Consider the following 137,322-nt stretch of genomic DNA (forward strand, 5'->3'; position numbering starts at 1 on the left):
TTGTTGTACATTTGATAAATAAACTTTGATTTGATTTTTGATTTGATACATTTGTGAAATCCCCATATCTGTGACACAGCTTGTAGTTTTGAAAATATAAAAAAGGTGAAACTACACTACAGAAATCAATCTGATAAAAACTGTGGGTTTGCCCCCAGCGTTTGTGAAGCTACAGTAAAAAATATGTGGGCACTACAATACCCAAATAGAAAATGGTACAACTGGGGGCTGAAACTGACAGAATACCTGTCAGTGATCAAATCAATAATCTAACACAACTTGTTTTTTCTGATAGAATAACGTCCAGAATTCTTGTTAAAATATTTGTATTATTTTTTATTAAATCAAAAACAGCAATCAAAAAGTGAAAACAAAGCAAAATATCCCATCCCCCTCAACAGTACTCCAGAACACAACATCTGAGCCCAGACAAGGATTTGAACCCACAACCTTCACAGGAGGACTGAGCCACTGACCCATAACTACTCCTCCACCCTGCTGCCTGTAGTCAATCTAACTGCACTAGTTCCTTGGACAAGAGCTCAGATCAGTTTTAAACCTGGAAAGTTATACGTTACTAAATGGCATATAAAGAGTGAATTTATTCAATGCAACAGAAAATACTTGAAATGAGAGGCAGAAACGAAAGAGTAGATTAAAAGTCCTTCACCACAGAGAATGATAACTTTCTGTTATTCCTGCTGTAGTAGAAGTTCCAGTTCCAGAATCTGAACCCAGCAGACAGTGTCGACTCAGCCTCAGCCTTGTCTCTCCTGACTGTGGAACTGAAGTGAACAGCCCTGTGGGGCTGAACAGCCCCGTCTCTTTAACCACACCTCACTGGGGGCTCTCGTGATTCACAGCATGGTAAAACGAACAGTTTAACAAGTGCAGAGCCGAATATAAAATGCCTAAAATTGTAATACACAAAACTGGAGGTTATGAACTGCCTGTTTAAAGGGAATGGAAGCTGAATGAAACACGATGCTGCAGGTCTGCTGTGTCTGGAGAGTTGCTGTGGCTCAGGGGGTCACTTGCTCTGCTCATAGGGCTCATCGTATTCATTGTCACCCAGGAGTGAAGGTTCTGGGGAGACTCTTCCAGACAGGACTTTCTCTGCAAGAGACAGAAACACACAGGTTCACAACTGCAGTATAAGGCTGAATCAATTTTCAGCTCAAATTACACAATTCTGGCTAAAGTAGAGTGATTCTCACTATCAGTTCTGCAAATCCTAGGAAACAGCTGTGGTTCTACCTGGTATTGAGGTCTCGTTGTCCTCTTGGACATCATCATAGTCCAGATCACCCTCAGTCACACCCCCTGGAGAGAAGAGAGTCACCAAGAAAGGTACTGAGAAACAAACCATAATGATATCACTGATCTGTAGAAAAGAGGGTTACTGAGAAGCTATCATAATTATACTACTGTATATAATTAGTATAATTATTATATATTATAGTATATAGTATTATTATATATTATACTATATATATAATAGTTTTATGTATTTATAGTCCTATAGAGGACAAACAGCCTAAGTATCAGCTCTGCAAACATTCACAAAGAGCTGTGACTGTACCTGGAACTGAGGTCTCTCCACCCTCCTTCACATCATCATAGTCCAGATCATCCCCAGACAGACTCCCTGGAGAAAAGAGACTCAGTCAATTATATCCGCAAGCAGAGAACAAAGCCTGCACTATATACATATTAATTTATAGAGTTTCATACGCAGCTGTGACAATTAACCACTATTGTTTGATATATAGCTATGCAATAGCTCCCAAGGCTTGAAGCTTTGAAATAACCACTACTCAGCTGTGGTGCCCTTGAATTTTCATCTCACAATCCTTTATTCATTCTCACAATCACAACCACTTCAGACCCCAGCCTGTCTTACCTGGAGTTTTACTGTCCTCATCTGCCACATCATCATAGTCCAGCCCTCCAGAGAGATCACTCCCTACAGCACAGAGATCAGACAGGACAGTCACTCCAGCTGCTGAGAGACTCCTCTCCTCACTAGACCCTCACTACTGCTCTAATAGGAATAATGTTTGCACAACTGACACCAGCTTGGGGAAGAAGACAGTAGTGAAGCAGACAGGCAGCAAACCTTTTCTGTGCAGGCTGTATGTTCCCTGCTGGTACAGCTTGTAGTTAATTTCTTCATACAGAGCGTCCTGGTAGGGCAAGGAGGTCATTTCCCTTTGAGCAATCGCTGATTGGAGATGAAAAAGAAGCCTGTTTATATCAGATATCCCACAGACACAATGGTTATTGTCAGAATGTAGAGAACAATTTCTCATTCTCACTAACCAGAAAAAAATCATACACTCAGTCAGAAAGTTTAAAAAAACAGTTTTTTGAACTGTGTCAATGTACAGAACCTATTTCAGCTTAAAATAACTGTGATTCCCCAGTATATCTTTGTAAATGAGGCACCATTCCCCATTTCTTCACTTCATAGTCAGATCAGAGCCAGACCAGTACTGTGGAGGTGAGATCAGACACCACTGACCTGCTCCTGATCAGCACTGCTGTGCTGTCGAACACAATACAGAGTCTGACTGGTAGAGACAGTGGGGAGACCAAGCTCACCTTTCTGAAGGGCTCTGTTCCTCTGTCTCTGCCCACAGGCCAGGGCAGCAGCCACGAACAGCAGAGCTCCCAGGACGATGCAGACTGTCCACAGAGAGGACTGGCCTCCTGGAGCCTGAGGGGCTGGTCTGGGCTTTGGGGGATCTGAGACAGAGGAGGAAACAGACTGATATTCTTTTTTCTGAGCATTTTCCAAGTTGTCTGTGGTGGGGATGATCTGATGCAAAGGAGATGTTGTTCCAAGCGCAGCTGGCCTTAATTAACTCCCATTACCCAATTACCACACCACACCCCTTCCCTGACTACTTAAACCCTCTGCTCACCTTGTTCACTGCTCGGTATTAGGAATCTTCCTGCTTCCTGAGCTCTTGTTACTGACAACCTTTGACATCTTGCGCTTTCGGACCTCGCCTCTCAGACCCCTTTCCAGCTTCGATCATTCTTTCGTCTTGCCTTCTTGGATTATTAGCCTAGCTCTCTCTCTGGACTCGACTACGCCTGGACCTATAGACTTCCCTCCTGCCTCTCCCTTCTCAGACTCGTTTGGCCCGGACTCCACCACAGACCTGCACAGGGTTCATAATACTCACCCTAACTGACTTTGTCAGTCACACAAAGAATCACTGAGTCAAGCTTGAAACCATATGAAGCAAAATATGTGAAGGTTCAGACCCCACTGAACTGCGAGATGTTTTTATAATGATGAGGTTCAGATATGATTGGAAGTTAAGGTCCCTGATATATTGTACTTGTTAACTGTAGAAAACAGGGCTCAGAAATGTTTGAAAATCATCTATTCAAGATGCCACTAGCTCTCTCTGCACTCACCAGCACAGCGAACCCCTGCTCTCCTCTTGTGCTGGCAGTCGCTCTGCCCCAGTGCGGCGTGCTCACAGTCCCACAGGTGGAGTTCGCTGCCCCTGCAGGTCACCTCGTCCAGCCACACCGTCCCGTTCCCCTCCCCCCAGGAGGCCTCTGTCCCAGCGCTCACTGCCTCCCCACAGCCCAGCTGCCTGCACACCACCTGGGCGTCCCGCAGGTCCCAGGAGTCATCGCACACCGTCCCCCAGGAGCCCCCGTACAGCACCTCCACCCGGCCAGAGCAGGCGCTGGGACCCCCGGACAGTTTTATCCTCTCTGGCTCTGGGTGCGACAGAAGCAAAAAAGAGATTAGACAGATAATACTGATGATTTTGAGCACAAAATGTGTTGCAAATTAAAACCAATGAAAAAATCTAGTTACTACTGTAGCAAATATAATAGTTCTTATTCAAATTTTATAAAGTCAAATCCATTTTGTGCAGAGGTTTTGACTCATCTCTTTTCTATGTGTTAACTAAAGCAGGGGCTCCTACTCCTGGTCCTGGGGATCCCCACACCTGCTTAATTCAATCACTGAAGTCCTAATAGATCTGATCATGGTTCTGTAATTCTTTTGACATCCTTAACCCAAAGCAGATCTGCCTTCCTTTTAACTACTGTGTTTCTTCACTTAAAATCTTCAAGCTTTCAGCAGGAAATAATACTGGCAAAATTTCCAACCAGGTGACTTGTTGGATGCATTAAGTCAAGAGTGGGTCCCTGGATCAGGACTGGGAACCTCTGAACTATAATATATAAAGCTGGTGCTGGCCTGAAGACTAGAAGTGAACAGAATATTGTTCCAGCTGTTGTTAGACACAACATGATCAGGTGTCATGAGTGGGGGTGGTTTGTGCAGTACAGGGAGGTACAGATGGGATAGAAGACATCTTGAGCTGTGCAGGTGTAGCAGGACATGATCTAGGGTAAAGCTTGGCTCTGAAAATGAAAGCAATACCAAGTCCTGAAGGAATGAACAAGATTTACATGCAGAATAAAACCACTTTTTAGATTCCTAATACTTAAGTGTAGCTGCAGTGAAAAAAAACTGTTGGAATTGTTTGTCTTACTACTGGATGTGATCAGGAAAGAGCCTCTAGTTTCTCCAATCCTGATGTATCCTAGTTACAGCACTCGGTGTGCAATCAGACTCACTGGCACAGGACACTCCTGCATCCTCTTTGTGGCGGCAGTCGCTCTGCCCCAGTGCGGCGTGCTCACAGTCCCACAGGTGGAGTTCGCTGCCCCTGCAGGTCACCTCGTCCAGCCACACCGTCCCGTTCCCCTCCCCCCAGGAGGCCTCTGTCCCAGCGCTCACTGCCTCCCCACAGCCCAGCTGCCTGCACACCACCTGGGCGTCCCGCAGGTCCCAGGAGTCATCGCACACCGTCCCCCAGGAGCCCCCGTACAGCACCTCCACCCGGCCAGAGCAGTTACTGACCCCTCCCACGAGCCGCAGCCTCTCTGTCTCTGCAGGGAGAAGGGGAACAGAGAGTCGGGTCTGGGCAATCATTCAAAGCACTCTGGTAAAATGTGGTCAATTAATTTGCACCCAGGAAGGCAATAATCAAGGAAAACTTAGAGTGGAGAACACGCACTCCATTCCCTCTGATAATCGAAACCTCTAAGGAGACTCCTCAACTGTAAAGCAAAATTCTATGTCAGGGGCCCCCTCAGGTCCCATCCATAAGGAAAAAGCTGTGGCTCCTACTTCACATGACACAAGACTAACATCCAGCACACTGAAGAGCAGGTAAACAGAAGTCTCCCATCACCATGATGTTACCTGGACAGTGGTGCTGATCTGGGTCTTCAGTACAAGGCCTTGGGGTGGTGGAGGCTGGTTTAGCTCTTTTACCTGTAAAGAATTGAATTAGAGATCCTTAAGGTACAAAGCATTACACAAGGGGAAGGAAATTGGAGTGGAATTTAAAAGCAATTTCAGTCACTGTGGAAAGGTGCATAATGCTTCGAAAATCATGGAAGCAGTAAAAGAAAAGTTTTATCTGTAAAACACTCTACCTGTGCAAATTAAACCTGCTACGTCTCTGTCATCACAGTTGTTCTCTCCCCAAGGGGAATGGGAGCACTGCCACAGAGACACGTCATGCTTTTTACACTGAACATCATCAAGCCATTTGAGACCTGACCCATCGTCAGGGGTATAAAATTCACTGAAATCCCCACAGTTCAGCTGGTGACATATCAGTGAAGCTGCGAGAGCCTCCATGCCATTATCACAGACGCTCCCCCAGGTGCCGTTGTAGAAGACCTCAGCTCTCCCAGCGCACTCAAACTGCTCACTCACCAGCCTCAGCTGCTTGAACTCTGGGGAGAGAGATGGTTAATTAGATTGATAGTTAACTACACTGCAATCTTTCTGTTGACAAACATTTGCTCCTATTTATACAGCTGGGTATTTTAATACAGCAATACCAGAGCAGTATGTTGCTCAGGAGTCACCCAGGATTTGGAGCCACAGCTTTCCAGTGACAAGTCCAAAATCCTACCCACTGTGCCACAGTGCTGCCCAGGGGAGAGGGACAGACAGCAGGCATCACAGCTGACAAAGAGGTGCTGCAGTAGCTGGTGATAAAAACCTGTTACACTGAACAAGCCATAGTGAACAGGCAGTAAAGCTTCATCATTACTGTTTCTTCTGCTTCTTATCACATGTTGGTGTTTATGTTGCTGAAACTTTACATTTTGACATTCTAAAAAACGGAACAGTGAAATGATCTTCTCACTATGATGTGAGACAGAGAACCTGCTTAGTGAAACAGTAGGACTGATGGCTGAAGACTTTTTTTTCCTTCATTTGTCTCATTTTCATGTTAAATCATTAATGTGAGCTGCCACACAATAGTTAGCCTCTCCAGGGCTGTTAGTGTTTTTTACCAGCCTGTGACAGCTTCATTCAAACAGAAATGGTGATTCAATTGACAGTTTTGTAGTTGGTTTACTATATTTGAGTTGAACAACTTACAACTTTGACTGAAATTAAATTTCTTACAAATTCAATACAAGGATTCTGTTTCCACATTCTGTGCCATAGTGGCCCTCGTGATCACTGAGTGTCCTTCCTTCACAAGTGACTAATATTGACGAAATGTTTTTCTTTGCTGATGAGGAATGTGGCTGTCACACCTGAGCACACTATGGTCACGTCCTCCTTGTGTCCGCAGTCGTGCTGACCCCAGGGTCTGGAGGGACACTCCCACAGAGACGACTCGTTTCCCAGACAGCCCACCTCGTCCAGCCAGATGGGTCCGGCGCCCTGGCTGAAGGACACTGGCGCTGGGGCGCGGACGGCCGTCCCACACTGGAGCTGCCTGCACACCACCTGAGAGTCCGCCAGGTCCCAGGAGTCATCGCACACCGTCCCCCAGGAGCCCCGGTGATACACCTCCAGCCGCCCAGCACAGGGGCTCTCCGCCCCGGACAGCCGGAGGAGCCCGTGTTCTGTGGGAGAGGAAAACAGCAGGAACTCTGCTCACTCTTGTGTGTTTGAACTCTTTCATAGAGACACAGAGAGGAAACGACAGGATCTCTCTTGGGAAAGAACAGTGGGAGACGTCTTTCACTTCTAAACAAGAACAAGTATTTTTATATAACAATCAACAACAGTACAAAGTGTTGGTAAACTAATGCTAAATTCATCTTTAAGTTTGGCAGTAAAGTAGCTGGAACACAAGCAACACAAAAGGAGGTAAATTATAATGCCCTGTGAAAAATAAACATATTTGCAAATTCTGCCTATATGAGTGAAGAGAATTTTGTTTTTGTTTTCTTTGAATTCACCAAGAATGAAGACAGATTTAGTTTTTTTTTTCTTTCATGAAAATAATTTCTCGCTCCAGTGTGTGTTTCGGACAGAAGTGTTGTCCTGCAGACGGACTCACTCTCACAGAGCACTCCCACGTCACTCCCGGAGCTACAGCTGACCGGCTGTGGGCGGCTGCAGTTCCCCAGGTGAGTCTCGTTCCCGGAGCACGAGACGCCCGAGAAGCACACGTCACTGCGGCCCGGCCCGTAGCGAGAGGAGCTGGAGGTCTCTAGAGCCGAACCGCAGCCCAGCTGTCTGCAGAGCACCGAGGCGGCAGAGTCTGTCCAGGACGAGTCCAGCAGTCGCCCCCACTTGCCGCTGGAGAAGACTTCCACCCGCCCGTCACAGCGCCCGGCTCCTCCCACCAGCCTGACCCCTCCCGCCGCTCCTGGCAGAGTCAGGCAACACAGGAGACAGACAGGAGTTTAACAGTGAAAAAGAGCCGTATCTAAATACTGTGGGAGGTTTCATCACTTCACCAGAATCGCAGCATTTACAATGTTTACACAAACACTCGTATTTCAGTAACTGCGTATTATGTCATAACCTTATTTTTGCAAATACATCTATAACATATGCGTTAGTAATCTAAAAATCCTAATTTTAGAAAACAATGCACAGATTCACAAATAGCTGTAACAACTGAATATAAAATGAGCACAGATATACAAAAGCCTGTTTGTGATAGTTTATCACGTATGTGTTATATAGTTTAACTATCCAAAATGCCACAATATAATACCAATAATATAATCCTAATAATAGTCATTTGAATAAATTAAATAATGCCCTTTTTTATTAGTAAAAACACTTGATCTAATGAGTAGCTCTTACAGTACCTCAATGTGGAAGGTCTTCCCTGAGACTTTTTATAGTCCAGTACAGAGCAGGACTCACCAGAGCAGACGACTCCCACATCTCTGCTGTGACTGCAGGAGCTGTGAGCCCATGGAGAGATGGGACAGTGTCTTAGCTCAGTCTCGGTGCCCTCACAGTCGAACACATCGGTCCACGTGGAGCCATTGCCCTGTCCGAATCTGGCCGGGCCCAGGACTGCTTCAGCATAGCCGCAGTTCAGCTGCTGACAGAGGACTGTGGCGTCCCAGAGGTCCCAGCCCTGATCGCAGACTGTCCCCCACTGAGCCCCCAACTTCATCTCCACTCTGCCAGAGCACCGGTCAGGACCGCTGGCCAGCCTGAAGTCAGTGTAGCCTGGACACAGGACATGGGACACGGGACACAGGACATGGCAGATAGGAAAGGACAGTGAGTGGTGTCACGGAGAGCAGAAGAGTTACCACCATAAGATAATGTTGGAATAACTAACATATTTTATAGGTCTTTGTATTCATGAGAAACATTTACATAATATAATAATTAGGTTATTTTTAATTTTCAGGAATTAATACTCATGTAATCAATATTTCAGTCATATTATTACCATAAACTAAGAATGAGCAAATATGGACTTTTTTATTCACATGGGTTCTTTCTTGAAATTTGCAATGGTAACAAGGTCATTTAAATATGAAGATCATGTAAATAAACATGATAACAATTTGAAACCTTTACTTCTCTAACCTTAAAGATTTCTCTATAACGTTTAAGATTGCAATTTATTTCAATTTTTGTGAGGAAGAAACTGTAAGTTTCTTACCATAACAGACAATGGAGACGTCATCCGCATGTGTACAGTTGTGCTGCTCTCTCTTCAGGACTGGACAGTGGGCCAGTTTCTCCTCATCACCCCGACACTGGATCTCATCTGCCCAGACGGGCCCAGTCCCCTGTCCTGAAGAGGCTCCTCCCAGCACAGCCCTGGAGACTCCACAGCCCAGTTCTCTACAGACCACGTCTGCGTCTCTGGAGTCCACAGACTGAGAGCACACTGACCCCCAGGTGCCCCTGTGATTCACCTCTAATCTTCCATAGCACATCCCTCCAGAGAGCCGGGCTGTGTCTCCTAACATAAAGACAGCTCATTTTATTGAACTTTAAAGCATATTAATAGTCAAGAAAAATGAAATGGAGACCTTCTTAACCAAAAAGTTAAATGACTTTCCTGAATGTTAACACAAAACAAATTGTAATTTCTATCCTGGATTAAACAATTACTACAAACAAAATGGGAATGATAAAAATAATACACTCTTCATAATTCGCTTTTTCCCTGAAATTTTTTAAATTTGAGTTTTTAGAGGCTGTTCTACAAGAGTCTCCAACACCAATCCCTTCTGAGATGTCGGGTACATTTGCTTGGTTGTATAACAGGTTTCATGCTTTGATTGCACTCCTTGTAATTCCTTCTTAATAGTTTACAGCGTCATTTTAATTATACTAGAAAATAAATGTCAGCTCTATTTTGTAATTCTAACTACTATTACTTTTACAATATCATTGATTTATCATTAGTCCTTATTTATACACAGTTGGGCAATTGTATCAATAATAAATACATCGGTGAAGGATTCATAAAAATATAACAGATTTAAGGTCACTGATAATAACAGGTCACAGTGTGTTTTAGATTTTATACTTTTTAAGTTAGTAGCACCTATTATGGCCAGCAGCCATATCACCCTGCAACACATAACTGGTAACACACTGATGCTCAGCAGGTGTAAGTACCTGGATGGGAGACCTCCTGGGGAAAACTAAGGTTGCTGCTGGAAGAGGTGTTAGTGGGGCCAGCAGGGGGTGCTCACCCTGCGGTCCATGTGGGTCCTAATGCCCCAGTATAGTGACGGGGACACTATACTGTAAAAAGGTGCTGTCCTTTGGATGAGATGGAAAATTGAGGTCCTGATTCTGTGGTCATTAAATATCCCAGGGCTTTTCTGGAAAGAGTAGTGGTATAACCCCAGTGTCCTGGCCAAATTTCCCATTGGCTCTTACCAATCATGGCCTCCTAATAATCCCATCTGTTCTCCTCCCCACTGATAGCTAATCTTTGGTGATCATTCTGGTGCACTATGGCTGCTGTTGCATCATCCAGGTTGATGCTGCACATTGATAGAGGAGAGTTCCCATTACCTGTAAAGCACTTTGAGTGGAGTGTCCAGAAACGTGCTATATAAGTGTAAGCAATTATTAGTTATTCTTATGGACAAACACAACACATACTGTACATACAGGCCTACACAAACACAAATCTCACCTGATTCCAAAATGTTAAGGTTGAAACAAACCAAATGTGTGAAGGAAGGAAAAAGGACACATCAGTATACATTGTCTTTCCTGACACCCACAGACCCTCAGTTATATGAAGTTCACACTTGTAACTAATGTATCAGTGTTGTGTGTAATTGTTTGTGTCTCACTGGCCTGTACAATGTGATCTCTGTTTGAATCACCTCAGCATCCACATCACAGAGTCTCCACCACCAAGGCTCTGTGCATCATCTTGTCTGATGTCACTGGTCTTGGGTTAATTGAATGACTGGATCACAGGATTTAAAGTGTGAGCACTTGTGGGAATGGAGGTAGATTGAAGGATGTTTGGAAGAAGCTACAGTGTGTAGAATCTTGTATATTCTGTAGTAGGTATTCTCTCTGCTACAGTTACAAGCATGTACACTGATGTCCACATAGTTAAATTCAAAATAAACATATCCTATTCTTATCTTCATGGAAAAGAGTCCATTAATTATTCTTACCTGAACATTTCACTCTAATGTCTTTGTCATGAGTGCAAGACTTTGAATCTGATGGACAGTCTAGCAGAGATGACTCTGTTCCACTGCAGCGAACTCCATGCAGAGAGATGGGCTTTGACTTACCAGGGGAATAATAAGCACCGATAACAGTTCCACAGTTCAGCTGATCACACACAACTTCACCATTTTTGTAATACCAGTCTGAGTCACAATATGTCCCCCACTGTCCATTCTTAAAAATCTCCACCCTTCCATCACAGCGATTTCCAAATCCAACCAGCCTCAGATCCTCACATCCTGAGAAGGGAAACACAAGAGTTACTGAAGGAAACAGAAGAAATATACTGTACAGGTGAAGAAGTGCTGGATTGTTATAATTGATTTGGTGGAACCTGGTAAACCTGTTTTCTAAAGGTGTTCTCAGTCAGAGGGAATCAAACCCTCGCTCTCCTGTCTGATTCCTTGGCCCTGGTCTGGTCTCTACTGTCATGCGGCAGTACTGCTCCTGGGAAAACCACTCCGTGGAATTTTCCACCTATGGAATTGCTGCTCTTGTTGACACTCATATTGCTCTTCTCTCAACCATTCACTCTCCCAGCCATATTCTGCTGCCATTACATTATTATTCTCCATTATTTTCTCAGCACCGTTACTGTTCTTAATTCATTGCAAAAAGAAAAAAAATCATAAAAATAAATATGAGACGTGTAATTACTGATATTTCTCATAACATTTAATATACACATTTATGTTGTGATATAAAACAAATGTTCCTGGACTCAATTAAATAACTTGTGTGTATCCCGAAAATATAGGGAATGAATAGCAAACAAATTAGGTATTCAAATTAGACAAAGACATTTGTAAAATAAAAAAAACAATTAAGCTGTTGTATAAGTTCCTATAGATTCTAAATCCATGTTTTTCCACGGAAAATTCTATTTTATATCACACCCTTGACTGCACTGTGAGAGTCTATAATCAGTTTGGATGTGTGTCACATATAAAGCAGCAGCTCAGCTGCTAATGGGTTTACACAGCTTGGGTATCCTAACCCCTGTCGATCATCTATAACTTCCCTGTGAGTTAGACAACAGAGTGATCTTCTCCCCTTGTCCTGGGTCTTTGGGGATATAGAGCACTGCCCAGGCACTAGACTGAATTAAAAATACTGACAGACAATGTCAGAAGCAGACTGCCGAAACTGAGCATTTCAACACTTGCTTGGCCAAATTGTTTAGTCCTGTATCTGCTAAATAGAGTGGGGGAATTGAAGTTGAATCCAATTTCTTTTACATTTGTAGCATTCATAAACATTACTCGAATCAGGTTTGAGTATGTAAATACATACAGTAAAAGCCGAAAAAAAAATCCAAAACAAATGACCTTGTAGGTATGCAGTATTTTTTCCAATTAAAACTTTTTTCATGCACTGCAAAGATGAAAAACCACAGGTAAGAAAGGCAGCAGTTTATCAGTGACAAGCTCCTGAAGTCTTATGTGGACTTATTTAAAAATTAATCTGTTTATCAGAATTCAAATTTAATTCTGTTAAAATTAGTTAAGATTAATTTTCTTTTAAAAATTCTTTTTAGAAGGTGTGCTTAATATCTAAGAAAACCTTCAATAATTTAAACGTTCAGAGGGATGTAGATGGCTTTACAAAAGAACATCATAAACAGAAGTGGCTCACAGAGTTCACAGTTCAAGAAAATTGTGTTCAAGTTTTTAAATGCCAAGGCCTTAATGAAAGGAAATTTCAAATCTCTAAATAATGTAATAAAATACAATAAATGGGATTTCATCTACTCCCAGGACACCCCCAGATCATGTGATTTTTTAAAACTAATGACACTAATGGATAATAACAGAACAATACTCACCAGAACAGATGATGGAGACGTCATCCGCATGTGTACAGTTGTGCTGCTCTCTCTTCAGGACTGGACAGTGGGCCAGTTTCTCCTCATCACCCCGACACTGGATCTCATCTGCCCAGACGGGCCCAGTCCCCTGTCCTGAAGAGGCTCCTCCCAGCACAGCCCTGGAGACTCCACAGCCCAGTTCTCTACAGACCACGTCCGCGTCTCTGGAGTCCACAGACTGAGAGCACACTGACCTCCAGCTGCCTCCTCGATTCACCTCTAATCTGCCCTGGCTTCTGTTCCCTATGAGCCGTGTACTGTGCCCTATTAGAAGAGAGTGCACTTATTAAATGAGAATGAGAATGAAAACAAGAATAATAATAATAAGAGGAATAAGAATTCACGAGGAACGACAACACCCAAGATTAAAGCGTGATGAAAGTATTATGGAGTAACTATTTGGCTTAACCCTCTTGGCTGAGAGGCTGACCTCCTGGCCAGGACCCCCCCAGAGGGTGACCAAGGGGTAGCTGCAGAGGTGGAGATGGGGTGGAGGTGGGATGCAAAAGATGTACGTGAGGGAGAGATGGGTATCATGTAGATATTTATAGAATTTGGGAGAGGAAGGATGTCAGGAGTGATTGCTAATTACTGACAGGTGAGTCCAATTTAGCTTGGCTGTTGTCGTCCCTCCCGAACTTTTGTTATGAACTCCATTAGTGGTGGTACTGTAATAATAATGTACTGTAGATGTAAACTGAATACACTCTATTCAAAAAACACTCAGACTTTGACTATGTGGGAAATACTGCAAAGAAACATCTTAGAACCAAAACTCCAGATTACAGTTTCATGTGAGAAGTTTTGTTAATTGAGAATAAAATTGGTTTGTTTTTCTGCATTTTGGCTTTGTCTCATCATGGTGGTCAGGTGTCTGACAGCAGTGTTTGAATGCTGAGTGTAGCTGTAGTGTAGTGCATGGTGTGTTACAGATGCCTTAGTGACCAGCGCCTGCAGTGTCACAGTTATTCCTGGCAGCCATGCCATCAGTTAATGAGAGTGGCAAATGTTTTGCATGCGCAATATTAGTAAGGCATCAGCCTTATCAGCTGGTGTCATCTAGTGGTGTTTGTATGTACAAGGTCTTCACTCAGCCTCCTGTGATTTCTCTTGAATACACACATTCAGTCAAGCTGCAGTTTTAGTGGAAATTGTGACACAGTAACAGTTTTTGCGCAGCCCAGTAACATTAAGTCATGGCTGTCCCATTACACTGGCAAAGGAAATGCGTAATAGAAACAAGGGTAATGTGGACAATGAAACAATTATTTTTTCTACAGGTTTTGAAGAATTGTTGCAGTTTATTTCTGCTTCATTTTTATTTTTTGCTTTTTTATCTGTTCTAGTTTTTCAAAAACATTAGTTTTACATTCCTGGACAGTTGTTATTGTTACTACCATAGCTGCTGCTGGTGCTATACTTACTTTTACTGCTCCAAATGTGACTACAATAATACAAAAATACGTAAACATTAATGTAGCAATTGATTTAGAAAAATCTTTAAGATTTAAACAGATTTTCCAACAAAGCCTTGAAGGTTTTTTCTTTGATGTATCACAAGACACAAACTGATACTGAAAAGCTATTCACTTGTCTAGCTATATACTTTATCTATAATGGATCCTGATGGAGATAGAGCATTAATACTGTTTACTTTTTAATCATAAATACCTTAACATATCATGTTAATGACAAAGACAGGGGTGTATTTTATGGGAATATGTTCATAATATACTGGCGAAGAAACAATATTGTTAATTTATTTTTTGGAACAGCAAGTGAATATAAAGAGTTGCTTTTTTATAAGATCATATTACAATAAATATATCAAATATTCCTACCTGAACACTCCACTCGAATGTCTTGGTCATGAGTGCAGGACTGTGAAACCTGTGGATCTGACTCACAGTCTAGTAGACTGGACTCTGTTCCGTTGCACTGAACCCCACTCAGCATGATGGGTCCAGACTGACCAGGAGAGTGATAAGAATTTAAAAAATCCCCACAGTTCAGCTGATCGCACACAACTTTACCAGCTGCAGGACTCCACTCAGAAGCACAAACTGTCCCCCACTGTCCGTTCTTAAAAACCTCCACTCTTCCATCACAGTCACTTCCATGATCCACCAGCCTCACACCCTGACAGCCTTGAAGGAAAAAATAAGGAAAGCAAAATTAATTTTGAAGACAAAAATTAAATATTTGGAGTTTGGCAGCTCCTTAAACTGGAGCTTTGTACAACAGTACAACAGTCTGGCAATTCACAGTACAAATGTCAGATATTGATTCAAATGTATAACTCAATTTCTTGAGTCACAAACACTGTAGAAAAAAAATAAAATTGAACGTATCTTCTTTGCAATGAGAGTTTCAGACATTGTGGCAAAACAGAGCTGGGTCAGAGAGTGTTAGGCCTAAAAAGATGTTATAATAATTATAATCTAAAAGCTTAAAAACTCATTTTTTCATATTTAAACTTACATTCAAGTTAAATTGCAGAACAAATTAGGGAGATATCAAGAGAATAATACAGCAATTCTTACCAGAACACACAATGGTGACATCATCCGCATATGTACAGTTGTGCTGCTCTCTCTTCAGGACTGGACAGTGGGCCAGTTTCTCCTCATCACCCCGACACTGGATCTCATCTGCCCAGACGGGCCCAGTCCCCTGTCCTGAAGAGGCTCCTCCCAGCACAGCCCTGGAGACTCCACAGCCCAGTTCTCTACAGACCACGTCCGCGTCTCTGGAGTCCACAGACTGAGAGCACACTGACCTCCAGCTGCCTCTTCGATTCACCTCTAATCTTCCATAGTACGACCCTCCAGAGAGCCGGGCTGTTTTCCCTAACATAGAGACAATTCACTTCTCTGAATAGTTGTATATTTGGAATACATGTAATCATCCAAAGCTATATTTATAAACTATGATTGCAGAAATATGAAACTGATCACAAGAACTTTGCAGATTCTAAGAAAGGGAAATCACAGTAGAAGTAGGCACAGCAGGCCTGATTAAATCTACAGCACTCAGAGTACACAGAATCCCACATTAAGGAGAGGAACTTGTAATGAAAGTGTTCTTTCCGAACCCTATGCAGAAAACACAATCCGGGGATAAGTGAGGAAAACACAGGGAAAAAGGCCTGCAGGAGTCAGGAATGAAAACAAGGGGCGTGTCCATAGTGCGCTGGTGTTCGGGGAAGGTGTGGCCGAGGCAAACAATCCAGAGCTGAGTCCAAAAGGGGGTATCCAAAATGGACAAAAGTCCAAAGCCAGGCGATCCATCCAAGACAGACGATTAAAACAAGAATAGGGTCGGGACTGGCAGGGGAACGGGAACAGAAACTAAAACCTTGACGGGACCAAGCGCTTCCAGGTCCCGGACTCGCCTGGTACGGGAACCAGTGCAGAGCCCGGAATAGCGTCAGCGCCTGGCTTTTAAGGGGAACTGATAAGGGGGCTGGAACAGGGAGCAGAACTGTCAGGATGGGCTCTCCATGATCTTAGCCACTGCTAATTTGTTCCTACAACAACTCTTTAGGTTATTATGATATTTTTGTGATTCAAAATAACAGGTTCAATAACTTTTTTTTAGAAAAACAAAGATACAGAAGAGAAAGAAAATCATAAGTAACTCATATCATATATGAAATGCACTATAATTCTATATTACTGTGAAGATAGAACCTGTAATCACAGGTTTACCAATATTTACCAATAAATACTTGTGTAACAGAGTTAAGTTAAGAGAGCAAATAGAGTAGGTGTTCTTCCAAAACCTCTCTGTTCTGGATTTGATACATCTTATTCTTCTTCTGGAGAAAACAGAGGGAAAAGCTGGTAGAGAGTTGGCATTGATATTCTTCAGAGTTTTCCAATTTAAATGTGTTGTGTACAAGGAAGAGACAGACAGAAGCAGTTTCTCTGCAGCTGTTTCCTCTCCTGAGTGGCTGAACCAGACCGTCGAAGAAAAAGTTAACGTGATCTTGCCCAGTAAAAATGGACATTGCTTCCTGATACACAGCAAACGTTCTGAGCTGCCTGATTCGCTCATGGGCTTTCTTCACTATCTGGTACATTGTTCCCTTATTTCTAGGTGGAAGAGTTGTTGTGCCAAGAAACTTAATGGTGTTTACCCTCTCCCCTATGTGATCATCAATCACATGAAGTTTTAGTTCATTCTCGTCACATCTGAAAACAAAGATGACTTCTTTGGTTTTACTAATATTGAGCTTAAATTGTTTTGACTAAACTAGATCACTGACTGAATCCCTTCCTTTGAATTGATTCATTTCACAGATTCAGTAATAAATGGTGACAGACAGTGGCCTTATGTGGGAAGACCTATACACTATTTAAAACCACTGGCTGTGAGAGTTTTTGGCTGTGCTTGACCTCCTGCCTCCTGCCTGATAAAAAAAATAGAATAAAGAAACTTTGATTGATTGATTCCAATGTCAATTCAATTATATATTAAATATACAGTATTTAATCTACATTAGAATGTTCAAACACTTTCATGGGAGAACTCATCCCTTTTTCAGAAGATTTGCTTTTGATAAAGTCCATCATAAAAGATTAATAGTAAAAATACAGCCAGTAAGCCTTCATGGAAATGCATGATCCCGGACAGCAAATTGGTTAATAACTAGAAAGACAGAGTGCTCAGACTAGGTGATGTAATTAGAAGAGACCCAGAAGGATCTGAACAAGGACCATTGTTCTTCCCAATTTACATCAGTGATCTAGATTCTGGTTAAGTCAGTAAACTAGCCAGGTTTGCACATTATATCAAAATAGGAGGACTAGCAAACATCATAGAGGCACTGTCAAGGACGTCCAAAGGGACTACCCGAGGGCAGCAGGAGAGCGGAAAAAGACCCATATGCATAGCGGCGAGACGGGAAAAAGGCCCGGGCTCGTAGTGCAAAGAGTCAGGAATGCCGTATAGAAACCTATGCCCTCAGGTAGCGGACGTGGGGCGACCTGGTGCTAGGCGGGTCTCAGGACATCCGAACATCAATGCTGAGCCAGGGCAGAGTGCAAGACCCGGAAATATATAGCCCAAGGGAAAGAGAGGGACCGGAAGGACAGCAGGCAGGAAACTAGGGACAGGACAGAGAAGGAGCGCCCTCTGGGTACAGAGGGAGTGACAGGCACAGAACAAATTTATAACATAATTTGGATGACCACATTATCGAAAAAGATGTCACTGTTCTGGGATCAGTCCAGAGAACAGCAACCAGGTACAGTGGTTTAAAGAAACATCCTATACTGTTAGACTGAAGGAACAGAATCTTTTTAGTTAAATCTTAACTGAAGAGACTGAATGATATTTATGATGCTTTTACAGTAAATGTAGCAGAAAACTTTTGTTAAAACAATACCCTAAGATAGTAATGAAGTATCCTTACCTGAACATATAATTCTGACATCTTGGCCATGAGTGCAGGACTGTGAAACCTGTGGATCTGACTGACAGTCCAGCAGACTTGACTCTGTCCCACTGCACTGAACCCCACTCAGAACGATGGGCAGAGATGATCCTGGGGCATAATAAGCGTTTTCATAATCCCCACAGCTCAGCTGATCACACACAACTTTACCATTTTCATTATACCAGGACAAAACACAAAATGTTCCCCACTGTCCGTTCCTAAAAACCTCTACTCTTCCATCACAGCGATTTCCAAAATCCACCAGCCTCAGATCCTCACATCCTGAAAAGAGCAAAAGTGTACAGGTCAGAAATCTGATCACAAAGTGAAAGGAATTTCAGTACTGCTGCATTTTATGTTATTTCATGGAACTGGAGACACGTAGTAGACAAGATATACTGTATTTGTGCTTAAACATTTACATGTTTACATATTACAATGAAGAAAATAATATTGGTATTGAATAGATCTAGGTTTTAATATATACTGTATATGTTTTTCTATACTTGTTATAGGCTTTTGTAGTTGCAAGCTGTTAAACAGTTCAGTACAGTTTGAATTTTGAAGTTAATCAAAACACAGAAAACAAATTGTTTATAATAGTTTTGTTGTAGATTACAGATTGTCCACATTACTGTTTTATTCTAGGTGTGAAAGCAACAGAGCTCAGGAGCTAAAAGCTTTGAAAGGAACACCTGCTAATTTAAGTCTTGTAATATAAAACAACACTGTTTCCAAAAGAACAACAAACCCATTGTCACTGTTCTTGAATTCTATGTTAAAGTCCTCAGTATAAGAAGAAATTAAATACAGAACTTGTGCCATTGCAAGTAGATTCCGAGCTGGTTTCGTTCCTGAGACGAGCGTGTTATTTTTCAGGTGATCACGTGATTATGGAACGCGAACTTGCTCGGTAGTAGCACAGTCTGGGGAAGTGCAGGCACTGAATTACTGTACTGAATGTGAGGACAACAATGTTTGCAATTTTGCTTCTCTTTTTGTCTCGGGCGTCATGTGGGGTGGAGATTTTGCATTTAATACCCTTGTTTCGTGTACGTTTGTGTGAACAGTAAATTTAAATTTGTCTCCAATACCATACTGTAGTCACGAGAGTTGCCGTTTCAACCTTAAAAAAAACAACATCAGCAAACAGCTGCACTTTCTTTAACAAGACTTTAGTTGCCATTTCATAATACTTCATAGCTGTGCCAATATTTTTTGAAGACGTACAGTGGTAGAAGAAAGTTTATTGGTGTCCATATTGTATATACTGTAAATATGAAATTCAGAGAACATTTAAAGTTTCAACCCGTCTTTCAAGCAGTATATTTAAAAGGCTTAGAATGAGCAACTTTAATTATCATTTTAATGAAGAAAATATATATTGTATAGAAAAAATCAAGTATTTTGTTATGCACTCTGTCTTCAGACTATATTAATCAAAATCTGTTACCCAGAAAACAGCAAAACAAAAGCAGATTCATTAAATTGAAAAAAAAAGGCTACCTGAAAATAATAAGACAAAAAATGTAAAGCACCTGTCACTAGATTCTAAATATTTTTTTTCCAAAGACAATTCAAAGCTTTTTTCTCACATTTTCAGCTTTGCTGTGAAACACTACAATCGCACAGGATAGTATACTACCCTATTATGTACAGTAATACTACGAATTCCACTATATTGCTACTGTATATATCCTATCCCATTTCATTTGGGTGGTGAACTGAATGAAACATAAAAGACAATGTCAGCATCAGCCTACAGCAGATGGGCACTTCAGCAACTGGATGGTTATATTGGGAATTGGCAAAATGTCAATAATCATTCCATTACATACTGTATCTTCTTCTATATTTTAAAGAATACATTAATAATATCATTGTACATAAAATTCAGCTTAATCTATGGCCTAGTAAAAAAGCTATAAAAAAGGAAAAATAATCTAAAGTTTTTAACAGACAGCTCCTTCGTATTTTTGCTGTTTACTTCTGCTGAAAAAGCATATTAAAACATCGGAGTAAATGAAGAGCTGAAGAGAGTCCCTAGTCTATGAAACCAAACCTATAATGTTGTTTCCTGTAAGAAAAGGCTGGTTCATTGCTATATGTAACAGTAAAAATAAAATAATAGAATCCCAGAATAAAAAAAAAAACTTCACAGCTGAGGGTCATCACTGGAGAAAGAAAAGACCTGACAGTACCATGATTTATCGTTGGGTATAGTGGGTATAAGGTAGGTCTCATGCTCAAGATATCAGATATCGGACGAACTCAAGTCAATTGTTATGCATCTCCAAATTTTCTATCACAGAAGAAAATATTTAAACAAAAAAAGTGAAATTTTCAAGTTTGTGTTCTTTCCTCTAGATACTTAAAAAATATTTGAAATTATTTCATGAATAAAGATGCCTTCAAATTCTTTCATTCTAAGAAGGAAAATTTTCTCCTAAAGTAGTAGCCTTGTCACACTGACTGAAGATTATTACCAGTAGTATTACCAGCAGTACAGTATAAGAGGTGAAGCAGAATTTTAAATATTAGAATCACTCAAAACATATTTTTCCTCTGGTACAGTAGTACCTTCAAAATTGAATAACAGCATGTTGTACTCCTAAATAAGAAAATGCTTCAATTGTCAAAAGTAGTTAAAAATATTTAGACATTATTTATTTATAAATAATAAATTTAATTTCCGTTAAATATTTGAAACATACAAGGATTACCTAAAAGATCCATTAATTCTAATCATATTAATTTGTCACTGTTAGCCTTAATAACCGAGGCGTCACTGTCTTCACACACTGATCCAGTACCACGACGACAATTAAATAACAATAAGGATTAAATTAACCAGAACTCACCTGCTAAGTGAAACATGATCAGGTCCAATAGGAAAAGAAGTTTAATCTGAAGGATTTTTTCCATCCTTGACGTCGTGTGAAATCGACAGTGTGTACCGATCTCGCCCTGGGCTCTAACATAGACGAACACCCAACATCACTCCTGCTACAATGTCACATCCTCGAACCTGAGCCCACCAATCACAGACACACGCACCTTCTATAGGCAGAGAGGTGGAGCCACACAGTTAGGGAGATGACCAATAGGAGCCCCTGATTTCAGTTCGATCCATTTATAGCAGAGAAATTGCACTTTATTCGTAAAAACGTTTGCTGCAGAAGCTACACTCTTGCAAAGTCTTTGAAGTATTTTGCCAAAGTAAGATTATATGCTTTTAAAAATTAATCAAGATATCAAAAAGCAGCATCCTGTCAAAGCAGCTTATTAACAGAACCAGAATAATAAATTCCATCTCAAGTCTTGGTGCGCCTCAGTTAGGCCAAAATTCATTCTATCCCATATTATGTAATCTGCTGACCATAGCGATCTGATTCAGAGTGATATACAGTAAATGTGACTCATTCATGATCAGCAGTCTTAGGACTCATATATAAATACATATGAGAAAGCCTGTTTTGTTCAATCGCTGTGCTGGGCCTAAGCGGCACCCTATTTCAGTACATATCAGCTACAAATGATTGGATCATAACCTATTCAATCTTAAATAATTGATTCTACTCTATGTGATCTGCCAACTGTAGTGATCTGCTACTGTGTGACGAACAGTAACTGTGACTGAATTCTGATCAGCAATTTTCAGCCTCATGCAAGCAATATAGTGCTGGGCCTGGGCAGCAGCTCAATTTCCATTCATAACATTTTCGAATAACAGAATCATGACCCATCCAATCCTGAAGAGCAGCTTCAAAAGTTCTATGTGGTGATGCTTTCACAAAATCATTAAATCGCCAGATCTTTAAAAGGTTTTTCCTAACAACATGAATAAAAATGAAAAACACTTGATAAACATAAACCCCAAAGTCTTTATGTTTTCATTCCATGAATTCATTCATGATTCCATGATCTCCTAATCACTTAAAGGGTCATTTGTTGGTTTCCAATACCTTAGACTTGTTTCCAAGTCTTTAATCGTCGAGGGGTTTGGTTTCAATACAGAACCTGCAGGCCTGTGGCTCTCCGGGAGCAGGACAGAGGATCACAGCTGCACAGTTAAACACAGTAAAGAGATCAGCGCAGGACTCCCAGTCTTTGATTGCGGCACAGGGATGAATGTGCAGAATTTACTCCCTTTGAAGAACGGGTTGTATCTGATATATGCCATGTGTGTTACCGATTTCTTTTAAAAAAGCAGCAGGAATGACTCCCTCTGTATAATGCAGGTCTGGAGCTCATAGACCATCATGGTTAAAAACACCTGTCAGATCGCAAAGATACTGGCAGAATCATTCTGTCTCCTGCAGCTCTCTCTCTACTGCAGCGTCTACAGGAAACAGGCTCCTGAAGACTGGGGAAGCTGTTTCTACGTGTTTGCTTGTGTAAAGAGAGTGTTTCCAAAGCGACTCCTACAGATTGCGATATTGTTGTATGCTTGAAGTATAATGGCACAGAGCCGCTGTCAATTCTGATTATGTCGTGACTCAATGTGGTAAAATTCTGTAAGAAATAAGGATTGATACTGCAGTGAATGGCCCTAAACTCCAGTTCAGCAGTTTCATGCTGGCAGAACAGCCTGGAGACAGGAGTCTAAGTTTCACCAGCAGGGGGTTCCAGTACAGCACTGCTGCAATACTGTGAGCTGTTCAGTGGAAGATACTGTACTTTCTTCGCAATAAATAGCGGAACAAATGCTCAAGTGACAGGCACGCTTATCAAGAGTCACGTCTATTTAAGATGCACGTTTTTGCCTATACAGTATTTCAGTTCACTTTTCTCCTCAGAATCTCTCTCTCTCTCATCCTAGAATATGTATCTCAATATACTATATATCTGGTAACTGTCACATTCCACGGGCTCTGCGAGCATTAGTAGGTATAATACTGATCACTTCTTTCTAATCGGAGCTCTTCATTGAAAACTAGCTAAAGGTACTTCGTTACCTGGCCTTTATAAATCAGTGTACAGGAGATGTTACAGGAGAGCAGTCGAAATCTGGAAATGAGCCCAACCTCATCCTCGCTGCGTTGAATTATAACAACTGAGATGGGCCGATTTTTAAATAGGTACCAATCTGTAGGGGAGAGCTGACAATTTCTGAAAACGTGTTAGCAAATAAAATATGCAGAACAGCACTTTTTCAGATTAATACCAAATTAAATACTGTACATGCTTACACTATATACTATTCTATTTGCAGTAAAACATTGTTTTACTTTCGCTTAACAGCTAAATTAAACTATGTTCCCACTAATGAGGATTAGTCGGGAATCTGTCTTTTCCGGAGGAAACAAAATGGCGAATCGTCTGATTGACCAGGAACAAGACAATTCACAATTCTCACCTGTCAAAATAGTGTGTTGTTTGTCTATCATGTTTTCTAGCTAGCTCGGATGATTTCCTTATCGGTACAATAAGCTATAGGCGTTTACTGAGAGCTGTATTATCAACTTTACACCGTACTGCAACTAAAACAAAATATTTATCTACAGTACGTTTAAAAAAAATATGTTTCTTAAAAAAATATGATGAGTTAATTAATACAATTCATTGTAGCTTGATGTGTATTTTCGAACAAGCACATTTAATTACTGTGACAGATGTAAAATAGAAGCGATTAAAATGATGAAGTAAAAGTACGCTCTAAAAAATACATGAAGTAGTTTCCAATTGTTAATTTACAGAAGAAAATCTTTAATTGGTGACATTTGTACAGTATATAATAATATACATACAGAATCTACGGTACAATATCCACGTGTTCAACTATCGAAAACACCACTAATATAACGATCTATAATAATTATCCAATCTAAATGATTTTATACTAATTCAATAATATACAATTACATAATAACGTCAAGATATTATTTAAATGCAAATAACACTCATATTTTATATATTCATTTGATAATAATATAATTAACGTTAACAACAATGCTAGGACAATACTGTATAACAATTATTCACTAAAATAACCATGAATCATTAACTGTTATTTGCAATTATTAATAGTTACTTTTAGAACAGTTAATAAAATCTAATTACATAATGATTTTAATTAATCGTTATTCTATTTATAATAATATAGTGATGGCGACGTCTGATTTTCCATCATAATTATTGCATATTGTCATTAGCCTAGTTTAATTATTTTATTCTATTTTAGTTAGGTCAAATTTGTCCTTTTTGGGGGCAGTAGAGTCCAATTGTCGTAGCTGACCAGTACTGTATATACGTTTTCTCCACTTTTTATAATAAATATTTTAATAATAACCTTTACGGCGTTCAATAATTACTAACTACCCTGAATGCGTGTCTGGTCTCTAGGAGTCGTGCATAAGTCTCTAGTGATAGCCCAGTCGTGATAGTTTAAAAAAACACAATTAGTGCGTGGTTATAAAATGACAAAACAACAAATTTGGCTGTTTTTATTGTAACGTGTTAGAGAACGGTACCCAAGAAATAAATCCATGGGACAAGTTTTTATTGAAATAGTGAGTCTGAATAAGTAGTCCCCGTTTATTTCATTTCCCCCAACTGCTACTGTATGTCTCGGTTTCGGAAACCGAAATAAGGAGTCTACCCTCTTTTCCACTGACACCTGCTTCTGAAACGCTGACACGTCTCGTCAGTAAGTGATGTTGTTCTACAAAATGCCCAGCAGAGGGAGCACGGCGACTAACGAAAAGGAACTGAAACGCTCACTGTAGGAGTCGAGTAGAGGTGTTTCAGGTACGGGAAAAAACAAAAACAAAACAAAACTACCCAGAAAAGTAAGTGTACAGTATGGAAGTGTGTTCGGAGTCATGACCACAGAAGGATCATAAATAAGAGAGACTTGTGTTGTACTGTAACTCAATTCATGACGGTGATAACTAAATGTGGTAAACTTATTGCCAGAAAAGAAAACATAGCTCATATTCCAGTGGAGTTTATTTCTGGGATGTTTGTAACCATTCCCGTTCCATCAGAAGGCGAAGCATACTGAAAAACAAAACTCCTCCCCACCCAAAACACCCCCAAAATACGTGTATATTGTCTTGGCCTGATTTTAGACAGTTACTGCACACTTGTCCTGTTTGACTGGGGTTTTAGTGTCAGTCCACTGTCCAGTCGCTGTGCCCTGTTCAGCGGTGGTTTTGTTCTCTCATGTGAAGTCACAAGCGGTGTGTTTCCATCGGTGCTTCAGGCATTGAGGCAGGTTCCTCGTCTTCTCCTGCTTGTTCATCAAAACTCTTTCCTGCTGCAGGTTCGCCACCTCCTTACAGTTGGAATTTTAATTTAGGGACTCTCAAATCGGGCTGATTTAGACTGTGCCCTCCTGATATGGTGGAAGTGGTGTCAAGCAAAGAGACAGTGCCTACTGTCACGAAAGCCGGTTTTGACTCCCGTGGAGTGTGTTATTAAAGACCCTATGTGGACGGTATAATCCGTAAAAGACAATGGAGGAAGGCAGAACGGGGTTAGGATGGGTTGACAAGACAGGGGGTGGTGGCTGTAGTGAGCAGGTGCACTGGGGATATGAGGTAGCAACCAAGTCCAAGGAAGTTCAAAAGGGAAGTCGGGGCGCAGTCCATAATCCAAGAGCCGGGAGATCCATCCAAGACAAACAGTTAAAAGGGGGAACCTGGTCGGAACCGGCACAGGAACAGGAACTAAAAACATAACGGAACCAGGCACTCTGGATCCCAGACCCAGGAGGTCAGGACGCCGCGGAAAAAGCCTGCCTTCGGAGAACCCGGGAAATAGGCCAGCCTTGTGGCGTCCATCTTCCACTACTGAGCCCGGAACTGCAGAGACGCTAGGCTTTGAACCAAAAAGCAAACGATTCGCATCAGGAAATAATAGAAATTAATCATAACCGAAAGGGGGTAGGAGCGCCCTCTAGAGGAGGGATGTAGAACGTAACGCCTACAGCAGCACAGATACGATACAAGGCTATGATTCTCAGTTAGGCAGGGGGTTATGATTGTTGTGGGGGTGAAGATTTACAGACCTCACCACCTGTTACCCTGGTGGACAGGACAGAAACCAGGGTTTGCCACAGTGATTTCTCATCCAATCAATTAACAACCACCTTGAACGGAATGAATCACCTCTATCTTATCCCAGAGTAAGAACTACTGCTGACTAATCCTGGGGTCTGTAACCTGAGCAAATGCCTCTTCTACTTCTGTAGATCCATTATTTCTGCATTTTTCAGCATGATTTGCTGAGGGGCTTTTGTACAGTTTAATGGAAGAAAACCAGTGATTGTGGACATACTAGTCCTGGATTCTAAGATGTAGGAGCCTCATGTTTACTTCTTGACTAAGTCAGCTTATGGAATCTCCATGCTGAATTCTGTACAGTTTTAGGGTGGGGGTAGGAATGTGTTGTACAGTAGAGGAGTTTGCCTTGTTATCACCTTGTTAATGAGCTTATCGCCCATGGTTTCAGTTCAGATCCTCTTTAACCAGACCACAGAATGTTTGTAGAAAACACCTTTATACTTTTACACACTTCTTTAACAAATCGTGAATCAGGGGAAACACCAATTCAACGGAAAGGAGTTCTTGGTCCAACACTCACAAATAAAGACCTCGATTACAGATCGTCATGCACTCTCCTTTATCTCCAGTAAACCACGCTATGGATTTTCCAGTATATACAATGTAAGCTGACGGGCAGAAGCGTTTGTAAGAGGTGTGTTTGTGTGCCTCAGTGTCACGCCGTGAGACACGGTTATCTCCAACCACTAGACGGCAGTCGGCAGCCTTGAACTCCTGTGAGAGACAAGGAAGGGACGTGTTAGAGTCCAACTCCTGAAGAGTTTGCCTGGCAGCTACTGCACTACATACACTTCATCCAGTACAGATCACCCACAGAGGCGTCGAGAGATGCTTTAATTAAGAAGAATAGTTTGTGGTGAAACTAGGCTCGCCTGTTATAATTAATCATTATAACAGTTGGCTACACTTATATAGCACTTTTCTGGACACTCCACTCAGAGCACTTTACAGGTAATGGGGAATCCCACTACAACCACCAGTGTGCAGCCCCACCTGGATGATGCTCCAGTACTCTCACCACACACCAGTTCTTAGGAGAGCAGAGTGATGAAGCCAGTTCAGAGATGGGGATTATTAGTACCAGGGGGAAATTTGGTCAGGACACTGGGGTAACACCTCTACTCTTTTCAAGAAACAACCTGGGATTTGTAATGACCACAGAGAGTCAGGAGACTCCAAAGGATGACTCCTATTTGCAGTATAGTGTTCCTGTCATTATACTGGGGCATTAGGACCCCCACAGACCACAGGGTGAATGCCCCCTACTGGCCCCACTAACATCTCTTCCAGCAGCAACCTTAACTTTCCCAGGAGTCTCCCATCCAGGTACTGACCACGCTCACACCTGCTGAGCTCCAGGGGTTGTCAGCTGTGAGTTGCAGAGTGATATGGCTGCTGGCTATAACTCCTACTTCTAAGAAGTACAGTTATACTTCTGACAGCAGCCTTGTGTGTCTTTCTGAAATGGACTATTTTCTATTCACTGACATGGGCATAAAACCAACTTTCAAATAGTCCTGCAGAAACTACTGACATCAAGCATTTAGGTATTCACAATCATTTACTTAATTAAGAATTATTTTTTAGTCAACAGCCGAAGGTGGAGTTTTGTCTGAAATGTCTTGTTTTTACACATTTAAACACTACGATCAACCTGAAAACCTTCTTTTATAATTTGGTTTACTATTTTTCTACTGCAGATCATTCTACTCTAAAAACATGATATATCATTCAGCATGGTCCATAACATTGTGAACTTTTCTTGTCTTATTAAAATTGCATTGTGACTTGTACCTGCTCTTAAAAACACTGCAAGACAGAGAGATTTTTCCATTGGGAACCATACTGGATCTTTGTTGGACCATGTACATCTGTGCCATAAAAATTAAACCTAATAAGGGCAAACAGCAATCTGGGAATGGTTTCTTTGACCTACTACACGCAAAGCAAGATCTATACATCTGCAAAGTAATAACCAATGTAAAGAAATGGTTAGAGCTAATTAATCATATACATTACAGCGGATGGATGTCTGGCAATGAGGTACCTTCTTTGTTTCTTTTAACAAAGATCCCAACAGCCACCAAGCACACCAGGACCAGCGTAGCCGGTAATAGAAAAGCAGAAAGATGGTATCTCTCTGGATGGATATTTTCAAAGAACGTGTCTGAAATAAAGAAGGAAGTTTATATTAAAACTGATGGGCAAAACAGCAAGAAAAACTTTTGTTCAATTATCCCATTTTGGAATGGCTTCAAGAAGCATCTATCTGTATAATTGTCTCCTGTATCCACTCAAGACAGAAGGAGGCTGGTGACCATGCTCCTGTGACACAACCACATAAGCTATTCGTCATTTGACATGTAATCTCCATCGCGCCTGACAGGAGAGTTAATCCCGATTGGGGGGAACATGGACAGGATTCACTGCAATTCACAGGGTTTGATGTTTATCGGAAAGAGCCAGATTGATCCCTGCACTTGGACAACTGCGCACTGCTGTATGGGGAATCTCATGTCGCTGTCTGGTAGTGACTTGACCCAGACTTCAACTAGCGATTTTCAGATCGCAGTTTTCATCCCACACTCCCAGAATGTGCCTTTATCGGGTTAAGTAACTTAGAGCAGAGTACCAAGTGGCTCATTCAGTAAGGATCACGGTGTCACAGAGGGATGGACGGATAATGTGGATGGAGGTAAAACAAAACAAATGCCCAACTCTGAAACTGAATGTAAAATTTAATTATTTGTCCTGTAGAAACGGGGGAGAAATGGACTGTGTGCTCAAGGCCAAACATATATCCCACTGAAAAAAATAGTACCTGTGTTCCTTTGTAATCCACATTCCGATCTCATTCACATTTAACCAGTCATTTTAAGACCACATACCCCAAGTTTCTTCTCTTCATTAAACTCTCTACACAAATGTTCCAATTATGTTTCCTTCCAAAACTTTCTTTCTCTCCACGCCTCTGTTTGTCCTCCATACATCCACCTCAGTGCCTTTAGCATCATCGATGTGTCTGTGCTCGATTTATATAGCCTGTCTGAAAACACACCTGTTCTGTGTTTCGCTGATGACCAGGAGAGCTTTTCCTGGGCAGCCATCTTGGGAATCTGATCAGACATCTTGAGGAGGTCAAGTTGGATATCGAGGACACAGAGTAATTTGTTTTTGGAAAATACCTTCCTTCTAAGACTCGTCCCCTGCTAACCTTACAGGGAGTTCATCCAAAAGCATCTGGAGCAATATGACACAGATGATGTAGGTTTGAATGTGGACTCTGATTACTGTTACAGGACTGTGTTCACACATAAACTCAAACCTTACGTGGATTGCAGGAGTCTGCCTAGACTTTCTCCTTCTCCTTTCTCCAGATTTGTACCCATGAAATAAGACGTGAAAAACCCACAACTGGTTGTTCCAAGTAGGGTGCGTATAAGAAAAATCGAACTGGCAATTCTCAATTAAAAAACTCTCTGATAATCCAAGAACTACATAGAACAGAACATGGCTTTATGTGTTTGCTTCATTTTGCAAAGGGACAACCATTCTTTGACTCGAAGTAGATCTGACTGTAAGATACCAAGGGACCACGAGGCGGAGGTAGAGAGAATGAGTGCTATATCCTGAGGACGTCTGAGAAGGCAGTATGAATGACCTGTATTTGTACACAGGCGGGGACATCTGCTCAAGGGAAGGAACTAGAAGCTTGGTTCATATCCTGAAAATTTATGACTAAGGATATAAGGATTAAGAACTGGGTACAAAGAATGTAAGAGGTATAAACATAGTGTACATTTGAAGAGCACTAGAAGCTTTCCTTCTGGGGCCTCTTCAAGCAAATTGACTTACCGCTGATTCTGAGTCGTGACCCAGATTCTATCTTCTGCTCCTGCTGGGCCACCATGCAGACCACACCCTCGTTGTCGGTCTTTTTCATGTACAAGTGACTGGTGATGGAGTAGGGACTGTCCTTGCTGGGCTGACTGGCTGGCTTCACATCCGAAGAGAGTTTTCTCCCACCCTTGTCTGTCCAGAACATCTGGGGTTCGGGAAACCAGCCCTCGGAGTGACAAGTCAGCTTCAGAGAGTCTTTCTTTATTTCTCCAATTTCTATCTCGGGCCTACTGCCCTGGCCTGTGGAAGGATCAGAAGTTAACAGCAGTAATCTCTGTATATAATACCTAATCCTCTATGGACAAAAACCTTCAGTGTCATCAAATGGGTGGAGGCAGGACACCTAAAGGGTGCTGCTCTTCTGTCCCGTTCCTAGTTCCCTGTGATTATTCATGTCTTTCCGGTGGGTCTTGTTATGTAGCCTATTTACTTCCTGTATCTGCTCTGCTCCTGGGTCAGCATTGAGGGTGTGGATGTCCTGAGACCCATCTGATACCAGGTCACCCCACGTCCGTGGCCTGAGAGCATAGGTTTCTAGACCGACATCGTCCGCCCCCCTGAGCCTGGGCTAACCCCCGTGTTGCCCCCTTTTACCGCTACGCATAGGGTCTCTACTGCTCTCCTTGTCCTTCCACGGCATACCCTTCCGACATCCCTGACAGCATGATAGGAGAAATCTGTAGTGTGCCATTCTATTGGCAAAAATATGGCAAAAATCAAGCCTATATTTGTCCTTTTAGTGAAATAGCAAATTGTCGATAGTAAATAAGTGATCACAACAGATACATGTGGAGCTGGGTTGGAGGATTGGTGCGGAAGTTGAATGGGATGGAGAAAAGGTTTACGGATGATATTGTTACAAATAGGGGATTAAGAAACTAGAGAAATATCAGGAATCCGTGAGAGGATTAATCAATATGTAAATTAAATAATCAAAACCCCCAACTTCTAAATTAATTTGCCCAAAATATACCTGTGTGGTTGGTATATGAGTGCCTCTCAGTGTTTGTTCTCTGACACAACAATGGTGAAAAGATTAAGAATTCATATATTTATTAAAAATGACAATACACTCACTACATAAACATCCAACACACAGGTTACGCTCATTGCAAATTTGCAAATAAGGAGTCCCAGAGGCCTAACGTTTTAACCACCTAGCAAAACCCTGGACTGCTACCAAGTGTTCGACTTTTAAATAACGCCCACAAAGGCGAAAAGAAGAGATAAGCTGCCTCCTAAACTAACTAGAATACAACCTGTTGTTAAATCTCTCTCTGTCAATCCGGATGACACAAAATATAATGAGAACTAATCAGCCTCTTCTAGAAATCTACCCACTATCCATTTTAGCCAAGGCTATTTTTAATCAAGGGATTCTTACTGCTTCTTACTTTCTGATTCACAGAAAATCAGTGTTCCCTCAAATCACACAAGAGCAAGCTCATTAAATATTTCGCTCGAATCTGATCTTTCCCAGGTCATCTAGACAAGAGGCTCGCACCTTTCCCTTCTCTTGTCTCTTGTTTTTCCTTCTATCCTCAACTTCTTCTGTATCTCACACCTGAAGAAGGCTCCACAGCCGAAACGTTGTGTTTTCTCTCTTCTCTTTTCAGCATGGAATAAACCTATTACTTGTTCCTTTGCAGCCTACGCATGCTGAAGCAGCTCCCCACCTGATCTTCTTCTGTACCTGCCTGTTTCATGCTCTGTCCCCCCCTGAGTGTTGATTTGTCACTTAATCATCCATCTAGGACTTCATTATCTTAGGTAAACCAGGGTAACCTTGCTTTGATGGCTTTGATCTTTGAATCTGGGAAACATCCCCTTGCTGGGAAGGAGGAAATGTTGACGCAGGCCAGGTGTTACCCATTGTATCTAGCTTCTTAAACACACTTCATAACAATATTAAATTGCTTTTTTTTGGGGGGGGGGTGGGGGGTGGAAACAGAAATGATGATGAGTTACGTGATGAAGCAGAAGTGAGCTTGATGTCACCGCTCCTGAATGTTTGTTGTAAATTCCATTAAATAAGACTCTGAGATTGTCTAATGTGGTAGCCCAGGAACTGGAGGAAGGCAATGGATCTAAAAAATCTTTGGCCTTCCACATATTTTTCTACTTTGAAAAAGGTACCAAAACCTTTCTTGAAAAAAATTTTAAAAACACAGAAGGGGCAGTGCAGTGGCTCTGTGGCTCAGGATCTGCACCTGTGGCTGGAAGGTTGCTGGTTCAAATCCAGCAGCCAGCAGAGGAATCCTACTCTGTTGGGCCCCTGAGCAAGACCCTTAACCCCAGCTGCTCCAGGGGTGCTGTACAATGGCTGACCCTGTGCTCTGACTCCAAGCTTCTCTCCCTGCCTGTGTGTCTCATGGAGAGCAAGCTGGGGTCTGTGAAAAGACAAATTCGTAATACAAGAAATTGTATAGGGCCAATAAAGTGATCTTAAAGAGGACATCCAAGAAAAGCGTAGATCTGTACTCACGTCTAACACGTAACCCCAACTTGGGCTCCTCGTACCATTCCGCACTGCTGACGTGACACGTGTAGGAGCCTTGATCTGAGATCCTGACGTTCTGGAGCAGCAGGGACACGTTTCCTGTCTCCATCTCCTGTTTGAACAGCCTCACTCTGCCCCTGTAGCCTGACCCCTCTGTCTCCTTCCCCTCCTTGTAGAGGAAGACCAGGTTCTCAAAGTTCTCTCTGTACCACCTCACGTCCATGGCTGTGGCACTCATTTCAGGGGACAGCTGACAGGGGAGGACAACGTCGCTGTCCACACTGGCCGCCACAGGCTCTGACGGCACAATGAGCTTAAATGTGCCTGTGGGAAAGCAACAGAGAGGGGGCGCTAGAGAGATCCAATCTTGCTGCAGACACGCAGCCATAAACACAGTAAGGAATGTTTAATGAACCCTGGAAAACAAAAAAACCTGGCAAGTGATGTGCACTGTTTATAGGGGACTATCTGCTTCTGTAGCAAAAAGAACAAAAATCAGTGTGTCGGTGTTCACTCTCTTTCAGGTTTTAAAGAATGGGCAGCAAAGTGGTGCAGTAGTTCGCTTTGCTGTCTCGAAGAGACCCTGGGTTCAATTCCTGGACGAGTACTTATGTGGAGTTGGTATGTTCTCCACATGAATGCGTATTCTTGTCTGTGTGTGCCCTGTGATGGACTGGCGTCTCCTCCCTCATTGCTCCCACTTGTTGCTGGTTTAGGCTCTGTCTCCCTCATGATCCTCTTCTGGTTAAGAGGGTTAGAAAATGGTTGGATGGATTAATTCCCAAATGAACTGAATCCATGTTTTACTGCTTCAAGAACAGCTCTTGCGTAGAGCGTGCAATTAAGAATGCTCCTAGCTTGCCAGCAGCCATATCCCCCTGCAGCTCACAGCTCACAGCTGGCAGCCCCACTGGAGCTCAGCAGGTGTGAGCCTGGCCAGTACCTGGATGGGAGACCTCCTGGGAAAAACTAAGGTTGCTGCTGGAAGAGGTGTTAGTGGGGCCAGCAGGGGGCGCTCACCCTGCAATCTATGTGGGTCCTAATGCCCCAGTATAGTGAAAGGGACACTATACTGTAAAAAGGCACCATCCTTCGGATGAGATGTATAAGCGAGGTCCTGACTCTCTGTGGTCATTAAAAACCCCAGGGTGTTTCTCGAAAAGAGTAGGGGTGTTACCCTGGCGTCCTGGCCAAATTTCCCATTGGCCCTTACCAATCATGGCCTCCTAATAATCCCCATCTATGAATTGGCTTCATTACTCTGCTCTCCTCCCCACTGATAGCTGGTGTGTGGTGAGTGTTCTGGCGCACTATGGCTGCCGTTGCATCATCCAGGTGGGGCTGCACAGTGGTGGTGGTAGTGGGATTCCCCATTACCTGTAAAGAGCTTTGAGTGGAGTGTCCAGAAAAGCACTATATAAGTATAAGGAATTATTATTAACTTGCTTCCTTAAGCTTTGTGTTTCTCTTAGCACTCATACAGAGTAGCCTCGGCCATGCAATTAATAGCAATTAGCAACAGTAGAAAAGGTTCTACTCACTTGTTATAAGTAACTGGTTCTACTCACTTGTTACAAGTAGCTGCATGGAGAGCTCATCGTACCAGTCCCCAGAGCTGACGTGGCAAGTGTAGATGCCTTTATCCGAGTTCGTGACCCTTTCAAGCAGCAGGGACACGTCCCCCTTCCTCATCTTCAGCAGCCTCACTCTGCCCCTGTAGTCTGGCCCCTGCATCTCCCTCCCGGCTTTGTACAGATGGACCAGGTCGCTGAACGTCTGCCGGAACCACCTGACCTCCAGGGCCCCGATGTCCATTTCGGGGACAATGTGACAGGCCAGGACAGTGCTGCTGCCCAGGTCGGCGACCTTAGTTTGCGACGAGATGCTGACTTTGAACTGATCTGAGGGAGACGCAAGGAATGGACACTGTCAGGCTTGCCGGGCAGGATCGTCAACCTCATCTTTCTGCAGGGCAGTGATGACTGTGGAAGACAGCAGTTCACGAAACCCACACCAACGGAGCTGCAGCTGTCCTTCTCTTGTACGTGTATAATATAATAATAATAATAATAATAATAATAATAATAATAATAATAATAATAATACACTTTATTTTATATAGCGCCTTTAAAGGTGGCTTCTCAAAGCACTTTACAGGATGACAACAATAAATAAGAAGAATACACAAAATAACACACAATTGGGTCCTTTACAGGATGACAACAACAATAAATAAGGAGAATACACAAGATAAAACACAATTACAATATATAGAGGAGACCGTGGATGGTGGGACAAAGAAAAGCAGAGGGGTGAAGAATGGAACCAGTTCAGTAAAGGCTTTTCTGAAGAAGAGGGTTTTGAGTCTGGATTTGAAGGAGTTTAGAGAAGGTGACTCTCTGATATCCTTGGGCAGAGAGTTCCAGAGCTTGGGTATCTTTGTACAGCTTGCTGCCATGTGCTGAAATATCCCAGGGATGCTACAGTGGTACAGCATGTTAACTGTAGCATACACTTGGTTACTGGAATTCCAAATTTCGGAAGCATAGTTAATCCATGTCCAGAGTCAGACTAGGTGATCTACTGTACTTTCCCACTTGGGAAAGTAAAATAGCCACAGCAGACAACAACTTGAACTTGAACTTAGAAATTAGAGGGCTGTAGCGAAGTTCACATTTGACCTTCAGCGTATCAACATACAAATACTGATGGAAAAACGAAATGCAACATTTTCTGGAATGGGAATACTATAGTTATAGCTTATGTACTTTCGCAAAACGTTGTCAGTTTGTTTTAAGCCCTCTGACCAGCGATACATCTTGTGCAGTGAGGCTATGCAACTTGCCAATCACACAAAAGCTCGTTAGGTGCACTTTTACCCAGTGAGGTCCATGTGGAATAATCACCTTTAAAAAAGCCTTAATTCAAAGCTTAGGTCGCTGCAAGAAAAAGGCCACACTTAGTCAGTTTTCTGTGATTTCCATAATGCCTCCAATGTCACCAGAAGCAAGGGAGAGGGCCATTGGCATGCTGCAGGCAGGCATGTCATGTGCCAGCGTTGCCCGACACTATGGAGTAAGCCGCTCCACTGTGTCCCGACTGCAGAGAAGGTTTCAGCAGACCGGCAGGACAGATGACTGTCCAAGATCCGGTCGCCCTCGAGTGACCACACCAGAGCAGGACCGACACATCAGACAGGTCCATCTGAGAGATCGTTTCAGATCTGCCATCGCACTGCTGCTGAAACTGCCGGCAGACACAATGCCCGCATCAGTGACAGGACAGTGAGGCTCCATGCTGCTGGTCTCAGAGCAAGGCGACCTGTCAGAGGCCCTCTGCTCACATCTCCTAGACATCACACCCGACTGGCTTGGGCCAGACAGAGGCTGCGATGGACTCGTCAGCAGTGGCATCAGGTCCTCTTCACGGATGGGTCACTCTTCAGCCTGTTCCACACAGACGGGGGGGCCAGAGTGTGGAGAAGGAGCTGTTGCGTTTCTTTTTTCCCATCAGTATATATGACGTACCGACAGAAGACGACAAGGCTACGCTTGTACTCACGTGTAACACGTAGCTGCAGCTGGGGCTCCTCGTACCAGTCCACACTGCTGACATGACACTTGTAGAGGCCTTGATCCGAGATCCTGACGTTCTGGAGCAGCAGGGACACGTTTCCTCTCTCCATCTCCTGTCTGAACAGCCTCACTCTGCCCCTGTAGGCTGACCCTTCTGTCTCCTTCCCCTCCTTGTAGAGGAAGACCAGGTTGTCAAAGTTCTCTTTGAACCACCTCACCTCCATGGCTGCGGCACTCATTTCAGGGGAAAGCCAACAGGGGAGAATGATGCTGCTGCCCACAGTGGTGTCCACTGGTTCCGCTGGGACAATAACTTTAAACTGGCCTATGGGAGACCGGAGGAAAGGAGTGTGTTATACTGTAGGTCTACATAGAGGCTATTTCCTAGTGTCTCTACACACAGAGATCGGAAGATCCTGAATGATCACACGTCATAATCCGTAGCCCTTATTAAAACTGCATGCCTTTTGAGATATGAGTTGGAAATTACTCCAAGTTGTGAGCCTTAGTCACAGATTACAGAGATTAAAATCACGTTTCTTTTAGGTTTTAGCCTTTTGCCTAATAATAGAGCAAGTTGAGCATAAGACAGAAGTATTATCGCAGGTAGAATTGTATTAATTAGCCTTGCAGTAAATGGACAGAATGATTCAGGATAAATGTGTGCTGCTGCAGACAAATTTCACATAAAATGTAACATGCTGACCACAACTGTATACAGTATTGTAATGAGATGTTTATAGTGCATTGCACAATTTGAGCATAACATTACTAGATATAAATTCTACATTTTTAACTATAATATAAATATATATATATATCCTAATTGACACCTGAAGAAGGCTTCACAGGTAAAATGTTGTTTCTTTTCAACATGGAATAAAGATCACTTTTATTGGCCATATACAGTACAGTTTCTTGTGTTAGGAATTTGTCTTTTCACATACCCCAGCTTGCTGTCCATGAGACACACAAAGAGGGAGAGAGAGAAGCTTGGGGTCAGAGCACTGGGTCAGCCATTGTATAGCACCCCTGGAGCAGTTGGGGTTAAGGGCCTTGCTCAGGGGCCCAGCGGAGTAGGATTCCTCTGCCAGCTGCAGGATTTGAACCAGCAACCTCCCAGACACAGGGGCAGAGCCCAAGCCACAGAGCCACCACACCACCATTTACTTGTTCCTCTGCAGCCTACATATGCTGGCGCAGCTCCCTACGTGAACTCATATATATCCTTTTTTATTTCTTGTGCACATTGCCTGGAGGAGAAAAATTAGACTGCCATCAGCACCTAAGTCTTTTTCATAGGTTGTATCTTCAAGCCCAGTCTTAGAGAGAGCCTGCCCTCTAATTTTGTCTGAAGATGTTGTTTTACTTCCTTCTTGCAAACATTTTGCACGTCTGGAACACTGGGATTATAACACAACCACTCTCCAGCCTACAGGGGTCAACCAACTCTATAGTCTACTGGGGTCACCCAACACCACTCTACAGCCTTCAGGGCTGAAACAGTGCTACTTTCCCAACTTATAACAATAATAATGATGAATCCTTACACTTTTACAGTGTTCTCAGAGTCCTTTACAGGTAATGGGGACTCCCCTCCACCACCACCAGTGTGCACCCCCACCTGGATGATGCTCCAGTACTCTCACCACACTCCAGCTCTCAGTGGGGAGGAGAGCAGAGTGATGAAGCCAGTTCAGAGAGGGGGGTTATTAGGAGGCCATGATTGGTAAAGACAAGGGAGAAATTTGGCCAGGATACCACAGAGAGTCAGGACCTCGGTTTTACATCTCATCCAAAGGACGGTGCCTTTTTACAGTACAGTGTCCCCATCACTGTACTGGGGCATTAGGACCCACACAGACCGCAGGGTGAGCGCCCCCTGCTGGCCCCACTAACACCTCTTCCAGCAGCAGCCCTAGCTTTCCCAGGAGTCTCCCATCCAGGTACTGACCAGACTCACACCTGCTGAGCTTCAGTGTGCTACCTAAGGAAGTGCAACTCCAAAAGAACGAGGTGCCAGGAGAATTCGAGACTACTCAGGGTCCAAGACAATGATGCCTTTTACTGTAAAAGGTTCAGTGCCACATGAGCCCTGTTGCTGTAGTCTGCTGTAGTTCTGCGTGCAGCTGGGCTCATTCTAAAATACTTTGACAGCAATAATAATCAAATGTGACCTATAAGTCTCCTACAAATTTGACAAATCACCCCCCCCACTCTCTTACCTGCATCACATGTTCCCAAACAGGAGAACACTAAGAGGAAGAGTATTCTGCAGTCCCTTTTGGAGTTTCCCATAGTGCACCTGGGAAGATACAGCACACAGAGTTCTGATCCTTTCAAGTTATCATTCACAGTGCACTTCAGCAGTGGTCTCGGAGGAACCAAGCACATACAGGCCCCGTGGGGCTTGATCGCACCTCTGTGTCTGCTGGTTATCGTGACAGCTAAGCTCTTGGTGATGTCACCGAAAACTAAGCTAAGAGCACTTCACAAACCAGTGCTTATGGAACGAACCCGACTTCATCCTGGCTGTCTTATATAATAACCGATTATAACCGATCTGATTTTTTTAAATAGGAGTCAAGTGAATTTGTAGAGGAGGGCGGAGAATGTCTGACAATCGCCCAAATGCAGTCTCAGCAAATTATGAAGGTGGGCTTAAGACAGAGACATGCTGAATAAACCTAAAATAATTTGATCTCTAGGTAACAGACAGAGAGAACAACTAGGGACTCTTTCAAAACAAACAAAAAAACCAGACTGCTTGAATACGTGGAGCTCTAAAACAGAGAAACACCTTCAGCCACAAACATCATAGGGAAGGCCTAATTGCAGATTTTATTAGGCTTAATATTTAGCTAGAGAAGTCACATGATAGACCATAAAACTGTAATAATAATGGGCCTTCCCATGTTACCTGCAGGACCCTGTCAAGGAAAGGTTGTAGTTCAAACATTTTAATAAACAAAATATGGTCAATGGTACTTTTTCAGAATAAAACAAACAAAAACTTGAGATGTTTTTGTATTCAGTCTCTTTTTTAATTGTTTGAGCCAAAGAGAGAGAATGTTGGCTTTTATTCCTAGGATCAGGAAAGCCCCTATATCCTTTCTGGTTTTTCACTAGCTTGTCTTTGTATTTCTTGTGTTCCAACATTATTTCATTTTTTACTGCTTTAACTCGTTTTTAATTTAGCGCAAACTTTGTTTTCCCTTTGCTCAGCATCTGAGTTAAATTCTGTTCTGTTTCTATTGAGGATTACTACTGATACCGTGTGTTTGTGTGTGGAAGGAAGTTTTAATGCTTCCCAGTACAATTTTTGACATTCTGCTGGTAATTGAAAAGCAACAATAACCTTGTAGCTGAAAAGAAAGCAAAACCAATTTCATTAGGAACAGTTTTAAAAGGGTATCCGCAGAATCCGTAAGAGACCCGAATTGCTGAGGAAAGGCACCAAAATGTTACAGTTTGAGTTTAAGCTTTGCATCTGGTGTGAACAGAGTCAAAGTGAACAAAGCGAACAACTTTAGTCATTTCTTCTCTTAATATCAGATAGAAAGAGTAACAACTGACTCATTCAAGGAATAGAGAAATCAAAAACTTACCTGCATGAAGTCGTCTTTAAAGAAAAATGAAAGAAAATTTCATATCTACACATGATAACAAAGTCCTAAGGGGAAGATGTAAAAGTTTTTAATTGGGTTTAATGTTTAGCCTCATAAGACAGTTCAGTAACAGATAAGAACTGAAACAGAAACGCCCAGAGGGAGGGGAAATCTTTAAGGGTGAAACTTGTATGTTTCTAAAGGTGGGACATTTGATACCAAGTAACTCGGGAACAAATGGTCAGAGGAGAGGGACTAATTGATGGGAAAATACATGCCAACAAATTTACAGTGTGGAGACCCAAGGGGAGAAGGGAGTATATATCCCCTTTTAAATATAATTATATTAGTATGTTTTAATTTTATGTGTTTTAAAAAAATAAAAAAGGTGCTGTCCTTTGGATGAGATGTTAAACCGAGGTCCTGATTCTCTGTGATCATAAAAAATCCCAGGGGGTTTCTTGAAAAGAGTTGGGGTGTTACCCTGGTGTCCTGGCCTAATTTCCCCCCTGGCCTTTACCAATCATGGCCTCCTAATAATCCCCCTCTCTGAACTGGCTCCATCCCTCTGCTCTCCTCCCCACTGAGAGCTGGTGTGTGGGGAGAGTACTGGAGCATCATCCAGGTGGGGCTGCACACTGGTGGTGTTGGAGGAGCTCTCCATTACCTGTAAAGCTTAAGGATTATTATTATTAGTAGTAGTACTAACAATCAACAACAGACGTGAAAATACAGCTGACCAAAATCAGAGTATGTTGTTCTAATGAAATTTGATTAGTAATGAAGTATTCAATCAATGCTTTGATTCAGAAGAGTAAATAGGCACCAACTTATTTCCTAGGCTTTGTTAAGCCTCTGTAGGTAAGAAATGACAAACGACAAAGCAGTTTACGCTGGATTTATTTGAACACTGAAGTAAATTTACAAAGTAAAGGCAGAAACGAGAGTTGGAGGGTTGTAACAGCACACCGGACAAGGAAATGATATTTGCGTCTTGCTTGTAACAAGAGGAAGATAGATCTCTAACACCCGAGAGAACTGAAATTTCTGCTACCATTACAGTTATATTCCGTATCATCTTAAAGTTTGCCTTGAGCACATTACCATATGCATTTAAAGCCATTTATTTCCATCTTTCCAAATGGAGTTTATTTAACTAAAGTTTGGGAGGGATGACAACAACCACGCTCAATCATCCCCAGCCATCAGTGATTAGCAATCACTCCCTTCGTTCTTCCTCCACCAAATGCTACTGTATAAATGCCAAATGCGATATCTCCCTCTCCCTTGCTTGTGACTTTTGCATCCCAACTCCACCTCTGCAGCTGCCCCTTGGTTACCTTGAGTACATCATGAGTCCAGATATCTGCTTCTCTTAGTTCGCCATGTTGTGGCAAAACAGACTATACTCAGCTCAGGGCACCAACTCTGGAAAAGAGGTCCAATTCCTTGAACTGATGTCCCAGTTGTGATACGTCTGTTATACCCCTGACCAAAGTGCTCAGATTGCTCCCGATTGCTCCAGATTGCCCTGCTGTGTAACTGGATCTCTAGGGATCTGTCATTGCAAAGTAGTTCTCATTTATCCAGTAAAACAAAAGAATAATGTGTGCCTGGCACAGTACTGTACCTTACTTTCAGATACAAAGTGGAACAGTGTATTTCAGCACGCTGATTATAGTAGAGGTGCTCGAGGCCAAATCCAGCTACCTGTTTTTGGAATCGTTCAATTCCTTCTGCACACATATACTGTATATCTATTATTATTTTATATAGTTATATAGATTTTTTTAATGTTATATAAATACCAGATGCACATATATGTATGATTAACACAGTGACAGCAATAAACTGTTGATGTCTTCCTTAGTTGAAATATTCTTCATAAATCTAGATGACTTTTTCCTATGAAGTTACAATATGAAGCTTATAGCAGCTTTTTTTACTAAGGAGCTTTATGTTTTAACTTCATTCCTATTGTTCTTCCAGGTTTTGGGAGCTTTTTTTTTTACAGAGAGACTGCTTTCATTACAGAATGAACTGCACAGTTATTGTTAATATAATGTACAATCATATTGAACATGTTGATGGTCATTGGGTGGGGAAACAATTGTCACGATGAATTAAAACTATTTCAAGGTATTATGCATATGGTATTTATCTAACATTAAATTAAATGGTATGGAGGGGCACTGTATCATGTGATTTTTCTGATTGCTGTAGTCGTAGTTACTTGGATTTTCCATTCTAGTGTATAGTATTATTATGTTTCAGAAGGTACTACAGGCAAGAGCATTATCATGCCCTGTAGAAAAGGAACCCATTGCCTCTATTTCTTGTGGATTTTGACATGAGAGATAACCAGTGGGGCTGTGTTTTGGCCGTTCTGTTGAAGGTGGGGGCTGAAGTAGGGGTAGAGTTTCTCAGTGAAGGTGTCGGTGAAAGTGTAGATGTGAGATTTTGCCTCTACGTTGTAAAAGGAGACCTGCCCCTCCTCGTAATCCACATACACCCCCACCTTCTGGGGCTTTGGGGTCACAGACAGCAGAGTCAGGGGGTCGGTCAGTGCACAGTACTGGTTTCCGTTCCACAGGATAACAGCCCAGTAACCACTCTCTGGGTTCAGGGTGATGTTCCCCTTCCTGTTGACAGACTCTCTGGCAACCCCTAAATCCCAGCCAGACTTCTCCTCCACCTCCACCTCCCAGTAGTGTCTCCCCGCGGAGAAGCCTTGGGCGCCCAGCACGCTGCCAAACAGGTCGTATCTCTGCGGACTGTCGGGGAGGTCCTGGCGCTTGTCCCCGTCTTGCACCTCTCGCCCGTCCTCGGACAGGACGAGATTGGGGTGGGCCGTGCTGGAGTCCAGCGTCACATCATCTGCAGAGAAACAGACATTGTTCTGCGGTTCCACAGGTAAGGCATCGAAAGATCTGACGACTGCGGAGTCCGACGGCCAACCGTACCTGAGTACTTCCGAATCCTCTTCAGTTCTGAAAAAATAACAAATGCGTAGTCAGGGATATTATCGTGTAGAGGGCAGAAAACATGGAACGTTGGAAAATGCAGCTTCCTGTTCTGTCAGAGTCTTTAAAAGTGAAGTGATGAGCCATGCAAACAGCACCAAAGACACAGAGGATGGAGATATGTACGTCCAGCCATTTTTCCAACTGCTCGTTCCCATTTTGGGCTGTGGGGGGAACCGGAACCTAACCCCAGCAAGCAACAGCCGCAAGGCAGGATCTGCCCCAGACAGGATCAAGTTCAAGTTCAAGTTTATTGTCATTGAACTCATAAACAGGTATATGGTATAACGAAATGCTATATAGCTAGCTCTCAGGCGATACGTAGTACAAAAAAAACAACAATACAATTGTACAATTGTAAGAAAGACAGAGACAACAGGCAGTGTGCAAAAAACAACAACAGGCAATGTGCAAAACATCAAAAAGGTTACAGGTAATGTGCAAAAACAACATCAGATGTGCAAAAACATGCATCAACAGAATGAAATAAAAGGATAGAAATTATGGGGAGTGAGCTTTTTGACATGTAATGTAGAGGTAGATTTCAATGTGTGAGTTTTTGGTAAGAAAGAAAGAAGCACAGTGGGGCAGCGGTTAGTATTGCGGCCTTGTAGCACTGGGGCCCTGGACTCAGTCCCTGGATTGACAGGATGCCAGTCCATTAAAAGGGGCAGACTGACAAAGATGTGCACACGGTCCCACCAGGGCCAATTCTACAGAAGACAATTAACCAGCCAGCAAGTCTTTGGGCTGCGGGAGTCAACCACACACAGGTGAGGAGAACGTACAAACAATCCAGGAACTAAGTCCAGTTCCCCAGTGCCACAAGGCAGCAAAACTGACCGCTGCAACACTGTGCTGCCCAACATATCTACATGAGTCTTCTAATGCCTACAAGCAGCAGGCATGAGTAACAGTGGTTCCCATTAATCACGTCTGCCTCTGCCAGAACTTCCTGAGACTCAGTTGTACAATAAGCTTCTTTTCTATCTTAATGAGCTCCATATATGGTGGTTTAAGTAACCCAATGAAAGAACTTGTACATTGCAGATATATTTCCCAAGTTAGAAATTCATATTATCCTACTGAATTGCACCTGTGAAGCTTGTGAAGAAAGATCTGAGCCCCCCACTATGCTTCACTCTTGTTCTGCACAAATCCTTGTGGACTAAGTGGGCATGTGCTCATTTGCTGTTGCATGTGTTGTTTTCTGTAGCAGGAAAGTTTAAATAATAAGAATAATAACATCACTTTATTAACCCTATACAATTTCTTGCATTAGGAATTTGTCTTTTCACATACCCCAGCTTGCTCTCCATGAGACACACAGACATGGAGAGAGAAGCTTGGGGTCAGAGCACAGCACCCCTGGAGCAGTTGGGTGCCCAACAGAGTAGGATTCCTCTGCCAGCTGCAGGATTTGAACTGGCAACTTTCCAGCCACAGGCACAGATCCTTAGCCACAGAGCCACCACTCCACCCCAAAATGTCACTTTGAAAGCGATTTACAATGGTACATCTACCTACCAATGGCAGACAGTTTCTCAAGCTCCTCGTTGATGCTTTCCAGCAATTCGGACACTGGGGTCCTTACAGTCCCCAGACATAGGTCAGTATCGACAGTGATGTCAGACCAGTCCTTGGATTTTGGAGGGGGCTGCAAAGAGGGGATGTTCTGTGGCAGGAAAGAAAGGAGAATGTGGTGTCACTTTGGAGGACTCTAAATGGAAATATTGTTTTTTTTGGTAACATTCGTGCCATGCATGTCCCATCTCTTTCTCTCGTATCACCTGAAGGAAGTGGATGTGGTCCTCATTTGAAGAGAGCTCCTCCAGCCCAGAGATTCTCTTCCTGAGCTCCGTAATTTCCTCCTCCAGCTCTTTAATGAGCCCTTCTGCCTCTCCCTCTACCTCTTTCTGCTTCTCTTCCATGGGCTTGATTATATCGTCCTGGGCTTTCTGCACAGCACAGATCACTGCTTGAAAGACTTCCTTGATGTCCTCAATTTCTTTATTGGTGGATGTCTTGTGTGTTAAAGAAAGAAATATTACAATATATAAACAGATTGCGACTATATTCTGCCTCTGCAGAAGAACAGAGAAACTGCCCAGGTGTTTTCTTTAGACTACTGCATGATCCCACTGGAAAGTATGATGATGAAGCTGTATTTGCAGGGAATTCCCAGTGAGAGATAGCATGCATGTACTGCAATTACTGTCCACTACACTAGTGGCAAAAAACTAATGCGGAATTATGTACTCATACAATTCAAGGACAGGGAATTCATATATAAAGGACATAATGTTCACAAGTAGAACATTTCTCTAAAGATCTGGCTTGCTCAGAAAGATAAGGAACCACTGTTCAAAGATTATTCAGTTGGTGGTCATTTGCCCCAACACTGAGCCCTGCAGAACTCCAATCGATAGCCATTGCTAAAGAACTGGACAGGACTCACTTTGCTGAGATCTATCAGCTCCTTGATTTCGTCCACCTTCTCCTGTCTGTCCTTGATCGTCTGTTCCATCTTTCCTTGTGTAACGCCCAGCTCAGCCTGTGGAGAACCAGTGTGCACAAGAACATTTGCTTTGACTCCTTTTAGGAATGAAACAAGTCAAAATGGATTGTTTATAGAGGCTATCACCTATCGCTCACTGAGTTAACTTTGGAGTTTTGAGGGAGTGCGGACAGCTGGAGTGTAACTTAGCTTATAGTATAACATGAGGCTGCTCTGGTGACATCACTGCCTAGGTTTACAAGAGCGTTCAATCTCCCACACAATCTTCCCCACCCTTTTTATGGCTACAGGTTTTGAAAGTGCACATCGGGCACTTGAAAGTGCACCTCTTCCAGGAGTCTAAACGCGTACACTTTCATAAATCGAGCGTAATGCTGGTAGATTTGCCCCGCCCCTGCTGAGATTCGATCCCAGTTTCTCATGGGCTCTGAGGACACACAGTGCTACTCCCTAGACAGCAGATTACTTCACCACACTCTTGCCACAGCAGAGTTGTATGCTGATATTGCTTCTTTAACTATTTCAGTGCTTGAACTCCATTACATGAGAAAATAACTAGTTCCTTTCACAAGATTACATCTCTCAGTTCGCTCCTGTCATAAGAACCTGTAGACTTTCGGGTAATGGAACTCAGCCAGAGGGGGCTTGAGCATTCCCTGTAAAATCAAATAAATGGATCAGCAGGAATACTGTTAAAGGAATTATGTTTTAAATTCACATAACAATGGCTGAAACACAGAGCCATCACTGTAGCATCCCTTGCCCAGATCTAGCTGGATGATTGTGCTCTATTAAATATTTCAGTGGTTTGGTTAGATCCTAATAAGAGGGTAATGAGAGAGATGAGATATGCAGAGTATACTTGGCATAGCTGTATTGCCAGCGTTGAGCTTGGCGGTTGTTGCAGGGGTGCAGATGGGGTCGCAGAAGGGATACAAGAGAGATGCGCTACAGGAAGTCCAGAGTGCAACACTTACTGTATATATGAAAGAACAGGTGAAGGTTTATTTCACGCTGAAAAGAAAAGACACACAACGTTTCGGTTGTGGAGCCTTCTTCAGGTGTGAGGGAGAGAAGAAAACCGGCAGTAGATAAAGCAGGGGAGAACAGAAGCCGGGAGTGGAGAGGAGGCGGGAGCAGGAGAGGAGCAGAATCGACACTCAGGTGGCGCGAAGTCGAGAGAGGGGTGAAGAGAGGTGTGAAGTCTAAACCTGCAGATGAATAGAGAGGATTAGAAGGAAACGAGTCTGTCTTTGGGAGAACGGGGAAGGTATCGTCCTAGTTTCACTTTCAGGATCATTTTGGTTTAGGATGTCTTTCTGCTATAGGAGTTCCAAAACCCCTGTGTGAGAACAGAGACAGAGAGATCAGTATGATTATGGCCATTAGAACTGAAATGAGAAACTATGGGTTTAGAGAGATCTTTGAACCTCACAGCCATGACGTGTTCCTTGAAATGGTCTCCCAGTCTCTTTCTTGTCTCACCACTGTAAATAGCTTAGACCAGTGGTTCTCAAACTGTGGTACGCGTACCGGCAGTGGTACGTGGCGTGCCGCCAAGTGGTACCCCAAATGACCCTGGAACTGTGTCGTGTGCGCTGAAAAATCGGGACGGGTTTTCATATTTTCTATTTTAATACGTGTCGAATACGCAGCCTACGTACTACGATACAGTGCGCGCTAATACTTCAGTGGACACAAGAGATACTCTGTAATTCTATACCACTCTATAGGGAATGCGTGCTACGGACGCAAGTGACCAATTGTATTTAAAAAAAGCTACTGTATATCCAGCAAATAGGGAGAAAGGAGAATGTGCGTGATTTTGGAACTATGCCAACGTTCTAAACACAGGAATACATAGAAATACGTGCTGTGAATGCAGGTCATCTTGTGAGCACACGAAAGCGTGATAACAGAAAAATATTTAAGAACTGTTCTAATTTGAGAAAAGTACACCGAGCGTCTGTGTTTCGCTCCCATGCGCATGAAATAAAAACTTAAAATAAATACGGAAATAAAAACGGAAACGCGGAAAATGCAAGCTTGCGTATTGCTAAAGCAGGTAAGCTACAGTATACTATTTTTGAAGAACCTTATTTACCGTTGGCAAAAGAGCTGACACGTATTATGTGTAGAGAAAAAGCTGCTTAACAGCTCGACCTGCTGCCCCCCTCCCACTGAAAGACACAGTCATTCATAGAATTATTGAGATGAAGGATTATATCAAAAGTACACTGATAGAGCGCGTTAAGATGAGCAGATGTTTTTCACTGCAATTAGATGAGTCTGCAGTCGATTTGGCCAATTTGCTCGTTTACATGTACGTTAGATACGAGTTTGAGGGCATGTCCCATGAAGACTTTCTGTTCTGTAAACCGCTACCAACAGGAACTACAGGAGAGCACATATTTCAGCTTCTGAATGAATTTATCGAAGAGAATGGCCTCGACTGGATAAAATGCGTCTTGAGTTTGTACAGACGGTGCTAGAGCAATGACAAGCCGACATAACGGTGTAGTTGCACGAATTAGAGAGGTTGCTCCAGAAATTAATGTACGCATTACAACATCCACCGCGAGACCTTTGCCGTCAAGAAAATGCCTGACGATTTAATATCTGTTAGACTCTGTTGTGAATTGAATCAAGCCTCGAAAAATTAATTCACATCTGCTTTGCTCAACTTAACAGGCTCACCGCTCTCACTGAAATGGTGCTTTATTAGTTGTTGTTAATGTTTTTTTTTCTGTAAAACACTTTGAGAAGCCACCTTTAAAGGCGCTATATCAAATAAAGTTTATTCTTATAATATTTATTATATGTATGTGTGAGTGTGTGTGCACGCGCGCTCATGTTGGTCATTGAGAATTTCTGGGGTTCCTATGAGACCATGACTTGTAGGTGGTACTTGGATGCTTTGGTTGGATTAGGGGTGGTACTTGGTCCAAAAAGTTTGAGAACCACTGGCTTAGACAATTATACTGTATCAGCAGGTGGAAGTGTGGTAGATTAGGATCCAGCCCTCCTCCCAAATTTTTATTATAACTTCTGTTATAATACTATTTCTTATTATTTTCAAATGCTTCATGGGATTTTGTTGGACACATTGTAAAATGTGGCTGCCTATAATGCATTGCAAACAGTACAGGGTACAGGGTACAGGAATGCTTTTGGCTGTTGTGTAAGGCTGTACCTTTCTTTTTCTGCACTCCGTCTCAGCAGAGATGCACTCGTGCATCTTGTGGGACACATCGATGCACCTCACGCAGATGCAGACCTGCTCGTCTCTGCAGAAGAGGTCGAGGGGGCGATCGTGGTCCACACACATCCTGTCTTCCAGGTCTCTGACCGGGACCACCAGCTTGTGCTTGGTCAGCCTCTTCACCGTAGAGTGAGGCCGGAGGTGGGCCCGGCAGTAGGAGGTCAGACACACCAGACAGGACTTGGCCGCCTTCTGCTTCCTCCCCCGGCAGACGTCACAGGCCACGTCTTCGGGCCGCGCGAAGCCGTCCTCCGGGATCCTGTTCGCCGACTTCCGGAACCGCTCGGCGATCTCGGACAAGGTCGTGTTGATGGGGAGGCCAGGCCTCGTGAGAAGGAGCGTCTTGCACAAGGGGCACTCTTCTCTGTAGAAGAGGTGCTGCTGAAGGCATTTCTGGCAGAAGTTGTGGCCGCAAAGCGTGGAGACGGGCTTCTCGAATATGTCCAGGCAAATGGAGCACTTCAGGTGGCTTTCGTCTACAACCTGCGGCATCCCGGTCCCAGAGGGGAAATCCCTTTCCTCGTCACTCGGGGAGTCCATTCCTACAGGACAAGGAGAAATATCACTGTGTCTTGTGAATTCAAAGGTCTGCTCTGAGCATGACGTTAAATGGTGACCGTTATTGAATACATTCCATTAACGTCTTTATCATTCTTCTTTCTTTATCGTTTCTCTCTTTTTTCTGTGTAATATTAACTGTTTTGCTTCATTATTAATTAATTACTAACTAGTTACGTAGGTACATACAGTACAGGTGTTGGATACTCTGCTTTGTTAGCACGGCCCTTCAGAAAGGCAAGGTTGGTCGAAAAATAATTTATTTTGTTGATCTTGAGCAGTAGTGCACATAAAGTGAGTCGCATTTCCAAAAGAAATAAATATTATGTAAGCATCCTGATGCAAGACTAGTTTTTAGTCATTATCTTTTCCCAAAAGCATTTTGTGTGTGTGGAATATTTTCTTTCATTGGGATGAAGGAAAAAATCCTAAACTAATGCAAAATGATAAAAATAAAACCCAATGATCTCAGTTTGGAAGCAAATCGATGGTGAGCATGTACAGTATTTGGATAAATATACTGTGGTACAAAATCCTTCTTGTGTTGTTAATAAAGAGATATACATTTCATAGACAAGTCAGCCCCTACTTTTCTTTACTACTGTATGTCAGGAAAAGACTGACCTGACGCCACCTGAATCAATGGATGGCAGTATTTCCCGCTGAGCCACAGCTCGGAAGCTAACGGATTACACTCAGATTGCCAGAAAGTTAAGCATTAGCATGAACAGCAGAAGTGATCAAGTGCCTCTGGGTCAGATCTCAACAAGCACATCAATCGTCTCCTCGCAGCGGGTCTCACCTGTGGAGAAGCAGGAAGTGGGGAGGCTCTGAGATCTGAGCAGACATCGAGCCCCAGCCAGCCACAGGGGGCAACCTGGGATCATGTGACACCAGGGAGGGCTCACAAGAGTTCCCCAAACAATGAAGGGATGGACAGGAATTAAGGAACCCCTTTCATGCAATCGCACAGCACAATGCCCTTTTGCATGCAAGAAATGGAGTTTATTTAACTAAAGTTCAGGAGGGATGACAACAACCACGCTCAATCATTCCCAGCCATCAGTGATTAGCAACCACTCCCTTCGTCCTTCCTCCACAGAACACTATAATTACCAACATGATATCTCCCTCTCCCTCCCATGTGACTTTTGCATCCCACCTCCGCCCCAACTCCACCTCTGCAGCTGCCCCTTGGTCCCCCTTCTTGGGGGTCCTGGCCTCCTCGTCCTATGGCCAGGAGGTCGGCCCTCAGCCAAGCGGGTTAAGCCAAATATCCACTCCACAATAGTTCGTTACGCTCTGATTTTGGGGCGTTGTCATTAATCGTGAATGAGTATGTAGGTTGGTTGTGCTGGTTTCTCAGTCCATTCCTGGTGCGCTCTGAAGCTGCCCAGGAGACCCGGTCTGTCAACAGCAGTTGGGTCAGGGTGGCCACCAAGTGTTAAATCAATATTGTATCAGGGAGAGCAAACAAAGCATAGCCACACAACTACAGCAGCACAGGAATGGCCCAGCCTCTCCCAGCATGCTGCTGGCCAACTGGTGCTGCAGGTTTCCCAAGGTTCAGTGCTGGAAGTTGCCTTAAATATGTTAGGACTAGTCTAGTTTTTTAGCACCAAAATCTTGCATTGCAACACACAAAAAAGACCAAAATCACGAAGACTAATGATTTCCCTTAAAATATGCCTTTAAAATGATCCGATTTGCACTGCTGTGATTTTGGCAGCACAAATATTTCTTTAGTTGTTACGCTTGAAATGCACATTATAGGAGAGGAAGCTATCTGTTCTGTAATTGGTAAATTAAATAAATCCGGATTGGATTTGGATTTTAGCAAATGTGTGCCAAAAATCTGTCATTTAAACAGATGAAATGATTCATTTAAAACGATCGTTTCTGCTTCAGCTGTTAGACGTTCAATGTTAGGAAAAGGCTACAAAGATCCTTTTCTCTGTTGTAGGGCTACACTCGGCTCTCACTGACTGTGATGTGCACGTTAAGCCACATCTCAAAGTTGCTCCTCAAAAATTCATTTCAGGGAAGGAAATATTGCAGCACTGCACAAACAGGGCAAAGACATTCCGTTCATTGACCCACACATTCACAAAAGAGAAACAGTGTCTTTGACATACAGTATTCATGATTGGAATGTTAATAATTTTAAGATTTTGAGGTCACAAATACTCTTTTATACTATCTCCTGTAACTTCATACAACCCTCGCCTTTCCTCTTCCTCTTCTGAACGCATCCCTAATGCTGTAATGTTTATTCAATGTCATAGGTTTCAGGAAAAGCAAAATACTGATTCGAGAGCATTGCCACACACTCCTGTAAGGCACCAAGATCCATCTTGGGAAAGGAGTTATTTACATGCTGTGTTTATTCAGTTTAAGGGAATACATAAACCTCTGTCCTCTCTCAAAGTTTCCCAGCAATTATTAGAGTGATGTGGTTATCCTGATCTACGACACAACACGCATTAGCACTCAGAACAAAGATACTAACTCTTTGCAAGGAATAAATCTTCAATTCAGTGAAACTGTACATGACTCAGATCAGAGAGCATCTTCTTTCCGACAGATTGCCTGGAGAATTAAAAACTGGAATTTCTACTGGAGTTTTTAAATGTCATCTGATTATTTCCCTGTCCTTGATGGTGGCTGGTCACCCACACTCTTCCACGATTTGACCAGCAAATCTTGACCACCAACCTGATATGCCTCAGTTATTCCTCCCCGGCAAGACCGTGCTCTGCGTAACTTCTTTCCTTTCCCAAAGTCATTTTGCCCGATTCGGAGTCTTAAGAAACCAGCAACCTGAAAACCCCTCCCTTTCTTTCCTGGGTTCAGAATAGAAACTGAAGGAAATCAAGAGTCCAATGCCAAGGAACACAAGGGAAAGAGCAGGAAAGACATCAGCACGACCGATCTTGCTCCGTTTGCCAGTCACTAATCTCAGGATTGCAGCCTACATGACTTAACCTTCATTGTTTTTCCGAAAACTACCAGGAGATTCCCGTTTGCAGGTTACCTACCAGGCAGCAGGCAGAGACACGGTGAGGCAGGCAGCTTTCGTTTCTGCAGAATGACAGGGGCCGAGCCAGTCCTGCTGGAACTCAGCCCGAGAGTGAGGTCCCGCCCCCCTGCTATTTCCAGACATATTTAGCGTTTGTTCCTGAGAGGAACTAAGCAACAGCCACCGTTCACTTTCACGTCCACAAACTGCAACACTTGCTTTACTCCTCCAGAATTTCTTTAACTCTTTGAGTCCTATCAGTGCCCTGATGTGGAAACCACTACTATACGTTAATAATAATAATAATAATAATAATAATAATAATAATAATAATAATAATAATTGCGTACACTTATATAGCGCTTTTCTGGACACTCCACTCAAAGCGCTTTACAGGTAATGGGACTCCCTTCCACCACCACCAATGTGCAGCCCCACCTGGATGATGCGACGGCAGCCATAGTGCTCCAGTACTCTCACCACACATCAGCTATCAGTGGGGAGGAGAGCAGAGTAATGAAGCCAATTCATAGAGGAGGATTATTAGGAGGCCATGATTGGTAAGGGCCAATTGGAAATTTGGCCAGGACACCGGGGCGATTGCACAAAGGCTCTGAGCCCTCTCCTTGGGTGCCCTATTTTGAGGTCACTGCACCTACATCAGAGGTTGACGATCCAGGTGTGGGAGGGCCACTGTGTCTGCAGGATTTATTTTTCGAATTCAGCTCTTTATGAGCTAAAGCAGCCTGTGAACTGGACCGATTGACCATCTTCTCCATAAGTACAAAAATTGGCTTGTGGATCAGCCATAACTAATTATTCTGAAAGAGTAATGAAGCCAGGTTCAGTGAATTGGAATTTTAATATGGCTCTTTGAATGAGTGAATATTTTCTGAGCACCTACTGAACCAAAAAGAGAGATAAAAACATAATATTTGCGAATGAGAGGAAGTCATTTGTTCCATCTAGCTTGTTTAGCTGTTAGTAGCTAATTGATCTCCAAAAGAGATCTCATCCATCTATACCTGGGAAGGCGTCAGGGTATCATCTTCAACAACATGGCTGTGTAGCATGTTCCAGACCTCTCAAAGTAGTGAGTAAAGACGTGCCTTCAGTTTTAATTTTTTAGTATTGTTTATAATATATAATTACAAACATTAAATATCAGCTTTTTACTTCCTGTGGGTGTGAGATACTGACTTCACACACTGCAGTTAAATAAAGTAATGCATTATTCCTGCCTATCTAAAACCTAAAATTTTACTTTTGTCTTGCTGTGCAATTCTCAGCTGTGAAACAGAAATTGATTTTGGTTGTGCTTCGTCTCTCCTAAATATGTGTTGCTGATCAATTTTGCATCAGAAAATCTGCAAGGAATTGCTGTATAATCCCAGTCTAGCTGGCAGGACACAAATACAACATCTTTGCTTAGAGGCAAGACAGAATGATACTCTCATGAACTGAAAAAGGAGGAACCGAAATGCCTCTTATAAAACACCATGTGTTCCTTTTTGAAAGAAGATACAAGCTCCACCCTCTCAGTGGTTGATAGCAGCACTTTTATTACATAGGACTTCACAATGCTATATCCAGGAATCAGGAAATAACCACCCATGACTGAGTTTCACAGAAGCCACAGAACCGTATTAGTGCTATGTACACATGGGCTGCATTCAGCTATTTCAAAGGAGAGTCGGTTGTGAGCAGGCAATTATTGTGTGATTTGGTGTACACTTGTATTATAGCACTGGTCCTGTAGAGCCCCAGAACAGTCAGTCCAAGTGGTCCCAAAACATGGTCCTGGAGAGTCTCAGTGCATCTCGCCCTGAGGTCCCCAAACCAGGTCCCGGAGAGCTCCAATATAGTTAGTCATATAGGTCACCTCCTTCTAGAAATTGGTAACACCTGCATGACATTGTTCACTTAGGCAACCAGCCTGTTTGCATTAAGAGCTCACTCATTCAAGGGATAAAGGACACTGTTTGGCTGCACATGATCTTCCTACATCCACATCACCTGCTTAATTGCCCACAGTGGCATTTAAAATCTGAAAAAGAAAAAAATGGCTGTCTGAGGTCTCGTCTCATGCTGGGTTTTACTGGAGTATCGAACGATAGGGATAGAATCAGAGTCAGTGAGAAGTCAACGCCAATACAGGAATACAATCACGTATGTAGGAAGAGAATGAACAGGCACACATTTGTGTAGCACATGAGGAATATAAGTGCAACATATTCCTAAATTATACTAATTATAACTTGCATTTAAATAGAGATACTCATTGCAAAGCATTCTAACAATCTTCACATATAGATGCCCATCTTCTCTGCCACGAAAGTGCAGCCCCGAACTGGGAAGTGTGCAGCAGAAGAGTGAGAAACATCTTCATCCAACATGAATTAAAGGTGACTGTAGCCCAGAGTGAGATTTATCCTGATAGGACTGACTGTGATTTCTGTGTGATGTACTGTAATCTGGCCCTGCAAGAGGCACCCAAACCCTGCGTTTTCAGATACTGATTCTGTTTCTGTCTTCTTCGGTTTTAGGGTTGGTGGTGCTGTTTTGTATATCTTAGATCTCCATAAGAAAGAGAAGATATCCATAGGAGAGAGGATCATTTTAAATAGGAAAGCTGTCTCAGTAAATGCACATCTTTAAAAGCCAAATGCAAATGCAATTTGAAACATTATAACCTGACTGCCCTGTGATGGACTAACGTCCCATCCAGAGTGTATATTGCATTGTGCCCGTTGGTTGCCAGGATGGGCTCTGGCTCCCCTGTGACCCTGGATTGGAAGAAGTAGTTAGAAAACGGATGGGTAGACTAACTGACGTTGTCTGGCCACTCAGAGCCCAAACGGGCCCAAGTTAAGTTTTATACTCTGCCAGACGCCCTGTCTAATCACTGCCCCCTGTGACTGAGCAGATGATCACTGAATGTGAATCCTCCTCAGCAGGTTTGTCCTAATTAATGTGGTGATCATCCTCACGAGGATGAAGAACATTCAGGGAGAAGAAGGGGTCGGGTTTCTCGGTGAAGGTGTTTGTGAAAGTGTCGATGCGAGTTCTGGTCTCCACGTACAAAGGAGACCTGCCCTTCCTTGTAACCCACCTACACCCCCACCTTCTGTGGCTCAGAAATAATGGCAGTCGGGGTCTGGGTGTAATTGTAGGCCATGTGCCCACTAACGCTGCTCATCCCTACAGCCCAGATTCTAATGCTACAAGTCTTCCTTCTTCTCATTCGGCTGAGTGGAACCACCCACAGCTCAAGACATGCAGCTGGGCACCTTAACCTCCCAGTCGTGCCTCCCAGAGCTGAGTCCACCCCTGTCCCAAATGCAGCAACGTTTGACACATCCTGCAGAACTGTCGAGTGGGTCGTTCTCATCTTCTTCACTTTCAGCTGTGTGTTGCAGTTTTTTCCCCATCTTTAGACAGGATGAGTTGGCAGTGAGCTGTACTGGGGGTCCACATCTGTGTATTACAAAACATGCAATAAAAAAACATGACATAGTCGTCATCGTCATCATCATCATCATCATCATCATCCCTGATCTCATTTTAATTCACTAGGAACAACAACACCCAAGATCAAAGCGTGATGAACTGTTCTGGAGCGGATATCGGCTTAACCCGCTTGGCTGAGGGCCGACCTCCTGGCCAGAGGACAAGGAGGCCAGGACCCCCACGCAGGGTGACCAAGGGGCAGCTGCAGAGGTGGAGGTGGGAGGTGGGTGGCAAAAGTCTCACGCGAGGGAGAGTAGGAAATCCCGTTGGTATTTATAGCTTGTGGTGGAGGAAGAATGACGGGAGCGATTGCTACAGTACTTACTGAAAGCTGAGTATGATTGAGCGCGGTTGTTGTCATCCCTCCCAAACTTTCGTTATGAGCTCCATTTAAAAAACAAGCATTTCCTAACCCGCTCAGACCTGTCTGTCCCATTTCACTTAGTGCTACTAACCCTGCAAGGTTCTACCTAAAGATCCCTGAATATAGCCAAACAGCCAAATTTATTCTTCAGCCTTCTTTTATGAAGAATAAATTTGTGCTATTTTCAGCTCTGAAATTAAACAAATATTAACGTTATTGGAATACAAGTTGAAGCAAATGATTTTTGGTGTTATACGCTATCTTTCAGAAAGAGCATTTTCCCACTGCACTATAATAAATGGAAATCCATTGACTTTTGCACTCCTGGCATTTCAGATTCCCAGAAAAGGTAAGCAAAAGTGAACCTGCAGTACCAACCAGTCAAAGCAAGCTTCTTCACTTCCTCCTGAAGCCTTTCCCCCAGTTGAGAGACAGCTCTCCTCACAGTCCCCAGACTGAGGGCAGGGTGAACAGAGATGTCAGACCAGTCCTTGGTGTGTGGAAGGGAACACAGGGAGGGGAAACTCTGCAGTAGCAGAGAAGGAAAATTCACAACACTGACGTGCTTCACAGTCTTCATAATTAGTGGAACAACCGGCAGTCTGCCTCATCTTTTGGGTTTGTCTTAAGATGGCCAGCTCTCTAGTTTGCCAAACCAAGATGGAAAATCAATCTATTAAGAGAGTGACTGCCAACCTGTAGGAAGTGGATGGGGTCTTCAGTGTGAGAGAGCTGCTCCAGTTCAGTGCTTCTCTTCTGCAGCTCAGCGATCTCCTGCTCCAGCTCTGTAATGAGCCCCTCAGCCCTCTTCTCTTCTGCTCTCTGCTTCTCCTCAATCAGCTCAGTGATCTCAGCCTGGCTCCTCTCCACGGAGCGCAGCAGAGTGGCGAAGACCTGAACACTGTCCTCGATCTCTCTCTCTGTGTGGCTCTATGGGGACAACAGGTAGGCCACGCACGCCTGAATAATCACTACGAAAATCTCAGAGTTGGGTTGCAGGCCACGTCTAACATGGGGAGAGTGCAGTTTTCTCACGAGCGAACGCATTACTGCCGAGGATCAGGTTTAATTGGGCTGCCTTATAGCTCGGTCTTCCCCCTGCCAAGCCTGGCACCCTGTTTACTTTATTCTGGATTCCCTAATAATCCCCGAAATGCCACAATAAAGGTGCTCTGCCATTGAGTTACTCAGCTATGCTCAGTTTTGACTTTAAGTTGCACGTGCTGTAGGCGAACGTGAATAACAAGAAACCCCAGACCCTGTGACCAGAAACTTGAGATCTTGAAACACAAAACCTTACTGGATCCTGTCCTCCCAGCATCATTCTTATGGTTTCTTCCCTGCCTGTTCCTGCCCTGTTTTCCAAATCCTGTCTGTCTTCTCCTGATCAGGTATTCTTTGTTTCTGTTTTTGAAAGTGTTTATACTTTCAATTCAATTTTCCACTCAATATTTTTGTCCTCTCTGAAGCTGGTTGAGGTTAATAGTAATAAAATATTTCTGTACATGCAACTGCTGTATACTGTATCATTACATATCTAGCTGACTAGTGCTCCAGACTAGTCACTATCACATGAAGAAGGCAGTGGCCCCCAATACTGAGCCCTGCAGTACTCCCAGATCAGTGAGATTTTGATAAGGACTCACTTTGCTGAGCTTCACCAGCTGATTGAGCTCCTCCACCTTCTTGAGTCTCTCTTTAGTCATCTGTTCTACTTTGTTTGCAGTTTTCTCCAGCTGAACCTGTGGACAAACAGCGAAGTCAGGAATTCTTAGCTACTCCAAGAAGGAAATTCAAGTAATGCTCATGATTATTATTATTACAGTGCATGAGAGATGGACCTCCTCTTTTATTCTGGCAACATTTGTGATTCTAATTATAGTTATAATTGGGCGGCAGTGGACATTGCTTTGTAGCACTGGGGCCCTGGGTTCAAATCCTGGGGTTTGTGTGTTCTCCCTGGGTTTGCGTGTGTGTCCTCCAGGTGCCCTGGTTTCCTCCCACAGTCCAAAGGCACGCTGGTAGGTTAATTGGCTTCTGGCAAAACTAGCCCTGGTGTGAGCCTGTGTGTGTTTGAGTGTGTGACCTCTGAAATGGACTAGCGTCCCGTCCAGAGTGTATCCTGCTTGCTTGGATAGACGTCGGCTCCTCCATGACTCTGTGTTGGATAAACAGGTCAGAAATGCATGGATGGATATAATTATAGATGTAGACATTGCTTTTGTGTATGAAAGAACTAAATTCCACTCATGTTGGTATAATATTGTTTTATAGTGGCATCTAGTGCTTTCAGGAGATGCTCCAAATTTCACCACTACGTACTTTGTCTCACGTTAATGAGTATTAATATTGTACTACCTTCTTCCTTCTCCACTCCTTGTGTGCAGAGAGAGTACTGTGTGTCCTGTGATCTGTCTCGGTGCACTTCACGCAGATACAGGTCTGGTCACTCCTGCAGAACCTCTCCAGCGGTCGCCCGTGCTGTTTGCACATCTTGTCTTCCAGGTTTTTGGAGACGGCGATCAGCGTGTGCTTCTTGAAAGCAGCCTCTTGATAGTGGGGAAGAGTGTGTGTTTCGCAGTAGGAGGCCAGACACACCAGGCAGGATTTCACAGCCTGGAGCTTCCTGCCAGTGCAAGAGTCACAGGGCACTTCTCCTGGCTTGGCAAAGCGCTCTTCATCCCCACTCACCTCCTTCGTTTCATCAAAGCGACCAGCACATTCTCCCAGGCTTCTGTTAGCAAGGAGATCGGGTTTCGTGGGATAGGATGTTTTACAAAGTGGGCACAGACACTCATCGGTGTGATTCCAGTACTCTCCAATACAGGCCGTGCAGAAGCTGTGCCCACAGGGGATGGTGACTGGGGTGGTAAAGTTGGTATCCAGACATATTGGGCAACGGATCTGCTGTTCGGACATGAGTCTGATGGGTGCCAATTGTCCTGCGAGCATGGAAGTAAATATTTGTGAGCGACATGTGGAAGAGAAATTAATCGCAGAACCAGATAAGTTGGCATGGAGCGACCGGTTTAATGAGGCAAATCCCAAAGCTAGTCACGCATATCTAAGACACGATTAAATAAGATCCCCAAAAGAACAGATGTGTGGTAGCTTTTCACAGCAGCAAATCATTCACTGCAAAACCCTGCCCTCTTCTTCCTCTCCAGATTAACCCCACCATCTCCTGGTAAAACCTATATTCCAGCATTCCTGTATCGCTGATCAAATTTAAGACATCCTCATTGTCTCTCCGATGGTTTACATTTTTTTATGCTCAGGGCTATCTGAACCAAACGAGACCTAGAGATGCAGGGGAATAGGATCGTATATGTAAACTATTCACATGTTTGAAATCCAGATTGGAGACCTGGACCGACCCTGTGTTCAGTCACAGTGGGAGAGTGAAGTGCTTCTGTTACTGTTCAGTTCGTTCAGAAGGGAGATGGCTGTGGAATGGGGCACATGCATTTTCTGAACATGTCCCATTATACAGTTTGCAAGATTCCTAAACAGCTGCTGAATCAACCTTTTACAAATAAAACAAACCACATTTTCCCCTGGATGCGTTGGAGACCGGACGGATATTAACAAACAACTCAAACAAATCAATTTAGATTAAAAGGTTGACGTTCTGTTTTGCGTTTTTCAGGGTTTTTTAAAACCCGTGTCTTGCAAAAAAGAGGGTTGTGCTTAACTGTGGGTTGTGCTGTATAACCTAAGGCGGACAAATGAAACGATCTTTCCAGGTAGGAGTTAAGCCACTCCTGCCTTGGCCAGCTGCCAAAGCGAAACGCAGTGACGTTGAGCTGACTCACGTGTGAATTTCTTGGCAACAATCATCACCACCATCACGGGAGGCGCACACAGCAGAGAGTGTGTGCGCACAGCCCCCCAGGCAGTTACACCTCTCTCTCACACACAGAGGTGCACACCCACCTACCAGCAGTAACGAACTTGGAATAAAGATGTTGCAATCTAAGAAAATGCACCAGCAGTGACTCGGAAAACAACACCGGATGAGATTTCGGCAGTGAAAGAATTGAATTCAAATCAAAATTAAAATGGTGTATATACCTACATACATATGTGTGCATGCTGATATGTAAGTTTGAATGTAGATACCACACAAATTGAGGAGATTACCTCACACTTATGTGACACTGTGGTTTGTCAACATGCGATACTGTACGTCCCTTCTCCTTCATTCAATTACAATTGCCTGTCATCTTAGTGCGACAAGTACCTTCAGATTATCCGTCTGAAATCGTACTTGAATTTTAATTCTTCGCAGTTAATCCTACTTCCTATCCCCTGTGTCAGAATTAATTGTTTCTTTACAATCCTTGACGACGTACTGTTTTAGTAATGTGACAAGTAGCCTCAGATTATCTGTCTGAAATCCTATTTTAATTCTTACTTGAAACAAAGGTAAGAAGAGTAACTAGCCCTAGTTCCTAGCCTCCATGTATAAACGCTGCTGCCTATATCAAGTCAGGCTGTGTTTGTGTTCAGCACTAGAGCTATGGAGAGAGAGATTTCCTTTAACTAACCCTAACACCTTTATTCAAACTGTCTGCTCGCTCCATCAAGGTTCAGCCTAACCATGGCGCAGGGCTCACTTGCATAGTGAGGCCGGGAGTCTATACAGACCATTGTTTTTTGATTCCCAGTGAAAAGTAAAGAAATTCCCACAGCAGGACTCACCAGTTGTAGATCCCAGCTCTCCGGCTGAACTGACAGTTCAGTCAAGTGACATGCCTGAGCTCCGCCCCCTTTATGAAATTGGAGCCGTGAGGTCACGCCCACCACTGGAACGGGGACAAGATGAACAGGTTTCAAACCTTATATAGCTGCTGACGCCAGCATTGAGTGCCTGTTTCTGAAACAAGAGCATTCCCTAACAGCACCCAACCTCAACTTGACCTATTGGTCAATCTCCTTGTTTGTTACTTTTCTCATGATCATACCCTGCCATAAAGATTACAAGTCCAAACGTAAACGGCCTCTTGAAAGCTTTTACAATCTTTGCTTATCTTTACTTCAGAGGGTGTAGCAGTCACTGTGCCTCAGGTATCCCCTTTCTAGCCTGATCTTGTCAGATTTCAGAAGCTAAACAATGCTGGGCTGGACAGCAGTAGGATTTCCTGGGATACCCAGATTGCTGCTGTGGACTGGTAGGTGGTGCTCTTTCCTCTGGATCAGATTTCCCAAACTGATCCCCCAATAAGGCAAGAGAGAACATCGGGCTGCAGGAGTCGCTGATTTCTTGGATGAAACGTTCTGGTTCAATTCCACTCTGGATCTGGCGCTTTTCCTGCTAATCTAAAGCTCTCCCTCGTTTAAAGCGGAGACGCAGCTTCTCACGCCTGCATCTGACCTGCTGTGTGATGATGCTGCTGGCTCAGACTGCGCTACGTCATCCTATTGGGTGTAGCACTGACTGGGACTCCCCCCACCTACCATGTCATGGGTTTTTCCGCTGTTTGTTCCTTTGGGATGAGAAGTTTTATCTGAATGGTTTAACCATTATCGATCGTCATAGTGGTCTGTTGGCTCGAGAATAGCATTGGGTCTGTGAGAGTGGTTAGACAGCTGTGTTCCCTCTCTGTCAGCCGTGCTCAGTGTCCTGGCTGTTTTATCCCTCAGGCACTGGATGTAATCTTTTATCTTCTCTCTAGAAACTTTCGGTAAATTTACAAAATGAACAGCCTCCAGCATGCACTGGAATTTCCCTTCTACACTGTACTGAGGAGATTTGGCAAAGGTTGTATGAAGTAACAATCACCCCCACACATCTCCTAGTAATAAGCCAGCAAACATCTGGTCATGAGTGAAGAACAAGACAGCTTTCACTGTTATACAGGTCATTGTCATGTGATAACCAGTCCTAATCAAATCAAATTTGGAAGGAGATCTGGACGTAACAATGGAGAATAGTGACGTGTCTTCTTTGCGTATGTTAATCCTACTATATCTATTAATTCTTGCAGAGGCACTGCAAATTACACTTTCAAGGCTACAGATGTTAGAAGTAGTGTTCTGCTTATTATGTTCATTATGTGTTCATTTTCAACAACCAACATACCTCCTTTTGAAAAGACAATAACCCAGGATCCCAGTTTATCAAAATGTCCTCAATGGGCCTCTTGCATGCATGGTGTTTTCTCGAATTGCTATTTCAACATACTTACTTTAGATATAGCGATCATGCTTATTCTCCAGTCTGAAGAAAATAACATCGCTGGGATTTTCATTCAACAGCTAGCGAAGGAAGGATTGCCCCCATATATGCAAAGCAGTTTCTAAACTGCAGGTCTGAAATGTGCCTTCAGCGAGGGCTGAGGACTGGTGCTCCTTGTCAGATCATCACTCAGTCAGGCGGGCTTGTGAGGTGAGGGTCAGCCCGCCTTGTCTCGGCGTTAGCAGACTTGTGGGTTTTATTAGGGGGGAACAGAATTGGCTGATGGTAAGTTTTAAGAAATGCCATGTGACAAAAGAGTGAAAACAAAAGTAACAATTATAATATACATGCATGTACACACCTATTACATCAAAATGATTGATTGCTTCCCCAGAACATTAGAAGAAGTCTAGCATAAATTTAAGTGATTTCCAATTTTATAAATCTATGGTTGCAGCAGCATAACGCAGTTGTAGAAGAGCAATTAAAGAGAGATGAAGATACAGAAGATGCAGAAACAATGAAACCACCTGCTGTTTTTCTCACTCCATTAATAATTGCTGTAATTGCTTACACTTATATAGCACTTACTGGACACACCACTCAAAGCACTTTACAGGTCATGGCGAATCCCACTACCACCACCAGTGTGCAGCCCCACCTGGATGATGTTCCAGTACTCTCCCCACACACCAGCTATCAAACAATAATAAAATACATTTTTTTTAAATATCAGTAGGGAGGTGAGCAGAGTGATGAAGCCAGTTCAGAGATGGATATTATTAGGAGGCCATGATTGGTTAAGACCAGGGGGGAAATTTGTCTAGGACACCAGGGTGACACCCCTACTCTTTTCAAGAAACACCCTGGGATTTAAGACCACAGAGAGTCAGGACCTCGGTTTTATGCCTCATTCCAAGGACAGCTCCTTTTTACAGTATAGTATCCCAGTCACTATACTGGGGCATTAGGACCCATACAGACCACAGGGTGAGTGCCTCCTACCTGCCCCTCTAAGACCGCTTCCAGAAGTAGCCTTAGCTTTCCAAGGAGTCTCCCATCCAGGTACTGACCAGACTCACACCTGCTGAGCTTCAGTGAGGCTGCCAGCTGTGAGTTGCAGGGGGATATGGCTGCTGGTGTTGATTGCAAGACTAAAAAGGAGCAGTTCAAATCCAAAATTCAACCACAAATACTACACAATTGGTGGGAGTCATTTTCTTTTATTATTGTTTGGAAGGGAACCATACAGAAGAGTTAACAGGCTTCATGTCAGGGGACCTTCAATCCTGGCACTGGAGGGGGCGCTATGCCTGATAGGGCTTACTTAAGCCTTGAGATGCTTTAAAACTGGTCTAAATCCACAATGACTGTGCTGATTCATTAGAAGGTTATTAGAAGCCCAGCTGAACTGAAAGCCTGTAGACACGGTGGTCCTCCAGAGCTGGGATATGAAACAATCCCTGATTCCAAAGATCAGATTTACACAATCTAATTCTTGTAGAATGATCAAATACAAAAAAAACCATCTTTCCATTTGCTGGCAGTCAAAATACGCGAGACAATTTGGCAGAAATCAAAACCAATACTGTATTTGTGTAAATGTATCATGTTTTTTTTGTTTGCTGTGCACCCACTGTGGCATGTACCGCATTCAAGAACAGAAAACCAGAGAAACAGATTTTGTGTTCAAATTGCTGAGATAATCTATTATAGTGGTGTATCTGGCTGGAGATCTGGAAGTACTGATTGCAGGCAAAACCGCTGTAGTCCTCTATGACCTGAGGTCCACATAATTGGAAGGGAACAGGCCATGAGCTCCTTTACACTGGCCCCACCACCAGCCCTCGCTGACCTTGACGATGTCGGTGACGATGTCATTGACGTCAATGGAGATCTCGTCCCCGCTTTCAGCTTCGTAGTCGTACAAAGCCACAGCGGTGATCCCGCCGTCGTCGGACGCAAGCCGAACCTCATCCCCGCTGTACGAGCAGTCGTCGTACAAGCTCTCCTCCACGCCTGAGCCCCCGGGCTCTGAGCCGCTCCCTCCACTCGCGCTCCTCCTCCTCGCCTCGCCTCGCTCCGCGGGGCCGCCGGACGGCACTTGGTAGGTCTTCCTCTCCTTCGGTTTCATCATGCTTAACAGTTTGAACCGGGACCTCTTGCTCTTGGCGTCTCCCTGGTGCCGGGCGGCGTCCGGAGGCCTTGTTATCCATCTGGCTGGGGTGGGGGGGGGTCGGAACGGAAACAAGAAGACGAGATCATAAATAATGCTTCTGCTACCCTGGAGGGGCCTTCCTTTGTGAACTTCTCCAGGGCAGCAAACGCCCAGCTGTCGGCCGTCAGAGAATTTCTGTTGGATCTCTTGTTGCACGCTGACATGTGCATGTTTTTATTAATAATAATTATTATAATAATGCGGACTGTCTTCCACGACCATTCTGCTATATGTGGAGAGGAGAACAGAGTGATGAAGCCAGTTCAGAGATGGGGATTATTAAGAGGCCATGATGGGTAAAGACCAGGGGGAAATTTGGCCACGACACCAGGGTAACACCCCTACTCTTTTCAAGAAACACCCTGGGATTTTTAACAACCACAGACAGTCAGGACCTCAACACGTTTTCTTACAGTATAGTGTCCCTGTCACTATACTGGGGCATAAGGATGCACATGGACCACAGGGTGAGCGCCTTCTGCTGGTCCCACTAACACCTCTTCCAGCTGTAATCTTAGTTTTCCCAGGAGGTCTCCCATCCAGGTACTGACCAGGTTCACACCTGCTGAGCTTCAGTGGGGCTGCCAGCTGTAAGCTGCAGGAAGTGACATCACATGAGACCATTCATAAAGTTAAAAAATGCACCTTCCTACAGTACCTTCCCAGTGCCCAAGCTATACAGCTCTAGTGAATGTGATACAGTACTTTAATAAGAGTAGAGCAGGTAATAACTTCAACTTCAGACTATAGTGCATTTTATTCTCATATCATTGTGCTCCCAACCTAATTCTAGCAGTACCTGCGAAGCTTTGTACTGATGATATGAAACATAAGAACACGACAAAATTACAGATGAGGGGGCTCAATCAGCTCCTCTGTCTTGTTCAGTTACTAGTAGGGGTGGGTTCAAAAATCTCACTTTAGGAGTATCAACTTCAACAGTGTGGATGGATTGGATCATTTTGCTCCCAACTCCCACAACACTTTGTCCCCAGATGTGCTTCCTGTCCCCAGTCTCTTGTCCATAGTTCCCACCTGTGGCCTCGGGTTTGTTGTTCACTAGGATGGAGCAATACTAAACTGTGCTCCCCTCGTGACATATGTGCACTTCATTGCTGTTGTGTTGTCTTCCGTTGAAGATTCTTCATCTTTTCTAATCACGCTCGATCCTGGAATGCCAACCTGTTTCAGAAAGCTTGTCCAGTTCTTTCTGGGACCTCTCCACCAGCTGAGACACCGATGTCCTCACAGCCCCCAAGGAGAGGTGGGTGGCGGGTGTGACGCAGGACCAGTTCTTGGTTTTCGGCAAGGTGGACAGAGAGGGGAAGCTCTACGTCACGACAGACAAGAGATTCATCAGCAAACGGGAGACAAGCAGTAGCCTAGCGGACTGCCACCGAAACTCTTACCCCTTAATCTTAGATGTGTCAAGCTCTGACACCATGCGGGTCAGAGGAGAAGAGATGTGGAATTTTCTACTAATAACTTTGCCTGGCCACTTGAGTGAATATTTGAGACAGATACAAATTCTCCACAGCTATGGCACGTTCGCGTTCACTTCTGTTATCTGCAGCACTGGCTGTGAAAGCACACATGGGAAATAATCAAAATGACTTAAGCTATTTTCGTAGAACAGCCATGACACACTTAACATATACAGTAGGATATGGTGGTACTTAAACTAAAGACTACCTTTGCTAGCTCTACAGAAGAAACCCCAGTGCTTGCTGACCTGTAGAAAGTAGAAAGGGTCCTCAGTGTGGGACAGCTGCATCATCTTAGTGTTTCTCCTCTGCAGCTCAGCGATCTCCTGCTCCAGCTCTGTAATGAGCCCCTCAGCCCTCTTCTCTTCTGCTCTCTGCTTCTCCTCAATCAGTGCGATGAGCTCAGTCTGGCTCCTCTCAATCGAGCTGACCAGGGCAGCGAAGGCCTGGACACTCTCCTGAATCTCTCTCTGCGTGCTGCTCTGATTGAGAGAGGGACACCACGCAGAAGAATAGTGGGGCAACTGAACTCAACTCTGTTTACCAGCTTCTACTATACTGTACGTGGGCCAAGATCTGCAAAACGTTCCTGCACAAGAAAGATTACAATGTAGCATTTTTCAAACTGTTGTTCCTGATCGGTTCTCACAGTTAATCCCCAGTAACACCGAACAAAACTGCTGCATAGAGTCAAGCGTAGTTAGAGATTAAAGATTCTTTCTGCAGACGACAAAGGCAGAGGGGAGTAGCACTGACAGCATCATGAATTTTATTCAATTACATTGTGCTTCCTTGCAAAAGATTCCCAGGGCCAAGTTCTAACATTCCACACTCCCAATGCTGGAAATGGAAATGCAGCCCCTGCTGCTTTCGAATTCCTCAGCAGTTCTCAGTTGCAGTACAATAGAGTTACGGGTGCATTGTTTCCATAACCCCTCTCACAGTGTGCCCTCTCATTTATCTCTATTAATCCCTTCAAACTGAAAATCTACCTTTAATTTCTCTTAGACTAGCTTATATAAGTATATATAAGTATAAGTATGTATATATATATAAGCTTATATTCACTGGAGTTCAGTATTGCTTTTCAGAGCTGTAAGATTAATTGTGTTTGAGCTTTCCTGTTTTTAGATCAGCGGCATGTTTCCAGCTTGATTTGCTACCATATCCTTGTACAGATAGCCCTACTATGTATTGTCTCCTCATCATGTTATAGAAAAGACATTCCTGCTCTAGATTCAGTCCGCATGATTGGTAATCATGCCCAGTAAAGAGCATCCAGATACACTCTGGGACTTAAAGTATTGTCCTACACTGACCAGCTGAAAGAAGTGAACATTTGCAATCTTAATCAGAGAAGAGTATGAAGGGAACCTGCCAAAAGCATTCAAAATCCTCAGAAACACTGATAATCAACCCAGACGACTTCTTCAGCATGAACTGTGAAACACAGCACAATGCAAAGGAAAGTGTGAGGAACACTGCTGATCCATCTTGTTGAAGTCAATACCCTGGATCTTTACTGGAAATGGCTGGATGAGATCTTTGTATCAGGAAGCTACTATCTACCAAATGGTAGATGGGTCAGATGGCCGTTCATTTATAACCTTTCTTATGTTTCTCTAGCTGGAAGACAAAACAGTGGCCCAAGCACTGAGCCCTGAGGTGCCCCCACCCAGTGGGATTTGATAAAACCCTTGACAGGACTCACTTTCATGAGCTCCACCGACTGCCTGATCTCAACCACCTTCTTCTGTCTGTCCTGGATCATCCGTAGTATGTCCACCTCTGCCATTTGTAAATAAGGCTGTGGGTAAATGATATGATACAATATCAGCATACAGTATGCATTTATTAATATATGCATTTTTTATAATGGATGATTTAATTTGACCCCATATTTCTGGGCTTTAATGCATTTTCTTGAAAATGCGTGGAGCATGCTTCTCAGCAAGAAACCCTCCTGAAAACATAGAAATGTAGCTAATCAGATGGTGGTAACCTTGTGCATTTACAATCAAGAACAGAACAGAGGCTCTTCTTAATCCAAAGGCTGGCTATCCAGCCATGTCACTGAAGCTGATACCCTTACTTCCATTAAGAAAGAGCTGTATGAGATCCTTAGATCAATTACCTACCAATGAGTCTGAATGACCTCCTCTTACATGTAGTCTTTTGCTACTGTATATATTTGCGTCCAATAGGAACCATAAGGGAAATTTTAAACATCAAGTAATTTTGAATTTTCTTTAAATGTATTGATCTATCAATATTAGCACCCTCGCTCCACTATAAATGCAAAATAATCTCTTTTAACAAGCACTTTTTTAAATACAAAAGTTATACAATTGGATCTAAATCTGACTCAATGAGACACAGTGCACGTGTTTCATCTGATGTGGTGCAGAAAAGATCCCAAGATTGCATTTCAGCCCATTGTTGGGGCACATCGCCCAGCCTCCATCAGAAGCTATTTCTCTCTACCTTCTTCTTCTCCCACTCTGTCTGAATAGGGACAGCCTCGTGTGCTCTGTGGTCTGTCTCCCTGCAGAACTGGCAGATGCAGATCCTGTCTCTCCTACAGAAGAACTCCAGGAGTCTGTGGTGCTTCTTGCACACTTTGTCTGCGAGGTTGCCCACAGGGTCCACCAGGGTGTGGCTCCTGAAAGCATCTCCCAGGTGGTGAGGTAGGACGTGTGTCCCACAGTAGGAAGCCAGACACACCAAACACGATTTCTCCGCCTTGAGCTTTCTTCCAGTGCAGAAGTCACAGGGCACTTGGCCTGGTCTCACAAGACACTCCTCAGACGTGCTGATGTGGGTCACCTTGAACTGCTCAACGATTTCCTTCAAAGTGGTATTAATGTGAAGATCGGGTCTTCCAAAGAATGGCTTCTTACACATCGGACACAAGCACACGTCGGTGGTATCCCAGTACTCTCCAATACACTGCATGCAGAAGTTGTGCCCACATGGAGTGGACACTGGGTTGGTAAAAATATCCAGACAGATGGAGCACTTCAGCTGCTCCTCAGACAGGAGGTGGCTGGGTGAATCCATTCCTGAGAACGCAGAAGCAATGAAACAGGTGACCAGAGCTCAACACACCTCAACACATCATAAACAGCAGAGAGCTGATCAAGGGACATAGTATCACGTGGAATACAGAAATCATAAACCACTAGTGGCTATTATTGAAATTGACCTAGTAATTGAAATTGACCTGATCGTTTGTGGAAATATAGAGCCACTTTCATAAAGTGTACACCTATCGTACTGCATAAGAACGTTTTGTGAAAGAGGTCCGGTCAGACTGAGAAGATAAGGATTTGTCCAAATGTGTTTTTTTGCATTTCTGTTATTCTAAATACAACATGCAACATGACAGATACTGTACATCTACTTTCTAGCTAAAGAGGCTGTTTTTCCTTCCCTTTTATTGTATTGTTATATTCATATTACCAAAACATCACTGGATGTTTGGTGTTTTCTGCTCAGTAAGCTGATGATGACAATTACATTTCTCTTATCTCTGTGTCTGTTTTAGAACACACTTATTTTGGAATGTATGAGGTGTAGAGAACAGGTATTTAGAAGAAAAAAGAAAAGGAAAATAAGCTAAATGAACTAGACAGGCCTATTGATCTCTTGTTTGAATGTTACAGTTGTTAAGTCTGTTCATTTAGTTAAGGTCTAAGATTAGGAAAGTCCTATGCTGAGCTAAATAAATCCTCAGATCAGAACTGATCTCTCCTCCTGCAAGTGAAGGGTGTTAGTACTTTGATTGATAGAGACCCCCACACTGAAGACTCAATCCATAACTGGGGTACAGCACTTTGATAGAGGTGACTCCCACTCAAACGCAAATCAATAAGCTTGAGTAACAAGCCCAGATCCCTAACCACACCACAACCTCTAAAGACTTTGTGGGTGGCTACTTTTGTGTTATTTACTAAAACTTGTGCAAACAATTCGCTCTTGTTGTTTTTACAGTTTAACTTACCAGCCCTGAAAAGCCAACAACTTCCTTTTGGAAGAGGTCCACCGTACAGTGTGTGAGATAAGGAACAGAGCACTGGACTTTCTGCTCCTCGTAACTGTCAGGAAATGTTGTTTTATAGATAACATGCCACTGACTTTGCTTTTTTCAATAGGTAACACCCCTGGATTAGACTGAGGGAGATAGATTATTTTGCCAAGCATGTCTGCTTTCTGGCCTTTGATGCCAAAGTCTAGCACAGCTGATTACAAAGAGATAGTTCACCTTCGTTAGAAAGCTCACAAATAAATAAACCCGGTCAGTTTATTTGACTTCCAAATAGTCACCTGATTACACAACAGTTCAAATGCCCCATACAGTTTATTTGCGCTTTTTGTGCAAACATAATCTTGTAATGTGAATTTAAAAAAAAATGTTTCTAGAGCAGATAGGCTGTTACAAAGTGTCCCCATACGAACGTGAATCATCTTCCTTCGAAAACTAAATCCCCATAAGCAGTGTTTTCTGGTCTCACTGTGAAAGCTGCACCAATTCCTTATTTCTTGTGGAAAAATGATTTTTGCTCGTCTCCGGCAAAATGTTGGATTACTGTGTGAGATTCTTGGTAATTCATTTCTGCACAACTGTCAAGGCGATGACAGGAGAAGGGTCTCTCCCTACCAGAGATACAGAAAGAGAATTCAGAGTCTTAGAAGATGAAAGTGGACTGCAGGTGTCAAACACAAACTGAGCCGACCTGAACTTCTTCGTACTTAGGAAGCAGATGAAGCTTTTTTATCTTTTTATTTTAACCGTGCAGCATTTTATACTTAAAACTAAAAAGCCTGAACCTTTGTTTATCCCTGCTCCGCAAATAGAAACCTCAGTCCTCAGGCAGAATTGAACATGTTCTTTGGTCTCTATGCCATAATGTTTACACAACATATTCCAACCAGCTTACCTGTACAGATCCTCGGGTCTCTTAAGATTCTGAAAAAACTTTCACTGTCTCCAAAGTTCTTAGCCATGTGGCCACACCTTCTGTTATCACACTCTTTCTCTGAGGAGGAGGGGCATGATCTCCACAGTGCAGCGTGCTCTTAGAACCATGTACTTGCTGTGTTCTCTCTTCTCGTAAAACACGTTATTATTTACAATGTACATTTTACAATGTACAAAGAAACCTATGTGAACACAGGGAGACTGTGCAAACTCTACACAAACTCTCACAGTAGCTCACAGGCCTACTATGCCCTTTATACATCCATTTAAAAAAACACAGAACCACACTGTGGTTTTCACAAACGGGTAAACTCCAGGTCCACCAAGATGCAAAAGAACGACAAATCTCATTTCATTTTATATGAAACTAAAACGGTCTTGTGCATCCTTGTGTTGTGTGAAACAAAAATGTGGAGAAAACATTACTTAGATAAGTTCACTTTATTTGCCATATACAATTTCTTGCATTAGGGATTTGTCTTTTCACAGACCCCAGCTTGCTCTCCATGAGACACACAGACAGGGAGAGAAGCTGGGGGTCAGAGCGCAGGGTCAACCATTCATACAGCGCCCCTGGAGCAGCTGGGGTTAAGGGCCTTGCTCAGGGGCCCAACAGAGTAGGACTCCTCTGCCAGCTGTGGGATTTGAACCGACAACCTTCTAGACACAGGTACAGAGCCTTAGCCACAGTGCCATTCCACATTATGCTAAGTTTACAGTAAAGTAATTTAATAAACTGTGTTTTGATTAATAGGTTACATACTGGCTTCATTCTCAGCACTACAAGCTCTCAATACTGCCAAAACAAAAAAGCAGAGAGTATTTTGCAAACTGTGTTTATTTCCCATGGTGCCACGTCATTTGAATATTAGCTTTTAAAAGCAGGAAAAAATAGTTCACATAGCAGAGAGGACAGATGGATTCTGTTTCCTTATACCAGAATGACCCCACCCTTTTTTAACACCAGGTTTAGAGCTTAAATCAGTCACACTGTAAAATAATAAACAGTTCATTAACTCCTCATGACTGCAGGGCTGTAAGTGAGAATAAAAGAATAAGTCATCTGTTCGACTTCATTTGTCACTGTAGCGCCTTCAGAAATCCAAAGTGGCTGAGGTATTCAAAAGTTATTCTGTCAGAATTCATGACAATTATCTGCCACAGTTATTTTATGGGGTTAAGCATAAATCAGGCATAGCGCTTTGTCAACAGCATTCTGATTTTATAATCCCTTTTCCCTTCCAACACACAAGACACAGAAGCAGGATAGATCTGACCACTCCCTGTCCATGTCCATATTTTCTGTTTTAGGAAAGGAGTCTGAATCTCCTCACACAGGAAGGAAAGCACCAGGACAACAGAATAAGTTTTTTTTTATGTTTTGCTTTTTAAGTATTTTTTAAGAAAAGAATTTAAAATGAATTACAAATTTCAAGATTGTCCTCCCATCAAAGAACAACAATAACTCAACAAGACTGAGCTGTAGCGGGTTACTTCCTGTGATTCACTTCCTGTGGAGCACTTCCTGTTAGTGGAGGGCCGGGATGGCCAGGGGGGCAGCGTTCCTGCCGTCCTGATTGATGCAGGGGCTGAAGAGCGGGAAGAGCTTCTCCGTGAAGGCGTCGGTGAAAGTGAAGAGGTGGGCCTCGGCTGTCACGTCGAAGAAGGAGACCTGCCCCTCCTCGTAGTCCACGTACACCCCCACGCGGTGGGGCTTGGAGAGCAGGCAGAGGGGGACGCGGGTGGACGACAGGGCCTTGTACCCGTCCCCGTTCTTCAGCCACATGCACCAGTACCCACTCTCGGGGCTCATTTTGATGTCCCCCTTCCTGTTGACAGACTCCTTCGCCACCCCGAGAGTCCAGGCCGTCTTCCTCCCCACCTCCACCTCCCAGTAGTGCCTCCCCGAGGTGAAGCCCTCCCGGCCCAGGACGAAGAGGGCCTTGTGGAAGCGCTCCGGGTTGTCGGGCAACGGCTGTTTCTTGCCTTCGCACCGCACCTGCTTGCCATCCTCCGACAGGACCAGGTTGCACTGGGCCGTGTCAGGGTCAAGGGTCACATCCACTGTGGAGCGGAATTATGACAAAGACATCACAGAAGATCGGGCTGAATTTCGCACACTTCTGCTCACCTACGTACCCAGTGTGTTTCTCCCATGGCCCCTCCCACCACTCCAGCTACACCCCTGCAGCAGCTCCCTGGCTCAATCCTAGCAATACCAATCCTGGGTCAATCCTTACCACAAGGCTGCCAAATTCCCCTTCTGCCAGGTGAGCTACACTAAATCCACTCCATATATTTCATCCCGCTCTCATTTATTACCTAACCAAACTACCGAAAAAGACATTCGAAACTGAGAGCAAAATAAACTGCTCTATCCAATTCAGGGTTGCGGAGGAGCCAGAGCCTTACACCTGGTAAGCCACAGGCGCAAGGCAGGCTACATCCTGGAAAAGGATGCCAGTCCATCACAGGACACACACAGGCACAGGTATACAGTGCACTCACAATTCCCAGAAGCCAGTTAACCCACCAGCGTGTCTTTGGAATGTGGGAGGAAACAGGAGCACCCAGAGGAAACCCATGCAAACATGAGGAATGCAAACTCCACACAGATAGCACCCCAAAAACTGAACCTAAGACTCCAGCACTGGGAGGCACCAATTCACGCCACTGTGCCGCCCCTAGGTCTTGAAAAGCGAGGTATTATACAGTACATTTCCCTCAACCCATGAAAAGCAGAGTAGATCAGAACCATACCTGCATAGTTCTGTATCCTTTTCAGCTCTGGAAAGATAATATGGTACATATTACATATTAACTATAAAAATGGAGGCATATAATAAACAAGTTATTTTAAAGCAAATCAAGGAAATATTCAGCATCAAATGTAAAATCTGAATTTTTGAAGCTCTGTTAGCAGAAGAATTCCTGTTTTAGAGAAACAATTCTATAGTTCTGCAGTAGGTGGATAACTATGCAGCATTGGTCAATGTCGATACCTTTTCCATGGAGTCCCTTCAGTATCTCCTGGCACCTATCCACCAGCTGGGTCACAGACTTCCTCACTGTCCCTGTGTATAGGTCCGTCTGGACAGTAGTGTCAGACCAGTCCGTGTGCTCTGGGAGGACACCGAGGGTCGGGAATTTCTATCGTGGCAAAAAGGATAGATTAGTCATCTGGATGAACGTCTCCCATTTGAAACACTGGGGTGTAGATTGTTCTAAGAAGACGTTTAGGAAACGTAGGGGTTTAAGGGACCATTGGGGTGTAGACAGCTCTAAGAAGGGGTTAAGGAAACAGTGGGGTGTAGACAGGACTAATAAGAGGTTAAGGAAAGATCGGGGTATAGACTCGTATCTCATTTCTCAGTCAGATGTCATTTTCTAGTTAGGCCAGAAGGGTCACCTGGAGGAAGTGGACCTGGTCTTCGGTCTGCAAGAGCTGGTCCAGTTCAGTGTTCCTCCTCTTCAGCTGGGAGAGCTCCTGCTCCAGCTTCCTCATCAGCCCCTCGGTCTGCCTCTCGGCCGCCTTGTGCTTCTTCTCGATGGCCTCCACGACCTCGGCCTGGCTGCGCTCGAAGGCCTGCATCAGCTCCGAGTACACCTGCCAGCTCTCCTCCATCTCTTTCTGCGCCGAGCTCTGGGCAAGTGGAGAAGCAAGACTGAATGGAAAAGACCCGGGGGGGGGGGGGGGGGGGGGACAGCTTTGTCAAGATGGCAGTGCCATTTCCCCCCCCTTGCAAGATATGAATCATCTGCAAAAGAACCAAAGGAGCAGAGCTTGTTCAGACAAGATGGCAGCTCTTGTCTGGACCACATTTCCCAGAATCCTCTGGGGAAACGATCTGCTGCTCTCTGTCACCTGTCTTGTTTGCTGAAAGGCAATTAGTCAGGTGACAGTTTGAAAAACAGGAAGTAATAATAATAATAATAATAATAATAATAATAATAATAATTCCTTACACTCATCTAACGCTTTTCTGGACAATCCACTCAAAGTGCTTTACAGGTAATGGGGATCCCCTCCACCACCAGTGTGCAGCCCCACCTGGATGATGCTCCAGTACTCTCACTACACACCATCTCTCAATGGGGATGAGAACAGAGTGATGAAGTCAGTTCAGAGAGGGGGATTATTAGGAGGCCATGATTGTTAAAGGTCAGGGAGAAATTTGGCCAGGACACCAGGATTAATACCTTTACTCTTTTTGTGTCTTTTAATCAAATGCCGAGTACTCTTTTAAACAAAATCTGAGTTCCTTTCTTGCCATAATCCCAGATAACGTGCTGGAAAATTACAAAGCCAGTCATTGTTGTTTGTTTTTTCTCAAGCAGAAGAATCCCAAGCTTGCTGCTCACGTCAGCTGCCAAACAGGAAAAACCTGCCTGGCCTTCCAAGGTAGGAAACTGGAGTTACTAAGCATTACGACAGACAGGAGAGGGGGAACTCCGAGAGAAGCTCAAGTGAGCGAGTGAAATTTCTTCTGTTATTATTTACCCTCAGCTCTTGAAACATCTGCTTCATCGATCCAATTTTCAAGATGGAGGTCCAACTACTTTAATAATAGTTTTTCCTATTCGGTTCCTGCCCCAGTTCCTTTACACAGCTGTTGTCTGTCGTAATATACTGGTACATCTGTTCTCCCTCTGGGTTTTCCATAGCCCACCATCCTTCACAACAAACACTGGGATATTATTGCTCTTGCAATTCAGTTCCCGATCACTTCCCCATTATGTCTGCTTGTAAGACATTCATTGGGGCCATTAATTACAACAGATGTTACAGTATTTGTTGAACTATATGGTAATGATTTTACTTCACTGTTGTCCCAGTACGTTAGCAGTCACTGCACTTTACTGTGTTTCTACTGGCACATACCAAAGTAAACGTTTGTAATGGTGGGTTTAGCCAGTGCAGAACCCTCTATGCTCTGCAGGATCTTTACAAGTGGGGAAGATTGCAGCTTATGCTCCAGTATGGATTTGCATCTTTAAGACCTCCCTGTATTCCAAGTCTCTAATTCCACACCAACAGCGTTAGAAGTCCACTACACCAATCAGCATGCCGAAGAGTGATGTCAGTAAGTCTCTTGTATTCCCCAAAAGAGGACCTGTTACACCAAGACAGCTGTGCCCAGCTCCAGTCCACGGGGGCCACAGTATCTGTTGATTTTCATTCCAGCTTTGCTCGGAATGATCCAATCGAGCTGAGCAGTAGCCTAGCTTGACCATTGCATTACCTGTAGAAGGTCTTCAGCTATTGATCATTAGGACGGGATTCTGGTCCTTGAGGACTGGATTCGTGCATCTACAGTCCAAGGCCTTTGGCAAAACTCACTTTGATGATCTTCAGCGCCTGCTTGAGGTCCTCCATCTTCTTCACCCTCTCCTTGATCAGCTGCTGCACCTCCGCCTTCTTCTTCCCCAGCTGCGGCTACGAGGAAACAGCAGGGTGGCCATGAGAGGAGACTCCCCCCCTTAGCCAAGGACAGAAACAGCCTTGCAATACAGAATGTTTCCTCCTAAACACCCAATCTTGTTACCTCCTCACCCCACTATTCTACCCTACTGTTTTTTTTTTCCAGTAAGCCTACATTATCACAAATATATCTCTCCTCTTGTAACATTGTTTACCACAGTTATCAGGACAGGTGCATATTTAATAAGTATGCAAAACTGCCCTATACAGCATATGCCAATGTACAAAGAAGCATGTGATATGAAACTGCACTTAGAGGGTGAATAATAAGGAATACGATTATTTTAATCCTATAAACGTTAAGGGAAAATGATCATATAACGGTAAACATTTAGAAGGACTCCCACATGATAAAGAAAACTGACTAGGAGAGACACTGAAAAATGATATAACGCTTCCTTCAAATTCTGGAGCCAAGGGGAAATGGGTTTTTCCAGCTTTCATTCCAGCTGAACTCTTAATCACAAGTGAAAACGACAGTGTGTAGGAGTCCACTTAAAACCAGCAACAAGAGGCAGAGGCTGGTGGGAGTCTAGAACAAGCTAGCCAGTCATGCTGTTGAAGCCTGATACCCTACTTTATTTGAAGAGACAGCTGGATCACATCAATTAAAGACTAAGTGTCAAATAGGCAATCTGGGCAAAATGGTCTCCTCTTTTCATAACCTTTGTAACCCTCCTCCCAGTTCAAGATTAATAGACACCTAAGAAACCTCTTGGATTGGGGCCTGCGAGGAATCACACTTCTGCCATTCTGGTGTCCCAGAGCTCTCTGGTTTCCTTACCAGGCAGACGCGGGTTCGAAAATCAGGTGGGACTGCTGCGGCACCCTAAAAGCGAGTAACCTTACCCAGGTGGCCCAGAGATTTAAACTGGTACCACAGGTTGTGCGTCAAAACCAAACTCCCCGCCAGTGCCGGTGGACGGACGCCATTGCCCATCGACGGGGCTGCCTACCAGCTTCTTCCTCCACTCCCTCTCCACGGGGACGACGTTGTGCTTCTTGTGGCCGGACTCCACGCACAGCGCGCACACGCAGGCCTGGTCGGTGCGGCAGTACCCCTCCAGCAGCTTCTCGTGCCTCTTGCACAGCTTCTCCTCCAGCCGGTAGACGGGGCTCACCAGCCTGTGCTTGGAGAGCGTCTTGACCTTGCGGTGGTGCCGGAGGTGCGTCTCACAGTAGGAGGCCTGGCAGGTCAGGCACGACTTCGCCGCCTTGAGCTTCTTCCCGATGCAGGAGTCGCAGGACACCTCTCCCGGCCCCGCGTAGCTCCCATCCGGCCCGCCCTGGCCCCCCTTCTGGAACTGCTCGGCGATTTCGGCCAAGACCCGGTTGACGGAGAGCTCGGGGCGGACGGGGAAGGTTTTCTTGCACATGGGGCACTGGCACGCTTTGCTGTGGTTCCAGTAGCCTCTGATGCAGGCCATGCAGAAGCTGTGCCCGCATGGCGTGGACACCGGGTCGACAAAGATGTCCAAACAGATGGAGCACTGGAACTGCTCCTCGGAGAGAGTTCCCCTGGGAGAAGCCACGCCTGGGACGGGGGGAAACGAGAAACGAAGATGCATGTATGGGGTGTGGGGCTGAGCTCCAGATCAGATCTGGTTTGACATATCAGGCACACCCCTGAGTGTCCAAGCCACTCAGCCAGAATGAACATCAAACCCACCAGCACAGAGGACTCAAAGGCATTTGGGAGATGCATGGGCATGCATGTCACATACCTATTCTCTACAGTGTAGATCTAACATGAATCCTGTGACACTGTCCACAAATTAACCTGTGGTTCTAGATTTAAGAAGTCAAATGTATGCCTAATGGTATATTTTAGATATATATATAATAAGATATATATAACAAATCTATTCAAATAGCTCATAAATGTCAACATGGCTTTTGCTTATTTGCGTGAGTGGTTCTTGCATCTCTCCCTCCTCCTCGTCATCTTCCCCCTTTAGAGCAGCTCCCTGGCTCATTCCTGCATTAAGGCAAGGGGGAGTTCTGACAGCCAGGTGAGGTGCTCCTGTTCCACCAGCTCTTAACTCCCCCCCTTCATGTTTCGGGGACAGGGGAGTCATTTCCAGGTTTTGGCTCTTGTTTAAATGCAATGGGAAGGGGGCAGCATGTGGCACACCTCACTCAACTGCAGGAAGAAAATGGAACCTCAGGCTGAAATGTCTGCAAAGCTTTCTTCCGGAGGGAACTGAGTTGAAGACAGATACAGGTCTAATGTCAGCCCCTTTACTTACTATACTATCAAAAATGATGTTCAAAACTTAGCTCTTGGTGCACAGCTTAGATAATATGCCCTTATAAAGCATTTACCTACTCCACAGGTATTGATTGATTAGCTGATATTAGATGTCTGATTAGTAGCTTTGGAAGTCTGATGGTTTATTCTGGTTTGTACTGTAAATGCCTTGAGGATGTATAGGCTGGACCTTTGTTCCATTGCTCAATTTTACTCTCTTTCAGGTAATGGCGACTGTAGCAGACACATTTGGCACACGTCTGCCCTTTATTGCACAGTTCACAGACCTGCCTCAAAGCTGACGTTCAGGAGGCCGCGTTAGAGACTCCTGGTGACTCACGGCCATTTTGAGGCAGTTCTGTGACATGTTTAATAAAAGGGCAGATGTGTGTCTATGTAACAGGTCACACCACAGCCCTGAGAAAGCTGCGCTCGACACTGTTACTGTATTTCACAAAGGAACGAGGAAGAATGTTTCAAAAAATGCACCTTTTTTCATGTATAGCTGGACTCCAAGAATGGAATGCAGCAGTACAGGATACACCCAGAGTCTAGTGTAACAAATGTAACAGAGCTCGTCAGTCAGTCAATCAGACTGGTGCCAACTAGAATTTATAGTCCAGTTCACTTTATTGTAATTCTGCACTTATACAGATATACAAGAGAGAAATAAAATACTGCCTGCATTTTTAGGGCATTTCTAGCTGGGCTTAAACCTTTATATTTTACTTTATCTTTTTGTCGTTTCAACGGATACACCACCACCCTGCCACATGTTTACTTTATAGCGAGAAAGACTCAGTTAACAGAAACAAACCGCTGAAAAGACTCCCCCGTCTTTAAGAAAAAGAGAAACCAGCAGGAGTCGGGGTGCAGTCTGCCAACGTTAAAGGCTGAGAACCTTAAAAAAAGAAAGTTAAAGGAAGACTTTCAAAACACCCACTTTGCATTTGGAGTTCTGAGCCTGTAGCTTCCCACAGGTGAGAGCTCTCCCCCGTTGAGCTCCTGCGACGGCGCTGTCCGCTCAGAGCTCTCCACCTGATGCCTGACCAGTCACCTCTTCTCTCTCCGGCTCGGCTCCGCTCAGGGCGCTCCGAGGATGTCCAGCAGACACAGCAGGATCAGCAGAGCAGCTCCAGAGGGGACAGGGACTGTCGTCTGGTGTGGACTGAAGGGCAGCAGCTTCACAAACTTCAGTGTGCAGCTCAGAGCCGGGCTCCACCCTCTGCTCTTAAAGTCGTAGCGTCGTCAGGGCTGTCCCGGGAGAACTGGAATTTTCTAAGCTTTTTTTTTCCCCCATGTCTATCAGATCTCGTTGTGATTCGCTTTCCGGATGAGGACTGGGTAAGTTCACGGACAAGTGGCTGATCAACTGGCGGAGGTTACTTTGTCAAGCTGCCAAAAAAACCTCAAGTCAGCTGAAGCCCGCGACACCTGTTTTAGCGCTGTGCAAGTCTACTCCAGAGACTACGATATTACTCCTCCAGAGTAAATTATCTGGCCACATTTTCATTTTCTATGACAAATATTAAGAATAATTTTGCTCTTTCTTCTATCCATTTTGATTTGTGATAGTTCCATTTATTTTCATTAAAATAAATATAACATTTAAAACAGGGATTAATGAACTAATGAATTCCAATAGAAGATCACAGGTATCTCAACATCAACTACCAATAAGCGGTTTTGTCAATTAGCAGGCAATAAGAATTGTAGCCAAATCAGATCTGTTTTGCAGATTGACAAAAAAGTGACTTTTTAAGCTCAAAAGCATGTGATTGTTATTATTTGGATGTTCAGCTGTTGAAGTTTGACTTTGCAATGACACGATCAAAGGATTTAAGCACAGAAGTGAATGAAATAGAAGTATAGATGTTTAATTGTCAGGTAACTCAAAGGAGGTGCATGAGGTTCAGGTGGAACACGTGGGGAAGGTGTGTGCATTATTACAAAAGTTGACCCAACTTGGAAAAGAAAATATCCGTGCCACCTAAAGCATACAGTAGCAATTTCACAAACAGAACAAGATAGCATTCTCACTGCAAGATCAGCAACTAACATTCCAGCATTGACTATGTCATTCCCAAAGTGATAGAGGTGCCCGAGACAAAAAGCTGAGAGGGATAATAATTTCAACACTGCTTCTTCTCTGTGGTGGTGTGGGTGTGGGGCATAAAACCAATCGCTCCAAACGAGAAAATCAACTCCACCCAGTCCCCGCTACAGGCACACCATGTGCCCTAAGAACATAAGGGAGTCTGCCAATGAGGTGAGCTCATAGGGCCCATCGAACTCACTGTGTCCCGAGACGGAACGGAGCTTCCGAAAACGAGATCAGAAAAGAAATGTTCAAATAGTACGAGGAACTTAAAACTGCCCCAGAGGAGATATGTAAAGACTCAAAGAGGGTAGAGTTTTCTCTTTGAGGCGTTTTTATGATAAATGTTTCAGATTCTTATGGCTTTCTGGTTACATCTAGACTAGCAACAACTGAGAGATGCACTGATGGCTTGTGTGTTGTAATGAGTTGTCAGTGACTCTACAGGAAGACAATTTACCATGACAGCCCAAGAGGTCATCTTCACTTCAGCACTTGTTTTTATTGGCAGTACATTATCTTATAAAAAAAAACATAACGAAGGGAGGTAGAGGAGGGCATTTGACCCATCTCGCCCATCTGGAAGGAAGCAGCCCACGGATGCGAGGATCTCATCCAGCTGGAGAAAGGTTTTCGGATTATGATGTGTAGCATGTTCCACACTCCCACCCCCTTGTGGGTGAAGAAGTGACTACGGTTTGTTCTCAGAATTAAACGTCCACATAGTCTCCAGCTGTGTGCCTGGGGCATGTTGGGCTGGTCACTCTTGCTTGATTTTGTCAATGTCTTCTGAATACTTGTATCAGGTCCCCTCGCAGTCTTCAAGACTCAAAGATCCCATCCCTTCACTCTGCCAGTGTAGGACAATTCCTAAAGACCTGGGATGTACCCGGTTGCTCATCTCTGGACTGATTCCAGACCATCAGCATCGTTTTTATAACATGGTAACCAAAATGGTACACAAATGCCAAAAGAGACCTTATTTAGTGCAAAACGTTAGCATAGCATCATTTAACTTTAAATTGCATTCTTTTGACTATACATCCTAACATTTTCTTTATGCTGTCGGGCTTCATGCTTTCTGATGTCAGCCAGGTGCTGGGGGCTTTAAGGTCTTCCCCAGCCATATGATTTGCAAGCATGTGTAGTCCGGTTAGCAGGTTGTGTCCTACTGTAAAGTCAGTGCATGCCGGAGCACGGTGTATATCATTCACCGGCTCTCCCCCGGGACTCCCCCAGCAAAGGAGCTAAACGGGCTTGTTGCTCAACAGCGCCCCCGTCTGCTCAGCACTGAGAACTCGCGCGTCGTGCAGCTGGAAAACGTTAAGTTCCGCTGCGACCCTCCGTGGAGCTTGGAGGGTGGTCACACGTGCCCACCCCGGCCCCTACGGCGCGGACTTTCTCCCTGCTCCTGCTCTGGCGGGGTCTCCCCAGATCACCCGCGCACCCGCGCGCAGCTTGCCTCTCGCTCAGTCCGTGTGAGCGACCGGAGAGACGACGAGCGGGGCCCCATTTTTGCCGTCCACGCGGAGGCAGGGGTCGAAGAAGGGGTAGAGTCGCTCTGTGAAGGCGTCGTCGGTGAAGGTGTGGATGTGAGTCCGGGTCTCCACGTTGTAAAAGGAGACCTGCCCCTCCTCGTAATCCACATACACCCCCACCTTCCTGGGCTTGAGGCTCAGGGGGAGGAGGGTGACGGGCGAGGTGGTCGCTACAAACCTGGTGCCTTTCTTCAGCAGCACCGTCCAGTAGCCGTTCTTGGAGCTGAGGATGATGGTCCCTTTCCTGTTCACGGACTGCTTGGCCACCCCCAGGGCCCAGTCCTTCTTCTCCCCCACGATCACCTCCCAGTAGTGCCTCCCGGAGGCGAAGCCGTCCTTGGCCAGGACGCAGACGTCGTCGTAGAACCTGCCCGGGCTGTCGGGCAGCTGCTGGGGGATATCCACCAGCCACACCTCCTTCCCGTCCGCGGACAGGCCGAGCCAGGGGCCCGCCGTGCCGGGGTCCAGAGTCACGTCCGCTGCGGAGAGATCGGGGGGGGGGGGGGGGGGAGAGAAACAAAAATCAACGACCTCCATCCTTATCGTCACTAAGGTAGACGTTTATTTTTGCAGAGCGCAGCTCAACAGAACCGGGGGAAAGAAAGCGTAAATCGCCCTACCTCCATACTTCTCAAACTTCTTGAGCTCTGAAAAAGAAGGATGTAGTAGAATGTGAATTTCCCTCCCAACGGAAGATCGATTCGCCCATATTCTGCTTTATCCGATACAGGATCTCAGGGGTAGCCCCCCCAACAGACTGCATGCATGGCCCCAACACTGAGAGGCAGCAGTGCTCACCGCTGCCCAACACACCCAAACTACATCGTCAGTAAAGCAAAACCTGTAGTCTTGTGCTGTATCCCCGATAAAGAGGAAGACTGTCAGAGCACAATTTACACTGGTACGGCCTAACATCATGCAGTTCAAGGAACAAGTAAAGGTTTATTCCATGCTGAAAAGAGAAGCAAAGAAACACAACGTTTCGGCTATGGAGCCTGTGGAGCTTTCCCGAAGAAAGCTGGAATAAACCTTTACTTGTTCCTAATATTATGCAGCATCACAAGGGTGGAAGAGCAGCCTGTGTCTTATCACTTACAGCAGGTGGGGGGTGACAAAGGCTTACGAGAAAGAAATCAGAACAAAAACTGAGAACACACCCTTGACTGAGTGGATCTTCACTTCTTCCCTGACCCTGTCCCCCAGCTGACAGACAGCTCTCCTGATCAGCCCTGGACAGAGGTCAGTGTGGACCGGGACGCCGGACCAGTCCTTCATGTGAGAAGGGGCAGACAGAGACGGGAGTATCTAAGGTGGGACAGGAGGGGACATAGATGAACACTCATGAGACATAAACTCTGGAGATTAAATCTCTTCTTAGTATAGTTATCTCCGCACTGCCTGTGTCCAGTATGTCTTTTGTATGGCCTAAAAGGCTTTATTACAACAGCACCTCTACACCTCTATGATAGCACTGGCTTGGGCTTTTGACAAGACACGTCATTTGGCCACTAGCCCATTTGGTGAATAGTAGCTTATTAACCCCAGAGTCTCATCCGACCTATTCCTGAAGAATCCCAGGGTGGCATCAACGAAACAGATGGGAGGCTTGTTCCATACTGCGCCAACCCTTTAGATAAAGAAGGGCCTGCTTTCATGGCCTCAGTTGTAAACGCACTGCCACTGAGGTTCCACCTGCGTCTGTGTCTGGTTCTGGTCTCCCTGTTCATTCTACAGAAGGCCAATGGGTTGACTCCGTTGATACGTTTGAGGATAAGAGGGAGACTTTGTCCTCGATTGACTGACCTGGCAACGTAAAGGAATGCCAGGAATTCCCCGAGCGGCACGTAGACTCGTCCCGCTCACTAGCGGCAGTGTGGGCTGACCTGTAGGAAGCGGATGGGGTCCTCGCTGTGGGACAGCTGGTCCAGCTCGGCGCTCCTCCTCTCCAGCTCGGCGATCTCCCGCTCCAGCTCCGAGATGAGCCCCTCCGCCCTCCGCTCAGCGGCCCTCTGCTTCTCCTCGATGAGCGCCACGAGCTCGGCCTGGCTCCTCTCGATGGAGCGCTGCAGAGCGGCGAAGACCTGCACGCTGTCCTTCATCTCCCTCCGCGCGCAGCTCTGAGGGCACAACGAGCGGCTCACAGACGGGTACAAACGTGAGCATTAGACACATTTGATTACATACAGGTAGATTCAAAAAATGAGTTTGGCCCACTGGGCAACTGAAGTGAATTATTAGGACAAGTACAGTAGATACGCTTATGCCTTCCAAGAGATTCTCGGTTTCCCTAATTTGATTAGCTGGGTGATGAGGTCGAATTAGGTTGTGATCCTCACCTTCATTCCTGTTGACCAGCTTAATGCTGAAAGCTTGCCCTCTTTAGAAAACCTGAACCTCAAACAAAACACAAAAACAAACTGGAAGCAACATCGCACACCGAAAGGTCTCGTTCGCCAAGAACCTGGCGAGAGGAGAGCTCTCTCAGCAATAATCTTTATGCGTGCTCCGCGTCTTGCTGTTCAAAGAACCTGCTCTTCCCACGACGCCGTCTTACAAAAAGCAAAGACAGGGCATCTTTTGAATACACGTCTTACAAACGCCCTGGTTATCTTTGTGTTCGAATGCCTGTTATTTCAGCTCACAATGTGTTCACATGCTGATTTTACTGGCCTTCCATGTTTTGAATGCATGCATTCATCAGCAGTGACTGTCCTAAAAGATCATTCCCAGAAAAGGAAAAAACACCTGTCTGTCATTCTCGAGAGTAAGGAATGATAAAAGCACAAACTTAATGTCATTCTGCTAGTACTGTACAGTGAAGTTGTACAAATGGTAATTACTGTACAAATTAGCCAGCAGCCATATCACCCTGCAACTCACAACTGGCAACCCACTGAAGCTAAGCAGGTGTGAGCCTGGTCAGTACCTGGATGGGAGACCTCCTGGGGAAAACTAAGGTTGCTGCTGGAAGAGGTGTTAGTGGGGCCAGCAGGGGGCGCTCACCCTGTGGTCCATGTGGGTCCTAATGCCCCAGTATAGTGACGGGGACACTATACTGTAAACAGGCGCCGTCCTTCGGATGAGACGTAAAACTGAGGTCCTGACTCTCTGTGGTCATTAAAAATCCCAGGGCGTTTCTCGAAAAGAGTAGGGGTGTAACCCCGGCGTCCTGGCCAAATTCCCCATTGGCCCTTACCAATCATGGCCTCCTAATAATCCCATCTATAAATTGGCTTCATTACTCTGCTCTCCTCCCCACTGATAGCTGATGTGTGGTGAGCGTTCTGGCGCACTATGGCTGCCGTCGCATCATCCAGGTGGATGCTGCACATTGGTGGTGGTGGAGGGGAGTTCCCATTACCTGTAAAGCGCTTTGAGTGGAGTGTCCAGAAAAGCGCTATATAAGTGTAAGCTATTATTATTATTATTATTATTACTGTATATAGGTTGCTTTGGCTTAAACTTTGGCTTAAACTGTCTGATGAGAAACTAAAGTAAAATAATCAATTTAGCCAAAACTAAAACTACTCTATGAAGTTCCTACTGAAAATGTCCTTGAGCCTCATAGTCTCAGCTCATTACTGTAGTGATCAGAACACAGCAGTGGCCCAAGCATGGATCCCTGCAGAACCCCACTGGTTGAATAGCACCCTTAACAGGACTCACTTTGATGAGCTTCACTGACTGCTTGATCTCCTCCACCTTCTTCAGCCTGTCCTGGATCATCTGATGCACTTCGGATGCAGTCTTCCCAAGCTCTGGCTGTGGGGAAAGACAGTCTCAAAGGTTGGGCAGCTCAGCAGAAGTTGATGCGGGCTCTTTCAGGGAATGCTGGAATTTAAGGGATATTGAAATGTCCACCTAAATTTTACTGACAGTCCAAATCCTCCCTTTTAACTGCTGCTAACTGCTCATTGGGTTTTATTCAGGATATCCTCCTCACAGATCTTACAAATACTCCCTGTGAGTGGTAATAAAACATCCATGTGACAAGGAAGCCTGGAGAGGCAGACCTAGCTACCAGCGCCCCCAATCTGAGCTCAGTAAAGTCATCTGGAAACTTTGCCGTTCCTTGAATGAGACGGTGTTCAGTAAATTCCTCTGAGGTGTCATCAACATAAACAGTCATAAGACGATAATCCTCCAATTAAATTATGCCAATACATGTTTTTCTGTAACTGAAAACATTATTCCATACACCCATTACTGGAAAGCCTTTTAATTCCTGATAGAATTCAATTCCAATTAGAATTACAGCAACGAACATTTACAAAAAACAGTTACCCCTAGCCAACGTCTCAGGCCGAGGGGAGGAAACTGAGAAACCCAGGAAAAACCACAGTGTGCAGAGTCAGACCTGAACCATAAGATGGGTCATGTGTGTTTTTGATGTATTTGACAAATGTAGTATTCGATTTTAAACACTGAAACATTTCAGCACAACAGGAGCTTTGAGGTGTTCCATTTATGAATTCATTACTTAATCAAGATATACAGTACATCATCAGCTTTCCTCACTTGCTATTTTGGAAATGTATTTTGGCAAAAATGAGGCAATCGGATGTGAAGATTCCAGAGCAGACAAACGTTCACATCGGAACCCACCTTCTTCTCCGCCCACTCTCTCTCGACAGGGACCGTCTTGTGGGCCCTGTGCTCCGTCTCCGTGCAGAGCACACAGATGCACTTCTGGTCTCGCCTGCAGAACAGCTCCAGGAGCCTCTCGTGCTTCTTACACAGCCGGTCCTCAAGGCTGCTCACGGGCTCGATCAGCCGGTGCCTCCTGAAGGCGGCTCCTTGGAAGTGGGGCTGGATGTGGCTCTCGCAGTAGGAGGCCAGACACACCAGGCAGGACTTGACCGCCCGGAGCTTCTCCCCCGTGCAGGAATCACACAGCACCTCCCCCGCTGTAGCTGGGCATTCCTGCTCACTGCTGACTCTCATCTTCCTGAACTGTTCGGCCATCCCGGCGATAAACGTGTTGATGCTGAGATCCGGCCTCACGGGAAACGTTTTCTTACACAGTGGGCACTGGCACGCGTCACTGCTGTCCCAGTAACCGCCAATACAGCCCATGCAGAAGTTGTGCCCACAGGGAGTGGACACGGGGCTGGTAAAGATGTCCAGGCAGATGGAGCACTGGAACTGCTCTTCAGACAAGAGACTACTGGGTGAAGCCATTCCTGAGCACAGAGGAGACCATCAGAAGAGAAGATCAGCACCATCTCAATACAGCAAAAACCAGCACAGAGCTGATATGGAGGGACAGAGGTTTCAGACAGACTCCACGGTTCCTATCCAGTGCTGCACAGAAGGCATCACACTGAAATACAGGAATAAAAAACTGGGCCTCCGTTTTAGTACATCTATGAATGCGTCAGCAACGAACCCTCGCTATATTCGTAATTCCTTTGAATAGTGTAACCGTCATCCCCATATTTCCATCTGGTACACCTGATGAATTGGCCATTAGCTTCCATCTGTGAATCGCAGTCATCGGATAGCTATAAGGCTAAGGAACTCGGGCAAGGCAAGTATGCATATAAGGAACTTGTGTAGTTTGTCAGTGACAAAGTATCATTAGGAAATGTATAGATCCTGAAAGCAGTTCAGTGACTAACAAATCCTCTTAAAACGTAATAACAGCCTTTTCAGACTTTTTCACAGCAAGCTAACCACAGCCATGTTTTTTTTTTTTTTCGGCTGTGAAAAAAATCTCAATTGTTTTTATTTTGTTTGGATACTGCTCAAGTTAACATGTTCACAAAGAAGTTCCACATGAACCAACGTGGAATTTGGCAACATGAACCAGCAGTGACAGTGTAATAATAGTAATAATAATAATAATAATAATAATAATAATACACTTTATTTTATTTAGTACCTTTAAGAGTGGCTTCTGAATGCCCTTTACAGAGAGAGAAAAAATACACAGTGAGAGGGGACAGTAGAGTTACAGTTATAAGGAGGGTTAATCTGTGCTGACAATATTGAGGGTGAACAGATTACAATCTGTGCGTGCACACAGGTGCAGGAAAGCAGTGCCACACTCCCAGTTAAAGATCTGCACAGGACCAAGCAAGCCAACAAATCTAGCTACATCAAAACTGACATGAAACCCCAGACAGGCAAAGGAAGTGAGCAAACCTGCACCTGCACCTGTACAGAAAATGTCATTTCTTTGTGAGAAACAGAAGTTGCGTTACTTTTTAATCCCACTGAAACAAGGACACAACCATCACCTCTCACTGACTGAATCATTATGCTGGCTCCTTATTATGCACGGAAAACAATCAAACGGTCTGGGAGGAGACCCACAGTTGAACTATTTAAAATAGATATAAGGGCATATCAGGTGAAGGTTTATTCCATGCTGAAAGGAAAAGAAAAAAGACAGAACGTTTCAGCTGGGGAGAGCCCTAAGAGCTCACGCCTGAAAAAGGCTCCACAGCCAAAATGTTGTCTTTTTCTTTCAGCATGGAATAAACCTTCACCTGTTCCATACACTGTATGTGTATACTATACACGGTATATACTGTATATGTATACATATATGCTATGACACCTGAAGAAGGCTGCACAGCCAAAATGTTGTCTCTTTTCTTTTCCTTTCAGCGTGTGATAAACTTTCCTGTTCCTTTACAGTCTATGCACTCTTATGTGTATTGTATATATTTTTAAAACACGTTTGTTTTAAAAACAGCATGTCCAGAAAATATTACCTCATGACCAGAAACTGTGAAACTCGCCAGGAGACCTCTGGGGTGGCACTGCCAGAAAAGTCACTGTACCCTCTGACTGGAGGGAGTCATTCGTGTTTCAGGTTAATTGCAGCTACTACACAGCACCCCCACACCACCTCCGCCCACACGCCAGGTATAATGTCACCCTTAAATCCCCCAGCCGTAAGCATAACCAAAAAAAAAACGAACAGACTCTAACTTTTAAAAGCACAGCTGTCGTGCAGGGGTAACCACACACTGTGCGAGATGACGAAAAGAGCAGAGCAGTTATCAGGAGCCTGGGTGAATCATTTCTTATTGCTTGGGAGGGTGTCCTGAAGCCGTCTCCAAAAAATACTGAGCAATGGATAATAAAAAAAAAGTCAAACGCTGTACCTCAACAAACTCTTTGCTGCGGTTTTAATTCACTGCCAGATTTCAACCAACAATCCAGCCCCGTGATTTTATGACCCCTAATTCAACTCTGTGTCAGGCAGTGTGTGTGTGTGTACTGCACAGTAAGTGCTGAAGACCCATACGGGAGTCCCGGTCCCATGTTCCTTTATACTGAACCGACACTGTCTTCGCTTACACGGGGCCAGCGGTCTCGGTACAGACGCCGCCTGGCACCTTTGAAAAGGACGAGAAAGTTCGTTGTCGCTTACCAGCCAGAGTGCGCAGCTCTTCCCCCAGCTTGCTTTCACTTCTGCCCCACTGACTCAGCCCGGCTCCTCCTCCCTCCTCACCGCCGAGGCCGCTGCGCAGCTTGGCCTACAGCCGCCCGTCAGCGTTAACCCCTTCCGCGCCGCGGAGCTCCCACGCCCCCGATAGCACAAACCGTGCTGAGTCTAACTTCCAATGCACTTCCAGACTTCTACATACAAGAATATCTGTTTTCATCTTCAAAGCAAGGAGAACTAGATTTGGAAGGATGAACTCGTTATGGCTGGTGTTTACAAGGCCTTACGTCTCCTAAATGTGAGTTTCGCTAAACAAATAGTAAATAACGCGTCAGGGAAATTTCACATTCCCGTCTGGTTCAATGTCTCGTTGAGTTTGTTTCATTTTTTTTTTTTGCCAATCTACAAAACCTAACAGAAACAATGAACTTGTTTGCGTAGACTCGGTATTGGCATTTGAGCAGAGCACACAGCTTTGACTCGCGGGTAACACGAACAATTGCTTTTTCAAACTTTTGACATCAAATAATACAAACACAGTTGTTTTCCTGGGGTATCCAAAAAAGACAAGTGAATAAAAACAAAACAAAAGACAATACATAGTCAATTTTAAAAATGCGTTATTTGTATTTTATATACATCAATTGTTTTGATTTATTTTTCACGTTTTTAATATTGCATTTTCATCTTATAAGCCTTAAAGGAGGGAGTAGCTCAAGACCATATTGTTTTGTGAATCAGATATCTACCCAGTATTGCTAACATATTAAGCGATAAATGTTCTCTTTCCGTATCACATCTTGCAAAGTGTAGCATAACATCAAACTTCTTCAATCTAATTTTCTCATTTAAATACTCAAAAGGTTTCCAGGTCTATCCAAAACACCTTTGTATTCTACAGGTGGTAAATACTGTACATGTCAGAGTTTCCTTTCCAGCCAGGACCTCTCAGATCAGCAGCTGCTCAGCTACCTCTAGGGCCTGGTGAAGGAACTCTGACATTGCAAGTGCAATTCAAAGTGCCAATACATGACATGTCCTTGGTGAAAAAGAAGGTACTGTACTTTGCTGCAATAAGAACACTTTTTGCTAGTTATTATGTACTTTTATCATCATCATTCTAGTTCTCTGATACTTTGGTAATCGTTTTAATACATGAATACAGGTGATTAACACATTAGTTCCCTATTATGTTAACACAGTATTACTGTATATACAGTATGTATTTGTAACATATTTTGCTTGCTAACACTTTGCCTAAGTTAAATGTGGTATTTTAAACAACGCCTAGGTATTTTATATAATGCATAGTCATAGTACATTTTTTCATACTTTGTCAAAAACTGCCAGAAGACATGTCATGACAGGAAGAATGTCTTGGCATTTCATACCTTACTGTATCTATTTTTTATACGTTCCTTTTTAGGCTTTAGTGATAAATCTTGTAAGCAAAGGATTTTACTTAAATTAGTAACATAGTAACAGAACACCCCATACAAAGCATTACATTTTAATTGTAACATCCTGTTCAGTCATTAAGTGGTCATTATGATTTCCCAACAACAGCTGACAACAACCTGTATTTGTTCAAGTACATTACGTCAGTATAAAAATCATCCAGGTGGATGCTGCACATTGGTGGTGGTAGTGGGATTCCCCATTACCTGTAAAGCGCTTTGAGTGGAGTGTGCAGAAAAGCGCTATATAAGTTTAAGCAATTATTATTATTATAATCAGCAGCAGCATCTATCCAGGACATTGCTGAGCTGCAGAAGAGAAGCACCGAGCTGGAGCAGCTCTCTGACAGCCGGGAACAAATCTACATTCTACAGGTCAGTAGTCACTGCTTCCCATCCACAGAACTCTGAGCTGCAAATGCAGTGTTAGAAACACTCCGCACTCAACCTAATTTTCTTATGCCAGACACGTCATTGGCACAGTTACGAATCTGGAGGTCCAGATCTTTGTACGCGTCTGTGCAAATGTTGCTGGAATGGTACTGGCCCCTGCCCGGCTGGGATCTCTCTCTCCTTCACGTCAACAACTTGTCCAGTTACAGCCGTGGTGTTAGGTAGAAGTCTGCAGCTTGGGGTAGGAAAAACTTCCCGGGAAAAATCAGATTGCCGTTGGACCTGCAAGTGGCGCTCTTCCCTGCCTACCAGTGAGCCAGTGAACCAGTTCTCCAGGGGACCGGGGCTGCTGTGCTACAGGACATGCATGAGATCCCTTTATTAATCATATACAATGATTGCATTAGGAATTTGTCTTTTCACAGACCCCAGCTTGCTCTCCACCCAGACAGAGAGAGAAGCTTGGGGTCAGAGCACAGGGTCAGCCATTTATACAGCACCCCTGGGGCAGTTGGGGTGAAGGGCCTTACTCAGGGGCCCAACAGAGTAGGATTCCTCTGCCGGCTGCGGGATTCGAACCGGCAACCTTCCAGCCACAGGCGCAGATCCTTTGCCACAGAGCCACTGTACTGCCGTTGTTTCCTTCGGGCGAAACATTAAACCAAGGTCATGACTACTTGGCTTTGAGAGATCCCCATGGTGTTATACGAAGGAGCAGAGGTATAAGTATACACACACACAGGACAGCAGTTAAACCAGCCAACATGTCCATGGAAGGCAGGGTAGAAACCCCACAAGGGGGCGTGGGTATCATGCAAACTCCACACAGAATGTGCTCCTATGGAAACCAGGATCCAAGAGCCTTGAGGCTGGGGTGCTAACCAGCACCTCACTGCCCTCAGACAACCCTTACAGTGCCTTGCGAAAGTATTCGGCCCCCTTGAACTTTTCAACCTTTTGCCACATTTCAGGCTTCAAACATAAAGATATAAATTTTTTATTTTATGTGAAGAATCACCAACAAGTGGGACACAATTGTGAAGTGGAACGAAATCTATTGGATTTTTGAAACTTTTTTAACTAATAAAAAAATGAAAAGTGGGGCGTGCAAAATTATTCGGCCCCCTTGCGTTAATACTTTGTAGAGCCACCTTTTGCTGCGATTACAGCTGCAAGTCGCTTGGGGTATGTCTCTATCAGTTTTGCACATCGAGAGACTGAAATTCTTGCCCATTCTTCCTTGCAAAACAGCTCGAGCTCAGTGAGGTTGGATGGAGAGCGTTTGTGAACAGCAGTTTTCAGCTCTTTCCACAGATTCTCGATTGGATTCAGGTCTGGACTTTGACTTGGCTATTCAAACACCTGGATACGTTTATTTGTGAACCATTCCTTTGTAGATTTTGCTGTATGTTTGGGATCATTGTCTTGTTGGAAGATAAATCTCCGTCCCAGTTTCAGGTCTTTTGCAGACTCCAACAGGTTTTCATCCAGAATGGTCCTGTATTTGGCTGCATCCATCTTCCCCTCAATTTTAACCATCTTCCCTGTCCCTGCTGAAGAAAAGCAGGCCCAAACCATGATGCTGCCACCACCATGTTTGACAGTGGGGATGGTGTGTTGAGGGTGATGAGCTGTGTTGCTTTTACGCCAAACATATCGTTTTGCATTGTGGCCAAAAAGTTCGATTTTGGTTTCATCTGACCAGAGCACCTTCTTCCACATGTTTGGGGTGTCTCCCAGGTGGCTTGTGGCAAACTTTAGACGAGACTTTTTATGGATATCTTTGAGAAATGGCTTTCTTCTTGCCACTCTTCCATAAAGGCCAAATTTGTGCAGTGTAAGACTGATTGTTGTCCTATGGACAGACTCTCCCACCTCAGCTGTAGTTCTCTGCAGTTCATCCAGAGTGATCATGGGCCTCTTGGCTGCATCTCTGATCAGTCTTCTCCTTGTCTGAGCTGAAAGTTTAGAGGGACGGCCAGGTCTTGGTAGATTTGCAGTGGTCTGATACTCCTTCCATTTCAAGATGATCGCTTGCACAGTGCTCCTTGGGATGTTTGAAGCTTGGGAAATCTTTTTGTATCCAAATCCGGCTTTAAACTTCTCCACAACAGTATTACGGACCTGCCTGGTGTGTTCCTTGGTCTTCATGATGCTCTCTGCGCTTTCAACAGAACCTTGAGACTATCACAGAGCAGGTGCATTTATACAGAGACTTGATTACACACAGGTGGATTCTATTTATCACCATCAGTCATTTAGGACAACATTGGATCATTCAGAGATCCTCGCTGAACTTCTGGAGTGAGTTTGCTGCACTGAAAGTAAAGGGGCCGAATAATTTTGCACGCCCCACTTTTCATTTTTTTATTAGTTAAAAAAGTTTCAAAAATCCAATAGATTTCGTTCCACTTCACAATTGTGTCCCACTTGTTGGTGATTCTTCACATAAAATAAAAAATTTATATCTTTATGTTTGAAGCCTGAAATGTGGCAAAAGGTTGAAAAGTTCAAGGGGGCCGAATACTTTCGCAAGGCACTGTATGTAAATCAATAAATGAACACTGCTGCCGATTTAGTGCCTGTAAATATATTTTGTGATTGCTGACCGACGTATGTTTGTTGCATATTAAGAATAAAGCCCATTTACACATAGGATGCCTTAACCATTGACATTTATTTTGAATATATTTACACTTTGCTTTAGTAAATCAGAATACTCGGAAAAAGAGAAACATAAGGAAACGTGCCTTGGACATTTAAAACATGATCAATCATAAACAATAATGAGGAGTTTAAATCTAAGCAATTTTTAAGGCAGTTTGAAATATTAGGAGCTTAAAAAAATGGGATAAAAACACTTGTCTTCTCAGCTTGTACATATTTAATGCCCTTAAAGGTGAACTGCAAGGCTATTTTTATATAATGGGATTAGAAAGAATCAGCAATGATGGGTGCATTCCTAACCACGATAAAAGTCAAAAGTATTGTGTAAAACCTCCAATTGACATCACAAAATAGAGGAAATTACCAGGTATGTGCAGCGCCATGTTCTGCGATTCAGAACGAGGCAACAAGACCTCCGGTGAGGTGAAGCGACACTGTAAACACGCAGGCTTGTGAATCTGTCTCTTTTAATTCAAGAGAAATATTGCTCTCTACTGCGAGACAGTTTTGCCAACAAATACCACTCGCTTGTTAGCTCTGCATGCAGGTCACGCTGGATCATTTCTGCAAAGTGAAAAGTGAAAAGTCTGCTGCACAACCTGTACTTCTACTTCACTACATTAATCATTACAGTGACTAGTGAGCAGGAAGGGCCTCACATCACAATTAGCACAAACTCTCGGCAGCATGGCGACTATCCAGTACTTTCACAACGTTCACGATTCTGTGCCTAATTTGGAATTTGTAAGATTTTGCGATACCCCCGATTCATTCATTTTGCTGATTTCATAACTGGCCCGAGAACTTGGGACTGCAGGGCCCCTTTAATAGGCGGGTCAACGGCAGACTCATTTTCACTCACGCGCGCTCGGTTTGTCTGCGTGACTGGGGAGATGATCAGGGGGGCAGCGTTGGTGCCGCCATCCCAGAGACAAGTATTGAAATAGGGGTGGAGTTTCTCAGCGAAGGTGTCCCTGAACGTGTGGATATGAGACCCGGCCTCTACGTTGTAAAAGGAGACCTCTCCCGCCTCGTAATCCAGGTACACCCCCACCTTCTGCGGCTGCGGGCTCAGGGAGAAGGAGGAATGGAGTCTCTCGGAAGAAAAGTAGGTGTTGCCCTCCCTCAGGAGCAACGCCCAGTAGCCGTTGGACAACTCCGGGCCCAGGTTTGACTTCCTTGTCACAGATGCCCGGGCCACGCCCAAGTCCCACTTCGTTTTACCCCCCACCGCCACCTCCCAGTAGTGCCGCCCCGAGGTGAAGCCCTCCCGGCCCAGGACGCGCACGATCTGATCGAACCTCTCCAGGTTGTCGGGGAGCACCTGCTGTCGCTCCCTGTGCCTCACTCACTTCCCGTCCTCGGACAGGACGAGATTGGGATGGGCCGTGCCGGGGTCCAGAGTCACGTCAGCTGTGGGAGGGAAGAGGAGGCGAACAGGACGACGAGGTTAATGGGGCAGAGAGTTCAAAGCGCGCGGCTCGCGGTGGTGGGGTTAGGCCCTGCGGTCGTATAGGAAGCTCAAGGAGGGAGCTGTGGGAGGAGGCTGCAAAGGAACAGGTAAAGGTCTATTCCAAAAGGAAAGAGACACAGGGTTTTGCAGTGGAGTCTTCTTCAGCCCTTCCTCAGGTATCACTGTCTGCAGTCATACTGGTTTTCTCCATGAGGGAATTGGTCATGTGACAGACTTGCCAATGTCTAATGAACCTGATTGCTATCCCACAACCACCCAGAAACTTCCTCACAGACCCCCGCCAAGGGTTTGTGACTGCTTGGTGGTCGTCACGAAAGGGATCTGGTCGCCCCCTTTCCTCCCATGTGCCAAGGAGACACACCCTGCCCTTCTTGCCCGTACGGAATTGATCTCCTACATCCTTCCTACATGTTAACCCATGATAAAACTACTGTACTGTACGTCTTGTGAAGAATTACACAGGCCCACGGTTTGCACACCTGCAGGGGTCTGCACGCTACCTGCTAGCATTAGTCCATGATGAAAGAGTGAAACGCACCTGGGAGTAGCACCCCAGCTGAAACATAGGATTCGCAAAAGCAGCAGGAGTAAAATCCAGCCATTAAGAAGCAAGCGTGTGGAACCAAGTCTTCCGTTATTTTTTTTAAAGGATACATGTGGGCCACACGGCCTTGCCTAACTGATGGCATTCAGGCCGGTACAGATATTCATATTCTTTTAACATTTTGCATCGGCATGCTAGAAAACTACGTATTTCATTGGAAGTGAGGGTTTCCATTCACTTTGTTCAAATTAAAAGGTAGACAAGATGTGCATAGTTGTTCAGGATGTGAGGAATCGCACAAGAAGATCTTTAAGTGCACAACGAGGGATTGCGGATTCTCTCCTAGGTTGTGGGACACAAAGAAGACATTAAACTCTACCTGTTCCTCTTGGACCTGAGGGCAGTATTGAAATACTCGGTGGAAAGGGCGTACCTGCATACTTCCGGATCCTCTTTAACTCTGGGGGGCGGGAAAAAAAGGAAAAATTGGACATCAGTTCTGCAAGAAGAAAATTCTACACTGGAGCGAAACAAGAGAATAAAATACTCAGATTTTAGTTCAAGGGACGCTCCAGGACAAAAACAGTGTTCATTTTGCTCTCTTTCTTTTCACGTTTGTTTTGTAGGGTCTCGACCGGGTGACAGACTTGCCAATGTCTTATGAACCCCACAGGTAACCCACACCTACCCAGAAACAGTTTCACAGACCCACACTGGTGGTTTGTGACTACTGTGGTTGTCGAAAGTGTGGTCTTGTAAGCTGTCTGGTTATCCCACCTCATCCTGTGTGCCACTGAGAGACACGCTCGTTCATGCCCTGACATCCTCCATCCTTCCTCTATGTGTATGGTTTCTCCACAAGAACTATGGTTCTGTAGTGGATAATGGCAGCAGCTAAATCACCCTCCAACTCACAGCTTGCAGCCCCACTGAAGCTCAGCAGGTGTGAGTCTGGCCAGTACCTGGATGGTAGACTCCTGGGAAAGCTGAGGCTGCTGCTGGAAGAGGTGAAGTGGGACCAGTAAGGGGTGCTCACCATGTGGTCTGTGGGGGTCCTAATGCCCCAGTATAGTGATAGGGACACTAAACTGTAAAAAAGGCGTCCTTCGGACGAGACTCTTAGTGGTCATTAAAAGTCCCAGGGTGTTTCTTGAAAAAAGCAGGGGTGTTACCCCAGTGTCCTAGCCAAATTCCCCCTGGTCTTGACCAATCATGGCCTCCTAATAATCCTCATCTCTGAACTGGCTTCATCACTCTGCTCTCCTCCCCACTGAGAGCTGGTGTGTGGGCAGAGTACTGGAGCATCATCTGGGTGGGGGCTGCACAATGTAAAGTGCTACAGAAGTGTAAGGAATTATTATTATTATTATTATTATTATTATTATTATTATTATTATTATTATTATTATTATTAAAAACAATGCTCAACCTGCATTGTTGTGTTGTATGTAGCCAGGCTGCCAAATATAGGAAATCAGGAGGTGGATGTGAGAGACATGGTTCTACTCACTGATTTCTGTCAGTTTCTCTATTTCTTCCTGGAGTCTGGCTTCCAGTCCAGCTACAACATTCCTCACCATTCCCAAACTGAGGTCAGCGTGGACCGGGTTGTCAGAGCACTTCTTGGGTGGTGAAGGGGAACAGAGGGACAGGAATCTCTGCAGCAAGATAAAGGAGAGATCCGAGCCATTCCAGGAACTTTTACACGGACGCATACGAAGATATCGGACTCCAGATTCGTGCCACCAATGATACCCATACCATTGCTGAGCCCTGAACTGGGCAGCTCTACAGCCTTCTCGCTCAATGAGTTCTTCTAGATTCTGACTTCAACGCCAAGTGTTTCTTTACACTACATTTCCAGCTGTGTGTATGGGGTGACTGCCCATTGGAAGCAGTGACTACTGACCTGTAGAAAGTGAATTTGGTCCCCACTGTGAGAGAGCTGCTCCAGCTCAGTGCTTCTCCTCTGCAGCTCAGCGATCTCCTGCTCCAGCTCTGTAATGAGCCCCTCAGCCCTCTTCTCTTCTGCTCTCTGCTTCTCCTCAATCAGCTCAGTGATCTCAGCCTGGCTCCTCTCCACAGAGCGCAGCAGAGCGGCGAAGACCTGAACACTCTCCTCGATCTCTCTCTGCGTGTGGGTCTATGGGGACAAGAGAGGCAGTATGGAAAAACAGAAAGCAGTAGCACCGGTTTTGCTCGTGAAGATATCCAAGAGATCAGAAAAATCGTCTTGAATTGCTTTTCGCTGAGCACTGAGCCCAACATTACACCCACCCAGCGGGACTCACTTTCATGAGCTCCACCGACTGCCTGATCTCCTCCACCTTCTTCTGTCTGTCCTGGATCATCTGATGCACTTCTGCTTTATTGGCTACCAGCTGAGGCTGCGGACAGGAAGGGCAGCAGATACTTCAGTTACCCCTGGTGGCACGCGAAAGCTGGACAGTCTGTTATTAGGACATTATTGGACACATGATACCGATTATGAGACATGGTCTCACTGCTGGGAACCTGTGGCTGATGTGACCAGCACCTTCATCCCAAGGACGTTCCACACCACAACCTCAGCCATCGACGATTTTCAGAAGGCACAGTAATCAGCTGTGTGGGACTTGGAATGAGTTCCTGTGAGACTCGGAGCGGTCAGTTTCCAAGGCCATAGATTAGAACACCTGACGAATGTACCCAGTTTAAAGCCAAGCCCACACCATTGGCTTCCAGCAGCTCACGTCTGCATGGCTAAGACTCGTGATAAGGACCTTGCATTCACGAGTACGTAGATGAGCAGTCCCAGGAGTTTCACTATCGGTTTGCAAGTTTGAGGCAGTTGGTGAAGCAGGGTGGCAGGAAAGGAGATTGCGAAGAGGTCTGGAATTGTTGCATTGTGCATATCATCGAAAATAGATTCATTTGCAATTGGAATTATTTTGTCCACCCCTTGTTCAAGCCAATGGAAAGAATATGCAGTTTTAGATTCGATTTTTAAATGAACTTGAACTTTTTCGCCATATGTTTCTATCCCCCAATCTACTATTATTGCCACAGTTTACAGACCACCCAAACCCAGTGGAGTCTTCTTAGGTGAGTTTGCTGATTTTCTCTCATTCTTATCCCTTACATTTAAAAGGATCCTTATTCTAGGGGACTTTAATATACACATTGATTCAACTTCCTCCAGTCTGGCTAAAGACTTCCTTTCTCTTTTGGGATGCTTTGACCTTGCTCAGTTTGTTTGTACCCCTACACATAACAAAGGACACACCTTAGATCTAATTATTGCAAATGACTCCTTTGTCTCCCACTGCTCCCCCCTTGATCTAGGCCTCTCTGACCACTTAGCCATTCTCTTCAATCTGGAATTACCTGTTTCTAACACTTCCCCCTCACGCTCTGTAAATTTCCGCAACTGGCGATCAATTGATCACCCAAGGTTTGCAAATTCTGTTCTGTCCTCCTTATCCTGTTTCTCTTCCTCTGACCCTCTAGAGGACAAAATACAGTTACTTGACAATGCTCTTTTATCTACCCTCGACACCTTTGCTCCTTTAAAAACTCGAACCATCTCCTTCTCTCGCCCTGCCCCCTGGTACAATGACCATCTGCGTTTCATGAAGGCAGCCTCTCGCAAACTTGAGCGTAGGTGGCGTCTTTCCGGCCTAAATGTACATTATCAGGCCTGGAGAGATTACTTATCTGATTATAAGGTTACTATAGAGTCTGCTAGATCCACCTACTTCTCTCACATCATTGAAAATCACCAAAACAATCCCAGACATCTTTTCTCCACCATCAACAGACTGCTCAAGCCAAACTGCCCCACCACATTACCTGCCTCATCACAACTTTGCAACACATTCTTAGATTTCTTTAGTTCTAAGATTGACAACATCCGGCATCACATTCTCTCCACTACGGATATAATTTCCACACCTCCTCCCTCCTCATCCAACTTCTCTGGTTCCCGTCTCTCCAGCTTCTCTCTTCTTGACTCAGCATCCCTAAACAAACTAGTTACGCGCATGAAACCCACCACATCTATTTTAGATCCCATTCCCACCACTTTATTCCAGTCCTGTTTCTCTTCTCTCTGTCCCATTGTCCTCAATATAATACATGAATCCTTGAGCACCGGCATTGTACCAACGGTCCTCAAAACTGCTGCTATTACCCCAGTGCCAAAGAAGCCTAACATGGCTCTCGACAATCTTAACAACTTTCGCCCCATCTCCAACTTACCCTTTCTCTCTAAAATTCTAGAACGTGCTGTCACACTTCAGTTACATAACCACCTCATGACAAACAACCTTTTCGAACCCCTCCAATCTGGCTTCCGTCAACTTCACAGCACAGAAACCGCCCTAGTCAAAGTCACCAACGATCTCCTAATAGCTTCTGATTCTGGTTCTCTTTCCATACTCATCCTTCTTGATCTCAGTGCTGCCTTTGACACTGTTGACCATAACATCTTGCTTTCTCGTCTCGAGACTGTGTTTGGAGTCTCTGACACTGCCCTCAAATGGTTTAAGTCTTACCTCACTGATCGCTGTCACTTTGTCTCTCTCAATGGGTACAGGTCTGAAATTGGTCTTGTCAAGTCTGGTGTCCCTCAGGGCTCAATACTGGGCCCCTTGCTCTTCAGCATTTACATGTTCCCACTTGGTCAGCTTTTAAGATCACATGGCCTCAGCTTTCATTTTTACGCTGACGATACTCAAATATACATCCATACCAAACCCGACACTGATGTGGCTGTCTCTATTCTATCTAATTGCATCTCTGACATAAAAATTTGGATGACTCAAAACTTCCTTCATCTTAACTGTGACAAGACTGAAGTCATGCTTATTGGTACCCCCCATCAACTTCGCAAAGCCAGTCCTGTAACCCTGTCTGTAGATGGCTCTGTACTTGAGCTCCAATCAAAATTGAAAAACCTTGGGGTTATATTCGATTCTGGCTTAACATTCGACCCACATGTACAGCATACTGTCAAAACATCTTTTTTTCACCTTAGAAATATCGCAAGACTACGCCCTATGCTATCATTAACTGTGGCTGAAAAGCTGATCAACATATTTGTATTCTCTCGAATTGACTACTGCAATGCTCTGCTCCCTGGGGTATCTAAATCTACTCTGAACAAGCTGCAGTATGTCCAAAATTCAGCAGCCAGAATCCTGACCAGATCTAGTGCAAGTGTTCACATTACTCCTATCCTGGAGTCCTTGCACTGGCTTCCGGTCAAATTCCGCGTAGACTTTAAAATCCTCATGCTCACCTACAAGGCTTTACATGGCTTGGCACCTCAATACCTGTCTGAACTTTTATCGCCCTACTCCCCACCTCGCAACCTCCGCTCTTCAAATTCTGCCCTCCTTACTGTCCCCCAAGCCCGTCTACATTGTATGGGCGACAGGGCCTTCTCCTGCTATGCCCCCAAGCTCTGGAACTCCTTGCCCAAGGATATTAGAGAGTCACCTTCTCTAAACTCCTTCAAATCCAGACTCAAAACCCTCCTTTTCAGAAAAGCCTTTACTTAACTGGTTCCATTCTTCACCCCTCTGCTCTTCTTAATACCATCTTCCACGGTCTCCTCTATTGTTATTGTTGTATTGCTGTAATTATAATTGTGTCCTGTCTTGTGAAATTTTTCTTATTTATTGTTGTAGTCTTCTTATTTATTGTTATTGTCATCCTGTAAAGCGCTTTGAGAAGCCACCTTTAAAGGCGCTATATAAAATAAAGTTTATTATTATTATTATTATTATATGTAACCGGTACATGTACTGGTCCAATGGAATTCTTACTTACTGAAACCCTCTAGATTGTTAAAACAAGTGTAAAAACACAAAGTGCAGACAGTGCATCAAGACAATATACAAACCAACAGTAGACAATGTACAGGTAAACAGTTTGAATGTAAACAATGCAGACATGTAAACAGTGACTGCAGATGTGCAATCAATAAGAAACCATAATGAGGTAGATGGTGTAGGTGTGGTCCGAGGGGCTCCCGGCCCCTTCGAAAGACCCGCTGGGGCGTCAGCGCAGCACACACCGGCGCTGTCAGGGGCGCCAGCAGAACAGAAGCTTCACTGAACTGCGGGGGGCCCCAGTTCTGGTCCTGGGGTTCAGACACTTGCTGGTTTGTGGATTTATTGAAGTGGGCCTTGAATGAAGCCCATCCATGAGCTGGGTTCCATCACGCCTCCCCACGGGCAGCTGATGTGCGGTGAGCAGACTGGTGAACCTTGGCAGCAAAGTCGTAGAGGAGAACCATAACCCAGAGGGCAAGGGGACTGGCCACTGAAACCCGCAACTGGCCACTGAAGCTCAGCAGGTGTGAGTGGATTTTCCGTGGGAGGGGGTATCAACCGACAGAAAACAATCTGGCATCTGCCTGATGCGGTCTGTCTAAATCCCTTTAGATACAGATCCAGGCAGAAACAGGCGCTTGAGGCCTCTCCTGTCCTGAAAGCACACCCGCCGCTGTCAGAACAGTGCCGTGTCCATATCGCTGCGGGGGGCTTCGGCCGGCTCAGCCAGTGACGCGCTGTGCACTTCATGTGCGTGCGGACATCTGACTCTGGCCTGGGGTCTTTTACTGCTGACCTGGCGTGGATGAATTTTAAACAGATCCCTGCTGTTGCTGTACGTGACATCTCAGGGACAGCCGAGAGGCGAGGATAACGTCATCAGGAACGGCAGCAGGATCACCTTCAACTCACAGCTGGCAGCCCCACTGGAGCTCAGCAGGTGGGAGCCTGGCCAGTACCTGGATGGGAGACTCCTGGGAAAGCTAAGGGTGCTGCTGGGAGAGGTGTTAGTGGGGCCAGCAGGGGGCGCTCACCCTGTGGTCTGTGTGGATTCTAATTCTCCAGTAGAGTGACTGGGACACTATACTGTAAAAAGGTGCTGACGGATGAGATGTAAAACTGAGGGTGTTTCTCAAAAAGGGTAGGGGTGTTATCCTGCTGTCCTGACCAAATTTCCACCTGGTCTGAGCGGGGCGGTGGCTCTGTGGCTAAGGATCTGTGCCTGTGGCTGGAAGACTGCCAGTTCAAATCCCACCACTGCAGGGGAATCCTACTCTGTTGGGACCCTGAGCAAGGCCCTTAATCCCCTAAACTGCTCCAGGGGTGCTGTACAATGGCTGACCCTGCGCTCTGACCCCAAGCTTCTCTCCCTGTCTGTGTGTCTCATGGAGAGCAAGCTGGGGTCTGTGAAAAAGACAAATTCCTAATGCAAGGAATTGTATATGGCCAATAAAGTGATCTGATCTTATCTGCTCTTTCCCAATCATGGCCTCTTAATAATCCCCATCTCTGACTGGGCTAGGGTAGTGGTGCATTGTGGCTGGGGATCCCCATTACCTGTACAGTGAGTGGAGCAACCAGAAAAGTGCTATATAAGTGTAAGGAATTATTATTATTATTTTTGCTCTAAATAATATGTCCCTTTTCCCTCCTGTGTTTTCACCCCCTGTGAAAGAGGGGAGGGAGTTTCTCAGTAAAAGTGTCAGTGAGAGTGTGGTTGTGAGTCCTGGTCTCCATGCTGTAACAGTAGACCTGCCTTTCCTTGTAATCCACATCTATCCCCCTCTTCCCGGGCTTTGGGCTCAGGAAGTGGGCTGTACACCTTCCGTCTCCCAGTACTGGTCTCCCAACACTCAGAGCTGTGGCGCCTTTGCAGTGGTGATGTTGTCGAATCACTCGGAATTGTCAGGAACGGGCTGGACTTCCCTGTCCAACTGTAATGTCCTGGTCTCACGCTTAACTAATGTATTTACTAAGAATTGATTGTATTGCATCTTAAAATCTCATAAAGTGAGTCAAATAAAAACATTCATAATAATCATTTCTTACACAATATATAGCACTTTTCTGGACACTCCACTCAAAGAGCTTGAGAGGTAATGGGGACTTATTATTATTATTATTATTATTATTATTATTATTATTATTATTAATATTATTATTATAGTTCAGGTGGGTAGCTGCGTCAGCATGCGTAGGCTGCAAAGGAAACACTCCATGGCCGAAATGTTGTGTTTTCTTTCTTCTTTTTTTAGCATGGAATAAACCTATTACTTGTTCCTTATTATTATGATTATTATTATTATTATTATTATTATTATTATTATTATTATTATTATTATTGAGTTTAACACACTGTCAAACATAGCGTCTGACAGTGCTATATGAGTTTGTAGCACCAGAGGGCGCTCTAAGTCTAGTTACTTCACGCACGTCAGTCGCAAAGTCTTTCTGTTCTTGCAGGAAGTGTGAAGCCTGTCGTTCTCAAACACCCGAAGCAGATTTTAATATCATGTCGTGACATATCAGTGCTCTTCTCCTGGATGGTTCTCCCTCTGTTTCCTTGAGCTAGGGGGTGTTTCAGAGAGGAGAGTGACAGAAGGGACCATCTGTGTCTGAGCCAGATCCCCACTGTCACCCCCCTTCTTCGCCCCGGGGGGGGGCAGACTTGGTGTTGCCCTGCCAAGTGATAGCAGGCCGGCTGGCACTTGTCCCAGGCGTGTGTCCCTCAATCAATCGGTCGATCGATCAAAGTCTATTTATCAAATGCACCAACAGCACAGCGTGCGGCAGCAATCGCTGGCAGTGCAAGATCTTTTCTGCGAGCTCACCTTGGGGGGTGGGGCATAAAAATAAAAATCACAAAATGTAAAGTTACGGGATAAGGTTACGTAATAATAGTGCAATAAAAAATTGAATTAAAACAACTGAATATAAACAGAACTGCTACATATCCAGGGTGTATGCAATACATTATGTCCAAATAGTGCAAAATGCAGTGTGCCAAACACAATGGGAAACTGTATGTACCGTGTAACCTGACCACTTAACAAGGTCCATTAGGGTGGTTGTTGAAGGTGACAGCTTGGCTGCTTGGCAGTCTTATTGCCTGGAGGTAGAAGCTGTTCTGTAGTCTGTTGGACTTGGACCGAAGGCTTCGGTACCGTTTACCGGACGGTAGGAGAGAAAACAGTTTGTGACTGGGATGACCTTGAGAGTGGACCTGGCCTTCTTAAGACGTGGCTGAGTAGATCTCCTGGATGTTTGGTAGAAACAGGCCAGCTCAGCGGAGTCCTGGCTGGACGTGTGTTCGAGGGGTCAGTCTGGATCCTGGACGCAGGCGCGGGTGTAGCGGAGCTAGTTGGGATACGGTGATGTCATCGCCCTCCCTGCGTGTAGCAGGGACCTCAGCCGCCTGGGCTGGGGGAGGTCTCCTTTAGCTCACTCGGCTGGTTCCCTCTTGCGTTACGGCAGAGACCCGGGTTCGCGCCCCAGGTGTTGCAGGACGAACCGGCAGGGTGGAGTGGCGAGGGCACGAGCCCCCGCGGAACCGCGGCGGTCACACGGGCGCCCTCCCTTTACACACACAGGGCAGCCTCTGGGACACCGGTCTCTCGGGATGGAGAGTACACACAGAGCCACTCGGCTCCGACGGGTATCGCTCAGGCATTCTGACAGCAATTCAGACGTCGAGAGACAGAGAGGCAGAAAGGCACGTTTTGAAATTGTTTCATTTTGACTCTTACGCTGAAACACGCTGTAGAGGGTCTGTCTGAAATGGAGCAGCTCAATGCCCTCGGAGATGACTCCTCAGGACTGGCCGGGAGCTGGGGAGCTCCTCTCCGCTGACTTGTTGTTCCTGCCCCTCTTTCACACCTGGAATCTGTCAGGAAAACTCTGACTGACACCCGACTCCCCTGCCCACAAATGGAGGATGGGGGGGGGGGCGCCACCCTCACCTGCTGAAGCTGGTGGTCACGGTCGTCATCCCTCCTCCAGAGGGCGCTCCTACCCTTTTCCGAATTGCTCTTAGTTTAGTCTAAGGGGTCTGCGAAAAGATGAATTCCTAATGCAAGAAATTGCATAGGGCCAATAAAGTGATGTTATGTTATGAGGGCACAGGCGTCATCTCGGCGTCCTGACCTCTGAGTCTGGGATTCGGAGCACCCTGCCCCGTCATGGTTTCACCCTTCCATGTTCCTAGTTCCCCATATCCTGTTTCGAACTGTTTTCGTCTCGGATGGACTGCCCGGCATTGGACATCGGACTGCGTTCCGACTACCCCTTCGGACTTTATTGGACTTGACTCCACGCTGCCATACAAGAGGGATAGTGCCAATCACGGATAGTGGCGCATCTCTCACTGACAGCATTGCCGGTCTGCAAGCGGCCCCCCACTGACCGAAATCAACGTTCTTCCAAAACACTGATCGCCTCTGGCTCAGCTCCGCCGCAGTTCTCCACTGCCTGGGGGGAACCTGGTCACACCTGGGCTGTGACAAGACCCAGGGTTAAACCAGTGACATCCGAGCTGTAGGGACTCAACCCCAACACACGTTGCTCATTTTGCACTGCTGCAGATGTCAGGACATTTATCAGCGCGGGCAATTTGTCCAGAATGGCCCTCACAGAACCCGGTTTTCGAAAAAAGTGCGTCGCAGATGAGGAGAAAAGGAAATGTAAAATAAAACAAGAGGCGCTGGACAATAGAGTCTTCAAATCCCTTTTATTCAGACACAGGTGAGTGAATAATTCTTGTTATTGAGCACATGTGATGAAGATGGTTTATGTTATCTCCCCAACCAGTGTTTTGTTAGAGAGACTGATGCTGTGTACACAGGTACTCACGTCAGGCCTGTTGCTTTGACACGGTTCAAAGCCAGACATCAGCCTCTTGCACTGATGGGGCGTCGAACTGGGTCTCTCAAGAGTGTTCAGCCCCCAGGCCCAACAGATGGCAGGGTTGGAGGGTTTTAAACATAGTCAAAAAATGGTTTGAGTTTGGGGTTCGCCAGCTGCAGAACACGCAGTAAGAATCGCCAGCAAGATGTCGTTCTGTTCGGGCCAGTCTTTAATCCCCATGCCAATGAGGCACCCCTAACGCCAGAACTTTGCACCCCCATTTCCATGATTGCTCCTGCCTGAGACAATCCAGAAACGCTTACATCCAACAGATTGCTCGCTCTGACCAACAGTAGCGAATTACAAATCCAATGCTGCTTGAAGGTGGTTACACAGAAGAGAGGTGTGCCTTTCAGTGAATAATAATAATCCTTATTTATACAGCGCTTTTCTGCACACTCCACTCAAAGCGCTTTACAGGTAATGGGGAATCCCACTTACACCACCAGTGTGCAGCCCCACCAGTAGATGATGCTCCAGTACACTCCCCACACACCAGCTCTCAGTGGGGAGGAGAGCAGAGTGATGAAGCCAGTTCAGAGAGGGGGGTTATTAGGAGGCCATGATTGGTCAAGACCAGGGGGGAATTTGGCCAGGACACTGGGGTAACACCCCTTCTCTTTTTGAGAAACACCCTGGGATTTTTAATGATTACAGAGAGTCAGGACCTCAGTTTTACATCTCATCTGAAGGACGGTGCCTTTTTACAATATAGTGTCCCCGTCACTATACTGGGGCACTAGGACCCACACAGACCGCAGGGTGAGCGCCCCCTACTGGCCCCATTAACAAGTCTTCCAGCAGCAGCCTTAGCTTTCCCAGGAGGTCTCCCATCCAGCTCCAGTGGGGCTGCCAGTTGTGAGCTGCAGGATGATATAGCTGCTGGGTTACTGTGTGCAGCATGGGATTTGTAATTAGTGGCTTCTATCTGGGTCAACGCAGAAGGCCGCAAGCTCTGACGTGAATAAATGTGTGGCATTTCAGCAATTATGACCAGATCGGGGCAACAGGAGAGATAATGAGTAACTGAGGTAGAGAAGATTGCTCTCCCTGATCAGATACATCCCCTTGAGTCGCCAGAATGGAGGAGACAAGCCCCACAGCCTGGAGCTAAACTGCTGTGGGTTTTCTTTCAGGTGGCACTGTCCAGGCTGAGTGGACAGGGGCTGGAGGAGGGGGGGAATGATTTTTGTGAAAGGTTTTCCTGCAGAGTAAGACTGGAGATGCTGCTCAAGACTCCAGCCTGCAAGGAGACACAGTGTAGTGACGGGTGGGAGGGTGGAAAAGGCGAATCGCTGGTTTATCTCTTGGAGAGGGGAGGCGACTTCTGCACAGGAGCGAAAATGATCAGAATCATTGATTATAATATTCAAAGGTGTTTGTGTGCAAGAGAAGTGGGGGAACCCTTCAAGGCAGTGCTTCCCAATCCTGGTTCGGGTGACTTGCTCGCCTGCCCGTTTTCGTCTCCACCTACATGAGATAATGGCTTTAAGCTTTAAGTGATCTAAGACGGTGCTTCAGTTGAAGATTTGGGATCTTGTTTCTCGTCACAAAGATTGGGATTTTTTGTCCCTTTCAAACAGGTTTAAGGGCTGGCAGCAAACAGTCCAGATTCCTCTTATCTTACTGTATGAGCAAATACTCGGCTTACACAGCTCCGCACTACTTTGTGAGCCCGTTGCAACTGAACCCAAGTTACTACCCGGCTGGGACCGGCATGGGCTTGGTCCCTCCGCGACCAGGACAGAATTGCTCCGTGAATGATAACTGGAAAGCAGAGAGCAGAGTGTGTGTGTGCTACAATAACACTACCAGGCATGACAGAGGCACACTGCAGAGGGTTGTGGCTCGACGGCACAGAGGATCAGAGGATGTGATCGACCAATCAATCGGTGAGATCCACACCATCCGCTGTCGCAATAAAGCCCTGATCCATCATTCAGGATCCCAACCGCCCCGGACACAAACTGTTCTCCCCCCTGCCCTCTGGCAAGAGGTACCCCACTGTTAAAGCACGGACCACTAGACTCAAGAACAGCTTCTATCCCACTGCAGTGCACATCCTCAACAGCTGCCTGCAGGGCCTCAGACTCAATACACTTTTTGCATGGTCTACTGTGTTTTTTGTTTCCTTTCAGTACTACAGATTTTTTGTTCTCTACAGCACATTTTTTCTATTACTATTTATCATGTTGTAGTGTACTTGGCTACGTCGTGTGGTGTTGTCTGTTGTACTGTGTATGGCCCGAGACATCGGCGCAAATCCAGAAGTCCAGTGTGCTCAGGGCAAGACCCCCTCTACTCTCCTCTGATCAGTAAGTCAGCGGAGGGTTGGATTGTATAACCGAGCTGGGACAAAACGCAGAAGGGGTGTGGGTCACCAAGGAACCCCTGAAAAGGGTGGAAGAAACTTGTGGATTTCACGGGAGGTACCCTCCTGACGTGCAGTGTGCGCTATCACTTTGGGATTCTCTATCTCCTCCTCTCCTTCTCTCCTCCCTCTGAGCTCATCTGCGTTTATCCCAAAGAGAATCTCTTCTACAGTCTCTCCTCTCTCTCTCTCTCTCTCTCACCCTGCCTCCTGCCCGCTGTGTTCTCGTGACCAAGAGGAGAAAACAGGGGGTGTATCACATGATCTCCTCTTTATGAGATGGGGCATGGTGTGTTGGATAAAGCACTTTGTATCTTTTTAGTGATGGGACGTTGTGCATCTTATCTGTGTCGTAACTTCTGCTTGTGCTTTCCTGTTTTTTTTTTTTATAGCAGACGTGCTTTCTAATGATTAATAAGAGGGATTCAGAGCGAGGGAGTGCTCGTCCGGGTACAGTAACTAGTGTTGCTACAGTGAAAGGTTTAGGCTCCACGGTATCGAGGGATCGTGTGTGTGCGCGCTCGGGAACGAGGGGGGCAGTGGCGGATCATTCTGCCGAGCTCCTGCTGAAAAGCCCCACACAATTTACAGTGACGCGACGCACAATCCAAGCCGCTCAAGTGGCTTGAAAGGCTGTGCCCCTTGTACCCGATGTTGCTGGTTCGAATCCAGCTCGGGCCGAATGGTTGTTTTTTTTTTCCTCCTGGGCTATGTGTGGTTGAGCGGGGAGCTGGGCAGAGGGTGGCCTCTGTTTGTTGTGGTGTAACAGCGCACCCCAGTGTGGGGCAGAAGGGTCTACAAGCTACTAGGCTTGAGGCGTTATCATCAGCCACTTGCGCTGAGCGCGCCCGTGGGAAAGGCTCAGCATGTCGAAAAGGAGGTGAGGGGGGGGCGTGAGAGCTGAGCTGACCAGCCAGCAGCAACCCCAGACTGGAAAAGTACTGACAGAAACACGGACTGCTAATTCTGCATTAAGAAATGAAGAATTAACCGTACATGCCTCCCCATTCTTACTCCCTAACCTGAATCACTCCAGCTGAATCGCTGCTGCACTTTGGCAGGAGAGCCCCAGTCCAGCAGGTCTGAAGATCAGGGGGCCATTTCAGAGTGATCACTTCAGCAGGGGGTGACTCAGGTCATGCAGAGATCATCACCTTCAGCCCAGCGGGAATACAGTGCCTTTAATTCAATCATTACTCATTCATTGACTTGCCAAGGGGTAAGTCAGCCCGCTGGACTGCAGATCTATAGCCAGGGTGCTGCCCTGAAAGCACAGAGCCGCGCACAGTACCCCCTCTTCCCCCCCCCCCCTCCCGATGTCCCCCCTCCTTCCTCTGCTCCCCAGATCACTCTTTCTACCTCGTTGTGGGAGAGGGCAGCCTCCAGGTGAGCCCCCCCAGTCACCCACACTCCAGACAGGGGGGGGGGCGGGCGGTCTGCAGTGCAGGTGGAAGAGAAGAAGGGGGTTCCCTGTAGCTTCTGGGGGCTCCAGCCAGCTCATCGCTCTCCCCGGGGGCTTTGAATAAGGGGCGCGCAGGGTGATCCCCCCTTGCCTAACACGCTCTTATTTCTAGAAGGCTCCTGTTGGGGTGGAGACGGGGGGGCGTCAGGGGCAGGGAGTAGGGGTGGGGAAAGGGGATCATGCGTGGTAGAAACTCGAAAGCTCTCCGTCGCTCCCTCCTGCTCTCTCTCTCTCTCTCTCCCTAGCGGAACATTCTATTTCTTCTTCTTCTGGAAGCGTCTGAACTGGTTCTGAATGGCCAGCGCCGCCTTCTCCGTCTCGGGGGCGTTCAGGTCGATGTCCACTTCCTCCTCCTCCTCGGCCGGCTTCCCCCCGGCGTTCGGCGCCTTCTCTGTCGAGGGAGGGAGAGAGAGGGGTCGGCGAGGCACTCAGCCATCGGAAAAAAAACCCACAAAGAAACCTCCCTCGCTTCTCCAGAACGGGGCCGCGATGCGCACAGGGCTGTGTTTCTGTGCGGCGTCTTGGGTTTCATGGCGAAATATAATGCTTTTGCAATATCCAGACATTCTGGACTGCTCGGCAGACTGAGAGAGATGAGGTGTCAAAGAACCTCTCGGTAATGAAGACACACAAAAGGACGGGAGACACACAGGGAGAGGAGAGACGGGCGTAGGGCATTTGATACACGCTGACGCAGGAAGGGAGGGCAGGGTTCACAGAGTTCACAGCTCTAATTTGTCATCGTGTGAGTGGGCACCAAGGTGCCAGCTGTCAGCGCTGCAGTCAGCCCTGCCAGTTGAAGTCAATTCAATTCAGCTCCTCGTAATGACTGACAGAGATCGGGACAGAGGAGTTCACGCAGACACACTGAGAGAGAGACGAGGACAGAGGAGTTCACGCAGACACACTGAGAGAGAGACGAGGACAGAGGAGTTCACGCAGACACACTGAGAGAGAGACGAGGACAGAGGAGTTCACGCAGACACACTGAGAGAGAGACGAGGACAGAGGAGTTCATGCAGACGCACCGAGAGAGAGACGAGGACAGAGGAGTTCACGCAGACACACTGAGAGAGAGACGAGGACAGAGGAGTTCACGCAGACACACTGAGAGAGAGACGAGGACAGAGGAGTTCACGCAGACACACTGAGAGAGAGACGAGGACAGAGGAGTTCACGCAGACACACTGAGAGAGAGATGAGGACAGAGGAGTTCACGCAGACACACTGAGAGAGAGACGAGGACAGAGGAGTTCACGCAGACACACTGAGAGAGAGACGAGGACAGAGGAGTTCATGCAGACACACTGAGAGGGAGACGAGGACAGAGGAGTTCATGCAGACGCACCGAGAGAGAGACGAGGACAGAGGAGTTCACGCAGACACACTGAGAGAGAGACGAGGACAGAGGAGTTCACGCAGACACACTGAGAGAGAGAGACGAGGACAGAGGAGTTCACGCAGACACACTGAGAGAGACGAGGACAGAGGAGTTCACGCAGACACACTGAGAGAGAGACGAGGACAGAGGAGTTCATGCAGACACACTGAGAGGGAGACGAGGACAGAGGAGTTCACGCAGACACACTGAGAGAGAGACGAGGACAGAGGAGTTCACGCAGACACACTGAGAGAGAGACGAGGACAGGGGAGTTCACGCAGACGCACCGAGAGAGAGATGGAGACACAAGAGTTCATGCAGACGCACCGAGAGAGAGACGAGGACAGAGGAGTTCACGCAGACACACTGAGAGAGAGATGAGGATAGAGGAGTTCATGCAGACACACTGAGAGAGAGACGAGGACAGAGGAGTTCACGCAGACACACTGAGAGAGAGACGAGGACAGAGGAGTTCACGCAGACACACTGAGAGAGAGACGAGGACAGAGGAGTTCACGCAGACACACTGAGAGAGAGACGAGGACAGAGGAGTTCATGCAGACGCACCGAGAGAGAGATGGAGACACAGGAGTTCACGCAGACACACTGAGAGAGAGACGAGGACAGAGGAGTTCACGCAGACACGCTGAGAGAGAGACGAGGACTGAGGAGTTCACGCAGACACACTGAGAGAGACGAGGACAGAGGAGTTCACGCAGACACACTGAGAGAGAGACGAGGACAGAGGAGTTCATGCAGACATGCTGAGAGAGAGATGGAGACACAGGAGTTCATGCAGACATGTTGAGAGAGAGACGAGGACAGAGGAGTTCACGCAGACACACTGAGACAGAGACAAGGACAGAGGAGTTCACGCAGACACACTGAGAGAGAGACGAGGACAGAGGAGTTCACGCAGACACACTGAGAGAGAGACGAGGACAGAGGAGTTCACGCAGACACACTGAGAGAGAGACGAGGACAGAGGAGTTCACGCAGACACGCTGAGAGAGAGACGAGGACTGAGGAGTTCACGCAGACACACTGAGAGAGAGATGGAGACACAGGAGTTCGTGCAGAGTGAAAGAAAAGGAAATGCACAAGAAGGAAAGAGGAAAAGGAGAAAGGGGGGTGTTAATAGAATTACTGAGCCCATCATGCCACTTTCAGGCACGGGAGGGGAGTTAAAAAGGGAGGAGACACAGCTGCAGCAGTCCGGGGAGAAGGAGTCAGAACGGCTTTCAGAGCTGGTCTCAGAGGCGATAATAATGGGTCAGACCGACAGCGATGTACTGGGATGGATGGGCCCTGCAATTAAGCACAATTCCTGATGCCACCGCCACCACCATCCCACACTTGCAGTTGCGGGAGCCCGGCAATTAAACCCGTTCATGTGACGAGCTGACAAACCCCACCGCTCTCTCTGTCTGCCAGACTGCAACAGGACAGCCCTCCACGCCCGGAGAGAGGGAGAGAGGGAGAGAGAAATGTGGATACAAGCAGAAACAGACTAGGTCTGCCAAGGACGGATTCTGCTGCCAGTATGGGAAGATGAGAAATCCTGTTTTCATGGATTTATTTAATTACCGACTTAGAATTGTAAGCCGTTCTCCCGCTTCAGGCAAAATCACTGCCTCGTCCTCATTTGGACCAAAGTGGCAGCAGCTGAGACACTGAAGAGAAAAGCTGGCGGCCCGTTCTGTTGCTGTTCCTGTACGAAGGGCCAGTTCTCTTGTCCCTCGCTCAAACCCTGCACGTTTCCATTCTGGAAAATTTCAGAACTGAGGGCAGCGTTTTCTCCCCCTGCTTCAAAAACCCAATTCTCTCCAAACACGTCTCTCTGCATTGGCCTGGAAGAGACAACAGCTCCATAGACACGTAAACGCCTCTGGGCAGGGGGGAGGGAGGGTTCACAGTGCCCCCTTGTGGTGGGAGGACTACACAGCACTCACCTTTATTATCGGGCATAGGCGCCTTGCTGCTGTTGGGATTCCCAGTTGATTGCAGCTGCAAAATAGGAATAATTGTTATTGTAACAAGCAAGTCAATGGAGAACATGTCCTCATTTTAAATGGCAATCTAGAGTATCTGGAGGAATGCAAGAGCAGCACCTCACCTGGTACAATGATTGTTAAACTTGCCAGCAGCCAGATCACCCCGCAACTCACAACTAGAAATCCACTGAAGCTCAGCAGGTGAGAGCCTGGCCAGTACCTGGATGGGAGACTCCTGGGAAAGCTAAGGTTGCTGCTGGAAGACGTGTTAGTGGGGCCAGTAGGGGGCGCTCACCCTGCGGTCTGTGGGGGTCCTAATGCCCCAGTATAGTGACGGGCACATTATGCTGTAAAAAGGTGCCATTCTTCAGATGAGATGTAAAACCGAGGTCCTGACTCTCTGTGGTCATTAATAATCCCCAGGGTGTTTCTTGAAAAGAGTAGGGGTGTTACCCCAGTGTCCTGGTCTTTACCAGTCATGGCCTCCTAATAATCCCCATCTCTGAACTGGCTTTATCACTCTGCTCCCCTTCCCACTGATAGCTGGTGGTGTGCTGAGAGTACTAGAGCATCATCCAGGTTGGGGTTGCACATTGGTGGTGTCAGTGGGATTCCCCATTACCTTTCTAGAAAAGCACTATACAAGTGCAAGCTATTTTATTATTAAATAGGATATATATACATCACTGTGTTGCTGTGCCAGATTTGCACACACTTCTTTTCCTGCAACGATCCTAAACCTGACCCCACGGCCCCAGGCTCGCTCTCTCGCTCCTCTCTCCACCTCTCTGCCTCCTTCCTTCTCTTCCTCGTGACTAATGGACCGTTTTCTCCCCGGCTGCAGACTCTGCTTCCCCGGGGGGGGCGTGCCACGTGTCCTGCTTCCTCTGATGGTGCCCGTGGAGCGGGATTCCGACAGCGGGAATGTGCATTCAAGCACGGCCCCGGAAAAGCAAGGCTTGTCTTCCTCCCCTCTCCTTCTCCCTCTCAGTCACGCCACTCTAGTAAACCGCTCAGCAGCCAAGCAGAAAGGTGCGTCGCTTGATATTTTTGGCAAATGATCACTTTCTGCAGGCTGCTGGGGTACCCAGATCTCCCCTGCGGCCGTGGACAGGCTGGAGCAAGCGAGGCGTGCGGGCCGAGAACGGTAGCTAACGAGCGAAAGGGGGCTGCGCTGCCCCCCTGACTCGTGGCCTAGTTCCGAGCCGTTTCACTCTTCCCCCCTGGGGGGGGGCTGCAGTCCCTGGAGGAGCTGCATGTTTGAAGAGCCTCATGCGTGAAAGCTCCTAATGCCCCCCATCCGCAAGGCTCTCATCACAGCAGGCTCACTGAGCGCAGACACACGTGCGGACCGCTCCTGCTCTCGTACTGCAGGCACTGGTGATCCCTCTCACTGCGGATACACACACGCTGCTGATACACTGACACTGCTCATACACTCTCACAGCTCATACACTGACACTGCTGATACACACACACTGCTGATACACACACGCTGCTGATACACTGACACTGCTCATACACTCTCACAGCTCATACACTGACACTGCTGATACACTCTCACAGCTCATACACTGACACTGCTGATACACACACACTGGTGATACACACACGCTGATACACTCTCACTGCAGATACACACACACTGCTGATACACTCTCACAGCTGATACACTCTCACTGCTGATACACTCTCACTGGTGATCCCTCACTTATACACTCTCACTGCGGATACACACACACTGCTGATACATTCTCACAGCTCATACACTGACACTGCTGATACACTCTCACTGCTGATACACACACACTGCTGATACACTCTCACTGCTGATACACACACACTGCTGATACACTCTCACAGCTGATACACACACACTGCTGATACACTCTCACTGCTGTTACACTGACACTGGTGATACAAACACGCTGATACACTCTCACTGCTGATACACACACACTGCTGATACACTCTCACTGCTGATACACTGACACTGGTGATACACACACACTGCTGATACACTCTCACTGCTGATACACTGACACTGGTGATACAAACACGCTGATACACTCTCACTGCTGATACACACACACTGCTGATACACTCTCACTGCTGATACACTCTCACTGCTGATACACTGACACTGCTGATACACTGACACTGGTGATACACTGACACTGCTGTTACACTCTCACTGCTGATACACTGTCACTGCTGTTATACACACATTGCTGATACACTCTCACTGCTGTAAGAGTCTGTACAGGTGTGTATACAGTGTGTCCAGAAAGAGTCTTTACAGGTGTGTGTGTGTGTGTATACAGTGTGTCCAGTAAGAGTCTGTACATGTGTGTGTGTGTGTGTGTATACAGTGTGTCCAGTAAGAGTCTGTACGTGTGTGTGTGTATATATACAGTGTGTCCAGTAAGAGTCTGTACATGTGTGTGTGTGTATATATATACAGTGTGTCCAGTAAGAGTCTGTACGTGTGTGTGTGTGTACAGTGTGTCCAGTAAGAGTCTGTACAGGTGTGTGTGTGTATATATATACAGTGTGTCCAGTAAGAGTCTGTACAGGGGTGTGTGTGTGTGTGTATACAGTGTGTCCAGTAAGAGTCTGTACAGGTGTGTGTGTGTATACAGTGTGTCCAGTAAGAGTCTGTACAGGTGTGTGTGTGTGTGTGTGTGTGTGTGTGTGTGTGTGTGTGTGTGTGTGTGTGTGTGTGTGTGTACAGTGTGTCCAGTTTGTGACTCCCATCTCCTCTCTCCCTCTGCCCCCTCGGTTCCCCTGTTACCGTGTCTCCCGTCTCTCTACTCCCATCTCTCCCTCCGCCTAGCCCAGAGGCCTGGATCTGTGACTCAGTGCCGCTGTCCTCCGGAGTGGGATTGTGAGGACCGGGAGGGGGGGGCGGGGGGCAGAGAGGAAGAAAGGGAGTCGGGAGCGGGAGAAGAAAGGAAGGCATCTGTGCGGCGGAGAGCTGGCGCCGTGACGAGGGGGAGGGGGCAGGAGAGGGCAAGGCCGCCGAGGGGGAGACGAGCTGCGCGACGGCGAGGAGGAGCCCACGCACTTTCAGACTTCCTGCAGGTCCTGCTTCCGCCTGCAGCACTGCTCTTTCTCCCTCTCTCTCCCCTTACTCCTCTCTCTCACTGTGTCTCCTGTCCTCCTCTGTGTGTTTATTACTGAGGGATTCTCTGTGATCTCCTCTCTCTCACTGTGTCTCCTGCCCTGCTGTGTGTGTTTATTACTGAGGGGTTCTCTGTGATCTCCTCTCTCTCGCTGTGTCTCCTGTCCTGTTGTGTGTGTTTATTACTGAGGGATTCTCTGTCCTCTCCTCTCTCTCACCGTGTGTCTCCTGTCCTCTTGTGTGTGTTTATTACTGAGGGGTTGTCTGTGATCTCCTCTCTCTCACTGTGTCTCCTGTCCTGCTCTGTGTGTTTATTACTTTGTGAATGGCATTGAATCTGGTGGAACTACAGTATATGGTGGGAACGATTTCTGGTAACACTGTAAATTTCTCTTTCCTTTGGATTTCTCTGTCATTTCCCTTGCTTTTGTTTTGGTCTGAGCTTGCTTTCGCTCTGCACCAGATCTTGGCAGTATCGTGACTTACTGTATGAATGCCATTACCACATCGCCTAGGGCAGAAGTGCACAGTGAGAGCATGGTAAAGGGTTAATCATTGCATAAGCGTTTAAAGGAGGGCCTTGGAGTGGTGGTTAGTTCATCACACCGGGGGTTGCAGGTTTGCATCCTCCCTGTGGCACAGCGTTTGACCCAGACCGCTTTCAGACAAAGCCCGGCTGTGCAACAGCGAATGAGAATTGGTACACAATGGACACATCTTGTTAAATCAGGGTTTAATATCTCAAGTGAAGGGAAAGAGCCTAATGGAAATGCAGAGATCGACTGACTGGACACCAGGGGGTACTGGCTCTGCGCTGAGCCTGGGAGAGAGGGAGGGAGTCACAGATGGCAGGGAATTGTTAGACAGAGACAGATTGCTGCATTTAAGCGCAGCGCTCTGGGGGGATCCTGCCAGCGAAGGAAAGAGAGAGCAGGCAAGGCAGGGAGAGGCCCATTATGGCTTATTAAGAGAGACTGCAGCAGTTCAGAGTTATTGACAGGACTAATACACACACACACGCACACACACACCGCTCTGCAGTGAAGATGCACAGCTCTGCAGTACAATAATACACTTCTACACTCCGGCGAGCAGACACACACTAAATCACAGACACAGTGTGCATACCCGATCACATACGCAGGTTTGCGGTACAATAACACAGAAATACAAACCAGCAGGTAAACACAAATTATAGACACACACTTCTGCAGTATAGTGTGCATACACAAGCACATCTGCAGCTCTTCAACACACACACACCATCACACATCTACAATCTAGCCTGTATACACACCATAAATCACACACACACACCAGTACAAACACACAACTACACTCCAGCATGCATATACACAATTCACAGACACACCTGCAGTACAAACACACATCCATAATCCAGTCTGCATACACACAATCGCAGAGACACACCTGCAGTACAAACACACATCTACAATCCAGTGTGCATACACACAATCACAGACACACCTCTGCAGTACAAACACACATCTACAATCCAGTCTGCATACACACAATCAGAGACACACCTCTGCAGTATAAACACACATCTACAATCCAGCGTGCATACACATAATCACAGACACAGCTGCACTACAAACACACATCTACAATGCAGCGTGCATACACACAATCACAGACACACCTCTGCAGTACAAACACACATGTATAATCCAGTCTGCATACACACAATCACAGAGACACACCTGCAGTACAAACACACATCTACAATCCAGTGTGCATACACACAATGACAGACACACCTCTGCAGTACAAACACACATGTATAATCCAGTCTGCATACACACAATGACAGACACACACCTGCAGTACAAACACACATCTACAATCCAGTGTGCATACACACAATGACAGACACACCTCTACAGTACAAACACACATCTACAATCCAGTGTGCATACACACAATGACAGACACACCTCTACAGTACAAACACACATCTACAATCCAGTGTGCATACACACAATGACAGACACACCTCTACAGTACAAACACACATCTACAATCCAGTGTGCATACACACAATGACAGACACACACCTGCAGTACAAACACACATCTACAATCCAGCATACACACACACAATCACAGACACACCTCTGCAGTACACACACTTCAGTAGTAAATTTATCAACAAGCGTACACAATAGAGCAGACAACATGCTCTCACCCACACAACTTTACAGACAGAAACACGCTAACATACCAACACACCACTCCAAAGTGTGAACGTTCACAGATCCGCATGGAAGCAGCACCACAAACTCAGCATCCCAAATTCATCCTTCTTCTTCCAATCCGGGGTCCCAGGGGAGCTGGGGCCCGTCTCGGCACGCAATGGGCACAAGATCGGGGTACACCCTGGAGGGGACACCAGTCCATCAAAGGGCACTCACAGACACACACACACACACACACACACACACACTCACACCATGGCCAAATTACCCAGAAACGAATGAACCTACCAGCCTGTCTTTGAATTGTGGAAGGGAGCCCACGCGAGCGCAGAGAGAACATGCAAACTCCACACAGACAGCCCCCCAGATCCAGCCTTGAACAACCCAGGGCCCCAACACTGCAAAGCAGCCACTCTGAGCACTGCCCGGACCATGCCGCCCAGCATTCGAAATCAATCATGAGCATGAGAGAACCGCGACTTTAAAGTGCCGTGAAAGTTGTTTTCCAGCAAAATGTCAAGGGAGAGCTAATTACAGCACGCAGCGCCCCGTCGGATACAGCACATTCTTCCTGTGGCTCATGTCACGCACGTGCGGCTTTCTCCTTCCAGCTGGGTCCTCGACTGGCATATCGGCCCCTTCAGATTTCCGTGCACCATTCAACCACACATATCAGTGGAGGGATTACTCTCAAATTTTCATTTGGACTTAACACTGTAAGTTAGATCCTCGCTTTTCTCACCAACAGATCACAAAGAGTGAGGGCAAGCAGCCTTGTATCTGTCTTATAGATTGGTCTTCCACTGGGTCTCCTCCGAGCGGTGTGCTGTCCCCCATCTCATACATCTTAGACAGCTGGAGGACAGACACATCACTACGTTTCCTGCTGACTCTGTCGCTGTCAGTCTCCACCAAGGCATAGGCACTGATCATGGGCCTGTAGCGGCTTACTTTGTTGATTGGTGTAATTAATAATAATTGCTTACACTTATATAGTGCTCTTCTGGGCACACCACTCAAAGCGCTTTACAGGTGATGGGGATCCCCCTCCACCACCACAAATGTGCAGCCCCACCTGGATGACGCGACGGCAGCCATAGTCAACCAGAAGGCTCCCCACACACCAGCTCTTAGTGGGGAGGAGAGCAGAGTAATGTAGCCAATTCATAGATGGGGATTATTAGGAGGCCATGATTGGTAAGGGCCAATGGGAAATTTGGCCAGGACACCGGAGTTACAACCCTACTCTTTTCGAGAAGCGCCCTGGGATTTTTAATGACCACAGAGAGTCAGGACCTTGGTTTTACGTCTCATCCGAAGGACGGCGCCTGTTTACAGTATAGTGTCCCCGTCACTATACTGGGGCATTAGGACCCACATGGACCGCAGGGTGAGCGCCCCCTACTGGCCTCACTAACACCTCTTCCAGCATCAACCTTAGTTTTTCCCAGGAGGTCTCCCATCCAGGTACTAACCAGGTACTGACCAGGCTCACACCTGCTGGGCTTCAGTGGGCTGCCAGTTGTGAGTTGCATGGTGATATGGCTGCTGGCATAACAACTCTTAACACAGATTACACAAGAGTGTAACAACTCTTAATGTAACCGCAGCTTAATGTGTTGAAAGCCAAAGACACGATCATTGATTAACGAACGGAAGCCCCCAGCTACAAAAGCAGCAGTCAATGAGTGTCCCGATCGTCATCCCTCCTCTTAAGGGCGCTCCGGCCCTTTCGGATTTTAGTTGATTATGTGCACCTGCCCCCTGTTTAGTCTGTCATTATTTAAGCCTGGTGCTCCCGCTGTTCCTGGCTCAGCACTGGGAGATGGATGCCCGGAAGCCCGCCTACCAGCGGGTTTGGGAGAGACCCAACGGCATAGGCTTCCTCACGGCGTCCTGACCATCTGAGACCGGGGCTCGGAGCGCCTGGCCTTCGTCATCCTCCTTTTATCTTCCTGGTTCCCTGTTCCTGTTCCGGATTTTAAGTTCATCTGCGGATGGATACCCCGGTTCCTGGACTCTGGACTGTACCCTGGATTCCCCCCTGGGACTCTTTGGACTTGTTCGCCTGCGCCACTCCCCCCCCACGAGCACTGGATCACCCTCTTCACGCCCCCCTGTCTGTCAACCTCCCCGATCCTCTACGCCTTTTCCCTGTTGTCCTTCTCCACTTACTTCCAGATTGTACCGTCTGCATAGGGTCCTGAACTACGCTTCACAGGAGCCTGGACAGCGAGGAGCAAGAAATTGACATTCAACAGTTACAGATGTCCTGGCGCTGCTGTGGACTGCAAACTAACCTTTGCCATAAACAGAACACCCAATGGCGATTGCTCTCCCTAAGAAAACTCCGCTCTTCAAATGCGTGCATTACAACAGGGACTCGATTCTACGGAGCTTTCATCAAATCTGTCCTGGCGTTCACTGCGGTGGCCTGATTTGGTGACCTTAATACATGCAGAAGAAACAGACTGGGCAGGACTGTGAAGACAGCCAGCCCAGTTGTGGGTGATGAAACCACTGCAGCTTTCAGACATCCTACGTCAAGCACAGAGCGCAGAAGGACAAGGTAATCATTGACTTCCAGCATAATCACCTCCTGCACAGCGAATTTGAGCTCCTTCCCTCTGGGCATCGATTGAGACTACCTAGATCCTGTCACGAACAGTTCTTTCCGGGCCCCATGCAGACAACACGATCCGGATTAGTGAGGAAACACTGGGGAAAAAGCCATGCAGGAGAGGGTCAGGAGACAGGGGGCGTGTCCAAGGGGTGCAGGTGTCCAGGGGGAGTGATTCCGGGGAGAACGATCCATGAAGAATTCCAAACGGGTAATCCAAGACAGAAGAGTAAGTCCAATGCCAGAAGATCCATCCGAGGGAATTAAAACCATGAACCGGGTCGGAACCGGCAGGGGAGGGGGGATCAGAACAGAAGGTTAAAACCATGACGGAGCCAGACGCAGCAGGACCCGGGCTCTAACCAAACGGGATTCAACGGGGAGCCTCGAGTGACGTCTGCTTCTGGCTTTTAAGGAGGAACTGAAATAGGGAACAGGTGTGGGTAATGGGAGAGAGTGAGGAAGGGCTAGAGCGCCCTTAAGAGGAGGAGTAGCGATCGTGACAGATGCAAGAGCTACAGAACTAAGTCATCTTTTCTTACTGTTGTAACAGACAAATGGGTTCTGGATCCCGAGATGAAGTTTATTGCATGCAGGGAACAATAAGATCAGAGGATTGTTTGGAATATAGGTCCAAAGCTTCCAATACAACCTAAGCCGTTTCTGACGCAAATTGTTACCACGGTAACGGGGAGAGGTCACCTGTGTTTGGGCGTTCCCCAGACCTTGACCACTTTGAGTGGCCAGTTTTATCTTTCCTTAGTTAGGGGGGTCTCTATCCTGCACTTGGAATCTGTTATCAGTTCACTCCCATCCCTGCCATAACTCAAAAGTGCTTAAGCGTGGAATGTCTTGTGTCACAAGACGTCTTTGTGCAGAAAGAAATCCATTAACCCCTTTTCCACATCTGATATCTTTCTTCATTACTTTAGCTTGTAACCTGCTCAACGAGGACGACTGTCTAGTTACTTTACAGATATGTATTTCTTTTCTTTCTCATCATACGCGTTTGCCTCTGGCTTGTCCATCGGGTCGTGTTGGGTTAAATCTGCTGCGTATTGTGCTCATTCCTTTTTGAACCTGCCCGCAGAGCAGATTTCCCATCGGGGACAATAAAGTAAGCAAGAAACACACAAGACGCAGGGGCAGGGCACAGAGGTCATTCCCACAGCGGGGTAAGGCAGTTAGAGCTCTCTCACCTCCCCGCTAGCTCACTGGATTTAGATTTTGTTTTAAAAAATACCCCAACCCAGGGTTGAAGCCGACACTCTGGGATGATCCCCACGTTTTGGGGGATGCGAGGGTTGGGGCGCGATCCCGAGGAGAGAGACGGGTGACCTCTCTTTCCTTCTGGCTGAGAATCCTACGCCAGCCCCCGACTGGGGTGGAAACTGTGGCGGCGGCGCTGGGATTGGTCTGGGCTCTGCGCCGGCGGGTGACTCAGAGAGTCGCGGTCCAGACGCCGTCCTTCGCGGGCGCTGTCGGCCGTCCAGCTGTTGTGTGAATTCTGTCTGACGCCCCGCCGGCGTTCCCGCGCTGATCATAGCGACTCGTCACTCAGATGCTCTTCGCAGGCAGACTGGAGCGTGGGTTATAATGGGGGGCGCGAACTGTAACATCATCAGCTGCTGCAGAGCCTCTGGCAGTGAGACCCAGGTTTGATATGGCGTGAGACGTAAAACCGAGGACCTGAATCTCTGTGGAGGGCATTTCTCGAAAAGAGTAGGGGTGTTACCCCGGTGTCCTGGCCAAATTGCCCCCTGGCATTAACCAATCATGGCCTCCTAATAACCCCCCTCTCTGAACTGGCTTCATCACTCTGTTCTCCTCCCCACTGAGAGCTGGTGTGTGGTGAGAGTACAGGAGCATCATCCAGGTGGGGCTGCACACTGGTGGCGGTAGTGGGATTCCCCATGACCCGTAGAGCATTTTGAGTGGTGTGTTAATAAAAGCACTAGGTAAGTTTGAGGATTTACTCATTTCTAATCAGATGCAGAGAAGACCAATGTGTTCACCAGCTTTATTGCAACAGTCATAGACCATACTGGATGTAGGGTGATATATATTTGTGATTTATTATTATTATTATTATTATTGCTGTTGTTATAACTGTTATTATTATTAATCTTAATCGGTGAACGGAAGAGCAGGGTAGCACTAACCTGGAGCCAGATCTCATCATCCCACTATTTCTCCCATCTCACACTCTGCATTGACACATCCACCTCCCTCTCTCTTTCTCTCTGTCCTCAGCTCTCAGTCTTTATCTTCCCCGCTGAGCCTTCTCCGGTTCACCCAGGTTTCTGCTCTCTCCTTCCCTGCCCAGGAGGGAGCTGCCAAATTTAATCTTTCCATTTGAAAAGCCATTTAAGAGCCTCCATCCCCCTCCCCGGGCTGCAGAAATGGTGCTCTTAATGGCTTTCAAACAGCTACAAAATCAGCAATTTGGAGAAATAACCCATGAACAAAATAGCAAGACATCAATTATAAAACATACTGACTGCTCAGCCATTTCTTACAGCCGTTTTCAAATAGGCTTCTACTCTGAATTAAAAGCGTACTTGGATTGTGCTGTCAGAGGCTATAGAGTGCTAACCATCACCACTTTACTGCAATCTGACTATATCATGACTATACTGGACCACACTGTCGCTGGGCTGTAACTATACTGGGCCACACTGTCACTGTGCTGTAATTATACTGGACCACACTGTCACTGTACTGGACTACACTGACAGTAGACTGTATCAGCCATCACTACTGTATTGCACTGTCATTGTGCTGTAATTATACTGGACCACACTGTCACTGTACTGGACCACACTGGCAGTAGACTGTATCAGCCACTACTACTGTACTGCACTGCCACTGTACTGTAATTATGCTGGGCCACACCGTCACTGTACTGTAATTATACTGGACCACACTGTCACTGTACTGGACCACACTGACAGTAGACTGTATCAGCCATCACTAATGGTACTGTAATTATACTGGACCACACTGTCACTGTACTGGACCACACTGGCAGTAGACTGTATCAGCCATCACTACTGTACTGTAATTATACTGGACCACACTGTCACTGTACTGGACCACACTGACAGTAGACTGTATCAGCCATCACTACTGTACTGTAATTATACTGGACCACACTGTCACTGTACTGGACCACACTGACAGTAGACTGTATCACCCATCACTACTGTACTGTAATTATACTGGACCACACTGTCACTGTACTGGACCACAGTGGCAGTAGACTGTATCAGCCATCACTACTGTACTGTAATTATACTGGACCACACTGTCACTGTACTGGACTACACTGGCAGTAGACTGTATCAGCCAGTGTTAGCTGGAAGTGAGTGTGCATGCATTTACGCCGTTCCTCTTTTTCACCCATCATAGGGAGGGTGAACGCTCTGCTTGCTTTCATGTTTTCCTACTTTTATTCCGGATTTGGGTGGTTTTTTTCTGTTTTTTCTGTTTTTTTTCTTCTCTCTCTCTCTCTCGCTTGCTCTCTCGCTCTCCTTGGCTGCGAGCGTGCCTTTCAAATGCAAATCGCTGCAGATCCCCTGCACTAATCCCGTTTAAAGGGACAGACAGGGCGGGCGGGCGGGAGCAGTGGAGAGGGCTGGAGCAAGTGAGGCAGAGGAGGAAGAGGAGGAGATGTCCCTCTCCCTCTTTCTCCCACCTCAGCTCCCTGTCTCTTGCGAAACAAACACAGCGGCAGCCGCTCATTAAGGTTTAACGATGTTCCCCTCGCTCCCGGCCCCCCCGAGCTCGTTAGCAGTTAACGAAGAGCCATTTATAATTCACCGCACCCCCGCAGACAGCCCGCTCTCCCTCCAACTCTGCCGCACGATATTCCGGAGAGGGACGGGCAGGAGGAGAGAGAGGGGTAAATCTGGACCATCCCTCTGGGGGAGACCCGGAGAGGGACTCCTGACGACGCACCAACCTCACACACGCAGACCGAGACCGTTACTCAGCTCCGCAAGACCCGAGAGTTTGTGTGAAGTACATTCAGATTAGCTCCTGTCCTGCTGTGTGTGTTTATTACTGAGGGATTCTGTTATCTCCTCTCTCTCTCACTGTGTCTCCTGTCCTGCTGTGTGTGTTTATTACTGAGGGATTCTGTTATCTCCTCTCTATCACTGTGTCTCCTGTCCTGCTGTGTGTGTTTATTACTGAGGGATTCTCTGTTACCTCCTCTCTCTCACTGTGTCTCCTGTCCTGGTGTGTGTGTTTATTACTGCGGGTTTCTCTGTGATCTCCTCTCTCTCTCACTGTGTCTCCTGTCCTGTTGTGTGTGTCTATCACTGAGGGATTCTTTGTGACCTCCTCTCTCTCACTGTGTCTCCTATCCTCTTGTGTGTGTTTATTACTGAGGGAATCTCTGTGCTCTCCTCTCTCTCACTGTGTCTCCTGTCCTGCTGTGTGTGTCTTTCACTGAGGGATTCTCTGTGACCTCCTCTCACTCACTGTGTCTCCTGTCCTGTTGTGTGTGTGTCACGTCCCACACTCTCCCTCGCAAACGCCATTTCACAATCCCATTCTGAATTGAACCCGTCACATTCCCACAGGCACCAGATTCCACAGATTCTCACTCCCGGACCAATTATCCAACCACGTCCCTTTCCCTTCAGTATTTAAACTGTCCCCCAGCAGTCCTCTCTCCTGAGTGCCTCCTCTCTCTCTGGTCCAGACCGGATTCCCTCCTGACCCCCGGGGGTCTCTCAGTCTCTCACTGTCCCTGTGGCCACGCCGTTCCGGAGAAGAGCCGCGTGCGCCGTTTGCAAGGCACAGCGACACGGGAGGCACGACCCCCTGGTCTTCGGGACAGTCGAGGAGCTTGTCTAAACCCCTGACACAGTTCTGGTCTTGGTTTATTGGGAGAAGATTAATGGGATCGGGATTTCGGAGGGAAACACACAAGGATGCAGCGTTCAGGTGCAAACCTTGAGAGAAGGACATGGGACAAGAGACATGGGGCAGAGCGGTGGCACTGTGGCTCAGGAGCTGTGCCTGTGGCTGGAAGGTCTGCCGGTTCAAATCCCGCAGCCGGCAGAGGAATCCGACTCCGTGGGGTCCCTGAGCGAGGCCCTTCACCCCAGCTGCTCCAGGGGCGCCGTATAAATGGCTGACCCTGCGCCCTGACCCCCAGCTTCTCTCCCTGTCTGTGTGTCTCATGGAGAGCAAGCTGGGGTCTGTGAAAAGACAAATTCCTTCCCAGTATCGTCTGCCTGTCGAGATTCCTGATTCATTCAGGGGTTTACAAGATCCCCGGGAACCCGTCCATCAAAGTTTGCCTGGTCCCCAGAATAACGCCACCCAGGAACTAAGTGTCCTGAAAGGCTTAGGGAGTGTTCAGTGAAAATGTGGTTTAACCTGCTTGGCTGAGGGCAGAGGATGAGGGGGCTGGGAGACCCCCATGTAGAGAGAGGGGTGACCAGGGGGCAGGAGGAGAGGGGGGGGGTGTAGGTGGGATGCAGGAAGACATGAGCGAGGAAGAGAAGGGGATGGCGTGCAGTATTTATAGTGTTTTAAGAGAGGAAATGACATCGGGAGCGATTGCGATTGATTGAATCTGGTTGTCGTCATCCCTCCCGAACTTTCTTTACAAACTCTATTTCTCCTCCCCGGGGGGAATGGGCGGTGTGGAACTGGGTATCGGAGGTTCAGGAGCTGAGGTAACGGAGAGGGATGGCTGCCAACTGTCCCCCTGGGCTTTGTGGAAAGGAGTGCTCGCGCCCTGGGGCATTGTTCGGAAGTGATTAATGAGGAAGGCCTGCTCTGCTCTGCTGCTCTTTGGCTTGCGCCCTGAAAGGTGACCCCGCTCCGGGAGCGGAGGAAGAGAGGAGTCGTCTGGAGGATCACCGGATTTCACGATCACCTCGGCGGCTTCAGCACCTTCCCTTGTCTCTTGCGGATTAATTAAGAGATCGAGTTTGTCATGGGCCTCTCCTTGGGTTTGTTTCTGCTCCTCCTATTGTTTGCACTCACGTTTGAATTGAAATCGGTCTCAATTCTAACCCCTCTCTCTTGCTGTGTGTGTCAGAGTGGACACACTTTCTCAATATTAACCCCCCTCTCGCTGTGTGTGTCAGGGTGGACACACTTTCTCAATATTAACCCCCCTCTCGCTGTGTGTGTCAGGGTGGACACACTTTCTCAATATTAACCCCTCTCTCACGCTGTGTGTGTCAGAATGGACACACTTTCTCAATATTAACCCCTCTCTCACGCTGTGTTTGTCAGAATGGACACACTTTCTCAGTATTAACCCCCCTCTCTCTCTGTGTGTCAGAGTGAACAGTTTCTCAATATTGACCCCTCTTTTTCTGTGGACTCCAGTGTCCTGACTGCTGGTCAGTACAGATCCCAGGACACTGTCAGTAAGAGTAGGGGTGTCCTGACTGCTGGTCGGTACAGATCCCAGGACACTGTCAGTAAGAGTAGGGGTGTCCTGACTGCTGGTCAGTACAGATCCCAGGACACTGTCAGTAAGAGTAGGGGTGTCCTGACTGGTCAGCACAGATCCCAGGACTGTCAGTAAGAGTAGGGGTGTCCTGACTGGTCAGTCCAGATCCCAAGACACTGTCAGTAAGAGTAGGGGTGTCCTGACTGGTCAGTACAGATCCCAGGACACTGTCAGTAAGAGTAGGGGTGTCCTGACTGCTGCTCAGGAGAGATCCCAGGACACTGTCAGTAAGAGTAGGGGTGTCCTGACTGCTGCTCAGGAGAGATCCCAGGACACTGTGTGTTAGACTAGAGGTGTTTACCTACTGTAGGTGTCCTAACTGGTCATTACAAACCCCAGCACACAGTTCATAAGAGTAGAGCTTTTGGCTCTTCATGACATTCTAGTATCCAAGTTGTTTGGTCATTACAGAACCCAGAACACTCTTTGTGAGAACAGGGGTGCTAACCTCGCTGTCCTGGCTGAGTCCCACTCTGGGGCTGGGGTACACACTGGCCTCCCTAAATTCCCCTCCTATGTCACACCATCTCCCTGTTTCTGCAATGGATGAGAAGAAGGAACAGCAGCATCCTGAAACTATTATAGCCTCTTAAATATTGAAGGACATCAGAGAGCTGTGTGAATCTTGTTTTCTGCTCGTACTGCCCAGTCCGCTCTAAGCAGGACTCCTGTACAGGCAGCCCTGTGTCTCTGCGCTGTCCAGGGTTGTCTGGCTGTGTCTCAGAAGCGATTTGCTCTGCGCTGAGCTGTGAGTTGTCAGTCTGTGTCTCAGGAGTAGCCTGTTCCGTACTGAGCTGTGCTGAGCTGCAGGCAGGCCAGTGATCTGTCAGCGATTCGTCCTGCCCCGAGCTGTACGGAATTGCACCGAGACATCTGCGATCAGCTCTGTAACGAGCTGTACTGAGCTCTCTCTCACAACGGCTGGGAAAACAGAGAAATGTCAGCTGTAGCTGCAGGCGAAGCTGACACGAAAAGCGTTTCGGCAAAAGGCATCTGTCACTTCTCAGTGAGCGGCAAGCCTGCAATGCGATTGTGCCTCACAGGCTCTGCTCTGAAGCGGAGGCAATACCGCGCACACAGACCCACGAGTCGCCAGTCCTGCACAGGTCGTTAACCAGCAAACTCCGGGTCGGGCAAGACAAGTGAGACAGTCTGGTTACACATTGGTCATGGTTAGTGGGCTGCAAATGAATCAGCAGTGGGTCATTATTGACCAACCTGTAACTGTTATTATTATTATTATTATTATTATTATTATTATTATTATTATTAACAATAATAATAATTCTTCCTTTCACTTATATAGCACTTTTCTGGACACTCCACTCAAAGCGCTTTACAGGTCATGGGGAATCCCACTACTGCCACCAGTGTGCAGCCCCACCTGGATGATGCTCCAGTACTCCACCACACACCAGCTCTCAGTGGGGAGGAGAGCAGAGTGATGAAGTCAGTTCAGAGAGGGGGGTTATTAGGAGGCCATGATTGGTAAAGACCAGGGGGAAATTTGGCCAGGAAGCCGGGATAACACTCCTACTCTTTTCAAGAAACACCCTGGGATTTTTAAGTCCACAGAGAGTCATCTGAAGGATGGTGCCTTTTTACAGTCTAGTGTTCCCGACACTATTCTGGGCTATTAGGACCAACACAGACCACAGGGTGAGCGCCCCCTGCTGGCCCCACTAACACCTCTTCCAGCAGCAGCCTCAGCTTTCCCAGGAGTCTCCCATCCAGGTACTGGCCAGGCTCCCACCTGCTGAGCTCCAGTGGGGCTGCCAGCTGTGAGTTGAAGGTGATCCTGCTGCTGTTCCTGATGACGTTATCCTCGCCTCTCGGCTGTCCCTGAGATGTCACGTACAGCAACAGCAGGGATCTGTTTAAAATTCATCCACGCCAGGTCAGCAGTAAAAGACCCCAGGCCAGAGTCAGATGTCCGCACGCACATGAAGTGCACAGCGCGTCACTGGCTGAGCCGGCCGAAGCCCCCCGCAGCGATATGGACACGGCACTGCTCTGACAGCGGCGGGTGTGCTCTCAGGACAGGAGAGGCCTCAAGCGCCTGTTTCTGCCTGGATCTGTATCTAAAGGGATTTAGACAGACCGCATCAGGCAGATGCCAGATTGTTTTCTGTCGGTTGATACCTCCTCCCACGGAAAATCCACAGCGAGCAGCCCTGAACTCCACGGATTAAACTCCGCAAGAGGCATGCAAAATGGGGCACGTTGATTTAGTTCAGCCTGATGGCATGGTTAAGAGAGGTCAGGTTTGATTTCTGCAGATCAGATAATACGGCCTGTGGGGATTTTAATGCATGTTGGGCTGTTCTGTTGTTTTTAGCTTTGAAGATATTTAAGCTGGATACAACAGCATTACGTTTTGCACTTGTACTGTACTGTAGACACTATTAGTGTCACTGCTGTCTCTCCTCTCACACTCACCCTGAACTCACCAGCACACACACTGTCACACCTGACTGTACTGTAGACACTACTAGTGTCACTGCTGTCCCTCTCCTCTCGCACTCACCCTGAGCTTACCATCACACGCACACTGTCACACCTGACTGTACTGTAGACACTACTAGTGTCACTGCTGTCCCTCTCCTCTCGCACTCACCCTGAGACACAGTCTTTTCTCTGTCTGCCCTCAGTGTGAACAGTCCCCAGGACAGGGCAGGGCATCTCAGCCACTCTCTCTCAGCATGTCTGCCACAGGTAAAGCATCCCAGCACAGAGGAGAGAGAAGAAGTCAAAAACATCTCTCTGTTTACTGCAAGTCAAATGTGATTTTGTGGCAAAGCAATTGCCCCACATGTTCAGCAGCAGCATGGCCCATTCAAATCCATGGAAAGGGTCACTCTAAGGATTGAGTTTGTCTGGGACTGGGGTCTCAGGCTGGGACAGGGGGGTCTCAGGCTGGGACAGGGGGTCTCTCACTGGGACAGGGGGTCAGGCTGGGACAGGGGGTCTCTCACTGGGACAGGGGGTCAGGCTGGGACAGGGGGTCTCTCACTGGCACAGGGGTGTCTCACGCTGCGACAGGGGGTCTCAGGCTGGGCACCAGAGGAGTTTGTCCAGGTCTGCCTGAGCACAAAATGGCAGAGAGATATTTTCAGAAAGACTGTGCCCCTTGCTTGAGCTTGTTACGTCCATTCATCCATTATCTAAACGCGTCCGCTGATTCAGGGTCCCGGGGAGAGCCGGAGTCTGTCCCTGCAGGCAACAGGCACAAGGCAGGGTCCACCCTGGACGGGACGCCAGTCCCTCACAGGACACACACACACTCACACTCGGGGCCAATTTTCCCTGAAGCCAGTTAACCCACCAGCACGTCTTTGGACTGGGGGAGGAAACCGGAGCACCCAGAGGAAACTCACGTGAACACGGGGAGAACACGCAAGCTCCACACAGACAGCACCCCAGAGGCCCCAGCGCTGCAGGGCAGCAACGCTCTCCACTGTGCCTCCCGTTATTATTATTCCATTGCAGATAAAAGTGTCTCCACCCCTCCTGTCCAGAGATCACCAAGCCTGATTCCTCAGGGCAGCTGCTCCTGTGAGTCCTGGAGGCTGTACTGGGAAGGGGTCAGTCTCCACTGGGCTCTCCCTCTCTCCCAGGGGATCCCCTTCCTCCCCCCTCCCCCCTCTCTGAGCAGGAGGGGGGGGTTTCTGACACCACTGCGGGCTTGGCCTCCTGCTGCTCCGCTGGGCTGTGGCGCCTGCGAGTGTGTGTGTGTGTGTCTATCTGTGTGGCGTGTGGACGGTCTGTCAGTGCGCTAGCGCTGTTGCTAAGGAGAAAAATACATTATAAATAAATAAGTGAACAGACAGAGTTTACAAAACCGGGGTCGTCCCACAAGACCCCGCGCTTCCCCGGGGCAGGAGACTCGCGCTTCCAGATGACCGTTTGCTGCGTGTTGTATTTCGGAAAGAGTTCGGCCGGTGTCAGGGTGGGCCGGATTAAAAAACAAAACGACTTTCCGAAGTTCTCCAATCAAACGTCGGCAGGGCCTCGCTTCATGCGCAGTGTCGCAAACCTTGCGGGGCAGCAGTTGACACAACCCGCACCTGACACAGAAGGAAACCTCAACAGGGGGTAACCAGGGAGGGCGATGTTGCTAGATCGCGGGCTCTGGAAGGGCTGGTCTCTGATTAGGACAGGAAACAGGCAAGACGCGTGTTTCCAATACCTGCGGTTTTCGCAACAGTCCCACTGCGCTTGAGCGCGTGTAATACTCTGGACAAGAGACCCGCACTTCCGCGCTTATGAATGATTTTTAACCTGAGACCCGCACTTGAGCGTTTATGAACGATTTTTAACCTGAAACCCGCACTTCAGCGCTTATGAATGATTTTTAACCTGAGACCCGCACTTGAGCGTTTATGAACGATTTTTAACCTGAAACCCGCACTTCAGCGCTTATGAATGATTTTTAACCTGAGACCTGCACTTGAGCGCTTGTAGTAAATCCGGGACAAGCGAAACTCGCTTCAGCGCTCGTCATGATCTGGGGCAAGAGTCCCGCAGTTCAGCGCTTATCGCGACCTGAGCAGGAGGACCTCACTTCAGCTCTTATCGCGACCTGAGCAGGAGGACCTCGCTTCAGGTCTTGTCGCGATCTGAGCGAGAGAGGCTCACTTGAGCGCTCGTCGCGATCGGGACAAGAGACACGCGCTGTAGCCCTCGTCAGGATCGGGGCTCCTTGGGGCTGAGCCATCGGTCATCCGGTCCCGTCTGCGGTTCAGCCCGCTCACGGGGCATGAGAGGGGCACTCAGCCCAGACGCGGCTCTCTGACAAGCCCCGCTGCACGGCAGACAGACAGCCGGGCGGCCGGACCTCCCTCCGCGGTGCCCTGCCCGGCTCTGGCCGGACAGTCCGCCAGCCCGGAGGAGCGGAGCCTCCGACCTCCGCCGATGTCGCGCTTTTCGCTTGCCCCCTTCTTCCCCGTGTTTAACTGGAAGGCACACCGGGTGTCCTACCTCACTCATCCTGAACTGAAGGCTCGACTTCCTTGCCCGTGATGTGCGATTCTCCGACCGCAGCGGCTGGCTTGCTGGCTGGCTGGGCGACTTTGTGTTCTCGCTGCCGGGGTGTCTCTGGCAGGGGTCCCGGCCCGTAGCTCTCGTCTTCTTCTCCTCCTTTTTTTTTTCGTCTTATTTTGAAATACCACGACGCCCCGCTCGCCGGCAGGCAGCCCAGCCCAGCTCTAGGCGATGATACGACGAGCCCTGCTCCACAGTCAGTGCTTGGCTGACTCGTCCGCTTCTCTCGCGTGTCCGCCCCACGGCGCTGCCGCACTTGTGTAAATGTGGAATACAGCGGCACAGAGCGAGTAAAAAAAAAAAAACCCTCTCTCGGCTCGCCGACCCGAGCGGGGCTGTGCTTAACTGCAATAGGCTCGCTCGCCCGCCCTCTCTCTCTTTCTCTCTCTCCGGTCTTTGCACGAAATCGCTATCTGGCGCGTCTTTTCTCTTCACAGCTCCTTCAAAAACGTCAGGTCATCTCTGTCATGTACCTGAGCACCCAAAGCGTGGGTCCAAGGACCGCAGCGTCCGCGCTGTGGAATATATCGATGATTACTCTTTGGGAGCATGTGGGGATTCTCATGTCAGACGTGTTATTTGATTGACACCGTTAGATACTGTCCCTGATAGTGCACTTGCTGTGTCTGTGCGGGAGCCGGTCAAGGCTCTGGGGGGAGAACAGGGCATCCTGAAACGGGCCGGGACTTGCTTGTCGCGACGCCGGGAGTTTCCCCGCACCGTGGGAAGTGCGCGAGGCGGACGCTCCGGCGTGTGCCGGCGTGTGTGGGCTCATCGCGCGCAAAGTGCAGTGCAGTGCGCGAGCCCGGGGCTGCGGCGATGCGACAGTTCGCCACCCGCCAGCCCGCGCGCCCGCTCGGCTCTTTTTCTACCTCCAGCTGCAGGGCAACAGCTCTGTCGGGGGTGACCCACGCATTACACTGCCGGCATTCACAGATGTGCTGTACAACTGTAACGCGGGATCGCTTTGAGAGTCCCCCAGGCAGCGACGGGAGATCACGTACTCGTCTGCAGCTTTATTGAGTTTCCGGCCCCAGTAGGATAGTACGATTCTGGGATATGAATGGTTATTTTAAGGATGGAAAGTCTAATCCCAGAGTATTTCTCACAGCGCAGCAGAAAATGCATCTCTCCCGCTGGCAGTGCACAGCTTGTCCTCTCTGGATAGTCAGGTCTGCTTGTGTCCAGTTTGTATGGCCAGGCTGTGGTCACCGATCCAGTTGAGGTCAGGAGAGCTGAGCTAATAATAATAATCCTTGCATTTATATACACAGTATAGTGCTTTTCTGGACACTCCACTGAAAGAGCTGTACAGGTCATGGGGATCCCCCCTCCACCACCACCAGTGTGCAGCCCCACCTGGATGATGCTCCAGTACTCTCACCACACACCAGCTCTCAGTGGGGAGGAGAGCAGAGTGATGAAGCCAGTTCAGAGAGGGGGATTATTAGGAGGTCACGATGGGTAGAGACCAGGGGGAAATCTGGCCAGGACACTGGGGTTACACCCCTACTCTTTTCGAGAAACACCCTGGGATTTTTAATGACCACAGAGAGTCAGGACCTGGGTTTTACATCTCATCTGAAGGATGGTGCCTGTTTACATTATAGTGTCCCCGTCACTATTCTGGGGCATTAGGACCCACACAGGGTGAGCGCACCCTGCTGGCCCCACTAACACCTCTCCCAGCAGCAGCCTCAGCTTTCCCAGGAGTCTCCAGGTACTGACCAGGCTCTCACTGCTGAGCTCCAGTGGGGCCGCCAGCTGTGAGCTGTGAGCTGCAGGGGGAAAGAGCTGCTGGCAAAGAAGCTATAGTTGATCTGAATTAACAGCTTCTTTCAATTTTCCAGGTGCTGCTGCTCCAGAGAAACCTTGTTGTCACACTGCCTCCACAGGCCCGGGATTGGACACCTGGACAAGACAATGCACTCCAGACCAACACACTAGGTGCTCCTCACTACTTCTGGGACAGAGTCATGTACCAGGATGGTCACGGAGAGCGTGTGTGTTTCTTTGATCCATCCTTCCATCTTCTGACTGCGTCCTCCAGTACAGGGGCGCAGAGGAGCTGGAGCCTATCCCAGCAAGCAATGGGTGCAGGGCAGGGTACACCCTGCACACCAGGATAAGGCAGTTCGTCACAGGACACACACACACAAACACAAACACACACATACACTGTACTCGCAACAGGGCAAGTCACCCACCAGCAAGCCTTTAGACTGGGGGAGGAAACCCACACCAACACAGAGAGAACATGCAAACTCCACACAGACAGCAGCCCAGCTGAGATGCACACCAATGCGCCACCTGCGTTTCTTTAAATCTCAGTATTAAAAATCTATTGAAAACCAAACGTGAAGCACATATATATATAGTATACGCTGTGTATAACGAACTAGAAATACGCCTGTTTAAGACCATTTCTTCATCCGCCCAGTAACGTTTTAAGCCGTAGTAGTGATCAATGGTATTACTTTTACGTGCGTTATATAAAAATAAATAAAAAATAACCGGCGATCTATTTAAACCTAAGCTCAGCTGGCGCGTGGGTTACTATGACAGTGGGCACGGAAACGGACTTCCGGTGTATCCGCGCACGCATTTGGCTGCTACGCAACGGCCGCTCGAAAAGCTTTTATTGTTTAGAAAAATTGCGACCCCCCTCCATTCCCAGCGGTCTGGAAAATAGCCTCATTAAAATCCGGCCATGTACACTCGAAAATGCGTGTCTATCAGTAGATTTGACTACTCTCCATTACCTAGTTAGTAATCCTTTGAGATTATGGCACGAATTATTCATATTTTCATACAATTGTCAGGTTTTTTATTGTTGTTGTTGGATAACAACCTGAGTGGATACACAACTAATATATTCTCAGCGATAATGTTAGTTTCTCTTTCACGCTTTTCCTAAACTAGCTGAGATAGCAATTGCGTGTAGCTTGCAGTTCATTGAGAAAGATGACCGGATTGCAAATCTAAAAGTGTTACATAACATATTCCAGCTCAACATACATCGGCGATGAGCGATGAGGGAAGACTGTTCCCTTTCTGATGAGAGTATGCACTCCGTCGAACAAGTTGTTTATTGCTGCACTGGTGGTAAATTAAAATAATTTAAAAAATAACAACCACCTAATATTTAACGCTGAACTGAAACAAAATCCGCAGCGACATCTTTTTTCACAATGGGCGTTGCCTTTCCTCAGGAGAAAGCGTCGTTTCCGTGCGAGTTGTGATTTTATTTCATCGATGCATTTACTGTATCACGACGAGTTTATCAATCTGTGGTGGTTTCTACTGTAGCTTTGCGCCGTCACAGTTTGACGTTATGAAGACGGCGATCACTAGAGGGAGCAGATGAGCCCTGGAAATGCGCTTAAACCTACACTAGGACATAAAAAGTAAAACATTCGCTCTCAATTAACACAGCAAAATTATGATGTTGTACTATACGATACTACACCATAAGCCGTTCCGATGTACATTTTGAACGCGTTTATGTGT

At 46.1% G+C, this 137,322-nt stretch overlaps 7 protein-coding genes across 13 annotated transcripts; all 7 read right to left on the reverse strand.

The window, feature by feature from the left end:
* Nucleotides 1–309: 309 nt before the first annotated feature.
* Nucleotides 310–21,272, reverse strand: LOC148660056 (scavenger receptor cysteine-rich type 1 protein M130-like). 2 transcript variants are annotated; one of them, XM_088637572.1, is made up of 20 exons: nucleotides 21,177–21,272; nucleotides 18,292–18,597; nucleotides 15,416–15,721; nucleotides 14,714–15,019; nucleotides 12,831–13,136; nucleotides 10,948–11,244; nucleotides 8,949–9,254; nucleotides 8,189–8,503; nucleotides 7,368–7,679; nucleotides 6,613–6,927; nucleotides 5,488–5,793; nucleotides 5,252–5,323; nucleotides 4,621–4,935; nucleotides 3,433–3,747; nucleotides 2,605–2,748; nucleotides 2,120–2,224; nucleotides 1,904–1,966; nucleotides 1,583–1,648; nucleotides 1,258–1,323; nucleotides 310–1,116 (listed from the first exon to the last, which is right to left on the reverse strand). In XM_088637572.1, exons 1-20 carry the CDS (start codon nucleotides 21,238–21,240, stop codon nucleotides 1,031–1,033), a joined length of 4,371 nt encoding a protein of 1,456 aa, XP_088493698.1. In that variant the 5' UTR covers nucleotides 21,241–21,272; the 3' UTR covers nucleotides 310–1,030. The 2 variants fall into 2 exon arrangements, with proteins under 2 accessions (XP_088493698.1, XP_088493699.1); XM_088637573.1 differs by lacking the exons at nucleotides 8,949–9,254; nucleotides 10,948–11,244.
* A 2,728-nt stretch (nucleotides 21,273–24,000) lies between these two features.
* Nucleotides 24,001–40,106, reverse strand: LOC148660057 (butyrophilin-like protein 2). Its single transcript, XM_088637640.1, has 8 exons — nucleotides 39,968–40,106; nucleotides 38,585–38,664; nucleotides 36,346–36,684; nucleotides 34,353–34,685; nucleotides 32,770–33,108; nucleotides 30,240–30,524; nucleotides 28,432–28,551; nucleotides 24,001–27,098 (listed from the first exon to the last, which is right to left on the reverse strand). The coding sequence occupies exons 1-8, from the start codon at nucleotides 40,018–40,020 to the stop codon at nucleotides 27,058–27,060; spliced, it is 1,590 nt and encodes a 529-aa protein (XP_088493766.1). The 5' UTR covers nucleotides 40,021–40,106; the 3' UTR covers nucleotides 24,001–27,057.
* A 745-nt stretch (nucleotides 40,107–40,851) lies between these two features.
* Nucleotides 40,852–71,122, reverse strand: LOC148660058 (uncharacterized). The gene is made up of 13 exons (XM_088638136.1): nucleotides 71,045–71,122; nucleotides 68,589–69,166; nucleotides 67,816–67,911; nucleotides 66,353–66,586; nucleotides 65,803–65,950; nucleotides 64,180–64,622; nucleotides 50,131–50,341; nucleotides 48,702–49,312; nucleotides 45,449–45,544; nucleotides 44,781–45,014; nucleotides 44,518–44,665; nucleotides 42,931–42,957; nucleotides 40,852–42,844 (listed from the first exon to the last, which is right to left on the reverse strand). Exons 1-13 carry the CDS (start codon nucleotides 71,109–71,111, stop codon nucleotides 42,297–42,299), a joined length of 3,441 nt encoding a protein of 1,146 aa, XP_088494262.1. The 5' UTR covers nucleotides 71,112–71,122; the 3' UTR covers nucleotides 40,852–42,296.
* LOC148660059 (E3 ubiquitin-protein ligase TRIM47-like) lies at nucleotides 53,889–61,583 on the reverse strand. Of its 4 annotated transcripts, none has more exons than XM_088634055.1 (6): nucleotides 60,926–61,583; nucleotides 58,580–59,163; nucleotides 57,868–57,963; nucleotides 56,918–57,151; nucleotides 56,593–56,747; nucleotides 53,889–55,826 (listed from the first exon to the last, which is right to left on the reverse strand). In XM_088634055.1, coding segments are annotated over exons 2-6 (1,047 nt in total). In that variant the 5' UTR covers nucleotides 59,141–59,163; nucleotides 60,926–61,583; the 3' UTR covers nucleotides 53,889–55,825. The 4 variants fall into 4 exon arrangements, with proteins under 4 accessions (XP_088490181.1, XP_088490180.1, XP_088490179.1 ...); XM_088634054.1 differs by having other exon boundaries at nucleotides 53,889–55,824; nucleotides 56,600–56,747; nucleotides 60,872–61,583; XM_088634053.1 differs by having other exon boundaries at nucleotides 53,889–55,824; nucleotides 56,600–56,747; nucleotides 60,926–61,582.
* A 385-nt stretch (nucleotides 71,123–71,507) lies between the features above and the next one.
* On the reverse strand, nucleotides 71,508–80,055 carry LOC148660060 (E3 ubiquitin-protein ligase TRIM39-like). Of its 2 annotated transcripts, XM_088634051.1 has the most exons (7): nucleotides 79,762–80,054; nucleotides 77,524–78,101; nucleotides 76,427–76,522; nucleotides 74,495–74,728; nucleotides 74,088–74,235; nucleotides 73,846–73,872; nucleotides 71,508–73,149 (listed from the first exon to the last, which is right to left on the reverse strand). In XM_088634051.1, exons 1-7 carry the CDS (start codon nucleotides 79,766–79,768, stop codon nucleotides 72,614–72,616), a joined length of 1,626 nt encoding a protein of 541 aa, XP_088490177.1. In that variant the 5' UTR covers nucleotides 79,769–80,054; the 3' UTR covers nucleotides 71,508–72,613. The 2 variants fall into 2 exon arrangements, with proteins under 2 accessions (XP_088490177.1, XP_088490178.1); XM_088634052.1 differs by lacking the exon at nucleotides 73,846–73,872 and having other exon boundaries at nucleotides 79,762–80,055.
* Nucleotides 80,056–81,393: 1,338 nt separating this feature from the next.
* On the reverse strand, nucleotides 81,394–90,013 carry LOC148660061 (E3 ubiquitin-protein ligase TRIM39-like). Of its 2 annotated transcripts, XM_088634058.1 has the most exons (7): nucleotides 89,842–90,013; nucleotides 87,060–87,637; nucleotides 86,121–86,216; nucleotides 84,338–84,571; nucleotides 83,612–83,759; nucleotides 83,075–83,101; nucleotides 81,394–82,933 (listed from the first exon to the last, which is right to left on the reverse strand). In XM_088634058.1, the coding sequence occupies exons 2-7, from the start codon at nucleotides 87,633–87,635 to the stop codon at nucleotides 82,386–82,388; spliced, it is 1,629 nt and encodes a 542-aa protein (XP_088490184.1). In that variant the 5' UTR covers nucleotides 87,636–87,637; nucleotides 89,842–90,013; the 3' UTR covers nucleotides 81,394–82,385. The 2 variants fall into 2 exon arrangements, with proteins under 2 accessions (XP_088490184.1, XP_088490185.1); XM_088634059.1 differs by lacking the exon at nucleotides 83,075–83,101.
* Nucleotides 90,014–97,893: 7,880 nt separating this feature from the next.
* On the reverse strand, nucleotides 97,894–99,401 carry LOC148660062 (uncharacterized). Its single transcript, XM_088638137.1, has 3 exons — nucleotides 98,683–99,401; nucleotides 98,301–98,534; nucleotides 97,894–98,049 (listed from the first exon to the last, which is right to left on the reverse strand). Exons 1-3 carry the CDS (start codon nucleotides 98,740–98,742, stop codon nucleotides 97,894–97,896), a joined length of 450 nt encoding a protein of 149 aa, XP_088494263.1. The 5' UTR covers nucleotides 98,743–99,401.
* Nucleotides 99,402–137,322: the final 37,921 nt, after the last annotated feature.

Source organism: Lepisosteus platostomus, chromosome 6 (assembly GCF_059453375.1).
Source record: "Lepisosteus platostomus isolate fLepPlt1 chromosome 6, fLepPlt1.hap1, whole genome shotgun sequence".
Classification (NCBI taxonomy): Eukaryota; Metazoa; Chordata; class Actinopteri; order Semionotiformes; family Lepisosteidae; genus Lepisosteus; species Lepisosteus platostomus.

What these genes read in the sequence shown, in the direction of transcription:
- LOC148660059 (XM_088634054.1), bottom strand. Translation starts at nt 59,140, where the DNA reads ATGTCCGAACAGCAGATCCGTTGCCCAATATGTCTGGATACCAACTTT. An exon ending in AGCTGGTGAAGCTCAGCAAA is followed by an intron (nt 57,152 to 57,867) that starts GTGAGTCCTTAT and finishes TTGTCCCCATAG; the next exon opens with AGCCACACAGAGAGAGAGAT. An exon ending in ACCCCATCCACTTCCTACAG is followed by an intron (nt 56,748 to 56,917) that starts GTTGGCAGTCAC and finishes CTGCTACTGCAG; the next exon opens with AGTTTCCCCTCCCTGTGTTC.
- LOC148660061 (XM_088634058.1), bottom strand. Translation starts at nt 87,635, where the DNA reads ATGGCTTCACCCAGTAGTCTCTTGTCTGAAGAGCAGTTCCAGTGCTCC. An exon ending in ACCCCATCCGCTTCCTACAG is followed by an intron (nt 83,760 to 84,337) that starts GTCAGCCCACAC and finishes GTCCCACCTTAG; the next exon opens with ATACTCCCGTCTCTGTCTGC. An exon ending in GAAGTTTGAGAAGTATGGAG is followed by an intron (nt 82,934 to 83,074) that starts GTAGGGCGATTT and finishes ATCTCTCCGCAG; the next exon opens with CGGACGTGACTCTGGACCCC.
- LOC148660060 (XM_088634051.1), bottom strand. An exon ending in GAAGGGACTCCATGGAAAAG is followed by an intron (nt 73,873 to 74,087) that starts GTATCGACATTG and finishes TTATCTTTCCAG; the next exon opens with AGCTGAAAAGGATACAGAAC. An exon ending in AAGGATACAGAACTATGCAG is followed by an intron (nt 73,150 to 73,845) that starts GTATGGTTCTGA and finishes TCCGCTCCACAG; the next exon opens with TGGATGTGACCCTTGACCCT.
- LOC148660056 (XM_088637572.1), bottom strand. Translation starts at nt 21,240, where the DNA reads ATGGAAAAAATCCTTCAGATTAAACTTCTTTTCCTATTGGACCTGATC. An exon ending in CATTAGAGTGAAATGTTCAG is followed by an intron (nt 9,255 to 10,947) that starts GTAAGAATAATT and finishes TCTTTATGTTAG; the next exon opens with GAGACACAGCCCGGCTCTCT. An exon ending in AGATCAGCACCACTGTCCAG is followed by an intron (nt 4,936 to 5,251) that starts GTAACATCATGG and finishes TTCTCCCTGCAG; the next exon opens with AGACAGAGAGGCTGCGGCTC.
- LOC148660062 (XM_088638137.1), bottom strand. Translation starts at nt 98,742, where the DNA reads ATGATCCAGGACAGACAGAAGAAGGTGGAGGAGATCAGGCAGTCGGTG. An exon ending in AGTCGGTGGAGCTCATGAAA is followed by an intron (nt 98,535 to 98,682) that starts GTGAGTCCCGCT and finishes TTGTCCCCATAG; the next exon opens with ACCCACACGCAGAGAGAGAT. An exon ending in ACCAAATTCACTTTCTACAG is followed by an intron (nt 98,050 to 98,300) that starts GTCAGTAGTCAC and finishes ATCTTGCTGCAG; the next exon opens with AGATTCCTGTCCCTCTGTTC.
- LOC148660057 (XM_088637640.1), bottom strand. Translation starts at nt 40,020, where the DNA reads ATGTGTAGATATGAAATTTTCTTTCATTTTTCTTTAAAGACGACTTCA. An exon ending in TTAAAGACGACTTCATGCAG is followed by an intron (nt 38,665 to 39,967) that starts GTAAGTTTTTGA and finishes GTATCTTCCCAG; the next exon opens with GTGCACTATGGGAAACTCCA. An exon ending in TGTTAAAAGAAACAAAGAAG is followed by an intron (nt 27,099 to 28,431) that starts GTACCTCATTGC and finishes TGTCTCTCACAG; the next exon opens with GAGTTCAAGGCTGCCGACTG.
- LOC148660058 (XM_088638136.1), bottom strand. Translation starts at nt 71,111, where the DNA reads ATGGCTAAGAACTTTGGAGACAGTGAAAGTTTTTTCAGAATCTTAAGA. An exon ending in CAGAGTGGGAGAAGAAGAAG is followed by an intron (nt 67,912 to 68,588) that starts GTAGAGAGAAAT and finishes ATTTACCCACAG; the next exon opens with CCTTATTTACAAATGGCAGA. An exon ending in AGCTGATAGATCTCAGCAAA is followed by an intron (nt 45,015 to 45,448) that starts GTGAGTCCTGTC and finishes TTAACACACAAG; the next exon opens with ACATCCACCAATAAAGAAAT.